Source organism: Pipistrellus hanaki (genome assembly GCF_964339955.1).
Source record: "Pipistrellus hanaki genome assembly, chromosome: 4".
NCBI lineage: Eukaryota > Metazoa > Chordata > Mammalia > Chiroptera > Vespertilionidae > Pipistrellus > Pipistrellus hanaki.
Window position 1 is genome coordinate 33,798,964 of NC_140506.1, and position 121,896 is coordinate 33,920,859.

Below are 121,896 nucleotides of genomic sequence, written 5' to 3' on the forward strand. Positions count from 1 at the left end.
CCCCTTTACCCTGTTAATTAAACTGTGACACACACCCCCGCCCCCATCCATTTCCCTTTGGTAATTGCCATACCGTTGTCTGTGACTATGAGAAGGCACTCATACTATACTCCCATTTCTTCAAGGTGGCCAGATATTTCTAGATAAAGGTCATTATAGCCTAGAATAAGTACACATTTAAGTCAACACAAACACACTCATCTCTACTTTTTATCCAAAAATGCACCTTTGGATAGATTTTGCTCCAAACACTCATGCATCGTCACTTCTGGGAGATTCTCAGTCACCTATAATACTAATAATTATGTCGTTAGAACATCATGGAAGCAATTATGCTTATTCCCATGGGTCCCCTAACTCTATAAGGTTTTCAAGGCCTCTGTAACCCTGTGCCTAGTCCCCTTCATGTTAGACTTACCAGAGTAAACAAGTCTCAACTACCAAGGCCCCTCACATTGGAGGCTGTAAACAAGTCTGACATAATTTTATAAGGAAGATAAACAACCCTAGCTACTCTTCTCCAGGATTTTCTCTTTTTTTTTTTTTAAGGCCTTCGGCATACTGAAGTATTATATCTACCTGGCCACAGCTGCTGGGCAAGGACCTAGGTCTACATTGGCAGCAGTGATAACACCAGTGCAAAAGCAGCAGCCACTGCAGCAGTGGCCACCACCATGAGAGGAAGGAGGGCTTCTGCAGTGGCACCACTGGGACCCACAGTGGGTGCCCATCAGAACCTGGATCCTGACGGTGGCATCTGCATAAATACTAACTCTGGCCAGGCCGGCACAGAAACTGCCAACCCACTGGAAGTAAATGCTGTCTGTGAGTTATTACAAAATAAAAGCGTACACATGGACATGGCAAAAAAGCATGTCAGGGAGTGATCATAATCCCTTAAAGAGTTTAAAAACTCAGGTTCTGAGAACTGCTTCAACATTGCAAAGCACATATCCACAGACTTAGGAATAAAAAATAAATGTAAAGATCTTGACCTTTGACAAAAAAATTACACTACTTTCATATGATGCTTTCAATAAAACAATTATTAATGAGATAATTTTAAAATTATTATTTTTCCTTGTAGTTGAAGATGCATTAACAGAATGCATAAACCAGCTTTTTAAATTTTATACAAATCATGAAGCCACATTTGGTCTCTTGTACAACCTCCATGAGTTACAGGAAATGTCAAAGGAAGCATTAAAATGCCATTGTATAAATTTACATTTAAAATTAAATTTAGGCTTACACAAAACTGATTTGTATGAAGAATGTTCCATGAAAACCATCAGCTCTATGTGTACTAAAATTTTTAATTCAGAAAAACTTATCAGAAATTTATCCCAAATGTTGTCACAGCCTATAAAATACTTTTAACTGCTTCAATAATAATTGCATCAACAGAATGATTCTGGTCACAATTTAAAATTATAAAAAAAATATATAATCTTTCATTTTCCAAGAGCAACTATTGTCTCTTTCAATTATATCAATTGAAAATATAATTGCTAAAATTATATATTTATTTTAATGGTCTATTAAATTTTCAAAAAAGCAAACCATAAAATTATGATTAATCAAGATATCACATTAATAAGTACTATATTATATAAAATGATGACACCAAAATATTTTGCACTTTGTAAGTTATATTATTACTCACATTGTTGTTACCTCAGTTGTATTTTATAAGTAACAAAATATTTTTAAAGGAAAAATTTTGTTTGTAATACTTTTAATGGCACTTTTCTTCTGCTTTTTCAACAAGGGCCCTGCATTTGCATTTTGCACTGAGCCCCTCAAATTATGTAGTTTGCTCTGATTATAGAAAAGGGTTTTTTCATGTTTTATTGGGTTAAGAGAACAGCTATGTACAAGGCCTTTATGTAATGTAATCAAGAACTTTAATAACACTGTTACATGGGAGAAGGGAAAAGTTATCCTATATAATAAAGATGTAATATGCAAATTGACCCTCACACCCTCGCATCACAAGATGGCCGCCCCCACATTGTCACAAGATGGATGCCACAAGATGGCCACTCCTATGTCATCACAAGATGGCCACCCCCACATTGTCACAAGATGGCCTGCAGGGGAGGGCAGTTGGGGGGATCAGGCCTGCAGGGAAGGGCAGTTGGGAGTGATTGGGTTGGCAGGGGAGTGCAGTTGGGGGTGACCAGACCTGCAGGGGAGAGCAGTTGGGGAAGACATGGTCTGTAGGGGAGGGCAGTTGGGGGTGATTGGGTTGGCAGGGGAGCAGTTATGTCAATCAGGCTGGCAGAGGAGCAGTTAGGGTGCTATCAGGCTGTCAGGCAGAGTGATTAGGGGCAATCAGGCAGCCAGGCAAGTGAGTGGTTAGGAGCCAGCAGTCCCAGATTGTGAGAGGGATGTCCGACTGTGGTTTAGACATCTTCCAGCAGTTAGACATCTTCCAAGGGATCTCAGGTTAGAGAGGGTTCAGGCTGGGCTAAGGGACACCCCCCACCCTAGTGCATGAATTTCATGCACCAAGCCTCTAGTACCTCTTATAAATGTTCAACCAAATCTTCCAGGCCCAGTGTTATATAGAAGGTAATAGAAGGGGGAGATGGAAAACCTTACAGATCTTACAATCCCATTAAATAGACAGCAAAACTGAGGCTCCAAACTGTGATTGTTTCCAATTCACAAGTGATTTAGAAGCAGGCTTGGGACTACATCTCAAATCTCTCAAGTCTGTCTGGTACAATTTCTACCACTGTTTCTTCATGATTGTATCAATAAGGTTCCAGGAAATCAGAAAGGTATTTCAAACAGAATAATATAAGTGATGACCATCAAGAAGGAAGGCGTGTTCAAAGGGGCTGGAATAAGGGAAGGAAACGTTAACTATTGCCAGAGCCTTCCCCAGAAGCAGAAAGGGGAAACATACCCTGCCTTCTCCCTCCCTCCCTGCCTTTCATCTTTCACTATTAATTTCCACTAGCAGAAATGAGCTGGTGACAGAAGAGCCAGCTGACAGACAAGCTTAGACACAGTCTGTAGGAGTCAGCCCCCCTATGATACTATATAAGTGGATCAGGAAAAGGGTGAGAAGTGGATTTGAAAGCAAACAAGCAAATAACTGGCACACTGTAAAGCCAGGTCTAATAAGTTCTTCTGGTCCAAGTGCTACCTGAGAAATCTAAAAAGTCCTGGTGGCCAGATATTACTGACAGTCCTTAATTATTGAGATAATGCATTTAAAGCTCTTAACACAGTGCACAGTATGGTAAATAGAGATTAAAATTATCGTTATCATAATTACAATCACTATTAACACTATTAAACAAGAAGAGGTGAAAAATAATAAAATAATCAGTGGGGTTTGTCAAAGGATGATTAAACTACCACTCAGGGACATAGCTGGATTTGCTCCTTTCTATGGTGGGGGAGTCTGGGGGTGGGATGGAAAGACTATGCTGGTCAGGCACAGCTCTCCAAGCAGAACAAACTATTGACCTAATATGGGGTCTTTGGGGGAAGCATGCAATACTAGGAGTTGACAGATTTTCAGGGTTGTAAGTAGGTTGGCATCATCTATAGTCCATGGTTACTCAGGTGAAACTGTTGTTAGTTAGCTGTACTCAGAGGTGTGTAAACTGGAGTGAGTCTGCCCCAATTGGATGACTTTCATGAGGAGCTTCCTGGGGCAAGTTATTCTTTATCAATTGGATGGGTTTAAAACTGGTTCTTGTGGCTACTTGTTAACTTTGCTAAGCGAAAATCAGTCTTTTCCTACGATTCCATGGACCTTGGCAGGTTGATTAGAACAGAGCTCTTGAAAGTCTTCCTGAATTATATAAACTTTTCTTTTTTGGGTGTGCAAACATGAGAAAGCTAAGCCGTGTTGGTACATAGTTAAGACCTACAGCTTATTAAACTGATCCTTTTATTCAGTAGCCAAAGCTTAGCTTTGTTGCCTCAGAACAATTATGTGTCTTAACTAAATAAGTTACAACATCTTCAGATCTTGTACTATAATCACCTTTAATCTGATCTTATATATAGTTACTACTTATTGTTAATGAAAAATACTCAGCACATTTTTACTAGTCATTTAATTATAAAGTACTAATATTTTCTGCTCATATTATAATTCATTGGTGAAACACTCTTATTCCAGCAACTCTATTACCCTTACCCAATAGAGGACACTGTCTTGAATTAGAATTTTTTTGAGGCCTTAGCATATCAATTACATTATCTGACTAATAGCTGAAATATCAATTAAAGAAGCTGCCAGGCTGGTGTTGCTCAGTAATTGAGCATCAACCTATGAAACAGGAGGTCAAGGTTCCATTCTCAGTCAGGGCACATGCCCTGCGTTGTGGGCTCAATCTCCAGTGCGGTTGGACAGGGGAGTTGGTGCAGGAGGCAGCCGATCAATGATTCTCTCTCATCATTGATGTTTCTCTCTTTCTCTCCCTCTCCCTTCCTCTCTGAAATCAATTTAAAAATCTATATTTGTAAAATCATAATATGCAAATCAACCGGACAGCAGAACAACCAGTCGCTATGATGCACACTGACCACCAGGGGGCAGATGCTCAACACAGGGAACAGGGAACTGGGGATGGGTGGTGGCAGACTTGGGTGGTACCAGGCCAAGGCCGCCACCCCTCTGGGTACCCCACATACAGAAGGCAACCAGTGGCAGGAGGAGGGCTGGCAAGCAGGCAGGAATAGCCAACCCCTCTCCCCCAGCCAGCAGGCTCCAATCACCTAATGGGGAACAGGGAACTGGAGGTGGGTGGTGGCAGGGGGTGGGGCCAGCTGCCAGCAGCCAGGGAAGATGGCCCTGTACCCGTGCATAAATTTCAAGTGTTGGGCCTCTACTATAAATATAACAAAAGAAGCTGACTGTTCATGATTTGGTATTTTGTCTCTTGATATTTTTAGAGTTCCTCCAATGGTAGTATTAACTTAAAGATTTGGACATTTCAAACATGACATTGTGAAAAAAATTATTTTGCCATTTATCACAAAAAGTGCAAAGTTATTGTGACGGTGCTTCTTAAAGGAAATGGAAGCTGTTCTAGGAGGAAGAGGAGACTTTGGCATAGACAACCCCATAACACACAAGCTTGAGAGGCCACTACAGTCAGTCTGAATATGGGACTATGAAGGGATCTCTGTATTCCCCATCCAAGCAGAGACAAGAAAGGGGCCATACAATCAACAACCTGGCAGTCTTTGACACTTGAATATAGACAAAGAATAAAATGAGGGTGTTTTGTTTCTTTTTTCCACAAATTTAACAAGAAAGAGGTTATCCCCATGAAGGTTTTATAGAGGACTTTATAAAAGATGAAGTTTGACAAACCTTCCCCCCCGCCCCCCCATAAACTAATTGCTGGTCTAACAGACCTCCAGACATTAGTCCTAAAGGCTGTCTTGCATTGAGTTGAAAATTTGTCAGGCTATGCTTTCATTTGTTCCCCACATAACACTCTCATATATTCAAACGAAACAGAACAACCCAGGACAAAACAAAACTCATGAAATAGACTTTCAACATATAGACAAATAGCAGCAAACCCAAGGCAAGCAGCAGGAGAATAAACAAGTTAATTGTAAAAAACATTTCTAAATGACATAACCCCAAAACAAAAGGTCTAATGATCTTACACAAATACCTAGGTCTAATTATTGACCAACTGCTGCACCTCTAAACAAAAAGGAAATGGTTGCTCTATACAAAGATCTAGGCCAAAACAAAGTCCTATTGGTTACAAATCCCAGAATAACAAAATAAATTCAGCAATATGAAATCAGTGAAACTAGTCAGAGATCAGATTATTGTTGTGATCATCTCAATGGCATATCCAAGGAGTAAATAGAATTTTGGCACGAGGTGCCCAGGGAACGTACCTGTTGGTCTGAGATTCCCCAGGAATGCTGCCAAATGAGGATCTTCAAGACAATCTCAGTGGAACCTCCGAAATAGTTCAATGAGACCATCATTCAATATCTGAAATAAAAAGACAAAACCAACTTGTTGTTTGTTATAGTAAGAGATGCTGGTCAGACACAATCTTTTCTAGCAGAACAAATTGCCAATCTACACTAATAAAAAGAAACATGCAAATTGACTGTCCCTCTGCTACGCCCACCAACCAATGCAAATTAACCCAACAGAGATGGCGGTGCCACAGAGCTGGAGCGAGCAGGAGGCTTGGGTTGCCCCCAGTGATGGAGGAGGCCAAGCTTCCCACCTGCCCTGGCCGAGGCTCAAGGAGTAGCAGGAGAAAAAAAAAAAAAAAGGAGGGGCCGGGAGCCTGGGTCTCTGGGGGGCGTGGCCAGTCTGAAAACAGTCCTCAGTCCCTTACCCAGGCTGGCCAGTCACCCAGTGGGGACCCCCCCACCCTGAAGGGGGCGTGGCCAGCCTGAAAACAGCCATCAGCCCTTCACCCAGGCTGGCCAGGCACCCCAGTGGGGACCCTTACCCCATGGGGGCATGGTCCGCCTGCAAACTACCACAGGCCTCTCATCCAAGGGAACCCCCACCCTGATTCAGGACACCCTTCAAACCAGCCGACCAGCCGACCCCACCCATGCACCACGCCTCTATCTATACTAGTAAAAGGGTAATATGCTAATTAGACTGGGAGACCTTCCAGGAGAACTTCCGGACATTCTTCTAAACAAAGCCATGGTGGCGGGGCCAAGGTTGAGGCCCTTAGAGTCCAAGAGGGGAGGCAGTTGTGAGTGATCAGGCCAGGATGGGACGGCAGTTGAGGGTGATCAGGCTGGCGGCGGGGCGGGATGTGGGGGGGAGGGTCTGACCAGCAGGGGGCCAGTTGGGGGTGAGCAGGCTGTCAGTAGGGGTCAGTTGGGAGTGATCAGGGCAGTGGAGGGGTGGGGGAGCAGTTTGGAGTAAGCAGGCCAGCAGGGGGACTGTTGGGGGTAAGCAGGCTGGTGGGGTGAGCAGGTCAGCAGTGGCAGGGGCAGTTGGGGAGCGAGTAGGCTGGTAGGCAGAGTGGTTAGGGGCAATCAGACAGACAGACAGGTGAGAGGTTAGGAGCCAGCAGTCCCTAATTGCGAGATTGATGTCTGACTGCCGGTTTAGGCTCCTTCCCTGAAAACCAATAGTAGGACATCCTTGGAGGGGTCCCAGATTGGAGAGGGTGCAGGCCAGGCTGAGGGACACCCATCCCCCCACCCCTGTACACGAATTTTGTGCATTAGTCTTATACAAGGTTTTGAGGAAGCAAGAGTTTAGAAACTGGTGAACTATCAGAGGCATAGTGGGCCGACATCTTCTAGGGAAGCATGATCACTCAGGTGAGACTATTGTTGGTTGGATACCATTCAGAGGCATAATATTGGAGCAAGTCTGGCACTGATTGGTGACTTTCGGAAGTGAGAAATTGAAAGAGTAATTGGCTTGTAAAAGTGTTTAACAAGGCAAGTTACTACTTGACAGAACAGGTTTAAAACGAGTTATGTAGGCTACTTGTTACATGGCTTCAGAATAATCATTTTCCTAGATGTGCAAGAAACTTTTTTATTCTTAAGTTAAAAAATAATATTAGAAATGACAAAAAAAAAAAAGTAAGAGAAATACTGGAAGCTACTCATGGTATCAAAAAATATTACATTTTCCATTCCAGAACAGGTGCCAGCCTTTGAGGTAGATGGCAGTCTTTGGTGTCAGTGAGATTTCTGTGTATACAGCTATACTTTATATGTTGATCAATAGAAGAAGAAAAAAGGATGCTTCTGGGAGAAGAGTTGCAGTTGAAATTAGGATATATTTAGATTGTTTCAAATTTTCTTCCCTACTGGCATTTATACTTATTGTACACAACATTCCATTTTAGGAAATATATTTATGAAACATACATAAATTTGTGACGAGGGCTTTCCAAATTCCATTTTTACATTTCCTTACTTGGTTTTTCTTCCTTATTGCATCAACAAAACAAGACTTTTTTTCAAAGAACTTCATAACTTGACCTTTTTTCTTAGCCAATAGTGTAAGCCCTTCCAGGTTTAAGATACTCCATTTCCAAGACAATTAATCATACTGTTATTTGTAACCGCAGAGTTGGTACGTCATCATAGAACTAAACATTAGAGAAAGTAGCTCTAAATGTGTTTTTGGAAAAGATAGTATCAGTATGTTTAGTAGCTTGATTTCTGGGTTCAGACAGATCTGAGTTTTAAGTCCTGACTCCTCCATTTATGAATTGTGTGACCTGAGGCAATTTACTCAACTTCTCCAAGCTTCTGTACTCTCATCTGTGAAATGGTAATGATAAATAATACCTACTTTACATGGCTACTAAGATGATTAAAAGCAATAAATTATGCAGAGAGCTTAGCATATGTTCCTGGCATCTAATAAACTGGAATATATTTTTGTAATTAATAAAAGAATATATAAAAAGAAAATAATAATGTCACTCGTTGCAATCCAATATACTTTCTTGTGTGGGAGAAAAGGAGGGAGTTATTGGTAGTTCATTGGAAATTGTTCATAATCCTGACTTAACCATGAAACTTTGACTTATAAGTGTATCCCATCAGTCATGGATAATACATGGGGCAGGGGGAGGGATCTCTTTTTTAGACATTAAATCCAATACATTTTCATAGACTGAGGAAAAATAAATAAATAAATAATCTTCTTGTAAAAAAAAAAATAAAAGTATAGAAGAATATATGAAGAAACATGCCAAAATATATAATTTGTTTTTCTTATTTCAACTTGTTTATGCATAAATAAATACTGCTTTTTTAAAAGTACATATTTTTATTGATTAAAGAAAGGGAGAGGGAGAGATAGAAACATCAATGATGAGAGAGAATCACTGATCAGCTGCCTCTTGCATGCCCCACACCGGCACGGAACCCACAACCTGGGCATGTGTCCTGACCGTGAATCAAACCTTGACCTCCTGGTTCATAGGTTGACGCTCAACCACTGAGCCACGCCGGCTGGGCCATGCTGCTTTGTAATATTTTGAAATTCTTTTCCTGACGTTTACAACACAAAACTCTACTTAGATCTTAACAACTATTTAAAGTAAGAAATATGTTGAAAACTATATCAACTATGATAAGAAACAGCTTTCCTTGGGTAAGGTAATAACAGTGAGAATATGAGGCCAGAGAAATGTATGAGTTCATTAAAGGTGGCTAACGTATCCAGGAAAGGTGGCAATTTATACTAAAGAATGCTCACTCCAGCTCTACTCAGTTCCACTTAATGACAAAATGTATGTATCTAGACTACTGCAGAGGAAAATAATAACATGCCCAATTGGAACAGGGTACTCTGACCCTTACAAGTGGCTCAAAAGGAGAGAAGGCTTGCAAAAGGATAAGTAATGCTTGTGAAGTTAGTGGCATTGCACCCTGGGAAAGACAAAAGTTCTGCACAACTCTGGTTGAATACTTATTTATTGAATAAATGTATTATATCTAATCATTCCCTTTGTGGGACATGTAATTCCCACCCCTAGCCCCAATCATTTATGTTACGAGTGATGATACTACAAGCATAGTTGTATAATTTTTTTTTCTTCCGTTGAAGCAGCATGGTGCAGTGATTATGAATCCACACCCAGGAGCTTCAAATCTCAGCTCTGCCATTAGCCAACTATGTAATCTTAAGCAACTTATTTAACCTTGGTGTCCCTCAGTTTCCTACTCTGTAAAATGGGGATAATAACATATATTTCACATAGCTGTTTAAATGAGTCAATTGTATGTAAAACACTTAGAAGAATGCCTGGCATAAGGTAGGTATTCCAGGTGGTAATTACTATTAATAGTGAAATATTGTCTTAGGATGAATCTTCAATTGTAATATATATATGTTACATGCTCAGTCACTATATACATATATATGTTTATATACATATTATTGCTTAAAGTATTACATATGTCTCCTTTTTCCCCAATTGAACCCCCCTCCCACCACTCCCACTCTCCAGAACAAGCCCCCACCACCCCGTGTCTGTATCCATTGGTTATGCTAATATGCATGCATATAAGTCCTTTGGTTGATCTCTTATCCCCCTCCCCTCCTCTGACTTCTCTCTGAGGTTGGACAGTCTGATCAGTTTTTTAGGGAGAGGGAGAGAGAGATACCCTGTTTCCCCGAAAATAAGACAGTGTCTTATATTAATTTTTGCTCCCAAAGATGCGCTAGGTCTTATTTTCAGGGGATGTCTTATTTTTGGGGAAACATGGTAGAAACATCAATGATGAGAGAGGATCATTGATTGGCTGCCTCCTGCACACCCCACACTGGGGATCAAGCCCACAACCCGTGCATGTGCCCTGACCAGAACTGAACCGGAACCCCTCAGTCCTGAGGCCTACGCTCTATCCACTGAGCCAAACCGGCCAGGGCTACCTCATCGTTTTAATGCAAATTTATTTGCTATTGAAAGGATATCTTTAAGTTTCCTTTTGTTTGAATGCTGTTAGTGTCCTTTTGTTCTTTGTGGGTTTGGTGTTAGGCTTTAGCTTTGACCAAAGACTGACGTTTCATAATCTCATTAGCTCATCTGTCATATATAGTACAGGTAAGTCCTTCAATCTGCTTTCTTTTTTCACTTTGTTTATTGATTTTCATTTTATAGATATATATCATTTTATACAGTCATATATATCCATCTTCTATTTTTTTTCATTTGTTTCCTCTTCTATTTTTCTTTTCTTACAATTTGATTTGTTGATATTTAACTTACCAGAGTTCTCTCCTAAAAGGCAGAGACTCTGTTAGTCACCATTATATCTATATGGCTAGCCCAGTCCCAGTACATAGTGGACAACCAATAAATAGTTGTGGAATAGATGAATAAATGAAGAAACAAGTGAATTGGTTTCAGTAATATACAGACCACGCAAACCTAGAATTACATAATAAGGTCCCATTTCTTTAGTAGCCAAATTAATAAAACCATGAACACGCTTCTTAAATCATATACCACCACTATCGGAGTCCAGCTGGTCACTCCCACTATCTGATAAACAGCTTCTCCAGATTACTACTCTACCCAACCAATTTCTTCCCAGCATAGACAACGATTTCTCCCTTAATTCTCCAAGGCACAGAGAAGACAAGAATAAAAGAGTTAACAAAAACGGCTGAAACCGGTTTGGCTCAATGGATAGAGCGTTGTCCTGCTGTGAAAGGTCCCGGGTTCGATTCCGATCAAGGGCATGTACCTTGGCCCATCCCCAGTGGGGGGTGTGCAGGAGGCAGCTGATGGATGTTTCTCTCTCATTGATGTTTCTAACTATCTCTCTCTTCTTCTCTGTAAAAAAAAAAATCAATAAAATATATGTTTTTTAAAAGTTAACAAAAACGTACTGCAGTTTTGAAGATGAAATAATAATACAGTGTAGATTACAATTACCGCTAGAAGGATACTCAATGTGGCAGTGGCCAGATTACCCCGCCCCCCTCCTCCCCCCCAAAAAAACAAAAGAAAACAGAAAAATCTGCAGGCATCTCCACACTCAGGAATACTGGCCCTAAGAGCCCCTGTGGTAAAAGTGGGAGTGGAAATGTGTGTGTGTGTGTGTGTGTGTGTGTGTGTGTGTGTGTGTGTGAGTAGAGGCACACATAGGAGAAAGAGATGGAGAGAGGCAGAGACATTCAGAGAGATCTTTCCTCTCAAGTCCATGCCCTGTCTCATATGGCTGTTGCGAAGATCGAGTTAAACAAATTAAACAAACAACTGACAGTGGGACTATCTACCCACACAGAATGTAACTACCTCTCATGGCCCAATCAAGTCAATGATAAAGGTACCTTTCCCAGGTATGAGTTATTCTGTGTTACATAGTACTGTGTGAAAGGCACCAATGGCTCCACCCAGAGAATGAGATTAGCGCCTTATAAAAGAGGCTCTAAAGATATTGCCAGCCCCTTCCACTCTGAAGATACAGTGAGAAGTCTGGCACCCAGAACAGGGTCTTCACTGGGTCATGTTGGCACCCTGATCTTGGACTCCCAGCTTCCAGAACTGTGAGAAGTTTTTTGTTTATAAGCTATGCAGTCTGGTTGTTGTTTGTTATAAGAACCTGAACAAACCAAGGCACAGGGTATATTTTTCCTCTCTTATTCCAAAAGGACATATGCTAGACAATGAACCCAGTTTACTAGCATACTTCTATACCAACCTTGTCAGCCTACTGGAGACTTGCACTTCCTCCAAAAGCAACAACTGCAATTAAAAAGATCTATTCTGGTGATTTTCCCAAAACAAAAGGAAGTCTTCTCCAAAGATGAATTGATGACTTCACCTCTATAAAAAACAAACAGCTGGCAACGTTTAACTGATTTGATGCCAGCTTTCAAAAATAGCAAGTCTTGATGGGTAGCCTCTTGCAGAGGGATAACAATGTAATGTGAGGTGAAATTCAAAGCTGATTTTTCTTCATATTAATATCTGGTTTTCTTATTACTTCTTATATCATGAATCTTTTCTCTGTCATTTGGGTGAACTGAGTTCATATATTAAAATTACATGTCAACTAGGTTTTCTATTCCATTTGATTATCTTCATTTTTGAACTAAGGCCAGGTCATTTCTATTCATTTTCTTCTTTTTTATTATTCTTTATGATTAAGGTATTACATATGTCTCTCCCCACCTCCATTGCCCCCAGCACAAGCCCTCACCCGCCCCCTATGTCTGTGTTCCTTGGTTATGCTTATATACATGCATACAAGTCCTTTGGTTGATCTCTACCCTCTCCCACTACCCTCCCTGCCTTCCCTCTAAGATTTGACAGTCTGTTTGATGCTTCTCTGTCTCTGGATCTATTTTTGTTCATCAGTTTATGTTGTTCATTATATCCCACAAATGACTGAGATCATGTGATATTTATCTTTCCCCAGTTGGCTTATTTCACTTAGCATAATGCTCTCCAGGTCCATCCACACTGTTGTAAATGGTAAAAGTTTTTTGTTTTGTTTTGTTTTTTACAGCAGCATAGTATTCCATTGTGTAGATGTACCATAGTTTTCTAATCCACTCATCTGTTGTTTGGCCTTTAGGCCATTTCCAAATATTTGCTATTATAAATTGTGCTGCTATGAACATAGGGGTGCATATGTTCTTTCTGATTGGTATTTTTGGTTTCTTGGGATATACTAGTATTCCCAGAAGTGGGATTACTAGGGTGAATGGGAGTTCCATTTTTAATTTTTTGAGGAATCTCCATACTGTTCACAGTGGCTGTGCCAGTCTGCATTCCCACCAGCAGTGCATGCAGGAGGGTTTCTTTTTCTCCACATCCTCGCCAGCACTTGTCTTTTGTTGATTTGTTGATGATAGCCATTCTGACAGGTGTGAGATGGTACCTCATGGTTGTTTTGATTTGTATCTCTCAGATGTTTAGTGATTTTGAGCATGTTTTCATATATATCTTAAAGACCCCAAATAGCCACAGCAATCCTGAGGGGAAAAAAAACAAAGTTGGAGGTATCTCAATATCAGATATCAAGCTATATTACAAAGCCACTGTTCTCAAAACTGCCTAGTACTGACACTAGAACAGACATATTGACCAATGGAACAGAACAGCAAACCTAGAAATCTGGCTTTTCCTACAGATCTATTTGCAAGTCATCTCAGTTTATAGAAGTGGCCTTTCACTAAGGAGAGTGCACTGTGTGGAACTGACATTTCTCAATTTCTAAGCTAAAGTTCTGGCCTGCTGTTAAGTCTTGCCACTGGACACAGTGAGATCAGGGATTAATATATACTTGTATTAAGATACTGTACAGCTGAGACCAGTTTGGCTCAGTGGATAGAGCGTTGGCCTGTGGACTGAAAGGTCCCGGGTTCGATTCTGGTCAAGGGCATGTACCTACGTTGCAGGCACATCCCCAGTAGGAGGTGTGCAAGAGGCAGCTGATCGATGATCCTCTCTCATCGATGTTTCTAACTCTCTATCCCTCTCTCTTCCTCTCTGTAAAAAATCAATAAAATATATTTTTTTAAAAAGATACTGTACAAATAAAAACCCATAGTCCTTAAACTGTTTTAGCAAAATATAAACTATTTCTAAGAAAATAATAAAATCAAGATATTAGCACTAGCTAAAAAGTAACACTTGGCCGCCAGCCCAGATGCTTTTCACTTATTTATACTATGTGACCTTGGTCAAGTTTTTACCCTCTTATGTTCCTCTTCAGTAAAATGAGGAAGCTGCATTAGATTTATCAATGCTTTCTAGCTGCAATTCAAAATGAATAATTTATTAGGAAAAAATTATAAAATTTATATTAATAAAGGACTCTTTTTTATATCTAAGTAGTTAGAATAAACCTAGGTAAGCATTCAGGTATGGCTATCATATGAGAATATAAGGGTATGGGATTTTGCACTTGAGCATCAAATCATCTCTTCTAATTAAATCCCAAGAATAAAATGAGTTAGAGATGAAAAATGGGAATCTCTAAGGTAGTCTCTCTAGCCTTCTGCTTATTCTAGAAATCGCTCCTCCTTCTCTCTTTCCCCCTCCCAATACCATGCAGACACAGCGGGGGCAGTCCTATCTAAATGTGACCCTTCCTTCCTGCCACAGTTAACCACTGTGTTCCAAGCTGAGTACCTCACTCAAGCAGGGCCAGTAACATCCATTCCCAGGAATTTGGATAGATAGAAAAGGTGGAGAGTTGGCCCTTAATGCTTGAAGGCATAAAATGTAAACCTTGGGTAAACAAGATAGCTGTGTTTTCTATGGGAAAGATGCTCTATGGATACAAGAGGTAAGTAGAGAATCTGACATTGCTGGTTCATAAATAGGCTGTTCTTTGAGAAATATGTCAGTCTGCCCTCAATAAGTTATTATTATTATTTTTGCCTTAGCTGGTCAGGGTTTGGTTTTCTTCCCTTCTTCTCCACCCTCCACCCCTACCCCCACCCGGACTCTGTAACCCCCTGCTCCTGCATAGTCATGGTTCAATTCCCCGTCAGGACATGTGCCTGGATTGCAGGCTTGATCCCCAGTGTGAGGTGTGCAGGAGGTGGCCGATAATGATTCTCTCTCATCATTGATGTTTTTGTCTCTCTATCCTTCTCGCTTCATCTCTGAAATCATTAAATATATATATATATATATATATATATATATATATATATATATATATATATATATATATATTAAATAATAAATAAATAAAGTAACACAAGTTTTATTCAAATAAATTCAAACCTTTCATCTCTCTAGCCCTGTCCATCTCCATGGTTTCAATAATACAACTTTGAGTTATCTGCTCACTTACTCCTTTCTTTTAAATTGAAAATTTTCCATTAACTTAACTAGTAAAATATGTAGTTTCTTTAGCTAAAATTGACGTGTAAGGCTTAGAGATAGTTTCACTTTGTTTCTTTCACCCCTATGCCCTTCTATTTTAAAGTCTGTTGCAAACAGTATTATATTTTCCTATAAAATAAAATTCTATGGACACAGGTCAGTAAACTATATACCTATATCTATAACTATATCTATATAGTTGCACTTATAATATGGGCCTTTATTTCACCTCCTCAAATCTTGAGGTGAGAGAAAAAAATAAAAGATGCGTGATATTTTCTAAGAACTAATCCTTCGAACCCAAACAACTTAAGATATACCAGAATCATGGTAAATTATCAATTTAGCAATGAAACAGCATCCTGCCCCTCAGCAATCCAAATTCCAGTATTATACCCATCTGTAATAATGTAATTATGCACTCCATATACTGCAACGTATTTCTGAGGAAGAAACACAAATTATCTGAGCAAAAATATTAACAACCAGCATAGGACAAATGGTTAGTGATGAAATAATAAAGGTGTTAAGGGATAAAAATTAAGTTCGTAAGTTCATCTACAGCTATTGCTGAAATTTTCCTTTGTATTGATTTTTTAGCTGTCTTATCAACTGACATGTTCTTTATAATAAATTTCCCTAATGTGATTTTTTTTCTCTAATTTATATGAATATGCATCCTCTCAGAAAAATCCGATGCCAAGACTAGAAAGCTTCCCTTCTGTTTAGTCCTCAGGGACCATGAGCTGTTTTTCCCCACAAGCAACACAAGTCCTGTGAAATGGACGCAGAGCTTTCATGCCTTAAAATTCATTTCTCTGACTGTACAATCATTACCAGTCTAGGCAAAACAAATCCAATTTTCCACTTCCACTTCAGACCAACTAGAGGAGAATTCTTTACATCTTCCCTAACAGGAGTGCTAGGAAAAGCATAGCATACCAAATCACAAATGGGTCTTTTGACAAACTGCCAACCTAGTGGCTCTCAAAGGAAGAACAACAATGAACACAAAGGACAAAATAAAGTAACAGCTGAGAAACACAGTTGAAAATGGAACTAAGCCGAAGCCGGTTTGGCTCAGTGGTAGAGCGTCGGTCTGTGGACTGAAAGGTCCCAGGTTCGATTCCGGTCAAGGGCATGTACCTTGGTTGCGGGCACATCCCCAGTAGGGGGTGTGCAAGAGGCAGCTGGTCAATGTTTCTCTCTCATCGACATTTCTAGCTCTCTATCTCTCTCCCTTCCTCTCTGTAATAAATCAATAAAATATATTTTTTTTTAAAAAGGAAAAAAAAAGAAAATGGAACTAAAAATGCAAAGGAAGGGAGGGGGAAAGGGAGGTAGTCCAGCATACACATAACTTCAGAGCCCCAAGGGAAAACTACATAAGGAAATCTGTGCTTTAAAATTTATGGATAAATATCTTTATAGCAGAAAGCCCTGTTGATTAAGTGGGATGCACTGGATACTTGGATATTATAATCCGAGAATTTTTGGTGCCGAAATTAAAAGTTAGAAAAACCGCCGAAACTGGTTTGGCTCAGTGGATAGAGCATCGGCCTGAGTACTGAAGGGTTCAGGGTTCAATTCCAGTCAAGGGCATGTACCTTGGTTGCGGGCACATCCCCAGTGGGGGGTGTGCAAGAGGCAGCTGATCGATGATTCTCTCTCATCGATGTTTCTAACTCTCTATCCCTCTTTCCTCCTCTCTGTAAAAAAATCAATAATATATATATATATTTTTTAAAAAGTTAGAAAAGCCTTTCATACTTTCTGTCTCCAGGGATGATTTATTTTTAAAGATACATGTATATATTTAATCTCTAAGTTTTGCTGTTACGGAATATGTTTAAAAATATAAATCTTTCCTAACACAGTGTCTTTGTTCCATAAAAGCTGTGGATTAATTTGTAAATTAATTTTCTAAGGAATTTTCATGACATACAAAACATGAAAAATTATGTGAAAGTTTACTTGAAACTATTTCATGTAATTCCCCATGGGTTACAATAAAATCAGATCACTGACTCCTAATAGGTAAGTGGAATGAAACCTAAATTTAATTTTTATTATTTTTCATTTTTATCAAAGGTATTGTGGTGACATTGGTTAGTAAAATTATATAGTTTTGAGGTATACAATGATATAATAAATCATCTGTATATTTTATTATGTGTTCACCACTCCAAGTCAAATCTTCCATCACCATTTATCACCTCTATACCTACTTTCACCTCCCCCAGCCCCCTTCTCTCTTGTTAATCACTAAACTGTTGTCTCTGACTCTGAACTGTTGTTTGCTTGTGTGTGTTTTTCTGCTTAATCCCTTCACCATTTTTACTCAGTCCGACAACCCCTCCCCTCTGACAGGTGTCTGCCTGCTCTCTTCTCTTTGACTCTATTTTGTTAGTTTATTTTATTCAGTAAATTGCACATATGAATGAAATCATATGGTACTTGTCTTTCTCTCACTGGCTTATTTCGCATAGCACAATGCTTTTTAGGTCCATACATGCTAAAGGGTAAGATTTCCTTCCTTTTCATGGCTGAGTAGTATTCCATTGTGTAAATATACAACTGCTTTTTTATCTACTCACCTACTGACAGACATACGGGCTACTGCCAAATCTTGACTATTGTTAAGTAACACTGCAATGAACACAGAGGTGCATATGTTCTTTCAAATTAGTGTTTTGGTTTCTTCAGACATATTCCCAGAAATGTAATCATTGGGTCATAAGGCAGTTCCATTTTTTAGCTAACTCCATACTGCTTTCCACAGTGGCTGCAACAGTCTGCATTCCCACCAGCAGTGCCAGAGGGCTCCCTTTTCTCCACATCTTCATCAGTACTTATTTTTTGTTGATTTATTGATGGTAGCCATTCTGATAGGCGTGAAGTGACATCTCATTGTGGTTTTAATTTGCATTTCTCTGATGATTAGTGATATTGAACATCCTTTCATATATCTACTGGCCATCTGTATGTCCTCTTTGAAGAAGTGTTTACTAAGGTCCTTTGCTCATTTCTAATCTGATTGGGTTGTTGTTGTTTTTGTGGTTTTTATGTGTGTGTGTATTGAGTTTTATAAGTTTTTTATAAATTTTGGGTTTTGCCCTAACTAGTTTGGCTCAGTGGATAGAGCATTGGCCTGCCAACTGAAAGATGCCAGGTTCGATTCCGATCAAGGACATGTACCTTGGTTGCAGGCACATCCCCAGTAGGGGGCGTGCAGGAGGCAGCTGATGGATATTTCTCTCTCATTGATGTTTCTAATTTTCTATCCCTCTCCTTTCCTCTCTGTAAAAAAAAAAAAAAAAAAAAAATCAATAAAATATATTTAAAATGAATAAATAAATTTTGGGTATTAACAACTTATCAGATGTGCCATTTGAGAATGTAAAATATTCTCCCATTCAGTGGGTTGTCTTTTCACTTTGTTGATGGTTTGTTTCCTTTGATGTGCAAATACTTTTTAGTTTGATATAGACTCTTTATTAATGTTCTAGGAGAAATGTGCAAGATTTTATTGCCTATGTTTTCTTCTAGGACTTTTATGGTTTTAAGTCTAACATTTAAGTCTTTAATCCATTTTGAGTATATTCTTGTGTATGGTGTAAGAAGATGGTCTAGTTTCATTATTTTCCATGTTATCAATCCAATTTTCCCCAAAACCATTTATTAAATACACTATCTTTACCCCATTGTATATTTTTGCCTCCTTTGTCAAATACTCATTTGCGGTGGGGTGCTTCTCCTTCCGCGTCCCTCACGGAAGAGGAGGACAGGTTCCTGAGTGGAGGAGCTGGGGATTGAGAAAAAAGAAAGAGACAAGAGACAGAAATAGGTTCAAGCTGGGTGCCAGGTGGAGGCTGTCACTCTGGTGAAGGGACAGCCACCCCCACCACAGACAACACAGCACATTTATTGATTTCCAAAGGGGGTTTAAGGTTAAAAGGAGTTTCGGGTGTGCCCATATCCTATTCATGGAGACATGGGTAAGTTCCTCATTTTTTGGTACAAGGACGGGATTTAGCAAGTCAGGACCTGGGTAAGTCAAGGTACTATTTGTTCCTCATTCCAAGCACATGGATAAAGATAAGAAATCTGTACTGATAACTATTTCTGACATTTTGGACTCAGCTGACATTAACTTAAAGGTCATCCATGTGCATTTCCTAGGGGCCCTCTACACTAATTGACCAAAATGTTTTTTTCCTTGATGCTAATCTAAAGATGTTCGATGGAAGATGATTCCTTAAACTGTCTAATGTTAAAGAATATAACAAGAATTCTCACATTTTTCCAGAAGTATAAATGGATACCCTTATCCGGAATATTCTATTTGAGAAGTTTGCCTGTATCTAAAAGATTGTTTCACTTCTCTTTCTGAATTTCTATATACTCATCAATTGCCTTTAAAGATATTTATTTAACAATTTTTGGATTTTCAGACCTATTATTTTTTTTCAAATATCATTCCTCCCCAAACATCTGTTCTTTTATTTATTAATATATAATAATACTTTCATTGCCTTCTAACTATCTCCCAGGTGCTCTTCTACTGAGCTTTTAATATACTTTATTGTACTTAATCCTGTTTAAAATAAGAAAGGTGTTCATAAATGGAAAAGACAGTATCTGTGAATAAGTCCTCTGTCCTCTAACTCCATACTTGTTTGACAATGTTACTTCTGACAGAGCAAACATATTTTCCTTCCAAGGTGAAAACTTATAGGTATATTTTCTCCCTTAATGCTATTTCATAATTTCTAGCATTCTTTAATTTGTATCTTGGTCAATTTTTTCACCTAAGAAAAAAATATTTAATACAGAAATTCAAAATATAGGATATCTGTAATAAGTTTTGATATGAAAATCAAAGTTTATTTACTATTTTTAATTTCGGTGCATATCATTTAAAAATATCAGCAATTCTTCAAAGTTTTACCATATGAGCATTACTATATTATATGGGGGTACAAAGGTGTTAAGGAGCGAGTCCCCAAGAGATGGACCACCGAAGCCAATTTGATTAAGCCAGCAAGAATTTATTACAGATTCGAATCCGGGCTCAAACCGTGGCTGACACAGCAGCGGGAAAACACCCAGGTAAGAGCCCCGATGGAGGGGCAGTCCCTCCAGAGCGCTCACACAAAAACACAGACAAACACACACCTACCGAGGCCAGTCAGACTCTCCGGATCGGGGTCCCTCATGGTCCTGGCTGGGGATCCCAGACGAATTTGTGATCCCCAAGGACCACCAAGGAGCCGAGTCCGATGCAATAAAGAGCCTTTTCCATGCTAGCATGGGCTGTCCCACTCACGCAGGCAGCATGGCGGAAGAGAGAGAATTTTGCCCAGTCCAGGGGTTTTACTCAGGTCGGTGGTGATGTCACTGCCTCGGCTAACCCTGATTGGCCCCTCAGGACAAAGGACTGGCCGTCCTTATCTGTTCCTAAATCCTAAAGACTAAATTCTAAAGACCGAGGACAGCCCGCATGGTTCGCTCCTAGTCACACCCTGCTGGACACTGGAATGTGGCCCTATCTTGCCCATAATACAAAAACAGAACTCAGAGGTTAATCTCTAAAGGTTATCTATATTTTCTATCCCTGAAGCTACTGAGTCAGTGGGAGTCAATCTCCTGTAACTATCCTATTGTTTAAGCAAGTAATCGAAGGTCGAAGTCAAATAGCAAGGTTAAAATTCAAACAGCAGTTTTTACCCTAGTATGATTGCTACCATATTTCAAAAGGGAAAATTTTCCTGGGTGGCTGCTATTTTATGTGCAAACAATGCAAAGAGAAAACAAGTAACAGGAAAAGTAAAATTGAAAAGCTCCTGTGTTAATAAATCCTTATTATTGGTAAGAAGATTTACTGTTTAAAATATGTATTTTTAATTTAACTGAGAATATGGAGACAAACAGGCTACATGTCTAAGCATCTCTTTATTTACTGCATAATTATTTTACATTAAAATTTCAATTTATTTATTTAAATTGTATAAAAGAATGGATATTTGATTTGACTAGTCTCAATTTCACATCTGATAATTAATAGTTTTTTCTTTCAAAAGATTTTGGCCAATAAATCTTCTTACATATTCAAAATAATACTTTACTTGCTTTCAATTCATTTCAATTATCTCCAAACTATTAATCAGGCGAATTCCTTATTAATATGCTTAGTCAATAATTCCTTACATTTGTCATTATTTGCTAATCCTTTACATTTGGAAATTATTCGTATTATTTTTCTTTAGCAGAGTAGAATGCAGACACCATACATCCCTGATTTATACAGATCAAGGCTCCCTATTCCAAGATGAACTTTTCAAATGTAGAAATAAGTCCAGTTGTTATCCAAATAGATATAAATTTCCTGCAGTTATACTAACCTACAGTTTAGGAAGGTTTACATTGTTATTTTTCTTAGTAATCTATTCCTACTGGGCGGTAGGGAGGTCTCTTTTTGCCATACACTACTGTATCTACCTGCTATCAAGTTAACATTAGAAAATGTTGAATTAATGAGTATTTTAATTATTTGAAATACTTTTTCTTGCTATATTCAGTTTCCTTATGATAAAAATGACCCTTTTATACCTAAATTTTACATTAAATTACTTAGTTGTGTTTTTTTTTTAATCTTTATCTTCAAGATGCTGTGACTCAGATGTGACCCCTAAATTAGTTGTATTTTATTTTATTTTTTTTTTTTTAAATATATATTTTACTGATTTTTTACAGAGAGGAGGAGAGGGATAGAGAGAGAAACATCGACCAGCTGCCTCTTGCACACCCCCTACCGGGGATGTGCCCGCAACCAATGTACATGCCTTTGACCGGAATCGAACCTGGGACCTTTCAGTCCGCAGACCGAAGCTCTACCACTGAGCGAAACCGGTTTCGGCAAATTAGTTGTATTTTAAAATAACTGCCGTTGCAAGTGAAAATTAACAACTTTATTAGAAATAGGCTATCTCAATATACATTTTTTTTTAAGTTTCTAGTATTGGTACTATAATTTTATCTAAAATATGCCTGGAAGGCAACAACAACTACACAGTTTCCTAACATGTATAAAGCACCTGCAAGTAGGACAGTCAAAACTGCTGGGAAGAAAACTGTCACCGGCATCATCACCTTAGGATATAATCATTAACCATGCAAATTTAAAATATTAATCTATAGTAAATGTATACATGAGTAACGTGGGGGGAAGGAAACTGATATTTATCTATTCGTTTCCATTATTATGATTATAAAAAAAAAAAAGTCTACCTCTCCCTTTTTGAATTATTTTTCTGGAGATATTTTCATTTCTCATGGTGATTGGTTACGCCGGGGAAAGGAGCTTGTTCTTCCTAAGAGCAAGAAACCACAGTTTTATATGAAAACACGCCTGGAGATTTTCATTAAAAAACTTTATTTTATAAATCCTTTGGTGTCCCTTACACAGCAGTGGATATGCCAGCTACAGCAGAGGCCAAAAGCCTGCCATGCCATAGCAGCTGGCAGCAGACCGCCTGCCTGCTGAGCCGCCTGTGCCTTTGACCAGCGCTGCTGGGCTGGATGGCCGCGGCCTGTGCCGCGGGAAACAGGCTCCGGGCAGGCCGTCCCGGGGGGGGGGGGGGGGGGGGGGGGGGGAGGGCTGTGCTGGGGCCCAAGTGAGGGAGGACGAGGGCCAGGGTGCGGGGAGGGCCCCGGGCAGCCCTCGTCCTCCACGCCCACAGGGCCTTTCAGTCGCGGCCTCACGGAGCACAGCAGGTCCGCCGGGGCCCCAGCCGGAGACGGCGTCCCGGGTTCAGAAACCGCGGTCGCGCGCCTCGGGTGCAAGTCGCAGGCCAGCCGTCCTGCCGGGGCCGTCGCTCCCCGGGCCCGCCGCCGCCGTTGCCAAGGCGACCGCCGCCGAAAGTTCCCGCGGCGGCCCCGCCCCCCGGCCAATCGGACGGCGCCCGCCGGAGCCCGGCTCCCTTTGTTCCGCAGCCATTTCTGGCCCCGGGCGGGAGCCGCGCCGCTGCGCCGAGGGCCCGAGCGCCGCAGGCCTCTGGGATGGTGTGGGACCGGGTAGGTGACGCGGAGCGCGGCGGGCCGAGGGCGGGCGGGGGCGGGGGCCGCAGTGCCGAGGCCGGCGGACGGCCGCGGGGAGAGGGCCGGCTCGCCGCCCCCGGCCCCCGCCCGCCCGGCCGTTTGGAGCCGGCGGCGGCGGCGGCTGCGCGGTTCCAAGCCCAACAGCTTCGGCCGGGCGCCCAGCGGGGCCGGGCAGGGCGGGCGGGCGGGCGGCTGCGGCTCCTCAGGTGTCCAAGGTCGCGGCCTGGGGCCTGTTGGGGCCGTGGGCTGGGGAGGGTCTGCTCCGCGGAGTGTTCGCCGCCGCCAGGGAGCGGGCGGCGTTGGAGGAGCCCGATGCCGCAGGCGCTGCCCCGTGCGGCCGCTTCCCGCCGGTCCCGGACGCTGCGCTGCCCGCGGCCGCTCTTTGTCCCCCTCCGCCCGGAGCCCGCGGACCCCGGCGCCTCCACGCTCAGCCCGCCGATGGCTCTCTGCAGGCGGGCCTCTCCCCGGGCCTCCGGGCCTCACGACGTGTGCACTTCGTGTTACTGTTTCCATCTGTGGGGTTTGCGTGGGGTGGGTGGTAGCCCTCCTGCCCTTCTCCTGCTCCCACGACAACATGCAACAGGGGAGCCCGGACAGCTGCCGGGAGCAGACCGGCCGCCACAGCCAACCCGTGTGCGGGGCATGGCTTTCTGGCTTTAAACTTGAGCGCCTGTGATGTGTGTACGGATTTTAAAAATCGACTGGAGGTGGCAAGGATTGCTTACATTTTGTCCGTTATATCTTAATTTTACTAATCATTTGGCCCCTCAGCAGATAAAAATGTAAAAATTTAAAGCGGGAGGCTATCCACAAATTGATTTTGACAGTTGTATTAAGAAGCTTAATACCCATCCTGCTTTGAAACAGGGATGACTTCAAAGGTGAATACATAAATGGTGCTTTTTTTTTTTTTTCCTCACTCTAAAGAAAAGATGTTTTTAAGATAGGTATTCTGAAGAGTAAGGTTGCAAAATGGCTGGCCCGATGTGCTCAGTTTTAGGATAAGTTCCTTTTGGATTTTAAGTTTTCCTGTTATTATATCAAGGCTTTCATATCAGAATGGTCAATAAGGTTTTCTTAATGAAGCAAGGGAGATACTTTGGGAATCGATTCTCTTTTCCACTTTTACTCTGCCCTGCACCTCATTCTTAGAGAATGACTCCACCAAGTTGAAAACTTGCAAGTGCAAAAGGGAAATAATAGTTTGAAGGTGCGGATTTTCTTTTTAACTCCTGGCATATGTAATGTATAAGTGCATAGCAGTTTGGCAGTATGCATTTTTACTTCATCTTATTTCAGGTGAGCCTTGTGAACTATTAGTGCTCTATCTGCTTTTTCCTAAAAGCCTGTGTTAGGCCGATCAGGCTTGATGTGTTTTCTTCACATCTTCGTCTTATGTATTCAGGGAATTACTAAATTCTGCCCACTGATATTTTAACCTATAAAAATCCTTTAAAAGTAATCAAACTTTTTACCATTATATATTGTGAACAGAAGAAGATTTTGATAAAAATACATGACATTACAGTTGTAAATATCCTCATTGTAAGACTTGTTGTATTCATTGTTTTATGACTAGTGTGTGTATATATATATATATATATATATATATATATATATTTGTTTGTGTGTGTGTGTGTGTGTGTGTATAATGTAAAAGCCAATACATGAACTTAATTTTTCTAAGTACTGTAAATGAACTGCATTGAAATGTAAACGTACTATATGTAGAAGAATTGCTTGCATTTATTTATTTATTTATTTTTAATTTATTTTTTTAAGTTTTTTTTTTTAATATTTTTATTGATTTTGTACAGAGAGGGAGAGAGATAGAGAGTTAGAAACATCGATGAGAGAGAGTCATCGATCAGCTGCCTCTTGCACACCCCCCCACTGGGGATATGCCCGCAACCAAGGTACATGCCCTTGACCGGAATCGAACCCGGGACCCTTCAGTCCCCAAGCCAACGCTCTATCCATTGAGCCAAACCGGTCTCGGCAGAATTGCTTGCATTTAACCGTGTTGGATTCTGCAAAAATTATTTTTAAGAAAAGAAATGTGGTTGTAAAAGCAGCTGAACCAAATGACATATGTAATGGGGGGGAAAATCAAATGTAAACTGCAGAGGAGCACAGCAGTGAGTTATTTTTATTTCTCAGGACATAAATTATGAATATTTCTTCCTGGAATTGATTTTTAAAAATTTTTTTAATATATTTTATTGATTTTTTGCAGAGAGGAAGGGAGAGAGATAGAGATTTAGAAATGTCGATGAGAGAGAATCATCGACCAGCTGCCTCTTGCACACCCCCTATTGGGAATGTGCCCCCGCAAACAAGGTACATGCCCTTGACTGGAATCGAACCCGGGACCTTTCAGTCCGCAGGCCGACGCTCTATCCACTGAGCCAAACTGGTCCTGGCATTGAGTTGCATTTTTATAATTGGCTTTGAAGTACTCAGAATCCTTTAGTAAAATAATTACCACCAGAACCCCTTAAACATCAGGTGCAGAAGTTACTGCCATAGATGAAAAGATTGATCCCCAGAAGGACCAAGCTTCCATTGCTTTTTGTTTACTAAAGAAGGAATTAGGGAGGAAAATTTTTCAGCAAATCATTAACATACTAAATAGATGCATATAAATTATTAGGATTATGTTGCCATTATTAATGATGTTTTTGAAACATACTTTATGAAGTGAAAATAGAGTTTATTTTGGTAGAATAACACGAAAATAATGAGAAAGCAAATTATGAAGGACTTCGTATGTCACTTATTCATTCACTAACCATTTCTTAGTGCTGGGATTGTCCCTTGTGCTCAAGAGAGTTAAATACTAATGGAGAGAATGAAATGTAAACAAAAAAGTATAGTTACAGCTTTTATTATATAAATCTATTGGGACACCAGGAGGGCAAATGATAGATTTCATGCAGAGTAGGAGAAATGGTGCAGGCATTTCAGGGGCTAGGGTAGACTTGAGAGAATGTCAGTAAAGCTAAGGACCTTTGTGTTCTTGAAACTCAAAGCAGTTGAGAGGCCCTAAAAGAGACAGAGAAGTCTGCAAACTTCTTCTGTAAAAGACCAAAGTGTTTTCTGTTTTGTGGGCCCTACTGGCTCTGCCATTTTAATGCAAAAGCAGTCCAGTCATCGACCTTACTAAAACTAATGGAATGACCAGATTTGACTTGTGTTGCCCTAGTACAAGCCATTGAAAGATTTGAAAGGAATTCACCACATTGATTTGTGTGAATCAGTAAAAGCAGAATAAAAATAGAAAATAGATTATTTTTAAGCTCTGTAAAGCAATAAGAACAGAAAGCACAATTCAATTTTATTAATGGGCAAATTCACAGAAGAGGAAATAGCCAATAAATGTGAAATATTGTTCTATACCATTAATAGGGAAATACACGGTTTTAGGGTATTTCATACATTGACTACAGCCACTTCAATTTTAAAGTAAAAATATTTTGACCCTGCAATTTCCATTTCTTAGAAAACAGGGATATAGCGAAAACCGGTTTGGCTCAGTGGATAGAGCGTTGGCCTGAGGACTGAAGGGTCCCGGGTTCGATTCCGGACAAGGGCTTGTACCTTGGTTGCGGGCACGTCCCCAGTGGGGGGTGTGCAGGAGGCAGCTGATCGATGATTCTCTCTCATCGATGTTTCTAACTATCTCTCTCTCTCTTCCTCTCTGTAAAAAAAAAAAATCAATAAAATATATATTAGAAAAAGAAAAAAGAAAACAGGGATATATCCATAGCCAGTTGTGTTCAATATGTCTTTGTCAGTAGCAACAGAAGCTCCAGACTTAGTCACCTTTCATCTCCTGCACTCCAGTTCATGAATGGGTCTATATTTGTCTGCCTTTTTTGTTTTGTTTTGTTGTTTGTTTTTGTTAACCCCTTCCCAACTCTTTATAATTCTTTTCTCAACCTATGCTTAAACATCCCCTTCACTTTCTTGCTCTTATAGAAACCTGATGTTTTGCACTGTGCAGTTTGGTTGTTTTATTTATTTTTTCCATACTTCTTGTCACTGTTCCTACAGGTGGGAAAGGTGTCTGTCATTCTCCTCCCTAAAAATCTTTCCCCTAACAATCCTCAGTTTTGTGTTATGTCAGCAGGTTACCCCTCAAGATTGCCATTAACTATTAACTTCATTTCTCAAAATCTGTTTTTAGCTCCAGGCTCATTGCATCCCTTTCCAATACCACCTCAATCTTCATATTACAGTTGAAAAGAGTATTCATAACTGGTATTTCCAGTATCCTGGTCTCTCACTTCCTAGACCTTTTCTTCAGTGTTCTTCCCATCTACCTATCTCTTCCCATCACTCCCACAGTGTTACCCTCTTGCATTGCTAATAACTGCAGTCCCTCCATAGTTACCATTTCATGAGTTCTACTTTGTGACCCTACTTCCTGTTTTTGTGGTTCACTCCTAGTCAGTATCTCAGTCCCAACCATCTTTTGACCCCAATGGAATCTCCAGTCTATTCATCCTATTACTAGTTTCCTGGCACTCATTTCTTGATGTTTTTACTCCCTTTCTTACTTCTCTTATATTCCATGATTACTCATTTTTAGCTCTTCTTTGGATCCACTCCCACGCTCTTTGTTTCTTTAATAAAATCCACAGCCCTGGTTAAACCAATCCTGCCTTCTTTGCACCTGCCCCTATGCAACTCAATGTGGCAGGAAGCAAGCACACCACCACACATGACCACTTACCTCAAGTGGGTCCTTAATGCTGCTCTTGATTGTACTTTATTTTCCTAGTCTGTTCACTCTCCGAATTGACTATTTTATATCTTCTTCAAATAGTATCCAGTATCTCTTTTCCCATTCTCACTTTAAGCTCATGACATTGGTTCTTACTTTGCTAAGAAAATTGAAGCAATCAGAAAATTTCTCCCATTACCCTGTGTACTACCAGAATCTGGTCAATGCATGTTATCTTCCTGCTTGTTACCTTAGATTAACTGCTTTTGTACTAGATCCCATTCTTTCTCATTTGCTTAAGAACATTTTTTCAACTTCTGTCCTTCCACATAATTTTTTTAATTTATTGGGATTTCTGGCAGCAACAAACATGCTATTTTTTCCCCACCCTTTAAAAAAACAAAAAAAAATTACCTGATTCACTCTTTACTGTCAGTTTCCCAATATTTTGTTTGTTTCCTTTTCCAGCATTATTCCTCAAAGGAGATGTCTATACTTCTTATTGCCAGATTTTCTCTTTCCATGTTTTATTAGATCCACTTCCAATCAGGCCTTTGTCTGCACCATTCCCACTGAAACAGGTCCTCAGGTTCTCCAGGAACTGCTATGTTGCCAAATACCATACACCATTGATTCTATTCATCTTACTTGATCTATCCACAACATTTGACACCTATTCCCTTATCTTTGCAGCACTTTCTTCTTTGCTTTCCAGGTTAACACACAACCTTGGTTATCTCCTACTTCACTGCTTGTTCCTTATAGTTCTCTTTTGCCTTCCTTCTCACAAACCTCTTAATATTGGAAGGCCCAGGGTCAGTCCTTTTTTGTTTAATCTTCACCTGAGGTCATGATTTTTATAGAGAGGAAGGGAGAGGAGAGGGAGGGAGAGAGAGAAAGAGACTGAGAGAGAGAGAGAAACAAATGTGAGAGTGAAACATTGATCAGTTGCCTCTGGCTTAGGCTTCAACCAGGGATCAAACTGGCAACCTAGATATGTACCCTGACAGGAATCAAACGTGCTACCTTTAGGTGAACTGGACCACGCTTCAACTAACTGAGCCACATGGGCCAGGGCTGTTGTATTTTATTTTCATATCTATACTCCATTGGTAATCTCATTCAGCCACATGGCTTTAAATACCAGTTGGTTGGAGCATTGTCCAATCCCTTACACTGAAAAGTGGTGGGTTTGCTCCATTCCTGGTCAGGGAATATACCCTGGTTGTGGATTCAGTTCCCTATTGAGGTTTATATAAGAGACAGCCAATTGATGTTTCTCTCTCACATCGATATTTCTCTTTCTCTTCTTCTCTGTAAAATCAGTAATAATTTTTAAAAATTTAAATACCATTTAAACACCAGCAATGCCCAATTTAGATTTTTAGCCCCTCTCCCAAACTTCAGTCTCACATGTTAACTGCCTTTTCAACATCTCTACCTAATCTATATATATATATATAAAAGCCTAACATGCAGTGTCCCCTTGAGAGTTTGACAGATTGGGAGCTCAGTTGCTCGCTATGACATGTGCTGACCACCAGAGGGCAGTGCATAACGAAGGAAGGCCCCAGGCGGCAGCAGCTAGGGACACTACCTGTGTATGAATTTTGTGCCCTGGGCCTCTAGTGTGTAATAATTGACATAAAACTCAGCATGTCCAAAACTCAACTCCTAAACTTCCTCCCATAGATTTCCCCATTTCTGTAAGTTAGTGACAACTCTATCGCAACAGCTCAGGCTAAAATCTTAGAGTTATTCTTGATTTTGCTTTTTCTTTGACTCTTCAAATCCATTCTTTCAGGACAACATGTGTGTTTTTTTTATATATCATCATAATCCAGAATTTTACTGTGTCTCACTCCACTACTGCCATACTGGTTCAAACCACTACTGTCATCTCCTTGGATTACTTAAATAGGTTACTACTTGGTATCTCCATGCTACCCTAACCCCTCCCAATAGTCATTTCTCAATATAGTAGCCAGACCAAGTCTTTTACAAGTAAGACCGTCTCTGTTGCTTCTCTATTCAAAGTCCTGCAATCACTCCCCGTTTCACAGAAAATCTAGTCCTTACAGTGGCCTACAAGGCTCTCCATTATGTCCCCAACATACTCCCCTTTCACCTTACCTCCCTGACCTGTTTTCTGCTACTACTTTCCCTCCTTGCCCACAGACCTCCTTGTTAGATCTTAAACATACCAGTCATGCTCCTACTTTAGAGCCTTTGCTTTAGGTGGTTCAGCTATTAAGAATATATTTCTCCCAAATATCTACTTGGCTGAGATTTCACCTTCTCTAAATACCCAATCTAATACTGCATCTTACCCTCTCCCATCCACCTTATTCTGGATTCTTTATTTTTACATAGCACATACTGCCTTCTAACATACTTATACTCAAGCCATCAGTCTACTGCTCCATTGCCCTGTGACCTGTTTTGAGCTAAGAATGATTTTTACATTTTCAAAAGGTTATAAAACAAAAAGAATATATGCCACATCTACAAAGCCTAGAATATTTACTGTCTGTCACTTTGCAGAGCAGTCTGCCCTATATATTCTGTTTATTGTCTTTCTTCACAAATGTGTGCTTCCAAGAGGGCAAAGATCTTTGTTTCATTTATTGCTGTATCTGTAGCAACTAGAACATAGTGCCTGTAAATATTTGTCATATGAATGAGTTATTTGTAATGGTGCAAAATTGTAAAAAGGGTAAGTGTTCATCAATAATCTGCACTGCAGTTAGTAATGAAATGAGTAGCAAAGCTAAGACATATTTTGATTGAGTTTTTATTTCTACAGAAACATATGTATTTAAATACATACACAAAAACAGCTCTATATGGCTATTCATTGAATGGATATTAGAATATCTCCAGGGAAGAGTCTAGGATTAGGAGATGTACTTGAAGGGAGCTTATATTCACATGATAATCTTTTTCTTTATTAAAGAGAAGGGGGAAAAAGAAATAGGTTCTAAATAAAGCAATGAGAAGAAATAGAGAGTAATTGGGGGCGGGGGGGGGGGGGGGGGAAGAGAAGAGAGAACCATTGCCTTTCTGAAATACCATTATTTGGCCAGCAATCTGAATGTAGAGAAGGAGTGAGCAATATGAGTATCTGAAAAAAGAATATGCAAAAGTAAAGTCTCTTAGGTGGGAGCAAGCATAACATTACCAGAGAATTACAAGGGATGGAGGAGGGGGGAAGGAAGAGAGGGAGGGGGGAGTGAGGGAGGGGAGGAAATATAGTGAAAAGGGGGCCAGAGACTGCTAGGAGATTTGTTTAGAAATAGGCAGGACCACAGACTATGGGCAACTTTGTAGTCTGATTTAAGTGTGATGAGAAACCATTGGAAGTTTTTGATAGAAGATGTAATTTAATTGAAGCTTTAACAGATTTATCTTAGAAATTGTGCTGAAGGAATAAAAGAGAAGGCTGGGAAGCCTATTGTAATAAACTGTGCTCATGTAGAACATGGTATCTGGACTAGGGTAGACAGTGGAGGGAGAGAAAAGTGGTCAGAAGGTGTATTTTGGCAATAATGACTAATGGTTTTGATGTGGGATATGAGGAAAATCAAGGATGATCCCTTGGTATTTGGGCTTGGACAACTGAATGAACACTAGTAGCAATTAGTGATATTAGGCAACTAGAAGAGGAACAGGTTTGAATGGGGTTAGGGAAGAGAATCAAGAGTTCTCTTTTAGCCAGCAAAGATTGAGATGCCCATTTAACCAACAAGTGAATGTGTCTTATAAGATGTTGGATACTTGAGTTGGGATTCAGAGCTCTATCTAATGGCACAGACTGGATGAGATGAGTAGATAAAGAAAAGAAGGGGCCTAGGATATTTAGAGGTGGGGAGCCAGCAAAGGAGACTGGCCAAGAGCAGCCAGTGAAATAAAAGGAAAAACAGGGAGATGTGATGCCACGGGCAAAGAGGTGGGGGAGAGGTTGCCTGTGCTCAGCACTCTGGAGAAATAAGATGAGACCAAGAAGTCATTGCCTTTCTCAGCAAGAAAATCTCGTCTCAGTGGAGTGGGGTAAAGAAAGGGAGATGGTGACTATCCACAATTTCAACATGTTTCTGTAAATGGAACTAAGTGGAGAAATTAAGTAGTAGTGGATGCTGAATAGAGTCAAAACTAGTTTTTTAAAGATATCTTAAGTAATTTCATTGTTAGTTTTTAATTCTTACCAAAGAATATGTTTATTGTTGGTGTGTGTGTGTGTGTGTGTGTGTGTTTGGGGGGGGACATCTATGTGAGAGAGAAATACCAATCGCTGTCTCCCGAACTAGCCCCCACTGGGAATCAAACCCACAATCTTTCACTGTTCAGGATGATGCTCACCAACCAGGGCAATATATCCTAAATAATTTTAAAATTAGAAAAACATTCTGAGAGTAATTCAGAGAACTGCAATTTACATGGATTCACCAACTTTTAACATTTTGCCACATTCTCTTTCCCACCCACACACAAAAATTTTTTTTTGATCATTTGATAGTAAGTTGCATATATTTTGTCCCTTTACCCTAAACTTAGTATTTTAATGCGTGTATCTTAAGAGCCAGGATATTCTTTTCTGAAATCACATATAGTTGTCAAATTCAGGAAATACAGTTTTTCACCATTTATATTACAGTTTTGTCACTTGTCCCAGTTACATTATTTATGACATTTTTTCCTCCAATGCATGATTTTATATTAAATTTAGTTGTCTTTTTTTGACAGAGAAAGTAGTTTTTTATTAGTGAAATCTTTGCCATTTTATCCTCAGAACAACCCCATGAGATAGAGATACCATTTATCTCGTTTTATACAACATAGATTAATTATTCTTTCCATTACTAATAAATGGCATAGTAAGAACTCAAAGTCAAGCACAGTAACTCCACAGTTTATACTCTTAAGCTCTATACTAGAGTGCCACCCATGTAGTGCATGGGAAAATCTGAAATCCCTTGTTTGAAGAGGACAAATTATAGATCAGAGACCATGATACTTACATCAAAAAGATGGCTTTAAATGTCTAGTGCTGGATTATAGCTCTTTGTAATGATGAATCAGGGTTTAATATGTCAATTCAGGAAATACAGTTTTTCACCATTTATATTACAGTTTTGTCACTTGTCCCAGTTACATTATTTATGACATTTTTTCCTCCAATGCATGATTTTATATGGGCATCAGGACAGAAGGAAGAGCAAAAAAAGTGAAAATATTTAAACTTTATATGTAGAATTTACTAGATTTTGGCTTTAATGATATGTGTTCAGAGTTATTGGTGCTAATTGTTTAGGAAGGTAAAATAAAATACTTGGATTAATTCTCTTGTGGTAAAATTTAGTTTGCAGTATATGGATGGTAATCTAAAGAGTCCTGATCTGTTTCAAAAAGAGTTTGTTTCATAAGATGCTGCTTGTCAAATCTTTATCATAAAATATTGTGAAATATCAGAAATAAGCTTAATTTAGGAAAAGAGCATTAAACAGTGAATCATTGAAACCACAACTGCTCTAGAGCAAGAATTAGAATTTTTAGTTCAATGATATTTTAGTTTTCTGTTAAACACAGTTTTAAGGGGATAATGGTAAAGACTTCTTTTGGATAGAAACCCAAGTTGTGAAGAAAATGTTCCTAACATTTTCAATTAAAGATTGTTCTTAATATTGAATGTGACTTCTGTAAGAAGTGACCTCAGCCTGGCACAGTGCTGTGCCTTTTAAGTATTTGCTAAAAGAATTAAGTGACAGGTAGCTTTCACTTAGGTAACTTAGTAGTCCCAGAACTACAGGTGAACAATGGAATTGGATACAAGTTTTCCTGAAGGCTTGGAGAATTTCAGTAGCAAGTATAAAGGGGGGGAAGTAAGGCTGGCTTGTATGGAATATGACCAGATTCGTTATTTACAGTTAAGTAAATGTTGTATTTCTAGACGCTGAAAGGACCATGGTCTTTAGTTGCTTTATGGATGAGGAAATGAACCAAATGAGTATAGGTTGCCCAGCTAGCTATTCTTCGTGCAGAGAACTAAGAAAAAGAGTCCCAGATCTCTGACACTTGTTTTATACTGATTTTATTTTGACTCTTCATGGTACAGGAGACTTAAAGACTTGTGGTCAGAGGCATTTTATCCTAAAGCCCTATGAAGTTACAATGCCATGACTTCAAATGTCTGCATTGCCTCCCCAGATAATATCCTTCCCCTGGCCACCGGCGCGCACACACATAAACACACACACACACACACACACACACACACCCAATTAATCAAAAATGAAACATTAGAGCAACTGAAAAGGTAAGAGATTTTTCTGGAGTCTTGTAAGTTCAGAATCGAGAGTGTATAGTTGTTTAACATTTAATGTAGGAATTTGATGGGGAAGCTTAGTAAACAGTTGAGACATATAAAGGAAAAGACTAAAAAACTCTAGCTTTATTAAAGGCTTTTGATGTTGGTACTTACTGATCAGGTGCATAGAAAGCAATTTTTATTTATAAAATAGAATCTACACATTCACACATCAGTTAGATTCCAGTAGAGCTTAAAAATTGCTCAGCAGCCCTAGCCGGTTTGGCTCAGTGGATAGATCATTGGCCTGCGGACTAAAGGTCCCAGGTTTGATTCCAGTCAAGGGCATGTACCTTAATTGTGGGCACATCCTTAGTAGGGAGTGTGCAGGAGGCAGCTGAATTGATGTTTCTCTCTAACCGATGTTTCTAACACTCTATCCCTCTCCCTTCCTCTCTGTAAAAAATCAATAAAATATATATATTTTTTAAAAATTGTTCAGCAGGCCGAAACCGGTTTGGCTCAATGGATAGAGCGTCGGCTTGGGGACTGAAAGGTCCCGGATTCAATTCCAGTCAAGGGCATGTACCTTGGTTGCAGGCATATCCCCAGTAGGGGGTGTGCAAGAGGCAGCTGATCGATGACTCTCTCTCATCGATGTTTCTCTCTCTCTTCCTTCCTCTCTGTATAAAATCAATAAAATATATATATTTTTTAATTGTTCAGCAGTCCTGGCTAGTGTGACTCAGTGGTTAGAGTGTGGGCCCAGACAGCGAGTTTGGGAGACAACCAATCAATGTGTCTCTCTTACATCGATGTTGCTCTCTCTCCTCTTCTGTCTCTCTCTTTCCTCCCCTTTCCCTTCCACTCTCTCTGAAAATCAATGAAAAAAAATATCCTCAGGTGAGGATTAACCAAAAAAGGAAAAAAAAAATTGCTCAATAGCTAGGGCAAAACCGATTTCAGGTAAATTATCACTATACATCTCAAATGCTTTTGAGTCACATTTATCAAATGCCTAACCACATATTGAATTATTGAATTTAATAGCATAAAGAGATCTTAGAAATTTCCTAGTTTATCCCTCTCATTCCAGACTTTTATTGTATTTGTAGTTTTCCAGCTATAAAATTCTGCATATACAAATGCCTAAAAAATGTTTGCTTATTGATTTAATTTCTGGAGTTTCTTCCTTCTAGAATATGCATGCTACTCCTTTTAGAATGTATGATGACAAGTTGACTAGAAACTGTATTAACTGTCTATAATATGAATTAGTTACTGTATGAAAATTTTTAATTGAAATAACATTTCATGTGACTTTAGACAAAGATTTGCTTTCTGGTTCTCCAACTCTACTCCAGAAAAATGTTTAGAAAAATTTACTTTATAATAAATGAATTTATTTATTTTTCTAAGAATTCAGTGTCATGGAAATAGTGTGTGCTTTGAAGCAGTTCATTAGACTACTACGACTACCATTATCTATACTAATAAAAGGGTAATATGCTAATTAGACCGAATTGATCGACCATCTTCCGGGACGTTTGACTTCCTTCTGACTTCCTTCTGGACAAGCCATGGTGGTAGGGGTGGAGGCAGAGAGGGCAGTTGGGGGTGAGATCATGCCTGCAGGGAGGACATTTGGGGGCAAGATCAGGCCGGCAGGGGAGGGCAGTTAGGGGCAATCAGGCAGGCAGAGGCAGTTAGGGGCGATCAGGCCAGCAGGGGAGAGCAGTTAGAGGCGTAGTGTGAGATCAGGCTGGCAGGGGAGAGCCATTGGGGGTGAGATCAGGCCAACAGGGGAAGGCTGTTGGGGGGAGATCAGGTTGGCAGACAGAGGCAGTTAGGGCCAATCAGGCAGGCAGGCAGGTGATTGGTTAGGAGCTAGTGGTTCCAGATTGCGAGAGGTATGTCCAATTGGAGAGGGTGCAGGCTGGGCTGAGGGAATATCCCCCCCGCACCCCTCCCCCATATGAATTTCATGCACCAGGCCACTGGTAATTGTATAATCATAGATGGTATCTACCTCATAGACAGAATAGGCACACAAAGTATACCACTTGTTTCAAGTTAAGTTAATTTGTAAGGATATATTTTCTTTCCACTATTCTTAGTTATTAAATTAGCTTCCTTAGTGAGAAAAATATATTTAGAAGAACCCAATGATAATTCTAACATAATTTTTTATCTTACAAAGTTTTCATTTACTGTTTTATAAAAGTCTTAATGTTAAATGATTTATGAAATATTTTCTTAAAATAAAAGGTAAAACAGTATATGATACAGATGATTAACAAAACGAAAAGTACTAGAACTCTAACCTTTTTATTTTAGAATATGATAAATAAATTATTTGTAGTATTATATATGCATTTATTTTTAGTCAGAATTTCCTTATACATTAGTAATTTTTGCTTTAAATATTTATAGTTATGATTATTAAATCTATATAATTTCTTACTACAGAAGAACCTTTGTAAAATAATTAGAGACCCTCTTTTCTAAGCTAAAATTTATTTTAATATGCTGTTGGCTGTTACATTTTTGTGAGATTATTTTTTCTAGTTCGACATATAATTTAACTGAGCTATTTAATGATTTTTTTTCTTAAATTATATTTCTGGACTAATGCATCAATGTTTTGAAAAATTAGAAAGTTAATAGGAGATGCTTGAAAAAAATTTTAAGGTTATATGTTTAGTTATATAATTGATGTTTCCAAACAATTTTTCAAAATAGTTGTACTAATTTAAAAATATTTTTTATATTAGAGAAAATTGTGGTATTATTTTAAATTTTGTAATAGTCTTACTGTGTCTGTATGTCTGTACTTGGTATTTTGTTTAAACATTTAAATGTCTTAACAGTAATTTGTTATGATAACATTATTAAAAATTATTTCCAATGTGTGTCTGTGTGTCTGTCTGTTTCTCTCTCCCCTGCATGACCTCACCTTTCCCTACCCCTTCCTACAGGCATGGTTTCCTTGCTTCTCTCTCTCCTAAGCTCCAAGGGCCCTTCTTTTGCTTCTGTAACTTGTTTCCTGAGCCCATTTCTTCTGTGGCTCACTTCTTTTACCTCTATGACTTTCCAAATAAACTTGCTTGTTTTTGAAAAAAAAAAATTTCATACTTAACACAGTATTAAAATCATAATGAAGAAAATTAACTATAAGTGTATAACATAATAATTCCCATTATCTGAGCAAAAGTGAAACTTCTATTCTTTAACTTTTAGGACCGCCTTTCTCATGACACTAGGTCCTTGGGATTATAAAATAACTTGTCTGGTATAATTCTTCTGCTTTGAGTCATTTTTTTTTTGTTTTGTTTTCATTACTATAAAGTTTTTTCTTTATTTTCAAAATTATCTTCATGTCATTGTCCACTCACTTTAATGGTATATTCTGGGCAGAAGTTGCTACATCAGTTTTCTATAATTAAAGCTTAGACCTTTAAGTACAATATATAACCTGTAAGCACTTTGACAAAAAAAAACAAAAAAACACACACACAAAACCCCAAAGTTAATTATATTTCATATCTTTTTACTGTCTATAAAAGTACAGTAAAAAGTACAGTAATTTAAACTTTTTGATGATTGTGTCATTATGAATAGCAAGCATTATACCATAATATAATAAATATGTTACCTTTGTAAGAAAAAGAAATGATAAACATCTTCAGTAGTATAATTGTTTGAAGTCATAAGTAGTGTAGAGAATTTATTATAAACTGACAATTATACTATTGAAGATGTTTATCATTTCTTTTTCTTACAAAGGTAACATATTTACAATATTAAAGACAAAAGGACCCATAATCCTAATACTCTAATACACTGCCAGCTTTTTATTAATTCCTTCCAGTCTTTTTCATTTAATAATTCTGTCTTTATCTTATACATAATTTTTACTTATTTGTAGTTGTTATTTCACATATAACTTTTTAAATAATTTTTTCACTTTCTAATCATAAACATTTTCCATGTCATTATAAATTATTTGTTTTTTAATGGTTGTATTATAATAGCCCAATAGTTGAATGTTGTGTTATTTACACTTATGTTTGTTGTATTAGAAATAAATGTTTGTTTACTGTTGTATTTCCTCTTGTGAATGTTTTTCATGTCTTATCTACTGGTTCTAAAATAGTTTTCCAGATAAAGTTATTAATGTATTATATCTTGTTTTATTATCTAACTTTGTATTGCCATAATATTCTGGGAGCTCCCTTTATATTTATTCAAATAAAGAATATGTTTGTCCATCATATAATAAATAGTGGTGCCACCTACATATGAGTAATATGAGATGTTGTAGGTCTTTTGAGATGTGGACTATCTGAGTCTTAGGGAAATAATATTACCTGAAAGCTGGCACCATTCCTACATTTCCCGCTGTTATAAAGGATTAATAAAATGAATATTGTTTTTTCTCCCTTGGTGGCAGTAGGGGCAGAGACTGCAAATGCTTAGAGCCAAAATAGTAAAATTTGGAAAGGGGATGGAAAAGGAGCAGTAGAAATAGATGAGTAAAGAATTCTGTTTCTGTAAAGAGGGTGCCACCTGAACAGGCAACTGCCTTCTTTTTTTTTAATTTCTTTATTGATTAAGGTATTATATATGTGTCCTCATCCCTCCATTAATCCCACAACCCACCCACCCCCACTCATATCCTCACCCCCCCTGGTGTTTATGTCCATTAGTTAGGCTTATATTCATGCATACAAGTCCTTTGGTTGATATCCTTTTGCCCACCCTCCCCTAACTTCCCTCTGAGGTCTGGCAGTCTGATCAATGCTTCTCTGCCTCAGTTCTGACTTCTATGTCAGCTCTCAAATTTACTCTGCTGTTCAATTTAAGGAAATTAATTTCCACGATATTTATCAGCCTCCGTTGTACCAACCCCACCGTTTCTAGAGAGCTCCCTAAAACGTTTTGTTCCTTTCACTTAAAGCAAATACATTTTGGGAATCGACACTAATAAAAGAGTAACATGCTAATTGACTGTACCTTCATGATGCCCACTAGCCAATCAGAAGTGAGTATGCAAATTAACCTGCGATCTTTGTTGGGTTAATTTGCATACACAGGAGCCAAGCCCCTGGGGATGGGGTGGGACACTTGTATTGTCACCATGGTGATGACACAGGCATTCCATACCATCCCAGCTGCTCAAGACCTCTGGGCAGCCTGGGAAGGAGGCTCTGGGCTGGAGCAAAAAGGCAGCTCTGGCCAGAGCAAAGGTGGTGCTGGCAGCCAGGGGAAAGAAGGCCCATTCTTGCACGAATCTTTGTGCATCAGGCCTCTAGTTCTATATAAGATGTAATATGCAAATGGTCATTATGCCGTTAAGCATAAGGACTGGATCACAGATCAGCAGGAGGGTGGGGCAGCAGAAAGGTACAGGAGGGGGCAGAGCAGCAAGCTATGAGAGGGGGCATGGGAAAGGGGGTGGGGGAGCAGGAGGAGAGCTACTGGAGGGCGGCAGCAAGCTACTGGCTCACAGATTCATGTGCAGGGCTACTAGTTTTGTTGATTATATATATATGTATGTATATGTATATATATGTGTATATATATATATAATTAAATGATTATATATTTAAGTAGTTTTAATATTTCTATTCCAATTTAGCTTTTTTTGGTACCAGTGATTAGCAATTCATTCAGTTTGTCTTAAAATAAATAGGTAGAAACTCAAGAAATTTTAAGTCATTTGTGGAAATAGCTATCAGGAAGCAAGGCAGCACCCAGGAGCCATTACTCTAATTCTGGTGAACCATGTAATCTTAGAGCTTCCTTACTTTTCTCTGTGCTGAACCATTCTCCTGTTTCCTTAGAATTTCTGCCCTTTTAAATTTTGTCTTGTCTATGGAATCTAATGATGGCCACCTGCCTACTACTTCATGACTTTTTAGCTTCTGCTTTGATGACTGGTAAGTGGCAAATGATCCTAATACATCCTGTTCATATTTACTAGAAAGGAAATCTGATTGATTTAGCTAATCTTTTTGTGCCAGAATTCATCATTTGAAGGGTCCGGTGTATAATCCTGGTTTAATCGGTTCTGTTTAGGAAGTGTGGTCTTAAAGCATCTACCTTGCCTTTAGACCCATTACTTAGACATGAGCTGTAGGCTACCCAGATCCTTTTAGAAAAGGCATTTGTGTTTACTGCTAGATAGTATCAGAAAATCAGTGCACTATACAAAAAAGGCCGGGGGGGGGGTGGGGGGGGGGACTTCATAATATAGAACTGGACGTTCTGTGTTTTTAAACATGGAAATCAGATTCTTCTCCTTAGTTATTTTGTAATGTTGATATCTAGGTCTTGATTTCCCCATTTATTTTATTTTTTAATTTATATTTTACTAAATTTATGGCATGGTACTGGCATAAAAACAGATATATAGATAAATGGAACAGAATAGAGAGCCCAGAAATAAACTCACACCTTTATAGTCAATTAATATTTGATAAAGGAAGCAAAAACATACAATAGGATAAAGATGGTCTATTTTATTATTGGGTAGATACACACACAAAATAAAACTAGACCACCCTCTTACACAACACACAAAAATAGACTCAAAATGGACTAAAGATTTAAAATGTTAGAATCAAAACCATAAAAATCCTAGAAGAAAACATAGGGAGTAAAATCTTACACATTTCTTGTAGTAATCTTTTTCTGATATATATTCTTGGGCAAGGAAAACAGGAAAAAAATAAACAAATGGGATTACATCAAGCTAAAAGTTTTTGCACAGAAAAGGAAACTATCAACAAAATGAAAAGATAATCCACTGAATGGGAGCACGTATTCACCAATACATCTGATAAGGGCTCAATATCCAAAATTTATAAGGAGCTTATAAAACTCAGCATCAAAACAAAAACAACACCATCCAACTAAAAAATGGGCAAAGGACCTGAGTAGACACTTTTGCAAAGAGGAAGAAATGCAGATTAACACCACAATGAGTTGTCACCTCATACCTGTTAGAATGGCTATCATCAATAAATCAACAAATGTTGGTGAGGTTGTGGAGAAAAGGGAAACTTCATGCACTGTGTGGGCGTACAGATTGGTACAGCCACTGTAGAAATCAGTGTAGAGTTACCTTAAAAAATTAAACATGGAGCTGCCTTATGATCCAGCAGCTCCACTTACGGGAATATATCCAAAGAAACCCAAAACTAATTGGAAAGTATATATGCATTTGCAGTGTTATTTACAATAGTCATGATCTAGAAACAGTCCAAGTGCCCATCAGATGAGTGGATAAAAAAGCTGTGGTACAGCTGGCCAGTGTTGCTCAATGGTTGAGCATCACCTATGAACCGGGAGATTACCACTCGGTTTGATTCTTGATCAGGGAATCCTAGCTTGCAGGCTCAATCCTAGTGTGAGTTGTGCAGGAGGCAGCCAATCCATGATTCTCTCATCACTGATGTTTCTCTCCTCCCTTCCCCTTCCTCTCTAAAATAAATAAAAATATACATTAAAAAAAATAGCTGTGGTACATTTAAATAGTGGAATACTACTTAGCTATAAAAAGGATGGAAATCCCCATTTACTTTAAGAGGATTGGATTGATGTCTATTTCTATTTTCATTCTGAAGGTGAGCTATTATGATTGCTATTTTCTAAATGCAGTTATAGTTTAAATTGATAAACTCTAATTTTATAGGACGGGGGATGGATGGTGATAAGGACATAGTCAATTGGCTGATAACTTAGGACTTTGTGTTTTTGAAGGATTTTTTATTGATTTTTAGAGAGAGAGGCAGGGAAAGGGGGGGGGCGAGAGAGAGAGAGAGAGAGAGAGAGAGAGAGAGAGAGAGAGAGAGAGAGAGAAAGAAACAAACATTGGTGTGAGAGCAGAACATTCATCAGCTGCCTTCTGCATTCCCCCACCTGGAATCAAGCTCACAACCTGGGCATGTGTCCTGACCAGGAATCAAACCCTGACCTTCTGGTTCATACATCGATACTCAACCACTGAGACACACTTGTTGGTAAAGAGACATATTCTTATAAACTGAACACTTTCTTTGTGTGTGTAGTAGATTAGTATTATCCATCTCACATTTCATTTTAGGTTTTTGTTATTTTTTTATATCTTGATCTTGGTTGAGTCTCATTGTTTCTTTGTCATAGTAATAGAAAAACAGGCTTGAACATGGATGGAATATATGCTGTTTTTAAACTAAATTGTTAGTTGTATGGTATCATCTGTCAAAGAACATTATTTCCTATTTTTTCTCATTTGTGGACTATAGAGAAATTACTTTATGGTATTCTTTTCTTATCTCTTTCTACATTATAAGGCCTACCCTCAGTCAACTACTTAGTTTTCACACTTACAAAATGTTTACGTATTGTTACTTTCATACCTGACTTAATATTTACCATTGATTTCTCATTATTTTCTTTGTTCCTCTGATTTGTTCCTCTTTTAATCTATACCTTTAGAACAGTGGTTGGCAAACCGCGGTTCACGAGCCACATGCAGCTCTTTGACCCCTTGAGTGTCCTAACGCCACTTCTTCAAAATAGACTGACTTCTGCGCATGGACCATGAAGTTTCAATTGCACTGTATGTGCGCACCCGCACGTGGTATTTTGTGGAAGAGCCACATTCAAGAGGCCAAAGAGCCACATGTGGCTTACGAGCGGTAGTTTGCCGACCAGTCAGAGAAAGAAAAATGTCACATGATCTCAGTCATTTGTGGAATGTATTGGTCAACCATAAACTGATGAACAAAAATAGATCCAGAGACAATGGGCAGGGGAGAGGAGTTTAAGAGATCAACCAAAGGACTTGTATTTATGCATATTAGCATAACCAGTGGACACACACTGGGGGGGGGGGGGGGGCGGGGAGCATGCCCTCAGGAGTAGGAGAGGCTTGGGGTGGAGGGGTGGTCACTGGGGGAGGAGGGGAAGGAGACATATGTAATATTTTAAACAAAAATAAAAAGGGGTCTAGTTTCATTCTTTTGCATGTGAAGATCCAATTTTTCCAGCACCATTTATTGAAGAGACTGTCTTTTTTCCATTGAGTATTCTTGTCACCTTTGTAAAATATTAGTTGACTCTATATGCAGGGGTTTGTTTCTAGGCTTTCAATTCTGTTCCATTGTCTATGTGTCTTTTTTTATTATTATTATTCCAGTACCATGCCGTTTTTATTGCTATAGTTTTATAATAAGTTTGAAAACAGGAAGTGTGAGTCCTCTGCCTTTGTTCCTTTTCAGGATGGCTTATGTATTCAGGGTCTTTTGTGTCCCATGCGAATTTTAGAAAAATTTTTTCCTATGTTTGTAAAAAATGGGATTGGACTCATGATAGGGCTTACATTATCAAGATGGCTTTGGGTAATAAATATATTTTAATAATATCAATTCTTCTAATCCATCTTTCTATTTGTGTCTTTAATTTCTTTCAATGTTTTATAGTTTTCAGATCTTTCATCTCCATAGTTAAATTTATTCCTATGTATTGTATTCTTTTTGATGCTATTGTAAATGTAATTGTGTGTGTGTGTTTTTGTTTGTTTGTTTGTTTGTTTTGTGTGTGTGTGTGTGTGTGTTTTTCAGGTAGGTTGTTGTTAGTGTATAGAAACATAACTGGTTTTTGCATCCTGCAACTTTACTGAATTCATTTATTAGTATTAGGGAAGAGTATTTAGGATTATCTAAGTATCAGATCATGTCATTTGCAAATAGAGACAATTTTAATTACTTGTTTCTGAGGTGGATGCCTTTTATTTATTTTTTTATTTTTATTTTTTTTTTTGCTTTAATGCTTTAGTTAGGAGTTGTAGTGCTTGAGAAGGAGTGGTGAGAATGGGGCACCCTTATCTTGTTCTGATTTAGAGGAAAAGGTTTCAGTCTTTCACTAATGAGTATGATATTACTTAGGGGTTTGTCATGTAGCCTTTATTGTATTGGGATGTGTTCCTTCTATTCCAGTTTGAGAGGTTTTATCATGCATGAATAGAGTTTTGTCAAATACTTTTTCTGCATCTATTGAGATGACCATATGATTTGTATTATATCTTTCATTCTATTAATGTGATATGTCACACTGATTTATAGATGTTGAATCATTCTTGCATTCCAGAGAATAATCCCACTTGGTTATGGTGTGTGATCTTTATAATGTGCTGTTGAATTTGGTTTTCTAGTAATTGGTTGAGAAATTTTGCATCTATATCAAGAATACTAGTCTGTGGTGTCCTTCTAGTGTCCACTGTATCAGGGAAATGCTGGCCTCACAAATGAATTTGGATGTGTTCCTACCTCTCAATTTTTTGTAAGAGTTTGAAAAAAATGACTTTGCCCTGGCTGGTGTGGCTCAGTGGCTTGAGCATCAGCCCGAGTACAGAAGGGTTGCCTGTGTGATTCCTGACCAGAGACATGTCCAGGTTCTCCCATATTTTGACTTTTTCTAAGTTTCCATTTGTAAGAACTTAGGTGAAATTCCTTACTCAGCCTTTGTAAATTACAAAGTAAATGAACATTGCACTTAATAGCTCCTAATACATGCAGTCCTTACCAAAGTAGTACAAATTATGATGTGACTTTAAACAGTATGTCCTAATGTTTTGGTTTTCATCAAAGACATTTTTCTAGTGTTTTCATATTAGTCAGCACAATCTGCATTGAATTCCCCTTTCTCCTATTTTCTGTCATTTCTAGTGCAGCCAGAACACTGCTCTCATTAGAGTAAGGAACTAGTGAAAATTTGTAGGACCAGATTTGTTAGGTCAATACAATAGATCTCAGGCTGGCTTTACATTATAACTACGTGGGAGTTGTTTAGGTGCGTAAGCCCCACTCCTATATTGAATCAGTGGGGGACATAGGGAACAGGCAGCCTTTTTCTTCCCAGTGAATAGTGTGCAGTCAGGGTTGAGAACCAGTGGTTTAAGTAGCTTGACATACATGGAGAGTAAAATCAATTCTGATAGTTAAAAATGTCATAAAAATCAACAGAATTGATGTTTTGATGATTAAAATGATGTGATCAAAAGTTAAATATAGGAAGAATTTCTCTATGAGTCTTGTACTTTAATTGAAAATGAAAAGCTTAGCTTGGCTGGCCCGGCTTAATGGTTGAGCATTGACCTGTGAACCAGGAGGTCCCAGGTTTGTTTCCTGGTCAGGGAACATGCCTGGGTTACGGGCTTTATTCCCAATGGGGCTGTGTGCAGGAGGCAGCCAATCAATGATTCTCTCTCACCAGTGATGTTTCTCTCTCTCTCCCTTTCCCTTCCTCTCTGAAATCAGTAAAAATATATATTTTTTAAATGAAAAGCTTAAACTCTGAAAGATAAAGTGCGATTTTTATTTTTATTTTTTTTAATATATATTTTATTGATTTTTCACAGAGAGGAAGAGAGAGGGAATAGAGAGTTAGAAACATCGATGAGAGAGAATCATTGATCAGCTGCCTCTTGCACACCCCCCACTGGGGATGTGTCCGCAGCCAAAGTACATGCCCTTGCCCTGAATCGAACCCGGGACCTTTCAGTCCGCAGGCCGACGCTCTATCCACTGAGCCAAACCGGTGCCAGCTAAAGTGCAGTTTTTAAACCTGAACTTAAGAAAACAGACAGGAAAAGTATAGGAAAAATAGAAAAGTCTGCCCAAGAAGTCTACCCCAGAGTTCTGTTAAAGCTTTCTCACGTGGAGATAGCATAATGGGAATAATGGCAGCACAGGTGCTTCTGGAGTGAGGTGCATCATAACTTGAGTCCTGCCTTTGTCCCTTACTATCTCTGTGACCTTGGACACATTACTTAACTTTTTTAAAGCTTGTTTCTTTCTGTAAAATTGAGATGATAATAGTTCCTACTCATGGAATTAAATGAGTTTGTGCATTTAGATCAATTAATAAAATAACGCACATAGAAGCACTTCATAAATGATTACAGGATTGCTGTTACTACCAGGCTGATTCCAAACTTTGGAATCACACAGATTTGGTTTTGAATGCCCAATCTGCCATAAATTGGCTAAGCGAGCTACTTCATCTCTCTGAACCTCAGTTAATATAAAATAGAGTTAATATCTACCTCCTAGTGCCGTGGTAAATATTAAATGAGCTGAAGTGTTTAGGAAGTACCTGCTTGTAGATTGGGTTGACCTTTGAGTTGAACTTTTCCTTATCACCTGCTGACTTTGATACAAATCTCTTTTTTTAATGTTTGTTTGTAAATTTTAGCATTTGAGTCACATGTCTAGTCATCATCTTCAACAGTCTTCCTGAAAGGGCATTCTTATAATACATTTATTTAAATTTTTCACAGTACTATATTCCTTTTTTTCTTTCTGTTAATCGTTCAGCTCTTAGTTGACAATAAATTGTAATGCTAGAGGTTTATGATTTTAGCTCTTAGTGGTGACCTAGATAATTCACCTAATAAATCAATCAAGGACAACTTAAAAACTCCTTTGTTCTCAGCATCGTATAACATCAGGGGATCTGTATACTGTACTCCCTGCCCCTTAATCTAGTAGAGCTCATTTTCTCAAGTAGCCTGGGCTCAACAGTTGGTTTTGTTTTTTTCACTTTTCTTTTTTATCCCTTTCCTCTGATTACTACATAGAACCTCTTTAAGGACTTTCTAGTTCCACTGCAAGCTATAATTTAACAAGTTTGTCAACGTTTTGATTCTTTGACATTAAAAACCCTCATATTTTAAAAGTAAGTAATCATTTGCCTTTAGACTTTTCCTTCTTTCCTACACTTTAGTTTAAATTCTCATAAATCTTTTCTAAATAACTCTAAAAAATATATATGTTTTTATTGATTTCAGAGAGAAGATGGGAGAGGGAGAGATAGAAACATCAATGATGAAGTTCATTGATCAGCTACCTCCTGCATGCCCCCTACTGGGGATTGAGCCCAAAACTTGGGCATGTGCACTGACCTGGTTCATGGTTGATGCTCAACTATTGAGCCACACCAGCTGGGATACTAAATAATTTTAAATATATATCATATTCTTTTTAGCCCTTTGGATGTCTCTGATTTTTTTTCTTTCGTGTTTACTATAGCATCTTTTTGTACTTTGGAAATCTACAGATATGATTTTTTAAAATTTATTTTTATTTTTATTTTTTTACAGTTATGATTTATAGTCAACAAATGATTCAGCAAATCACTTAGGCTTTTGGTTGTATTTTGGCTCTGAAACATGATAGCCTTTTCCCTTCCTAACAAACTAAAACTCTGTTTTAAATGCATATTGGACAGTTAGATCTCTGTGGCTCCTCCTGCCCTTCCAGTGATTTCCTACATTGCGGCCAGATGGTTTTTTTAAAAACCATTTTTATTATAAAAAACTTTTGCTCATTATGAAAATTAACATAATGCAGAACGAAATTAGATGAACCTCTTCTTCCCCATGTCTACTTCCAAGGAGGAATAATTATTTTCCTAATTTTTTTTAACCCTCACCTTATTGATTTGAGAGAGAGAGAGAGAGAGAGAGAGAGAGAGAGAGAGAAGCATTAATGTGAGAGATAAACATTGATTGGTTGCCTCCCATATGTACCCCAACTAGGATTAGAACTCGAAACCTTTTTCATGTACATATGTTGCTCCAACTAACTGAGCAGCTGGTTGGGCTTATTTTCCTTTTTTTTATTTGATTATACATTTTATCAGTTTATCACCCCTTTCACAACTTTTCTTTTAGCTTTAGGATAAAGTCTCATCCTCCTAGCATGGCCTATGAGGTCTTCTGGCCCCTGCCTTCCTCTCACTTTCACATTTTGGTAATTCCTGTTAGATCACAGGTAAAAAGTCATTTTCTCAAGAAATTCTTTCCTGACCTCCTAACTGGGTTAGCATAATGTCCCCACAGCCTCTTGTGCTTTCCCTACCATACTCCTTCTGCACTGAGGCAGTGTTTCTCTCTGGGTGTTGTCGTACAAACTGGAGGTGCTATTTTCACTTAGTGTGTGGGGCTGAAGGGTGTTAGATGTTCACCAATAATAAGTCTTAAGCACTGCATGACTTTTTAGTGTCCCACTAGATGGTCACATGGGTGAAAAAGAACACCTATTTATAGCTATAGTCACAACCTAGAACCTATCACTATTTTACATACGCACATGGAATTTTTTTTTTTTTAAGGATTTTTAATTAAATGCTGAGTTTTCTGGGCACAAAATTATTAAAGGAAGTCTGTACCTTATTTTGTCTGGAACCTATCAAGAGTTGTTCACCATTATGGGAAATCACGTCACTGATGGCAACATTTATCACATTGGTAGTGATTCACAATATAGGTGAAAACATCTGACTTCTCAGTAAATAGTTGTTTGAATTTAGTTGAAATTAGAAAAGAAAAGAAAAAAAGCTCTAAACCAGATGAGGGAAAAGCACTTTTCTCTTTCCTGGCCGAATATATTTGCTTTCTTCTCTCTTCCTATTGCACTTCATTCACATACTTCATTCATAGATGGCGCATCTGTCCCTCTCACTAAAATGAGAACTTAGTGAGAACAAGAATATTTTACAGATCTTAGAATCTTCAGTGCTCAGCAAATGGTAGTTGCTCAAGTTAATATTTACTTAGTTCAGTTCATGGCAGTAACAATAGTATTTATTCAACAACTATCTATTGAGTCAGACTTTGCCAGGCAAAGAAGGCAAAAGGACACTGTCATTGCTTTCAAGGAACACATGATCTATTGCTAAAACAAAACTAGAAATAATTATAAACCAATATGACAGTTTCTAAGATGGAAAAAGCTTTAAAGTATAGGTCTGTAATGAAAAAAAAACACTTTAGTCTTCTGGGGAGGTCCTAGAATAATGTCAAAGAAGATAAATAGTATCTAGTATCAATCATAGTGCCAAAGAAGACTCCTAATAAGTAGTTGGAAATTGAATAGATGAGCATAACTCTGCACAGTAAGAAGGAGTTTGCCAGCTGGTCAAATTTAAAGAGGACCTTCCAGATGAGCAGTCCCTATTCAGATGCTCAGAGGTATAAAAGTTGCAGTTGATGCTGCTGGAGCATAAAGTTGGGGGTTGAGTGGTAAGAGACTAAAGTTGTCCCTGAAGGGGACAACTCTTTATGCACCAGATCATAAAGAGCCTCTTTCATGAGTAGAAATTAGATTTTATCTTGTAGGCATTAAAACCCACTGATGTAACATTTAAAACTGTTGTATTTTAAATCATACTGTATGTCAAGCAGATACCTATAATCCTATTACAGAGTTGGTATATTATCATTTTATAGTTGGGGGACTGAGGCTCAGGGAGATTAACTGTCTAGGTTTTCACAGCTACTACCCTGTTTCCCCGAAAATAAGACAGTGTCTTATATTAATTTTTTCTCCCAAAGTTGCGCTAGGTGTTATTTTCAGGGGATGTCTTATCTTTCCATGAGCTAGGTCTTATTTTCGGAGGATGTCTTATTTTCGGGGAAACACGGTAGGTGGAAGAATAGGATTTAAACTTAGTGGTTGAAACTCAAAATGGATACAGGACTTAAACATGACAGGAAACCATAAAAATACTACAGGCATCCACAGGCAGCAAAATCTCAGACATATGCTGAAAGGACTTCTTCACTGATACTGCCCCTAGGGCAATGGAAGCTAAAGAGAAAATAAATAAATGGGACTACATCAAAATAAAAAGCTTTTTTTACAGCAAAAGAAACCATCAACAAAACAACAAGAAACCCCACTGTATGGGAGAACTTATTTGCAAACGTTATCACTGATAAAGGTTTAATCTCCAACATCTACAGACAGCTTATACAACTTAATAAAAGAAAGAAATATGGGCAATGGACCTAAATAGAATCTCAAAAGAAGACAGAAGGAAGGCCAAGATGCACATGAAAACATGCTCAAAGTCACTAATTATCCGAGAGATGCACATCAAAACAGCAGTGCGATACCATCTCACATCTGTCAGAATGGCTATCATCAACAAATCAGCAAATGACAAGTGCTGGCGAGGATGCGGAGGAAAAGGAACCCGCATGCACTGCTGGTGGGAATGCAGACTGATACAGCCATTGTGGAGAACAGTATGGAGTTTCCTCAAAAAACTAAAAATGGAACTCCCATTTGACCCAGTAATTCCACTCCTAGGAATATATCCCAAGAAACTAGAAACACCAATCAGAAAGAATATATGCACCCCTATGTTCATAGCAGCACAATCTACAATAGCTAGGATTTGGAAATAGCCTAGGTGCCTGTCAGCAGATGATTGGATCAGAAAGCTATGGTACATCTACACAATGGAATACTATGCTGCCATAAAAAAGGGAATTCTTGCTGAGACCAGTTTGGCTCAATGGATAGAGGGTTGGCTTTGGGACTGAAGGGTCCCGGGTTCAATTCCGGTCAAGGGCATGTACCTTGGTTGCAGGCATATGCCCAGTAGGGGGTGTGCAAGAGGCAGCTGATCGATGACTCTCTCTCATCGATGTTTCTAACTCTCTCTCTCTCTCCCTTCCTCTCTGTACAAAATCAATAAAATATATTTTTTTTTAAAAAAGATATTACCAATCAAGTATTTTTGAGAGCCTTTTATTCCAGATAACTTTTAGTAAGGTGTGAGGGAATAGTTTATGTCAGTCCCCCATCCCATCATCATAGGCTGATCATATTCAATGTTCTTCATACTAAGTTGTTTAAAAAGAAAAAGACTTCTATTTATTTGAGTGCAAGGGTAAAGAAGGAAGGGCAGTAATGATATAATGGGGCAGTTATCCTCAGGATGTATATGGTGACGATAACTTTCGGGCTTGGCTGGTATTGAGCCCGGCTTTAGTTTCTTGTTCAAAAGGGAAACTAAGGAGTTAAATAAGCTATCCAAATGTCACCTCCACAGGTTGCAGCTCCAACTCAACTGTGGCTCAGACTTTTAGATTCCCCATCCACCCCCATTCCAGGAGAAATTAAATTTTTAGCCATTAGATTCACACACAAAATTAGAAGAATGTGCTGGTGAATATATGGGAAACATGTATTACTGGTAAGTGTGAATTGCATAACTGTTTTTAGAAAGTAATCTGGTAATATCTTCAAAATTTTTAAGTACACCTACTTTTGGCCTAATACGTCCACTGGGTTGCCACTACTTTGTAGGGACATTAGTACAAGAATGTTTTTTGCTGTGTTCCTCATAGTGGCAAAAAAGTAGAAGCAACCCGGAAGCCAGTCAACAAACGATTGAACACTTTATTTTCTATTGATTCCAAAGACCAATGTGATCTATTAAAATGTGAGTTAAATCTGTATGCAATGACTTGTAATGATGGCCTTGCTATATTATGTGTTAAAAAATTATAGAGTTAGGCAGAAACCGGTTTGGCTCAGTGGATAGTGTCGGCCTGCGTGACTGAAAGGTCCCAGTTTTGATTCAGGTCAAGGGCATGTACATTGGTTGCGGGCACATCTCCTGTGGGGGTGTGTGCAGGAGGCAGCTGGTCAATGTATCTCTCTCATCGATATTTCTAGCTCTCTATCTCCCTTCCTCTCTGTGAAAAATCAATAAAATATATTTTTTAAAAATTATAGAGTTAATATGTTCTGTAAAATAACCAAAACTACAACTATATATGTGTGTGAAATTAGAGAATGGTGTGAAAATATTTCAAAAGTTTCTGAAGTATAAAAGAAAAAAGGGAAGGGGAAAGTTCTATAATGATAGAATTTAATAGAGATTACTTTGGGGTGGGTTGATGACAGAATGGGTACAAAGAGAAACTTTATACAGATAATCATCTATATATCTTGATGTGGGCATTGGTTACACAGATGTGTTCATTTCATAAAAATCCATCTAGTATGCTTAAGATACAGCTTTATATACATATTATACCAATCAAAAGTTTATTAAAATAATGGCACAGCAATACAATGGAATGCTATTATTTTTATAACACTTTAAATACTTAATATTATAAAGTTGGGCAAGAAACAGGACAATCTCATTCTAAAATATAACGTACATGTAAACATACAAAATGAAGCCTGGAATAAAAACACTACAATATTATTAATAGATATGTTTCGATGATCCTTTTTTTGTTTTAAATATGGCAGTTTGAGGGGGGAGGGGTTGGGTTGTTTAGGAAGTCTGTAGAAGGTGGTGAGCAAAGCAGGATTACAGGATATTAAGCAGGGGGAAAAAATTTAAGAAGGAGAGAGGAAAAGGTTAAAAGAAAAGAAAATAATGCTAATGAGAGATGCAGTAAAGTCTGTTTTTTTAACCCCTACTAGGAAGGTACTCCTAGGAAGGGAACAATTTCAGCTGTCAAACCATCACGTACTGGTCTGGCCAAATGAAAAATCCACTCCTTCAGCAGACTCAATTTTTTTTTTTTTTTTTTTACAAATAATTCATACTTTATACTTAAGTTTTGTTTTTAAGCATTTACTTTTAATGAAACTTTTATTGATAAATAGTTTCAATTGATGATAACAGATGCAAGTTGTATAAGAAACCTATATTCTCCTCCTAATCTTTTGGTTAATTTGCTCAGATCTTTTTTTGTCCCATGGTTGCTACATGAGGCAAATAATACCTCCCCAATGAGAGAATCAAATAAGAAAATATAAGAAAACAGCCAAGACCGGTTTGGCTCAGTGGGTAGAGCGTCGGCTTGGGGACTGAAGGGACCCGGGTTCGATTCCGGTCAAGGGCATGTACCTTGGTTGCGGGCATATCCCCACTAGGGGGTGTGCAAGAGGCAGCTGATCCATGACTCTCTCTCATCGATGTTTCTAACTCTATCTCTCTCCCTTCCTCTCTGTACAAAATCAATAAAATATATTTTTAAAAAAGAAAATATAAGAAAACACTTTAATAAAAGTATAATAAACACTATCAATTGTAAATTTCAGTATTTTTCTTGTTTTTCCTTCAGCCCAAAACCCTTAGTTGTGAACAGTGGTTATTTCAGATGGAATTTATTTCATGTAATATAAGACTTTAAAACTTGAACTTTATTTTAGTAAATAATGCATTTAAAAGTCAAGTTCTGCAAATGTAAATGCAACATTTAGTGTTTATTTAGGTGTGAGTTTTGATTGTAATGCATTTTTAATATTTGAGACTATTAGGATTTGGTTTTGTATGTCAAATTGAAATGTAAACATTTTTATTTCAGCTGTCAGGGAAATTAGCCGTTGTTTTTGTTGTTGTTTTTTACTGTTTCAGTCATCTATTTTGCACCATGTTAACTTAAAATGACTAATAACCAAATTTAGATCTCTTAGTGTTTCGCCGGGGTGGGGGTGATAAGGACTTGACTTCTAATTATCCCTTAAATCATTAATAATCTGACGGAACTCGACTAGGATAGGCTTGAAGAAAACTGCGCGGCATTAGGACCCAGGGGCTCCCGTGAGCGGATCTGGGGCCAGATTGCAAATTCGCGGTGACTCAGTCTGGTCGGCTCCTTGCGCTCGGCGGCCGCGGCGGCTGGAGCAGCAGATATCGGCGGCCAAACTGCCAGGCTCAGTTCCCCGGGTTTCGCGGTCCGAGACTTCCTTCGGGGGCCCAGACAGGTCCGCGGCGTCTGGGGAGCGCGGGGGTCGTTCGGGCGGGGAGGAAGCGGTTGCTGGGCGCGGGAAGCCCTCGGGCCTGTGCATGGGGAGTAGTAACATTTGCTCCGTCTCTTCCTGTCTCTGGCTTTATTTGCAGCAAACCAAAATGGAGTATGAGTGGAAACCTGACGAGCAAGGACTTCAGCAAATCCTGCAGCTGCTGAAGGAGTCCCAGTCCCCAGACACCACCATCCAGAGAACCGTGCAACAAGTATCCTTCCCGAGGCCTCGCCGCCGCCCGCGCAGCCGGCCCGCCGGGCCGCTCCCGGCGCGGGGTGGCTCCCGCCGCCCCTCCCCCGCCCGCTCCCAGCTCCCTCCGCCCGCCGCCGCCGCCGCCCGGCCCGGGGCCCCGCGCACGCGGCCCTTGTGCTCGGATCCATCCGGACCGCCGACTTCCGGGCCGCGCGAGGCAGGGGCTCCGGGCCGCCGCCCGCGATTGCGGCCCGGCGCCTATCGGGCCGCCACGTCCCGGCCCGCCCCCCGCCGGCCCGGAGGGGGTGGGGAGCGGCGCGGCGGCGTGGCCGGCGCGGACCCCGGCGGCGGCGCACACCGCGCGCCTGGCCCGGCTGGGCCTGCGGGCCGAGCGGGAGGCCAGGTGGTGGGCGCTGCCTGGCGGCGGGGCTCCCGCCGAGCGTCCGGCCAGAAATGGGGTGGAGCTGGCGCGGGGTTTGAACTGCCGCCGTTTGGGGCCTGGGGTTACTTCCAGGCTCTTGCCCTGAAAGGGTTGGAGACTTAGAGGTGGGGGCTTTCAGACCTTATCCCTGGCCTGTTCGTACAAACACCTGTTGCCGGCTCCCAAATGAGATTTTCTTTTTAAATCTTTGGCTCAGGATGTCCGTTCAATTATCCAAGCCTTTATGGAGTTAGCTGGTGTAGCGGTCCTATTGCTACGGTTTTAGAGACAGACAGGATTAGAGAAGCAGCAAAACCTGCTATGTGTGCTTTCAATAGTGCTCTAAACTGTGGACAACGGGTGAATTCTAATTGGAGCCAATACAGAAAACAAATTCACTCACCTGATCATAAATAACCTTTTTATGTTATTTTAAGACCAAAGAAGTTAATTCAAAAAAAACTTGTCTGCTATATTTGCAAAAAACGTCTCTTGATATTTATTGTTAATAAGCAGCAAAATTTACTAAATACGGAATTTGGTAAGTAAGCTACTTTAGTGTAGTTTGGGCTTAATTTAAAACAGTCAAGGAAATCTGTGTGTGTGTGTGTGTGTGTGTGTGTGTGTACATAAAAAAGAAAGCACCATAAGTTTTAAAGAAGTACTGCATTGCTGTAACTTCAAATCTTAGCTTCTTGGTTAATGTGCTGTGCTGCTCATTTAGAAATGGAAGTCTGCCTGAATTTTTTTAAAGCCATTTTGTTTGAATACTATTAATACCAAGGGAAGAATAGTAGTTTTGGAGTTTGTTGGAGCTTGTATCCTAAACCCCATTATGGCTCAGCCAATTATAACTGAGGATGATAGAAGATATTTAGTGAATTGAACATTAAATGACAATTTTTTAAAGTTAGCCAAGCCCAGGACCACATTGTAATTTTTAATAAAGCACTGAATATCATACATTCTAATATGTGTTTATTAAATACATTTTATATGCCTGGTGCTGTACTTGGGCTAACAATCAAATTTAAAGTTTATTCTATGTCTAGAGCATTGTTTGCCATCTATCCATCTTCGTAAGGAACAAATTAAATTTCAGTAGATAGAGGCGACCAGTTTTAAAAATTCACACTACTATGTATTTTCAAAGTGCCTAATGATGAATTTGTTCTTTTGTGTCTCTTTAAGAAAGAATGTATCAATGTTTTTGTTTTTATTTTTTTGTATAGGCTTGAGAGCTTTTTGAAAGATCATTGTAATAATAATATGTACAGATAGTGGCAGTTGTAAGAAAGTAAACCTTGTCAGGAAATACTTATGAAAAATTACTAGCCTATCAATATGCTCTTAGTCTTGGCCATTCACTAAAAAACCAAGTCTTTGGATTTTCTTGGACAAATAAAGTAGTCAATCACACGTTAGAATTTTTCTAGATAGTGATTTTGTTATTTAGATTACATTTTGACCACTAAATATTGAGGATTTTCCAGTATGTAATAGATAACAGTGTACCTTGAGTTTGTATTATGTATTTAATTTTTTAATAAAGTTAGGTCCATTGAGTAAAAACATGAATATTTCTTTCTATGAAAACAAGGGTGTTAGTAAAAAGCATAATAGAGATTAAGAGGGCTTGAAGACAAAACAGTATTATGTCATTGTTGACTGCCAACAGGATAAAATACCTGCATATTTGTACCACTGAAAATGTTAGATCCTGGGGGTGGTAAACAATTATAGCACTATTGCAGTGTAGTTAATTTCATAATACTGATTTTATGTAATAAAATTGGATATATATGCTTGTGTATAAATAATATTTAAATGTTTGAATTCTGAAGAACAAATGAGTAATAAAAGCCCTTTTTAAGTTAAAAAATATTTTTGGTTGAGGTTTTTAAAGTTCAAAGAAATTCTATTTTGAAAAATAATTTTGCGATTTTGAGCATGCCAAAGATGGAACTTGACTTATGTTGTATTGGGTATAATTGACATAAAATATTAAGTTTAATATTTCAGCCAAAAAACACCTAAGAGATTTGTTTAACACCCCCACTAGTGTGTCCTTAGAGTAGCATATTGGTGGTTTTAATAAGATAACTTGATTCTTAAAAAAAAAAAAAAAAACACGCAAGGTTAAAAATATCACGAAAAGGAATTCTTGATTTTACATTAAAAATATTCATTTTTTTTCTTAGATTACATTGAGAAGTTTCCTTAACTACTGTTTGTTCTAGAAACTGGAACAACTCAATCAATATCCAGATTTTAACAACTACCTGATTTTTGTCCTGACAAAATTAAAATCTGAAGGTAAGTAGGGTCTATGTTAATAACTACAAAAAATGTCTGTAGGGCCTGTTAAAATACACTGGGAATAATTCATTTCAAAGGATTTCCTTTTGTAGTAACCACCTGCTTTAGAGAAGTGAAATAAGCAGAGATTTGAGTACTATACTACTCTCAGCATTTAGAAGCTTATTAGTAAGCATTCATTTGTTAATTGAGTGGTTTTTGATAAATTCCCTCATTCTTTGCAAATGAAGAGTGTTGCAAAGTCTGCTTTGGTATTTTGCTTCAATCCTTGTACAAGAATGACATAAAGATTTATTCTTTATTCCTTTTACTATACAGGATGAATACAAGATTTACTAATATATGTGTGTTTGTAAAAAACAGTGGGAAGTACATAAAACCAAAATGAAAAATCATTTATAATTCCATCACCAGGGATAAGTAATTAATTGCCTGATTAATTCTGCCCTCTCTTCCCTCTTTTAGATAGCTATACACTATTTTAAAGTTTAAATACCCTCTTTTAGATGGATATACACTATTTTAAAGTTTAAAGAAAAAAAATGAGAACATCTTACTAATAGATATTTGTAACTTTTTAAAAACATAACATTATACATTAGTTTATTAACTATTCTTCTATAAATCTTAAATTTAAATTACTTCTGTGACAATTTAAAGCCTGGGAATTTGTGTGATTTTTAAATGACAGTCGTTTGTTGTTGTTTTTTAATATACTTCTTTGCCAGGCATTTTGTAGGCTCAGAGGCAATAAAAGTGAGCAAAATAAACAAGAATCTTTGCCCTTATGGAGCTTACCTTGTAGTGAGAGGTGTTCATAGAGTTCTTTGAATTGAATATTCCCTTCTTGGAACATTGTCAGATACAGAAAGCTCTCAGATATTTATTGACCTGTAAATGAAAGTACTGTAATATCCTGTTCAGTGATTAGTGTTTCAGAAGCCAAAGTACAATTAGTAAAAACACTGCATTTAGAGTTAGAAAATAAGACTCAGACTCGGACACATTTACCTCTTTTTTCAGCTATAAAATGCCTGTGTTAGACCACCAGACCACGTTTTAGCTCCAAGCTCTAGTCGGTTAATGGCCTTAGTGCGTAGTAAAATCTCACTAATAAATTGTATTCAGATTTTAATAATCCACATACAGCAAAGTGAATTATTTGGAATTATTTTTGAATAATTTAAATTGTAGGGGTTTTAATTTGTGATTGAGGAATGTAACAGAAGCTTCAAACTTTCTAAAACTACTTTTTACGAGACTAGAAATTCCATCAACATATATTCCTAGTTTGATAAGTGTACTTAAGATTTTTTTGTTTTTCTTTTTGTTTTTGTTTTTTGGTTTTGTTTTGTTAATCCTTACCTGAGGATATTTTTACCATTGATTTTTTTTTTAGAGAGAGAGTAGAAGAGGGTGGGGGGTGGAGAGACATAGATGTGAGACACACCAGGCCTGCAACCCAAGTACATGCCCTTGGCTGGAAATCAAGCCCTGTTTGGTCTGCAAGCTAATGCTCTAACCATTGAGCACAGCTGGCCAGGGTGATACATTGTTTTTGTTTTTTTTAAATTTCTTTTTTGTTTAAAGTATTAGATATGTCTCCTTCCCCCCCCCCCCCATTGGATACATTGTTTCTTAATAAAGTATATTTTCCCTGTATACTACAATAGTTGGTAATTAAATCACTGCTATTTGTTTTTGTTGTTTTGTTTCCCTAAGCTTTTTTTTTTTTTTTCTTTTTTAATTTTTATTGATTTTAGAGAGAAGGAGAGAGAGAAACAACAATGAGGAGAGAGAATCATTGATCAGCTGCCTCCTGCATGCCCCCTAATGGGAATCGAGCCATAACTTAGTCATATTTATTCCCTTTACTGGAATCGAACCCAAGACCCTTCAGTCCTCAGGCCGTTACTCTTACCCATTGAGCCAAACCAGGTAGGGCAATGCTCTTTGTTTTTAAAAGAACTTATTTAGCAAATGAATATTCCTAATGTGATTCACTTGAAAATCTTAAGCTTATTTCACCAAGTTTTCTACTGTCATGTCCTCATCCTAAATTCCAAATATTAAGATGGTTAAAATAATATACTCTTTCTCAAAGCTTTCTTGGTGTCTAAAGGTACATCAGAAGTATTTGAAAAAGCAGACAAAAGTAAGAGAAGTTGGTATAACTGCCTTCAAAACGACCTATTAGTTACAAAACCACAAAATGTTGGAAAGGATTTTATCCAGGTTTTCCAAACACTAACTAAAATGTATTTCTTGCCCTGGCAGTGTAGCTCAGTTGGTTAGAGGATCATCTCAATACGTCAAATGCAGGTTTAATTCCCAGTCAGGCACATACAGAGTCAAACAATGAATGCACGGCTAAGTGGAAGGAAATATCGATGTAGTTGATGTTTCTGTGTGTGTGTGTGTGTGTGTGTGTGTGTATTTACACTGAATGGTGGAGTAAAAGTTTAAATCTGGAAGAGACCTCAGAAATTAGCTCATCTACTAGTAATTCCCTCACTTTACAAATGAGCAAAATGAGGCCCAGTGAAGTAAAGTCTTACTTTTTTAAAAATAAAAGACAATAGTTACTTGGTGGATTTATTGAATGGATTTTGGACAGAGGATATTTTTCATTTTAATTAAAAATATTTTAATATAAAATATTTAAAATAAAAATTTTAAGTCATTTCCCTTTATGTTATATATTGAAACCTTTCATCTTGTAATCTTTCTTGTAAAAACAATGTAGTGGTCCTAGTCAGTTTGGCTCAGTTTCCAAAGCCTCAGACTGTGGGTTGAAGGGTCCCAGGTTCCATTGCGGTCAAAAGCACATACCTCAGCTGCAGGCTTGAATCCCCTGCCTTGGATGGGGCATGTGCAGGAGGCAACCAAAGTCTCTCACACTGAAGTTTCTCTCCCTCCCTCCCTTTCACTCTTTCTAAAAATCAATAGAAAAATATCTGAGGATTAACAACAAAACAAAACAACATAGTGTATTTCTTATAAATAAATACACATGCCATTTAAAATAAAATTATGTGACTGAACTAAGGCTAATCCAGTGGTCGGCAAACCACGGCTCGCCAGCCACATGGAGCTCTTTGGCCCCTTGAGTATTCTGTCGCCACTTCTTCAAAATAGACCCGCCCGGGCCAAAAACTGACTTCTGCACACGGACCACGAAGTTTCGATCGCACTATATGCGCTTGCCCGCACGTGGTGTTTTGTGGAAGAGCCACACTCAAGGGACCAAAGAGCGTGCGTGGCTCGCAAGCCGCAGTTTGCTGACCACTGGGCTAACCTAAGACAAAAGTTTGTTGCTTAAGGAAGTTAAATATTTGGCTATTACTTCATGACAGTTTTAAATTTTGCATAGAAGTTAAAAGTGTTTCTTTTAAAAAACAATACGTTTTTTTAATTTTTATTTATGTTTGTTTTAAGAGAGAAAGGAAGGGAGAGAGATAAATACGTTGGTGAGAGACAAACATCATCAGTTGGCGGCTTCTGCATGCCCCCTATTAGGGATAGAGCCCACAACCCAGACATGTGTTCTGACCAAACCAGTGACCTCTTGGTTCATGGGTCCATGCTCAACCAGTGAGCCACACTGGGCAGGCTTTTCTTTCATTTTAGTCTACTGCTTGGAATGAGTTATAATTGAAACTGTAAGGATTTTATTTATTTTTCTTTTCTTGAATTTCTTTTTATTTTTCACAAAGTAATGTATAGGTTTAAAAATCAAATAGCACAGACTTTAACAGAAAAAGGGAAGTTTCCTTTCCAACTTCTCCTGATTTTTACTTCTCATAGTCAACACTTTCAGTTCATTTTCAAATCTTATAACTGTTTCTATCAGTATTGACCACCACATTGACTTTATAAAAAAAAGTTTATTCTACTCTCAAGACTTTTATTTTAAACATTATACATTGACCACCTTACTATGGATGATGAGACTACAGCTCTTTTCTCTTCCTACCTTCCACTCTCTACTCCCAATATAACTGCACCACCACTTTGGGTTAAATATTGGAAAGAAGATTTTAAATGGTGATATAAAATCTCTGGTTGTATTGCTGTGGTGGCCTGAATGGGGTTTACATGCAAAGAAACTGTGCTGTCTTTTTGCCTCTCTCTCTGTTTTACCCCTGACCATTTCAGTGCCAGTCAGATTTTAGGAGGGTACTACTAATTAGAACAAGCTTGGGTATTTTGTTTTTTAATAAGGTATGTGAAATAATAGTGCTATAAAGCATATTCTGTTCAACATACCAGCTCTTTGTGTCTTCTGGCCCTTTGAGGAGGCTGAAACTATGCAATGCATCAAGTGTAGGCTCTGGAGCCAGACCTCTGAGGTTGATATTTTGGCTTCCCCACTTAGTTCTGTGTGACTTTGGCAAAGGCCTCAGTTTCTTCAGTTGTGCAGTAGGAATAATTTCCATCTCATGAGGTTGTGAGGATTAAATGCAAATTACTTGCAAAGCGCTTACACATTCAGAAGATGTTAACTATTGCTAATATTTTTGATGGTGATGCTAATTGGTAACATCAGTTATAGTCTACAGGTATTAAATTGCTTCATCATTTGAACCTATGGATTAAATGTTTTTTAGAAAGTAAATTCTGTTTTTAAGATACTTTTGGAAACTTTAAACTTGTTTTACTACCCTCCCCCCCCCCTTTTTTTTTTTTAGCTCAGAGACAAGTGAAAAACTTGGTATAAATGAACTGCAGTTATTTGTATGTGAAGGTGACCCACCCCATATATTCTTTGTCCACTTGATTTTTAATGGGTTATTTTTAGTAACTAATACTTTCAGATCTGTAATTTGATGTTTATATCAGGTTTTAATAAAGCTTTAGTACAGTGGTCATATATAAAGTAAATTAACTCTTACACTAAATTAATGGTTCTCAACCCAGTGCAATTCCTCTCCCTCAATTTCCCCCAGAATTTGACATTAACTGGAAACATTTTCAGCTGTCACAACTTGGAGAAATGATACTGGCATCTATGGCCAGTGGTAACGCTGACCATCTTACAGTGCACAGAACATTACCCCCAACAAAGAATTATTTGGCCCAAAATGTCAATAGTGCCAAGGTTGAGAAACCCTGAACTATAAAATCATGGAGTTAATCTTTTGAAATCATTTATGATATTTTTTTCCTGGTTATACAAAATTACTGAAATATTGTAATCAGTTGTTGAATGCAAATGTTTTTAAAGTTACTGTTCTTTATAACATTTTAAAATGAAAATGACTTCAAAACTCAGTACTGTTGTTCCTTTACTACAGATGAACCCACACGATCATTGAGTGGTCTCATTTTGAAGAATAATGTGAAAGCTCATTTTCAGAACTTCCCAAATGGCGTCACAGACTTTATTAAAAGCGAATGTTTAAACAATATTGGTGACTCCTCTCCTCTGATTAGAGCCACCGTAGGTAAGTTATGTTGTTAAAATTTTGCTTATCTTGTTTGTAACTGGGTTGTTTTTTTTTTGTTTTGTTTTTTTATGATACACCATTTTCATAAGAATTTCATCTGTTTCAAGTTAAATTATAATGGGGAAATTTTTCATTGCTAGTCTTGAATGCTTTGGATATGTTTATGATTACAGGAAAAGTTCCCTTGTCCAGTGAGACCCAAGGGTCCCTGGTAGTTGCTTAGTCATATTGGTGAAAATGAAGCATTATTAAGTGATAATAATTTAGGACCACTGTTTTTTCTATGAGTTGGTTTGTGATTTTATTATTTCAGTCAACATCCTTTAATGTGTTTATACACTTATGGGAAATTTTCAATAGAATTAGTGCATAGAAGTGGCATTTACTGGGTCAAAGTGTGTTTTTTTAAACATTTAAAATTTAATAGGTATTGTTAATCACACCAATTTTTACTCCCATCTTTTTGTACACAGAAAATTAAAATTTCTCACTTTTTGTAACTATATTTGGCATTGGAAAACTTTTAGTAGGGGATAAAATTATATGGAGCCAGATAAATTTGAATGTGTTAGTCGACTGTCAACATTCTTCAATCTCTCATAGCAGAAATAATGGATGTTAGCGGTCTATTCGTGCCAGGGTGTTACTTAAGTTTACTTTCTATCATTGCTTGTTTTAAGACACCTTGGTTTCATTTAGGCAGATCTAGAGCTTTCTCTTTTTCTCAGTTCTTTTATATTTTAACTTTGGGAAAGAATAATTGGCAGAAGGCACAGCCCTACTATTAAGTCTTACTGCTTTTTTGTCTTACTACACATCTGTTATAGTAAGGCTGATATCTTTAAAATGCTATCCATATATTAACCCTGAACACATAACCTAAAAATGTTTAGCTAAGAATAAATATTGACCAACAACTTTACATTTTGTAGCTCTTTACCTTTGGGAACAGCCTTCGCAAGACTAATGGTAGAAAATTCAAAGAGAATTCATACACCCCAAATACACAGTGGAATTTGTTATTTAGTAGTAATCATTAAGCATTTATGTATAACAAGCATTTTGTGTGCATATCTCACTGAATTCTCAAAATAACTATTAAAAAGAGCACTATTAAAAAAATTTTTTACAAATTAGTATTTTGAAGCTTAGAGTACCTATAATTTGCCTATCAGAGTTTATACTCTTATTACATAAAAGGATCTAAAATTGGCAAGTATATAACTTTGTTACTAATATAAAATTTACTAAGGCAGAGTAAATGATTAACACAAACTTTCTGTTTGTGTTAACACAAAACTTTGTTACATATGTGTGTAACTGTCACAACTAAGCTGCACTACGCAGTTGAAATAATCCAATCACAATGGCATTGTTGGTGTGTGCCACTCAGTTCTCCCAGATCACCTTGCCAGTGATTCATCCTTGATCCAGTAAGTGGGAAACTTTCTATTTTCTCTCTCCATACCTATGTCCCTCCATGGCTGTGATCCTAGGATAAGCTGGGGAGTTGTTATTAGCTTGTTGATGTATTTTTATTTGAATGTAACAGACGCATACTCCTCACCCAGTAATACATGATACTAACATTTTTGTGCATGTTTTATTTTGTAATTTCTATAAAATAGAGTGATTTTAATTAGTGAAACTGTTCTTGGAGAGGAGCAAGTTGCAGTTTTCTGTTCAGATACTTGTTAAAAATAAAAAGAGGGTACAGTGGGGAGGGGAGGAAGATCTGGGGGAGATAATAGATCAACCGAAGGACTTGTGTACATGCATATAAGTATTATACAACCAATGGACATAAAACTCTGGGGAGGGAGGGTATGTATGGGAGGAAGGGAGGGGGGCAAAAAAAAATCAATAAAATTAAATAAATAAATAAATAAAACAGGGTAAAGTGTTAAAAAAAACAACAACAAACAAACAGGTTAGAAACATCTGATTTATGCTGTGGTGGTACAGGGATCCTTGAATGTTATTTAGATGGTTTGCAAGTCTTAGGCTGATTTGGGGCATTTAGTAAGTGGCAGGTGGGGAGGGTGTTGCACATGTTTGTGTGCAGTTATTCACATGACAATACCTAACATAATGCAGTCAGATTTCCTAAAAGTGTCTGTTTTCTTTCAAGGTATTTTGATTACCACCATAGCCTCCAAGGGAGAATTGCAAAATTGGCCTGACCTCTTACCAAAACTCTGTAGCTTATTGGATTCTGAAGATTACAACACTTGCGAGGTAAAAATATTTGCTTCATCGTACAATTTTTCTTGCACTATTGTATACTGAGAAACTTTGAAGTTTTTCCTCTGGAAATATTTCAAAACTTAAAAACCTAAAGTTACCTTTGTGTTTTACATTAGTGATCATTTCTTACTGTTTTCTATAAAGACTAAGTTTTAAAACATCTTTACTATATTTCCTACAAAGAAATATCTCCCATTTTTGTATTTGAAAACTTTCCTTAGTTATCTGTATATATCTATAATAAATACCTGTTGTCTAGCTTAATCAGGTGAGGTGGTATTTTTTGAAGATAGACTTAAAATTGACTAAATTCCCAGACCATGAGTATTTTTTCAACTTCTCTAAATTGTTTTTGTGCCTCTTATTGTATGACATGTCTAGTTTTAATCATGTATTGATTGTAATGTCTCATTGTTTGCCACTAATCAGATCAGTAGCAACCTTTTCATTTGGGAAGGTGAGTCTGAAATTCCTCTATAGTTTCTCACTGTTAATGAGCACTTTAAGACTCTCTCATTAACTGAGCTCCGGTTTAGGTAGCAATCTGTTTTAAATGGAAACTATTATAGGTGTTTTGCATAAGACAGTGACCCTTCTTCCTCTCAAACAAGAGCATGGCTTGGAGGCAGGGCAGGGAAGGCACAGGAATAACCTAACATTAAAAATCAGGAGGTCTTGTGATGGGGCATTTGTTGCCAGATCTGACTTGGGTAACGGGGAGGATAAGCCAACAGTTTTTATAGAAGATGCTAAGAAGAAAAAAAGAACTTGCATTCATATGTATATGTATGTATGTGTGTATGTATGTAGGGATATATGTGTGTGTGTGTGTGTGTGTGTGTATAGGTATGTATGTATGTATTTCCAAGTAATGCCTTAGAAATACCTGCTAACATTACAGGAAAACTGAATAATATTTAGCCATCAGGTAACAGTTTATTAAAAGTTAAATAGTACACCCACCTGGTAGCTCAGTTGGTTGAGTGTTGTCCCATACGCCAAAAGGTTGTGGGTTAGATTCCCAGTCAGAGCATGTATGGGAGACAACTTCTATAAAAACTGTTGGCTTATCTCTCTCTCTCTCTCTCTCTCTCTCTCTCTCTCTCTCTCTCTCTCTCTCTCTCTCTTTCTCTCTCTCTCTCTCTCTCTCTCTCTCTCTCTCACTCTCACTCTCACTCTCTCTCTCTCTCTCATTGTCTCATTCTCTCCCCCCCCCCTTTCTTCTCTCAAGTCATTAAAAAATATATCCTCAGGTGAAGGCAACTGTATTTCTAAACTGGTTAAATATAGCTTTGGTATAATAGTAATATTAAAAAGAGATAAAAATTTTAAGCAAGCACTTCCCAAGAATAAAAAAAAAGTTTTTAGCTGCAATAGTCTAGAAATTGTGGCGTGGCTACTTACATAAGTCATACTTTAAAGAGACGGTATTCATAAATTAATTGTACTGTGGAGAAGAAGTTCCTGGGAGCTGCTAATGGGATTAAAAGCAGTAAAGCATGTCAGTGGATGAACTAATAGGTTACATACTGTGTGCAAGAGCTCTCAGCCCATTTGGTGTAAAAACGACTAGAGAGAAATAGTTGCCAATTTGAATTGCCTGCCCTTCTAACAGATTTTGTCACCATTACCCAATAAATGTCTTACATGTAAGTAACTTTTTAACGATATTAAGACCTCTTTTATACTTTAAAAAAAAAAAAAGAAGAAGTGGTACAATGTTAGATATATTTATATGTAAGTATAGAGTTGTACAACTGATAGTACTTAGAAAAAATAACGTTGACTTAATAAGAATATTTCAAAAATTAGGGTTTTGAATTGGATATTACAATCTCTCCCAACCAAAATATCTTCTCATTCTAAGTTATTTAATGGTAAAATAAAAATGTGTCAGTATATATAAACTGAGATTTTTAAATAATTTGTCATAAAATTGATTAAATTTACAGATTTTTTTGAGGAAGCATTTTATGTGAACTGAAAACAATTCATACAAATTAATATTCCTCAATTTACTTTTGAAATGACTTCAAATTTTAATTAATTCTAATAATTTAAATGTCTTTTACAGGGAGCATTTGGTGCCCTTCAGAAGATATGTGAAGATTCTGCTGAGATTTTAGATAGTGATGTTTTAGATCGTCCTCTTAACATCATGATTCCAAAATTTTTACAGTTCTTCAAGCACAGTAGTCCAAAAATAAGGTATATGGCTAATATTAAATTAATTTATAAACTCTGGTATAATTCTTACCACTTTCTTATTTTTGCATTATTTATTATTGTTGTAACTAGCAAAATATATTAGATATTCCACAAAGGTGAATTTTGATAACTGAAATTTATTCCTTTAAAAACAAAGCTCATAAAATACTTTTTCTGATGAAATTGTCATTGAATATGACAGTTCTACATGTTTAATTACATTTGTAACGATTAACAGTTATGCTTTTAAGGTTCCTTGTGAAAGGTTAAAACTCAGTGAGTTTGGACAGTATTTGTTTGTTGTTGGGTTGTGTTTTTGTTTTTTGTATTTTTTAATTTATGAGCCTTGCCAAGTACAAGTACCTTTATTTGCAGCTGTGTAATAAAAGTTTCTCAAGTATGACATCTAAATTATTAAGTAACTAGAGGCCCAGTGCACGTATATGCACAAGTAGGGTCCCTAGCAGCTGCCAGCCAGGGCCTTCTTTCATTCCACACCACCCCCTGGTGGTCAGCAAGCGATTGAACTCCCAAGGGGGCACTTTGCATATTAGGCTTTTATACATATAGGTTTCATATATGTGTGTGTGTGTGTGTGTGTGTGTGTGTGTGTACATACATACACACACACACACACGTTTTAGTTTAAGGGACTTACAACCTACTTTAAAAAAAAAAAAACACCATAAAAAAAAAACCATTTTAATCCTGGTGTTGGAAAGATTTTTTAGTGCACTCTGAAATCACATAGTTGACTGTTTCTGAAATTGTTTGATCACATGGTAGACTGTTTCTGAAATTAACCTGGTCTGTTTTGTTTTGTTTTTTCTCTATAACTGTAATTCCTTGAAACTGCCTAGCATCTAGTTTTGAAATACCATTATATTTAGGATATTAAATAAGTCTTTGATTTTGTTATCAGTTGTCCTATCATGCTGTGATTATCATGGTTCCTTTATTACATTGACTTGTGTAAGACTTTGTAAATTCACCTAAAGTTCTCCAGCCTGCTGTACTTTTTCCCCCTTCAGTTATATATGCTTTTTCTAACTTGAACTTTGCTTATTGTTTCTATGGAAAAATCATTGCTCTTCTGATTGTTATTTGATTTTTTTTTGTTTTGTTTTTTACAGTTGTCAGTACATGATGCTTTTATGTAGAATAATCAAATATATTACTATGTAAAGTAGAAATTGCATAGTTTCTAGAGGATTCAGGGATATACAACTGAATGAACTTTAGTGTATAGGCTTTTAACTATTGGTTCAGATACCCATTGGGGCTTACTTCAAAATTGCAAGCTGTGTTTCAAAGGATTGTGGTTTCAACAGTGTGACCAGAGGGAAAATTGGGAATCTTTTTCTTGCTTAAGTTCTTTATTTAGTTCTTACGTTTTTACCTTGATTTAATTTCACTTGTCCTCTTACGCAGTACTTAGTGTTAAACTCATAGAGGAAATGTAATAGATGCTTATTTGTGGATAATGTCATGCAAATAAATATTTTCAAAATAAAATTTTACTCTTCCTGGTATAGGAAATTAGATAGAGGAATTCATATTCCCTAGGAAGTATCCCCCATTTAACATTTCCACTGAGGTGTGAAAGTGTGGTGATTTGCATATTTCTAAGAAATTTACTTTTTTGTGACCAGTTCTCAGCAATTAAAAAACAAAAAAACATTCCTGATAATAGCTATATCATTACTGGATATAAAAATTTATTTTGTTATTATAATACATGTGTTTAAAACTTAACAAAGTACAGTCTAGCAACACAGAAATGTTTCCATTCAGTCAATGTTCATTACTGCTCATTTGAGATTCTGTTGAATATATTTTAATAAAATATTTTATATTATTTTAATATGTTCTTAAAATATTTTAATGTATACTTGCGTAAATGATGATATCTGTTGTGTGTTTTATCTGTACACTGAACATATCTTTCATCTTTATGTAGTCTTAATCCACAAAATTATTTAATACTTTATTAATATAGTTTAACTGGTATTTACTGTGCATGTATTTCCCTCTCACAGTAACTGTTAGACTTTGAGAATATGGAATGAGGCAAACAAATACAGTTTACCCATCACATGACTAAGCAATTTAAAAATCAGAGCCATTTTATTTTTTTAATCATACTTGGGGTACACAAATTGGGTTATGTTTCATAGCTTATGGCACATTCTCATTTCCCACTTACATTCAATCTTTGGTTATTTTTAATAATCACTCAAACCTAACTATAATAAAAGCAAAGACCTTGAAAACAACCTATATCTTATCCCAACTTGATCCTATTCTTAGAATTTTTAGAAAATAATTTTATTGATCTTGGTTTTCAATTTTATAAAAGATATTATATGAATTTAATCTTTGGCACCTTAAATTTAATATGTTGCTAAGATTCTTCCATATTGTGTCACTATAGTCACATTTGTTTTGACTAGTGTATGTTATTCCTTTGCATGACAAACAGTTTATTCATGTATATGCACACCCAGTGGCCTTTGGCTGCTTCCAGGTTCAGGGAAGACATAAAATCTTGGGAAGGAATTTCTGAGACACAGGGGTTTCCTGGGTATACATATTCAGTTTTGGTATTATCACACATTTTAATTTTTGCCAATCAAATAGATATAAAATGGCATTTCAAAATGGCACTAATCATGTTGAACCTCTTATGTTTGTGCTGTATGTGGTGATTTTCTCTTCTGTCTACTGTTGGGTTATTAGAAGAGTCCTACAGGACGGTAATAATTGATAAATAATACAATTTCATGAGAAATACTATGGAAAGTGAGAAAAAAGGGTTAGACAGTGTTTCGGAAGTATTTTGTATAGAAGGTTTTCTGAAAAGGTAACATTTGTACAGACCTTGTACCAAGTAAAGTAGTAAATTTTTGCAAAATCAAGGGAAATTAGGGGAACAGCAAGTACAAAGTTGGGAAGAGGCCTTTTAGAGTGACAAGGGAAGAAAAAATTGTAGCATAATGGGAAATGAAGTTAGGGGGTAGGGTGTAGCCACATTATCGAGTAATATCTAGGCCCGTTCACAAACTGACTTGGGGGCCAAATCCAACCACGACCATGACCTGTGAGCTAAGAATAATTTTAGATAGTGCCATTAAGAATTGCTGCGGCATTGAATTGGTTATGTCAAAACAAATAGACTGTAGACTGTTCCAATTTTTTTTTTTCTAAGGAATGCTTATTTTTAAGTCTGTAGGTAAATAAAATTCCCATTATACACCATCCAGCCTTCCATTTTTTAGTTTACTATTAAAAATGTGCACATGTTCTTTCAGACATTTTTTCACCTTTATAGGAGCAATAATATATTTCTCTGTAACCTGCATTATTTTTTCCTTAATATGTATATTATTCATATTATTTCTGTGTAAATAACAAATTTTACTCATTTTTTTAGGGTGGAATATATGTATTGCTGTACATACATTGTAATATTTTTATAGAGGAATGTTTAAGATTTTTGCAAATAGAAAAATGATGCAATGAGCATATGCTAAATCTTAAATTTTGTTTCTAGATCTCATGCTGTTGCTTGTGTCAATCAGTTTATCATCAGTAGAACTCAAGCTCTGATGCTGCACATTGATTCTTTTATTGAGGTAAGATTTATCCTCCCCTTTGTTTTTGAGGTTAGATAATGTTTATTGCATATGGTTTTTATAACTATAAATTTTTCCTCTATTGATTTTTCCACTTGTATCATGATGTAAATGCTGATTATGGTATGCTTAATATCTTCAGCATAAAAATTTCTGCTTCAACATACTGTTCAGTTGCATATGGAAATTAAATTTCCCAAGTCATTTGCAGTATGGTGAGGCTGAATAAACTTAACTTGATAAAGAATCTGAAGGCACAAGCTAAAAGAACAGTACACGAAGTCTTCACTTTACGTCATCAATATGTTCTGTGGCTTTTAAGCCAAGCAAGTATTATGAAACCAATTTCACCATAGGACTGATTGATATAAATAAGAGTTAAATTCCTATCATGTTTCATCAATGTTATAATGAAAAGTTACCTGAGGAATTCAGTCTTTTTTTTAAAACCTTGTAGAGAAACTTGTTAAGAACAGTATGAGATTGATTGCTTTTAATTATTTTTTCAGCAGTTGACCTGGTGAACAATGGCAGTTTAGGATTAATTTTTAGAAACTTGGGGGGGGGGGGGGGTGTAAAATTTTTCAATTACTGTTTCTTTTATAGAATCTGTAACTGTTAACCACCTTGATAGCTGTAGAAAAGTCAGCTGGTTTTTCATCCTGCGTGAGCAGGAACCCTCCAGAGGAGATGCCTGGCACATAGTAGTCCCTCAGTAACCATTTAGTAAATGAAGAAATTCTTCCATTATCAGTGTTTTCATCAGGGGCTGATGTCATGTCTGCTAAGTTTGACATTATTGATGGAAAGTAATATGCATCTATAACCTACCTTGGCAAAGCTGTGAATTCATATTAAGTAAGACAACATCAAATTTAATGAAAGATGTAATCTAACATATCAGTAGCCCTGCGCACAAATCTGTGCACCAGTAGGTCATTGCCGCCCTGTATTTCTTCACCTGCTGCCCAGCCCTCCTGTAGGTCTCCCCAAACTGGCCCCCTGAAGTTCCCCCAGATCCCCCTCCACACCCCATAGCTGCTGCCCTGCCACCTCTTGTAGCTCTCTGCCTCCTGCTTGTAGTTTGCTGCCCACCCTCCTGCAGATCCATGATCCAGTCGTTACATGGTCAGTCATTACTCCTCACGGTGTAATGGATAATTAGCATATTCCTCTCTTATTATATAAGATAGGATAAAGGAGCACCTGATGGAAAGAAAGTATTCTTTTCTGACCTTATAAAATATATAAAATTTAAAAAGGCGCTACAGAGTTTTGGAAGCATCAGGGTCTTGGGGAAAATAAAGTGGGTTTTTTTTGTTGTTGTTTTTTTAATATATTGATTTTTTACAGAGAGGAAGGGAGAGAGATAGAGGGCTAGAAACGTCGATGAGAGAACATCGACCAGCTGCCTCTTGCACACCCCCTACTGGGGATGTGCCCACAACCTACGTACATGCCCTTGACCGGAATCGAACCTGTGACCTTTCAGTCCACAGACCGACGCTCTACCGCTGAGCTAAACCTGTTTCGGCAAAATAAAGTTTTTAAATGCTAGAAACAGTACTTCACATATGCCATATTTGATATTTGAACTTCTCCATTGTCTTACCCCTTTTCTTGAAATGAGGTTTTAGGTTCATCTATTTGGAGATGTTTTTGTGATTTCCAGGGAAAAGACAGTGGGGCACATTGGATTTTACTTATTTATTTTAATGATCTTTTTAGTGCTTTTAAAGTATATGTGTGTGTGTACATAAAGTAGAATCTCAGAAGTGAGATAGGAAAAGTTTATTATTTTTTCTTTTCACATCTCTGCTTGCATCCTCTTAAGAGACAACTTGTTCTAGCCAAAACCGGTTTGGCTCAGTGGTAGAGTGTCGGTCTGCGGACTGAAAGGTCCCAAGTTCGATTCCGGTCAAGGGCATGTACAGTGGTTGCGGGCACATCCCCGGTAGGGGGTGTGCAAGAGGCAGCTGGTCGATGTTTCTCTCTCATCGACGTTTTTAACTCTCTATCTCTTTCCCTTCCTCCTCTCTGTAAAATATCAATAAAATATATTTAAAAAAAAAAAAAAAGAAGAAAAAAAAAAGAGAGAGAGAGACAACTTGTTCTAGTGGAGGCTGTTGGTATAGTATAATGAGTGTGAACTTAATCATGATTTCATGAAAAACAAACTCATATCCCCTCCCCCACTGGCTAGCAAGTGACTTAACATCTAAACTTCTGTATCTTTATCTGTAAAGTTACATAAACATCCTAGAATTCAGTCTTTTTTTTAAAACCTTGTAGAGAAACTTGTTAAGAACAGTATGAGATTGATTGCTTTTAATTATTTTTTCAGCAGTTGACCTGGTGAACAATGGCAGTTTAGGATTAATTTTTAGAAACTTGGGGGGGGGGGGGGGGGTGTAAAATTTTTCAATTACTGTTTCTTTTATAGAATCTGTACCTGTTAACCACCTTAAGAATCAGAGTTGGTAGGACTAAATCTCTTGACAGACAGTAATTTTCAAGAATAAATCAAATTCTATTTCAATGCTTATTTCTGGATCAACTAGATGAGTGCCCCCATGACCTAATGTCATTGTTTTATTCTCACAAATTAAAACTTACCCTAAAACACAACCAATCATACTCTCAGAAAGAATGGTTTTTAGATCATTTAACAAAATTAGGATTTTTGGCAATTATCATTCTATATTTGTCTTATTTTATAATCTAACTAGAGGCCCAGCACACAAAATTCGTGCACAGGTAGGGGCCCTAGGCCTGGCCTGCGATCCAGGCCGATCTTCCCCGGCTGCCAGGGAAGATTGGCTCTGTGTGTGGGGCGACCAGGGGGGCATTCAGGGCCCTGCTCACACCTGCTTTGGCCTGGTGCCACCCATGTTTGCCACTACCCACCACCTGTTCCCCACCAGGCGATGGGAGCCTGCTGGCTGAGGGGAGGGACTGAGAGGTTGGCCAGCAGGCCCTGATCAGGCAATTGGGCCTGAGGGCTGGGGGCAGCTCCTGCGTTGAGTGTCTACCCCCTGGTGGTCAGTGCACATCATAGCGACTGGTCATTCCAATATCAGGTCAATTTGCATATTAAGCTTTTATTTAGGATATTGTAGGCCAATTCAAGTGGGGGTTTTTTTTCCCCAATTCAGTTTTTATTAGTACTATATTTTCTTAGGGTTTTTAAATGTTACAACTTGCAGATTACTGGTTATTATTTATAAACCTTTCTAATGTATTGGAATATTTAATTAGAGAAATATTTCTTGTGTAATAGAACCTCTTTGCATTGGCTGGGGATGAAGAACCAGAGGTACGGAAAAATGTGTGCCGGGCACTTGTGATGCTGCTTGAAGTTCGAATGGATCGCCTGCTTCCTCACATGCATAATATAGTTGAGGTAACATAGGCAATTTAAAGGTTCTTTCATCATCTTTCCCTCAAGAAAAATCTTGGGCACAAAATATATAATGTGAAACCACTGTTTTCTAATATTATTTAATAACATTTTGAAGGGAGGCTTCAAAATTAGTAAATGATTTTCTTAAAATTATAAATTATCTTTATGGTGATTTTTCTTTTATGAGATTTAAGATGTTTTAAGATTGATTGCTATTATTTTACTGATTTATTTTATTAAGATGTTTCAAAGAGAGAAAAAAATATTTATAGTAGTAGATAGCTTTTAACCAGGATAACTAGGAAATGTTTAGATTATTTGTGTTTACTAGGTATGAGTTAGGCTAAATGCTCAATAAAATGTGGTAGATTAAGTGATGTATTCTTATGTCATTAAGAATTTTCTACCCATTACTGGTAAAGTTGATCTCTTCAACTTGTGGTTTATGTTAACAAAGAGATTTCTGAGTAGAATATACATCACCATTATAGTTCCGTGAAACTATTTAGATTTTAAAATGTGATTTAAATAATTTTACTGGAAAATTTATTGATCACAGTTGAGCCATATTTAAAGGAAGGAATAAATAAGATGCAATTATTTCTAAAACAAAACAATTTGCAAATAGATTAAATATTGTGCATCTAATTCCTCCATTTTCACTTTCAGAGGTCCCTATGGTACAGAGAGAGATCTCTTTTTCAAGGATGGGGTCTAAGACTTGTTAGAAGGCTGGCATCCATGATTTACAGTGACTCCTTTTCTAAAACATTGGGAAAGATGATTGTAGAGATAAGCGGATGTAGCAGTATAATATGGAAATAAATGACAGTTTCTCTGAGGAGCCTGTTCCTCCATAAAGTGTTTAGAAGAATCGGGTGGAGTTAGTTGAAAGTTTAATGAGAGAGTTTGGAGTTAACCAGAAAGTTAAGAAAGACATTTTATCATTTGCTAGGACCATATCAGGGCTGGGAGTCTAATTTATAATGCTACAGTTGTTTCTTCAGCAATACTCTGAATAGTAGTAGGATATGATATGATACGGAATGTAATAGGGGTTGGCCTGCCACAACTGTTGTATTGCCATATTTTGTCATGTGAGATGCTTTAATCAGGCAGAGGATGTATATGAAGAATTCATCACTTAACCCCAATTCCAAGTCCCAGGTACATTGGGAAATAATGTGTGACTCTTACATTTGTTTTTGCATATAAGGATTTTTTAAAGAGATTTAGACAGTATGCCTTTGGATAGATTTGGGAACAGTGTTCTTCCAAGTAAGAGTGAATTTGGCTTGGTATATTCAAAGCACATGATAAACCTTTTTTGTTGGAAACTACAAATTATATTTGCACTAAGAAATGTCACTTTCCAAATTTAAAATTACTTTTGTAATTGTTTTACATATACATACACATATATATATCTTTAAATACATGAAGTATATACTTACAAGAGACGAATAGATATGTTATGAAAAGTTTCTTCATTTTAAGAAAGGTTTAATGGAGGTTTTTATTTTGCTGTTTCTACTAAGACTTAATGTTTGATTATTAATACTCACATTTTTAAAAATCTCAGCGGTTTCATAAAATACATCCATACAAGAAATAATACATGCATCGAACACTTTTCATTAGGCAATGTGCAAAAGCAGCATTTCTTAAGTTTGGTTGCATTTTAAAATTAACTAGGAAGCTTTTTTTAAAAATGTAAACCCTACATTGAAATGGGCCATAGCAAAGGACTATTAACTTGCTGTAATAGAGGTTTATTCGAATTGTATGGTTTTAACTGATTAATATTAAGGCTCCTTTGTTTACAGTACATGCTACAGAGGACCCAAGATCAAGATGAAAACGTGGCTTTAGAAGCCTGTGAATTTTGGCTAACTTTGGCTGAGCAACCAATATGCAAAGATGTACTTGTAAGACACCTTCCTAAGTAAGTGTTCCTTCTTAGGAATTTTACCTTGTTCTTAAATTTAACAGTGATTCCTCACTTCTGTATTTTTAGTTGAATTCTTCTATCATCGGGGAGTTCTAAAGAAGTCGAACTTAATTTTATTGTTGCTATTAGTAAAGAGATTTTTCATAAAGCCACTACATTTCTTTAAAATCACGTGAGCATGGTTTATTCTAAGTCATACTTAATTTTGGGTAATTCATGGCACAGTTTGTTTGTTTTTTTATAATCCTTGCAATTTGATCATAGACTAGTGGGGTTTTTACCAAAGAAAATGATTTCCCACTAGTTGTGTTGTCATGAAATTTTTGATTAACCTATTGTTAAGGATGTTTTAACCCAAATGAATGCTGTTCAATCAGCGTTGAATTTGTATGATTTTTTCCAGTTTTATTGAGATATAGTTAACAAAACATGTATTGATTATAGATGTACAATACAATGACTTAATCTGCATTAAAATCAGATATTTAAAAGTATTGCTTGCTATCTTTTGAAAAGTAAGTAATACAGTCTCATAGAAGAAAATTAAAATGCAGAAAACTTAAAATGTTTTGGATTTTCACCACCCTGAGTAATCACTGTTAGTATTTTTTATGTGTTTTTACCATATACCAAATATATATTCAGGCTAGTTCAAGACAAATTACATTTGATAATGTGTAAAACACTGTAGCATCTCGCTGTAGTTAGTTAGTGCTTAAAATTCTGATTTTACTGTTTTGTGGTTTTCTCATTTCGGTTCTTGAATATTGTTTACTTTTCATCCAGGTCATGATTAGTCTTTAAACTTTGAGAACTATTCTATCATAGTGTGCATACCACATATATAAGATTGACTTTTCTTTAGTTGTTGACTATTTGCTCCTTTTTTTTAACCAAATAATCCTGTAGTACCGTAAGCATCTTTCTTTGTTCATAAGTGGTCATTTCTTTCACATAGAATTCCTAGAAATGATTTTTGCCAAGAGCAAAGGACTGAACATTTCAGGATTCTTCATAAATACTCCAAATTGTTCTCTAGTGAACTTATACGGATTTACACTCCACTAGAGTGTCCCATCGTGTCACAACTTTTATCAGCCATTAATTATAATTTCTCTAATCTTAGCCATCTGGATGAGCAAAGAACAAAATCATTTGTTTTAATTTGTGGTAGTATTATCTGAGTTACGTATTTTTAAGTATTTACAGTATTTGAATGTTCTAATTTTCATATAGTCAGTAAACTTCTCTTTCTTTTCCAATAAATTCTTTCCCCACAAAGAAAGCAATAATTTCACCTATATTTTATTCTAATGTTGTACTTTTAAGTACAACATCATATGCTAAACGGATTTTTTTTTTTTTTAAGAAATCCGTTTATGCCGAAACCGGTTTGGCTCAATGGGGACTGAAGGGTCCCAGGTTCGATTTCGGTCAAAGGCATGTACCTTGGTTGCGGGCATATCCCCAGTAGGGGGTGTGCAAGAGGCAGCTGATCGATGACTCTCTCTCATCGATGTTTCTAACTCTCTATCTCTCTCCCTTCCTCTGTACAAAATCAATAAAATATATTTTAAAAGAAAAGAAAAGAAATCCGTTGATTACATTTCTCTATAATGTGTGGTACCACTTTTATGATTTGCTGTTTCTTAACATAGAATCATCTAGTTCTAAGAGTTATATAAATCAATATTGCTTTTTATAAAAACTGGAGAGCTATTAGTGAAAGCCCAAGCTCTATAACATTAGGAGATTCTGATAAAAACATAATTATAGTGAGGTGCTCTAACTCTAATTACACTATTAAAACCTAGACATTCTTAAAGCAACCAGGACTTGAGTAGTAGCAGGGTAAAAAATCATCTCTTCAAACATTAAACAACTCAAGCCAGTCATAAATATGTTTGACTTCTATGGCTGTATTTATTTTTAGTTGAAATAATGCATTGTGAGCCCCACCGGGTGGCTCAGTTGGTTGGAACATTGTGTATACCAAACGGTTTCAGGTTCAACCAATCCCCATTCAGGGGTATAGATAGGTGTATAGGAGGCAACGGATCAGAGTGTCCCCCCCATCTCTAAAAAAATTAATGGAAACATCCTCAGGTGAAGATTTTTTATTTTTTTTTAAAGGAATGTTTGTTGGTATATTTGGGATAAATTCTTAGGGAAGAAATTGCTATTATTTTTATATTTATTTCTAAGCACTATTAATCTTATCTCCTCTAAGATTCTATTTAGCGGGTCCTGTACATGAATTGTAAAAGAACTATAACATATATTAGGAATACTCATTTGAGAAGGGCAGACAGCACAAAATATGCTCTAAGACAAAAGCATGGATTTATTGTTCCACTTGTGCATTCTTTGGTTGCTTCTTGTATGTGCCCTGACCAGGGATTGAACTTGCAACCTTGGCATATCAGGACGACGATCTAATCAACTGAGCTACCTGGCCAGGGCTTATCTTTGGTATTATTGGCATACAAAAGTTTATTAAGACTTCTTCATAATTTTCATTCATTTTTTGTTCTTTGTTTCATGAATTTGTTTTCTTATAGGTTGATTCCTGTGTTAGTGAATGGCATGAAGTACTCAGATATAGATATTATCCTACTTAAGGTAAGAAAACTATTTCCTGGTGAATGGGGAATATTATTTTTATTGACTTAGTAAATCTTTGAATTCAACTAACGGAACATTTATTTAAAATAAACTATGTAAATAGGCTTCTGTTATATTTATATATATTATGCTACAGAGTTCAAAGATAGAAGCATAAAAATGCCTTAAATATTATCTGTATGGGATTCAGGTACTCTAGAGTATACCAGCCTGATGGGAGGCAATATAATGTGGTTGAAAGTACCTGATAACGCCGAAACCGGTTTGGCTCAGTGGTAGAGTGTCGGTCTGCGGACTGAAAGGTCCCTGGTTCGATTCCGGTCAAGGGCATGTACGTTGGCTACGGGCACATCCCGATAGGGGATGTGTAGGAGGCAGCTGGTCGATGTTTCTCTCTCATCGACGTTTCTGGCTCTTTGTCTCTCACCCTTCCTCTCTGTAAAAAATCAATGAAAAATATATTTTAAAAAAAAAATGAAAGTACCTGATACCTAACAAGTGTTATGTAGTAGTCTATTTCTCCCTTCACAAGGAAGAGGTGCACTTCAGAATCCTATGCATGACCCATCTCTGGGTATTCTGGTTCTTTCACTCATGTGCATATTATTAATCTACTAGATGCCCAGTGCACGAAATTCGTGCACAGAGAGAAAGAAGGGGTCCCTTCAGCCCAGCCTGCATCCTCTCCAATCTGAGACCTCATGGGATATCTGACTGCCAGTTTAGGCCCGAGCCCCAGCAGTCGGACATCCCTCTCACAATCCTGGACCGCTGGCTCCTATTTGCTCACCTGCCTGGTACCCCTTACCTGCGCCTCCCCCCTGTGCCTCCTCCTCCTTTCCCCACCCCCCACTGGCCTGATTGCCCCTCACTGTCATCATCCCCCTGCTGGCCTGGTCGCTCCACACAGCCTGCATGTTTGGTCATTTGGTTGTCCCTCACTAACCCTCCACTGCCACACTGGTTGTAGGCAGCCATCTTGTGAGGGTATGTAGGTCAATTTGCATATTACCTCTTTTTTATATAGGATGATGATTATCACCAAAATTTTCCCTTTAAAAAAAAAAAAAAAAAAAAACAGCCAAAACCGGTTTGGCTCAATGGATAGAGCGTCAGCTTGGGGACTGAAAGGTCCCGGGTTCGATTCCGGTCAAGGGTATGTACCTTAGTTGCGGGCATATCCCCAGTAGGTGGTGTGCAAGAGGCAGCTGATCAATGACTCTCTCTCATCGATGTTTCTAACTCTCTCTCTCCCTTCCTCTCTGTACAAAATCAATAAAATATATACACAGGGTGATGTTGAGGAAGATGAAACGATTCCTGACAGTGAACAGGATATAAGGCCACGTTTTCATCGATCAAGGACAGTGGCCCAGCAGCATGATGAAGATGGCATTGAAGAGGAAGATGATGATGATGATGAAATTGATGATGATGATACAATTTCTGACTGGAATCTAAGTAAGTCGGAGAGGGAAAAGCACAGTTGCCTGCTTGGGTAACAACTTTATTGAGGAATAATTTACATACCATGCAATTCACCCATTAAACAGTGCAATTCAGTTTTTAATGTATTCGGACTTGTGCAACCATCACCACAATAAATTTTAGGACATTTTCATCACTCCAGAAAAAAACCCCATTCTCATTAGCAGTCATTTCCATTTTCTCCAAGTCACTCAGCCCTAAGCAACTACTAGTCTATATTCTGTATATAGGAATTGCCTCTTCTTGACATTTTCTATAAATGGAACCACACAATATGTGTGGTTTATGATTCATCCATGTTGTGGCATGCAGAAAAATAACTCATTATATGGATATATTACATCTTATTTATCCATTTCTCAGTTGATAGACATTTAGTTGTTTCCCCCTTTTGGCTGTTGTAGTGATGCTGTGAACGCTTCTGTAAAGTATATGTGTAGACATATGTTTTCAGTTCTCTTAGATATATACGCAGAAGTGGGATTATTGGTCATTTGTTAGTTGCTTAACCTTTTGAGAAGCTACGAGGCTGTTTTCCAAAGTGGCTTCACCACTAACTTCCCCACCATCAGTGTCTTAAAATTGTAGTTTCTTGCTTGCCAACAATTAACTTTTTTTCATAGCTGTCCTAGTATCTGTGAAGTAGATATGGTTTTGGTTTGCATTTTTCTGATGGACTTGTTATATTTATTTATTCGTTAAATATAATTCAAACTATCATTTCTCAACTTGTTTGATATTATAAAATAAGGCTCAGTGGTTGAGCATCAATCTGTGAATCAGGAGTTCATGGTCATTATAAAATAAGGCTCAGTGGTTGAGCATCAATCTATGAATCAGGAGTTCATGGTTCAATACCCAGTCAGGGCCATGCCTGAGTTGTGGGTTCGATCCCCAGTGTGGGTTGTGCAGGAGGCATCCAATCAATGGTTGCCTATCTAATATATATATTTTTTTTAAATAGGAACCATAAACTTTGGCCATAAACTTTGTTTATTGTTTATACTAATTTGCATGAGAATTGGCTGATTATTGTGGATAATTCTAAAATATAAATTGCTTTGTCACGGTCAAATGTACAAAATATCTTTTTAAATCTCTGTTCCTTTACATCCTTTGCTGCAAATCCACATTATTTGTGGGCATTCTAGACCATACTCTAATTAAAAACTGTTGGGAGGAACCTAGATACCTTGTGTTTTGCTTGCTTGCTTGCTTACTTACTGGTTTTTAAAACTACACTGCTTTAGTTCAGGATTACTCAACCTCAGCACTAATGGCATTTTGGGTCATGTGACTTCGTTGTGGGGGCTTTCTGCACATTGTATGATGTTTACCAGCATCCCTGACCTCTACTCAGTAGATGCCAGCAGCACGCGCACACACACACACACACAATGTAATAATCAACAAATGTTTCCAGGCATTGCCATATTTCCTCTGGGAAATAAAACTGCCCCAGGTGAGAACCGCTACTATAATTCAGAGTGTTTAGATTTCTAGTATCTATGAAGTGGTTAAGGACATGAATCATTGGCCTGGACTGTGTAATTTATTTGGTTAAATAATGCTAATTCTTCTGTTGCCCATTTAGTTTCCTAGAATGCCTAACGTACCTAGCACTAGGCCAAGGACTTGGCGTTCATATCACATTTAATCTTTCTGGCAGCCTTCCGTTGGTAAGGAAACTGCAAAGAGAGAAACTTGTACCGGTAGCCAGTTCCAGCATGTCATAATTGCTAGTTTCATCAAAAGATTGGTGGAACTTGGGGACTCAACAAGGGCTGAGTCACGTATGCAGTCAGCTGTTGGAATGGCTAACGGCATTTCCCCAAACCTGAATAGGATGATTGTTTGCTGCCAGACAGTTCAGGGCATCTTAATCTACGTGTTACTGCCTCCTGTTGGCCAAATACCTGAACAGCTGTAGACTATTCCCCATTCTGACAGTGGACTCTGTAGACTAGGGGTGTCGAACTCAATCAGAGAAGGGGCCAAAATCTAAAATCCAGCCTAAATCGCGGGCCGAATGGTTTACTGAACAGTCATAAACTGACAATGTCATAAACTGACAGCGGAGTGCAGTGATGACAGCGCGGTGCGGGCCACATTGCAAGGCCTGGCAGGCTGGATTTGGCCCGCGGGCCTTGTGTTTGACACATGTGCAGTGTAGACAGATACCCTACTCTTTGAAGTGTATCTCCACCTTGCCTTAGGACAATTTGTATTAATAAAAAGCAAAGGGTCCTGAGACAAGAACTTACCTCCTTCAGCTAGGCTCCTCTGACCCTCAATGCCTTTCAAAATTATCTTTCATCTCTGGACTCCTACTTAATCTACACACAGCCTTTCTCCAGATTGCTGAACCCTTCTTAATGCTGGAACAAAAGCCCCTGGCATTAATGGCATCCCCAACTGGGGCTTCCTGAACCCTTGCAGTATCAACAAACTTGTTCATGGGCAACATAGTACTGATGACATATCTAGTATTAGAATCTAAAACTCATACTTTCACAAGTTAACTCCCACTGTATCCTTGCTTTTATGTTGAGGGCATGGTGGATTAACATTATAATATAGTTAACTCTTCAAAAGTAATAATGTATATTTAATGGGGGGAAACTTCCTGTTTACATCTCACCATCTCTATGTTCTTCCAGAAGTTTTTCTATGCACAGAAAAACATATATCTCTTTTTGGAGAAAAGGCTGACTTTACAAAAGTGAAATTAGATTATGTGTACTCTGCTGGTTCTTTTCCATATCTATATATATTATATAAAGCCTAATATGCTAAGTGTCCCTCCTACTGTCCGACTGGTCGCTATGACACACACTGATCCCCAGGGTGCAAATGCTCAACGCAAGCTGCATTGACTTAGCGGCAGTTTTCGGTTGACGCACCGTGAAACCAGAGAGGAAGGAGCCCAATTCCTCACAGGGCTGCGCAATTCCACCTTCAGCCTTGGGTTATGTTGTTATTGGAGCACTATTGGCCCCGGATCTGGTTTACTGCACACTTGCATTTACATTCCACACCCTGTATGACAGCAGCTTTGCAGAGTGCCCTCTCACACTCCGGGACCCTTTGTGAGATGTCAGTGAGCCAGTTTCAGTCAGATCCCCTCAGGTGAGGCTGAGGGACCTCACTCACTCTGCAGACACCTTTTGGTTTTTTAATATATAATATTTTATTGATTTTTTACAGAGAGGGAGGGAGAGGGATAAAGAGTTAGAAACATCGATGAGAGAGAAACATCAATCAGCTGCCTCCTGCACACCCCCTACCGGGGATGTGCCTGCAACCAAGGTACATGCCCTTGACCAGAATCAAACCTGGGACCTTTCAGTCTGCAGGCCAACACTTTATCCACAGAGCGGGCTGCAGACGCCTTTTGAGCTACAGTGCCAACCCAGTTGCAGCCTTGCAGCCGGCCCAAGAGGGACCACAGAAAGTTGGCTTCAGGGCATGTCCGGCTCATTTTGCCCAGTACCACCCTGCTGGCCACCTTCTAATTTCCTTTTGATGTGCATGAATCCATGCACCAGGCCACTAGTATCATCCTATATAATAACAGGCTAATATGCAAATCTACCCAATGGCAGAACAACCAGTTGCTATAGTGCACATTGACCACCAGGGGACAGGTGGTCAACGCAGGAGCCACCCCCTGGTAGTCATTGTGCTCCCACTGGGGAGCATTGCTCAGCCAGAAGCCAGGCTCCCACGGCTGGTGAGCACAGGAGCGGTGGTGGGAGCCTCTCCCACCTCCGCGGCAGCACAAGGGTACCCTACTGTCGACCATCCCCGAGGACTCCCGGACTGCAAAGGGGCACGGGCCAGGCTGAGGGACCTTCCGACTGCACTAATGTCATGTACCAGGCCTCTAGCGTCATATAACATTCTATACTTTTAGATTTCACCTGTTTTATGGCAGCACAATCATTTGTATGGTTCTATCATACAGTATAACTTAAGACCCTTATTGATGAGTAAGTTATTGCTTCTTGTCAATGTAACAGCTTTTTAAAAAAGTGGTTATTACTATTGTCTAATACTTTGTAACTAACCACTTATTTTGCCTAGTTCACATTGGGGAAAATTTGGATGCTCAATTATATTTTTCTTTTCTAAATTATTGTGTTAAATTAAATCTGTGTTATTATATACTCTGATAGTCAATGTTTTTTTCTTAATTGTAAAGAATGTTTTCTAGCATACTTGATGTATCATGTGGGCAACTTATAGTTATAGTTAGTTTGTTCCAATTTATAGTTAGTTTGCTGATTCTTGGTCATAAAAAAACATATTCTTGTTAAAGAATTTTTTCATGTGACAGTCTGCCTCCAATTTAACTAAATTCTTTGAAACTTTGTAAAGTGTATAGCAACAAATACTCATTTTACATATGTATGACTAAACAATAATAGAGATTAATGTAACATTTTTTAATTAAATATTTCCTCAGGGAAATGTTCTGCTGCTGCCCTAGATGTTCTTGCAAATGTGTATCGTGATGAGCTTTTGCCACATATTTTGCCCCTTTTGAAAGAATTACTTTTTCATCATGAATGGGTTGTTAAAGAATCAGGCATCTTGGTTTTAGGAGCAATTGCTGAAGGTAAGTCTTAAGTCACATTTGAAATATCAAGCACCAGTGCACTTGGCTACTTTAAGGAATTGTTACTCTTTAAGCAAAGACTATTTATTGACTCAAATTTATATGCGTTGCTCTTGTTTTCCTGATGTGGGGTAGAGAATACTATGATCCACATTTACCTTGAATATAATATTTGAATCCAAAAGCCATCTTAGAAAGTGTTTACTTTGGACTGGTTAACAATTATTAACTAAATAGCCATCGGCTTCCTTCTAACCCCAGCCAAATATTTTGCAAATGCTTTTGTTATTATAAAGGAAATAGAATGAGAGGACAAGGACTCTGATGTCAGAAGCCTTCCCATTGCTAGAAAAACAACTTTGTTCCATAAATAAGTGTAAAAAAGATTGTAAGTCAAGAGTGTCATCATTCTCTAAAGGGTTATTATTTTGTCCTTAGTTGTAAAAATCTATTTAGAAGAAATTGAAGTATTTTAAAGGCAGTTCTAAAAGTCGTAATTTGTGCATCAGGAGTAAAATAAGCTTTCTTTACCCTGTTGGAAGATACTTAAGAGCAGATAGGTCTCATTTCAGTATTTAATAATTTTCGTATAGATATTACAGAATATTTATTACAATGGAGGTGATCGGAATATTTCTCATGGATGCGTGTGTCAGTTTAATATTTATCGAAATGGCTTTTTAACCACATTTTAGCATTTTCTGAAAGTTTTGGTGGTTTTTTTTTCTAGGTTGTATGCAAGGCATGATTCCATACTTGCCTGAGCTCATTCCTCACCTCATTCAGTGCCTCTCTGATAAAAAGGCTCTTGTACGTTCCATAACGTGCTGGACTCTGAGCCGCTATGCACATTGGGTAGTCAGCCAGCCCCCAGACACGTACCTGAAGCCATTAATGACAGAATTGTTAAAGCGTATCCTGGATAGCAACAAGAGAGTACAAGAAGCTGCCTGCAGGTAGGACAGATTCATAACAAAATGTCCATTGTGTGGGAAAGGAGTGGGTATGTCAATGAGAAACTAATTTTCAACCTTGTATGAAATGTTGGTATTAAACTATTGATGCGGTTTTTATTATCTGTAGCTTACATCTTACGATTTTGTAAATACAAATGTGACTGCCTAGACATTAGCCTTTCCTGTTTCTTAAATTTTTTCCCCCTCACTGGCTATGACAACAGAATTGTCTTACAGCCTAATTCCCATGGGTATCTGGAATGGTGCTGGCAAGGATTGTATTTTTTTTTTAACTTTTTTTTTTTTTAATTGATATTTTACAGAGAGGAGGAAGGGAGAGAGACAGAGAGCTAGAAACGTCGATGAGAGAGAGACATCGACCAGCTGCCTCCTGCACACCCCCTACAGGGGATGTGCCCGCAACCAATGTACATGCCCTTGACCGGAATCAAACCTGTGACCTTTCAGTCCACAGACCGATGCTCTACCACTGAGCCAAACCGGTTTCGGCAAGGATTGTATTCTTGAAGCAATAGCAAAATTAGAGCAGATTCACATTAGTCTTTAGGTCAACTACCATAACTCCACAGACAGTCCCACAGCAACCTGTCATCTGTTACTTAGTGTACCTACTTGAGTAGCTGTTAAATTATTCCTTTTCCCAACACTAATATTCTCTTTCTCTCTAATTACAGTGCCTTTGCTACCCTAGAAGAGGAGGCTTGCACAGAACTTGTTCCTTACCTTGCTTATATACTTGATACCTTGGTCTTCGCATTTAGCAAATACCAGCATAAGAACTTGCTCATTCTTTATGATGCCATAGGAACATTAGCAGATTCAGTAGGACATCATCTAAACAAACCAGTAAGTGTCTGTGGTTAACTATTATGAAAATAAATATGTGCTTGGTTTGGAAATTATAGCAGCATTTCATATGAATGCAAAATACTTTGTAGACTGACTAAAGGAAAAGAGATAAAGGTTTTATATCCTGTAAAATTTAAGGTATTATTGTATCTACCACTTCATAAACACTATAGCTTTGAGCAGTGGTTCTCAACCTTTCTAATGCCGTGACCCTTTCATACAGTTCCTCATGTTATGGTGACCCCAAACCATAAAATTATTTTTGTTGCTACTTCACAACTCTAATTTTGCTACTGTTATGAATTGTAATGTAAATATCTGTGTTTTCCGATGGTCTTAGGCTCTACAGCAGCGGTTCTCAACCTGTGGGTCGTGACTGCCAGCAGGGTAACCTAAGACCATCGGAAAACACAGATATTTACATTACTATTCATAACAGCGAAATTAGAGTTGTGAAGTAGCAACAAAAATAATTTTATGGTTGGGGTCACCATAACATGAGGAACTGTATAATAGGGTCTCGGCATTAGAAAGGTTGAGAACCACTCACTGCTTTAGAGTATCATGTCTAGACATTTTTGTTTTCTCATCAGAACTTACAAGTATGGGGAATACACTAGATGAAGCAATTAGAGATTGGGGTGATAGGTTAAAAATGCTAAATAGTGATTGATATAGAAGAAATATGGCTAAGGAGCCAAACTGTCTCTAGTAGTGTTCAGAGTAGAAGAAGAGTGTGGAATTGGATTTGTAGTATTAGGATTTTAATACAGCTCAAAAGTCCCTGCTGAGGAATAGATTTTGTTTATGATTGCTGTGTGCCAATTCTTAAGAAATTGTGTTTATAATTATACTTAAAACCTGATGCAAGACACTTGGTTTGTGGGTTTACTTTGATATTGGTTGGTTTTATTCTGTTTGAAGGGGTGTTTTTCTGAATGTCTTTAGATCAGAACCTTTAGAATCTGGGCCCCTTGTTTATATTATTGCTACATTATTTACTTGGTTTTATGGATTCTTCAGTTTAAGTAAAGTTACTTAAATGCTTATGAATCTTTTTCTGCAAATGCCCCAATAAGGTAAACTTCATTTCTAACATACTGTACAACTAGAGCCATATTACATGTCACAAGTGCCAGAATTAAAAAATTCAGTCACTAAAGAGTAAAACTTACATGAATCCTTTCCGATTGTAACCAAGTAATTTTTATGTATGGTATATTTGTATATATTTTGTTTTAAAAAGGATAAAAGGTGACTTAAAACTAGAACAAAGTCATAAATTAAAAAGATAGGCAAGAAATAAAAATTTTAAAGGTGCAGAGTCTTAAAATACATTCTGTAATTATTTTACACAATTACTCTAAATGGATTTTAATTTTCATAGACTCAAAATGGACTTGTTAACTTATGACACTGGAGCTTTTTGTGTTTTTCATTATTGTAAATAGGAATATATTCAGATGCTAATGCCTCCACTGATCCAGAAATGGAACATGTTAAAGGATGAAGATAAAGATCTCTTCCCTTTACTTGAGGTACGCTAAACTGGTAACATTTAGTTAATCTGTGTTTTATTTTTATTTTTTTTAAATGTCCAAATCTAAATAGGTATATATGGTAATGGTGTTTAAAAAATTTACATTCTGAACTATTTCTGTTAAAATGCTGAATAAATATGTAACTTTTCATTACTTTAATTATGGTGCTACTATATTAAGAAATATTGTTAAATTATATGTTTTCTAACCTACTCTTTTGTTGATAATTCTTACCTGATATTTTTTTCCATTCATTTTCAGAGAGTAGAAGGGAAGGAAAGGGAGAGAGAAATATCAATGTGACATTGATTGGTTGCCTCCTGTAAGTGCCCCAATTAGGGCTAGGAATCAAACCTGCAACCCAGGTATGTGCCCTTAACTGGGAATCAAGCCCACAACCTTTTGGTTTCCAGGTGATGCTCTAACCATTGAGCCATGCCGGCTAGGGCTGTAACCTGCTCTTCTTAATTAATAATAAATTTTCATGGAGATCTCCCATATCATATACATCTATCTAATCATTTCTTGATATAGATATATAGCTATACCATAATTAATACACAGATGATACTTGAGTAATGCCTGTTTGAACTGCACAGGTCTGGTTATATGCATATTTTTCCCCATAAAAGCTTGTACTGTTTTTTATCCCCTTTTGGTAGTCTGTGGATGTGGAGGGCTGACTAGATGCATTGATCTAACTTGTTTTATATGGGATTTTGGTGTCCAAGGGGGTATCCTGGAACCAATATCCTGAGGATACCAAAGGACAACTTAAGGAGGGAGTCAAAAGTTGAGGTTGGTGCCCCTAAACCCTGCAGAGTTCAAAAAAGTTTATTTTTTTATACATATCCATTATATTAGATGCATATATATGTATATATGACATGTATATATGACATAGCATTGGGACTTGATGCTAATAGAGACTTTACTTTCTACCCTTTCTGTCTAGTTTGAAGTTTTATTCTATGTATACTAAATACTTTTTAATTAAAAAGAAATTTTATATATTTAAATAACTCTACACACTATCAAATGTGGTAACTTTAAACCTAAATGACTTGATATTGGTAGAGCCAATATCATTGTCATTCTTGTTCCCTCTATCATTTCATGGGTCACACTTCTTCCATGGAATGTCCCTAGCCAAGAAGTATAAACTTCTGGGACCAAGAGCAAGAACTAATTCTGGGTCCAGCAACACAAGAAGAGTTATTATGGCTAAATAAATATATATTTTTATTTTCAAGCAGGGGCTCAGAATGTGCCCAGTAAAGTCCACCTACATCATTGACAAGAATGGGAGGATAAGTAAATATATCTCTAATATTTGAGAGAGAGAAAACAGGAATACATAAACTTAATCTGTTCTTGACAGATGACATTCATTATAGAAACTTTATTTTATAATTGATTTTGAGAGAGAGCAAGGGGGAGAGAGAAACATTTATGTGAGAGTGTAACATTGATCTGCTGCCTCCTGCATGCCCACATGTGCCCTGACCAGAATCAAAGCTGCACAGGACAACACCCAACCAACTGAGCCACAAAGGCCAGGGCTAGGAACTTTTTTTACTTTCTTTTTTTTCTTTTTTTTTTCTGAGGAAATCTCCAGCTGGCAAACTTAACAAAAATGAATGGCATCCAGGTAAAAGGTTTGAAAAGACTAGTAGAGCAAGCTCATAAATAACCTGGATCTGAATTGATAGATTTTCAAGTATTTATCATAATGTTAACTGTACCCATAAATTTTACACTCACACTTTATTCTTTCTAGTGCCTATCTTCAGTTGCCACAGCCCTGCAGTCTGGCTTCCTTCCATACTGTGAACCTGTGTATCAGCGTTGTGTAAACCTAGTACAGAAGACTCTTGCACAAGCCATGGTATTAAAAAAAAAAATATATGTATCTTTTGGGGGGGGGGGGCATCATAAATATTTTTCTAAGGATAGGCATAATGTATACAAATGAAATTTTTTAATAATTGATTCAAACTAAGTTTTCAAAAATTGTGTCTAATTTCAGTTGAACAATGCTCAACCAGATCAATATGAGGCTCCAGATAAAGATTTTATGATAGTGGCTCTTGATTTACTCAGTGGCCTGGCTGAAGGACTTGGAGGCAACATTGAGCAGCTAGTGGCCCGAAGTAACATTCTAACACTAATGTATCAGTGCATGCAGGTGAGACCTGTTAAATTGAAATGAATTGAAACCTGGTTCTCTGTATCACATTTGGGTTAATTTCTGCTTATTTCTTACAGGATAAAATGCCAGAAGTTCGACAGAGTTCCTTCGCCCTGTTAGGTGATCTGACAAAAGCTTGCTTTCAGCATGTTAAGCCTTGTATAGGTAGGAATATTTTCTTCTGCTCTGATGTGATTTTAACATCAGCTATGTTTTTTATTAAAATGTAATTTCATGGAGTCCCAATATTTATAAATATACATTTGACTGGTTAAAGCTTCTCTGATTGAAGCAGGAAAGACAGGAATTCCCTGTTATTAGGTTTTCTCATGATAAAGCAACATACTTCTTCAGATACCATAGGATACTTTTCAAGCAATTTACTTAAGAAATAAGTAATGATTTGCTTCTGTTTTAATACCATAGCATTTGTCTTAGTCTTCTGTGAAGATAACAAGGGATTTATTGAATAATGTAACCTGAATTGCTGTCAAATCCATGAGTTAAATGGGATTTTGGTTACTTTTTTTTTTTTTTTTTTTTTTTTCCCCTTCATTTCTATATCCCATCCTTTTGGATGGTAGTTGCTTATGCATGATTTTAATAAACCTTGGTTTCAAACTTTGACCTAAAAGGCTTTCTCATGTCATATAGTTGTGCTTTGGGATTTTTCTTTTCCAGTTTTTTTTTTTTTTTTTTTTTTAGGTAAGTTGATACATAACATTCTATAAGTTTAGGGTATACAGTATGATTTGATATGTTGTACAACTTATGTGTATATTACAAAATGATTACTACAACAAGTTTAGTTAAAATTCATCACCTTGCATAGTTAAAAAAGATTGTTTTTCCTTGTGATAAGAACTTTTAAAATCTGCTCTCTTAGCAACTTTAAAATATACACTACAGAATTGTTCACTGTAGTTACCATGTCATACATTACATTTCCAGGACTTAATTCTTATAGACTGGAAATTTCTTCACCCAATTCCTAGTTGTACCTTTATGAAAAATAACTGTATTTTGGACTTTGAGTAATAGCATTAATTAAGATACACTTTTTAAAATCATAAAGTTTAAGCCTAACTAAATGAAAGTGTATTGAATTCTTGTTTTGTGTGAAGCTTATTCTTACAAATATTAACCATCTAACTTAATTTTTATGAGTTTAACTTGTATGAAAGGATTTCGTTTCTTTGTAAGACTTTTACAGATCATATGTTCCTTCTTTAGGGGGTACACAGTGTATAGTTCTCTCTTTATGTTACCAATAATGATTATTATTTTCTAGATTACTGATTCTCCGCCAGGGCAATTCTGTATGCTGCCCCCCTCCTACAGAACTTTTTTTTTTTTTTTGTAAAAATATTTTTTTATTGATTTCAGAGAAGGTGGGAAAGGGAGAGAAACATCAATGATGAGAGAGAATCATTGATTTGCTGCCTCCTGCATGCCCCCTACTAGGGATTGAACCTGCAACTCGGGCATGTGCCCTTGTCCAGAATCTAATCTAGAACCCTTCATTCCACAGGCTAAGGCTCCTACAGAACATTTTGTTTAACCATGGTGGTGTGTCGCTGGTATATAGGGCAAAGAGGGCAAAGGATGTTGCCCAAAGTCCTACAAGGCATGCGACAGACCCACACACAACAGAATATCTGGCCCAAATGATCAGTGTTGTTAAAATTGAGAAACCCTGGTTTTAAACCCACTGATTTTTAAAAATTATATTGTAATTCTTCATTTAATAGTGAGAATACATATGCAGAGACATTTTCTATATCCATGAATTATTTCCCTGAAGTACATATTCTATATGAGAGGCAGAATCATTGCTTGATTCTCTATTTGCTAGTTTTCAAAATGATGCATTGATTCCCAGCATCCTCCACAGGCATCTATGACGTTTCAGAGTTTTGTTTGTGTTTGTTTTTTGAGTGTACCCAAATTGTCCTACCTGCAAGCATTGGTAGCTTAAGTTGGCTCCTACGTTCTTTGTGGTATAATAAACTATAGTACAGGTTTGTTTGGTATATTTCTTGCCCTTAACCTGCAGTGAAACATTTCTCCGAGACCTTCATTCCTTTTAAGTGCAAAATGATATTGAGAGACCACAATCTGAGCACAGGGTAAAAGTTATTTTAAAAACCAAAATCACCGCCAAAGCCGGATTGGCTCAGTGGTAGAGCGTCGGTCTGCGGACTGAAAGGTCCCGGGTTCGATTCCGGCCAAGAGCATGTACATTGGTTGCGCGCACATCCCCGGTGGGGGGTGTGCAAGAGGCAGCTGGTCGATGTTTCTCTCTCATCGACGTTTCTAGCTCTCTATCTCTCTCCCTTCCTCTCTGTAAAAAATCAATAAAATATATTAAAAACCAAAATCACCAATTGTGCATAAACTAGCTTTGAAAAAAGTTCTAATGTATCATGCTTCCCTTCCCTTCCGAGTTTTCTTAGTCTTGTGACAAGGGTACTATGCCAACTCTTTTTAGTGAAACCTGATATATTCCAAATCTTATGTTTCCTGATCTACTTCATATGAAAGTTCTGATATTGCTTTTTTCAGTTTCTTAAGATAAATATTTACCAACACCTTTAAAATATTGCTATTTCTTGTCTTTATTTCAGTTTCTACCTAGTAGGTTTTCTTTAAAGCATAATACACTACTGTTAAGTATACATTAAAAAAAATTTTTTTTCCAGCTGATTTCATGCCAATATTGGGAACCAACCTAAATCCAGAGTTCATTTCAGTCTGCAATAATGCCACATGGGCAATTGGAGAAATCTCCATTCAAATGGGTAAGATTTTTTTCTTTTTCTTTAAAAGTAAAAATTTTTAGATGCCTTAAATTTTTGTAATTGCTTTTTTCATGTTTTGTTTTTTAATTTAAATTAGTCTTACATATTAATAATAGTTTATGTCACAGTTGAAAAAGGGAACAAAGTTGGTATTTTAACATTGAAATTTTTCTTTTGTTTTTCTCTTTTGGGGATGATCTAGGTATAGAGATGCAGCCTTATATTCCTATGGTGTTGCACCAGCTTGTAGAAATCATTAACAGACCCAACACACCAAAGACGTTGTTAGAGAATACAGGTACCATATGACTGAACTGTTTTTGGTGAAGAGAAAATTACTTGCCTTTTAACTTTAAATTAAGATGCATAGAGAAACCAAAGTTGGCTTTAGAAACCCAGCTTTTTATTAACAGCTATTTTGGATTCTCAGTAATGGAATGTACTGTTTTTAGCTGCATTCCATAACTTAAAGGAAAATCACCTTTCCCCCTATTGTAGTGTCTTAATACTTCCCAAAATGGACCCCAGCCAAAAAAAATGATGGAACAATTTTATATTAATTCAGAGAGCAACTGAGAGCTGGAAGTAATGATTTTTTTTTTTAATCTGTAAAAATATGGCCAAAGCTAGATTGCATTGTAGTGGCTAATTGGTTTATAATGGTATATACGTATGTATTTTCTATTTTGTATATACTTTTCCTTCAAATTGAAAACTGAGGCAGTACTTTGTGATATTTTTATTCAGGAGGCTTGTTTCTCTTTTGCATTTAGAGAGCATGTTTATATTAAAGAGTACCTTCCATACCATACTATAGAACACATTTCAGGGTGATTTCCTTCCACTGACTTATATTTTTGCTAATGATACAAGATATAAATTTTGCTTTCAATCAGGCACATCTTTCTTTATAAACTAAGTTAATTCCAGTTATATATTCATAGTCGATGAAGGTCTTACCAAAATACTGGACAAAGATTAAAATAAGGCTTACTAAATAATAATTGTTTTCAAGGCCATTTTAATTTTATGTTTCTTGATTATAGAAAGTTTATTTTGGCCTAATGTAATTAAAATTGGGTATGTTTATTGGTATGGAAGGAAATCTTTTAATTATGGAACAGTTATATGGCTGTTTGGCTGTATGGGTACTGTTTATATCATAAAGCAAATCAGATTTTCTTGCTAAAAAGTGAAAGTCTTTGTGTAGGATGGTTATAAAATCCTGTCTGGTTTTTGTCTCTTTAGAATGCAGTACCTATACATGACATTCAGATTTAGAACACTTGCCATTATAAAATTATTATTAAACCTAAAGAAACTTCATTTACTTTTAAATGTGAATGCGTAACTGCAGATAAATGTTGAGTGTAATATATGTTAAAGTTTCTTGTGGGATATCAGCTGGTGAATTCCTTTAACAAATTGGCTTTATAAGATTATATTCTAAGTATGATTCTACCCTAAGTAAATCAAAAGGTAGTAGGTAACACTTTGCAAATTGGTGTAATTAAGAAACACACTTGGCATTCACTGGATTACTCTTAATATAAGTGGCTACAGAAAATGTTTTATTTTCTTGTCCAAAAAAGGAAGTAATTATTAAGTAAAATCATTGTCAATGTCTAATGTCTATAGATTTTAGCAACTTAATTACCATTATCTTAATACTTTGTAAAGCCAATTCCTTAGTGTATGCAGTTATTTGCTTTTTTTCCAAATTAGTATATCCTACACTGAACTTTCTCAATGGACCATCATCTGCTTTATCGCATGTTTCATTGGATTGTTCATACTTGCCTGTTTAATGAGAATGTTGCATAGTTTGTGTCTTTTGAACATAGGTTTTCTTTCTCTTGCTTCATATGAATCTGCTAGATTTTAGTATTATCTGTGTAGTTTGCTTTAAGTAATCCTTAAACATTTTTCTTTACCCCTCACCCTTTTTTTATGAAAAGTTAACCTGTAAGTTTTTGAGAGAACACCATTAAAGCACTTCATGGTTTGTTTTCTGTTTGTGTGTGTTTTTTTTTTCACGTTGTGTATAAATGTATTTATATGTATGTATCTTTGAATTGCAGAATACAGTTCTGAGTTGCATTTGTTTTAGCCCTTTTAAGTATAAGAACTTCCTGAATTTTGATGGTTAATATATGTTTGATTAATTCCCATTTTGTATAGAATATTAGCATGTAATCAGTACAGTGTTAATCTACTTTGTGCTATGCCTTTTATAGCAAAGACACAATATTTGTTCTGTTGGTCCACACATCACATGTTATTACAGTGGACTGTCTGAATTTCCATTATGTCAATATGGTATGAAATTAGTGGACTATTACGTGAGTTGTTAATCACCATTAGGGAGTTTTCAGAATGGAATTTGATATAACACAGCAATTTTTCAATCCATTCGGTGTGTGCCATAATATCTAAAATTTGACAGTTGATTTTGATAACAGGCAACAAATGGTCCACTGGTTTGTTTTAGAAATGTTAACAAAAATTTTTACCAAAATTTGGATTAAATTCCTAGATAATTTTCAAAAATGGAAATCACTTATAATAAAAAGAGATGTGGAGAAGTGAAAAGGAAGTTTTAACTTTTAAATGAGAAGTGTGTTTGAGTAGACAATTCAGAAATGTAATCATTTGCATTTACTAATTATTGGGGGGGAAATATAGATTTCATTATTAAATCCTGAAATTTCAACTGGCTTTAACTGAAGAATTTCTAAATCAAATAATCGCTCATCTTTTTATTAACAGAAAGTATGATATATTGATGCTTCATTGAGCGAGAAAAGCAATTCATCATGGTTTTTGGTGTTCTCTCAATCTTTAAAGTTTTTTCCTTTTGTTTTTCCTTTTTCAAGAGTATGCCATATATGTTGCTGCCCCTTATTTTTGGGGGTGGTAGTAAACAGCACTGGTGAAATCTTATGTTTATTATCATACACAAATTCTGTTGGTTTCTGTTTCTGAGTTATTTGTTGTTTTTTCTTTATTTTTTCTCCTTCCCCCTCATTTGCTCATGTCTTGGTTGGCGTTTGGTGGTGTATAACCGTGATTGCGTTACCTTAGCAATAACAATTGGTCGTCTTGGTTACGTTTGTCCTCAAGAGGTGGCCCCCATGCTACAGCAGTTTATAAGACCCTGGTGTGTATTATTCAATCTTTTTTTTTTAATTCATTTTTCTTCACTCTTTCTTTCTCTTTCTATCTCACTTTTAGATATATTTTCAGTTGGTTACAAAAATCACAATCCTTAATCATTGCCAACCATGTGACTAATCTTGTCCTATCAGGTTTGTGAGGTTTTCAGCAGCATCGTCATGTATATTTATTTTATGTTGTGGCTAACGACTAATTGATGCATGGGATAAGATTGTCACATGCTTGCTGTGTTAAGCTTGATTACACATAAAAAGCATTTAAATATCCACCAGTAAAATAAAGATGCATGCAAATTCTATAAATTTAGGTTTTTGCATTATGTTTTTTTTATAATTAATTTGAAAACTTGGATTGCATTAAGAAATACATGTTTAAATTTATGTATAAAATCTTATTTGCTTATTACTGTAAAAGTTAAACATCTATACCATAAGTTCTAAAATATTAGTTTATATTGTGGCAGTATATCCTATGTTCTGCTTCTTTCAATTGATAATCTTTCGATTCAGTCATTTTAGTGTTTAATGGAATACAAGTCATAACGCAGTCTTTTTTAAATTGATAATTTACTCTTGGCTCAAGCTCATTAATAATTTAAATGAGAGATTAAAATCAGTTGTCCATTTTATAGATGTAATCTATTAATAAGAAATGTGAATTTTATGGCTTTTATTATTTGAAATTAGATGGCCCACATACAGGAAGTATGAGAAACTTAAGCTTTATGAAAATTCTTTTAATATAAACATTATATGGTGTTGTTTATTCCATTAAATACTGTTCATTAGTATTGTAATTGAACCTGCTTCTTTCTTAAATGCTAAACTCAATTCTATAATTTAATAGGTGCACCTCTTTGAGAAACATAAGGGACAATGAGGAAAAGGATTCAGCATTTCGTGGAATTTGTACTATGATCAGTGTGAATCCCAGTGGAGTAATTCAAGTAAGACATTCCTAAGAATTTGTTCTTAACTTTTAATGTTCTGAATATTTTGCCATGAAATACAGTAGTAGCAGATTGAGCGAATGCAATTTCGTTCTTGTACTGAGTAAAGCCAAAGCTTTGTTCATTCACATTTTGACCTCTTTTATTTACTTTGTATAAGTCTCCCATCCCTGTTGAGTTTGAGTGTATTTATACTAAAGAGAGTGACCTAATAGTGGAATACTCTTTCTGTTACTTAGAATCAAACTGATAAACTCAATAGTGAATAAAATAGAATAGTGAATCAGCCTTTGAAACTATTTTAATCCTTAATTCTTATTATGTTTAGACAGTTTTAGTATTTTAAAAAAATTATTTGGCAGTAGTATCAAGCATGAATCTGGCTAGATCTCTGAATCCAACTGCAAATTTGCAAGGCACACAAAATAGAAATATGTTAATTGTCACCATGTATAGGAAATCAATAAAATGCAAGCTATGGCACTCCCAGTTAAAAGTTCCAGGTTCCTCAACAGATAAATTGTAAAGGGTAAAAGTATAAGCAGGGTTTTCAAGAAAATAACCATTCCCTTCCAAGAGACATCGATAGGTATTTTAATCATTTGTTAATATTTTCTATCTTGTATTAAGTACTCTGTTGTTTAATTCAGGTTTATAAACATGCATTACATCACCACCTCATAAAAACCAGATTAATGTGGGTGACAGGCATTGAAAACTTATAAACTAGAACTGGGAAAAATCATGACTAATTTTACATTTGTAAAACAATAACTTACTAACTTTAGAGATGGTCCCTACTTGCAAAATAACCTCCTGGCAGTAAGTTGGGGAGTTTTTGTTCATTATTTAAGAACTTTGTGTCACCTTAAATGTGCGTTAGAAGTATCATGTCTACTATGCTTAAAAGGAACATTTTCCCATTGGAATTTTAGCTACTTTTTTTTTTTTTTTTAATTAACACATGAAGTAACATGTATATGGTCATGAATAACTACCAACTTAAGAATTAGTAGACATTTCTACTTTTTACATATGTATTTGGATATAGTTGAAAGAAAAAAATCTTACATTTTTTTATGTTTAAATGTTTACTCACAAATTCTAGAGTGTGTATATATATTTAAGTTTCTAACATCACACTTTGATCATTTAAAGTAGTAAATATATCAGAACACCAGCTACATCTTGAATGTTGTATTTTGAGTGTTTTTAGTTTGATAACTATATTTTTAAAAACTTTAGTTAAATATTTAAAGGCTTTGCTTGTTGTCACTTTGTTCTTATAGTCAGAATAATCTGATTATCTTTTAAATTGTCTAAGCATTTGTTTGTGTGGGTTTTGTCTTTTTTGTTTTTTATTGGGATGGGTTGGGCTGGGTTAGGTGTTATTTATAGCTATACAATTCGTTTCTTCTAACTTGGTCATTTCAGATTCTATATGAAGATTAGTCTTAAAATTTAGATCTGTTCATTTCTATGCTTCAAGTTAAGCTTATTTGTTGTATGCTTTTAACTAACTTTAAGTTATTTTTAGGCTTCTTAGAATTATATTACTACTTCATTTATGTAATTCTTTAATGAAGCTTTTTTAATTGATGTTCATTTGGTACTTTCAGTTCATTGCTGATATTAAACATTTATTAGATGTGTTTTTAGATGTAAAAATAAAACATAAAAGGGATTTAAATTGCAATATAAACTGGATGAGGAGAGGTTCGTTCATGGTAGAGTAATAAGGACAACCAGTTAGCAATTCACTTACAATTTTTATGATTGTAGTTGATTTTTTTTTAATTTTGGCTAGGATTATATCATAATATAACTTTTTTATATATCTCTAGATATCTTTTTTTCATGTGTTTGACAAATATAATATCAATCTAAAGTGTATTTCTTGCTTGTTACAGGATTTTATATTTTTTTGTGATGCCGTTGCATCATGGATTAATCCAAAAGATGATCTGAGAGACATGTTCTGTAAGGTAACTAAAAAGACTTTTACGATACGCATCTTGGAATTGTTACAGTCCTAGTTGGAAAGTTTGAATTATTTTTATATTTCATATGAAACGACTCCTCAAATCAATATTGCTAGACTATACAACCTAAACCTTTGTTCTCAATAAAAAAGTTGTTTTCAAGCAGTTCCACTGATACCTATGGTCTGATTATCCCACCTATGCAAATTAACATACATGTTCAAGGATGGATGGCTAAGATTTAGAGTATAACACAGCTTGAATGAAGTAAATCCAAGTGGTCTCCATGGGGATTACACTCATATAGTTCTTTGTTTTAGTAGTGCTCCCATTTGATTAACTCTAGTCAGCACTCAACGATAACAAAACAAAAAAAGTAAGATGTTGTTTCATGTTTGAATCACCTAATAAAAATAAAATTAGTAAACTATATATACTTAAAGCCAGGAACCCAAAGTTTTGTATATTTCCAACTTGACAAAATTTAGTATAGCAGAAATTTTATTCCTTTGAGTGAATTCTATGCTTTTTGTTTTTCATAAGTAGTATATCAGAGATTGCTTAGCATCTATTACACTTGTTAAATTCTAAACTTCCAATAAAAGTTTAGCATGTTCATTGAGGTGCTTTTAGGTAAGACATAGAATATTGTAGAATCCAACAAAGTTTGAGAATTATTACTTTAAAATGGATAAAATTTTAAAATAATAAAATCACTAGTTTTCTATTTCTGAAGCTATGCAGGTCTGAGTTTTATCTTTTGTTATTGATAAATTTATGATTTTTTTTTCACTCTTTGCAGATCCTTCATGGATTTAAAAATCAAGTTGGAGATGAAAATTGGAGGCGTTTCTCTGACCAGTTTCCGCCTCCCTTAAAAGAGCGTCTTGCAGCTTTTTATGGTGTTTAACCTCATGCACTTGAGCTGCAGTCCCATAATTAGGGGTAAGTTGTAAGTAGCTTAGAATTTTTCAGGATGAAGAAACTTAGGACTATTATCTAAAACTACTGAATAGAACAGAGGTTGGATAAAACAGTCTCATGCTATTTTAAATTACTTAAGTAGAATATTTTAGAGAACCATCAAGCAAGATAAAATGCATGGTTCCACTTTGAATCTTAGATAGAAAGAAATCCAAGCTGGCATGCTAGTTAAAATATGTAATATTGCTTTAACTGTTGCCTTTTTTGCCCTGTAAGATCACCAGAATACAAATGGTTTACTTTTAAAGCATAAATTTCTGATATATCAAGTAGTGAACTTTAGGGGAAAACCCAAGTAGACTAGAAGTGGGTTTTGTCTCAGTATCTAAGAATATTTAGTATTCAATCTTCAATATACATTTTTTAAAATACATTTTTATTGATTTTTTTTTTTTTTTTTTTGAGAGAAAGGGAGAGGGATAGAGAGAAACACTGATGAGAGAGAAATACCATTGATCAGCTGTCTCCTGCACACCCTCCTACTAGAGATCAAGCCCACAACCCAAGCATGTGCCCTTACCAGGATCAAACTGGTGACCTCTTGGTTCCTGGGTCAACACTTAACTGTTGAGCCACACCAGCCGGGCTCAATGTACATTTTTATTGAACACCTACCGATGGGCCTAGCACTGTTGTTTTTAAATGGGCAGTGGAAGATTGTTTTGATTTGGGGTGATAGAGAGTAAGTCCACTTGGTCTCTTGTTCCTTGAGATTTTCTATACTTACTAAGTTGAACTAACAATTCTGGTTTCTTGGCCTCAGTTCTTTAATTGAGTTCTTTTGTGGATTAAATGCTGTTACAATATCTGATGCCAAAATTGGGTATGTTGCCTAACACAATAAGTTGGTTCAACAAATGTGGGTTAGGAACAGGTACAGTGAACCAGTGTTTATACTTTAGGTTTTAGATAAAAACCGAGACATATTTTACTGAAGGCCAGAGAATGTACTCTGTGTGTCCAGCAGTTGTGTAGCAAATTGAATTACCTTTTGTGTTGGAGTTTTATTTTCTTGTTTGTTGTTTACTCTGAGCTAGGTTTTAAACCTGGAAAGATTCCAACATCCAGTTTGTCTAATTAACCTAAAAGACAGTAGAAATAGACTTGCAGCCTCTGGAATGTCTCAGAGTCCTTTGTGTGAGTTGTCCCTGGGGGTCTTGTGTCCTAATAGCTGTTTTATGGCCTTAACATTTTGGAAAAGTGCTTGATTCACTTAATTTTAAATCATGAGAATGCAATAGATGAGAATGACTTTCAGTATCAAGGGCCAAAAAGATTCAACTGTGAGCTAAGTCTCAAGCACTTCCAAATTTATTACCTTCTGTTGTCTCTATCATATCACCAATTACGCATTAACTGGGGTGACCATGTTCTAAGACAAGGTAATGTAGTAATTCTTAGTTTTCTAATTAAAGGTAAAAGTCAATCAGTATATTTTCCTGCCTTTTTTTTTTTTTGTATTCTACTGTGTTTTCAGAGGCAGAGTAAAGGGGTTTCTTGTACTTCACAGATGGGTTAGTCACTTTTGTGAATTCAATGAACTTTCATAAATGTCCAAGGTTTGGCATGAGTGGTTCATAGAGTTTTGTTGTGAAAGTTCCAATGTCAGACACCAGTTACATTTTCCCAGTAATCTATATATATTTCTTGGTGTCACTTTCATCATTAAAAATGATACCACTGAAAAAGTCCTTATTAGGAAAGTCAAGGGTTCTGAGAGTATAGAAAATGACAGAGTGAAATAGGGTCAGAAGAATTACTAATTAGTAGCATCAAGAAGTCAAGATTGCCTTACCAGTGTGGCTTAGTGGTTGGGTGTGGACCTATGAACAGGAGGCCGAGGTTCAATTCCCAGTTAGGGCACATGCCCAAGTGGCAGGCTTGATCCCTAGTGAAAGTGTGAGGGAGGCATCAAATCAATGATTCTCTCTCATCGTTGATGTTTCTGTCTCTCCCTCTCTCAAATCTATGGAAATATATTTAAAAAGAGGGGGGAAAGTGTTAAAAATTACTTTTTTACATTTGCTGAGGGTAGTGGACAGCTTTAACACCTCTTATGCGAAAACATCAGACAACAAAATAAGGAATGCTCTTGGAGCTTTTGGGTTTGGTTTTGTTTAATATATTGTAGATTGGATTTTTGTTTGCTTTATATTGGGAATACTGGCAAAAAAGGATGTTTTGTCTTTATAAAATGCTACGCACCTCTCTGTGGTTGTCCCCAGCTTGGGGTCCCTTTTTTGTATCTGATGCAGGTGACAGTTGAGACTATAGGAGAAGGAAGCAACATGGTTATCATTAGGCAACTTGTCCAATTTCTCATTTTCTTTAGGTAGAGATAGCATCATTACTTGATTAATTTTGTGGCTCACTGACTTTAAAAGAGAAACAATTGTTAAACTATAAAACTGTTTTCTTACAGGTCCTTCAGTCTCGAGACTATGAGGGAGCCTCTGCACCCAGGGAAAATGTTACCCTTTACAGGGGGGAAGGGTAAACCAGTAGGGAATACAGTACAATCCCAACCCTACTGGGAGGGGCGGGAGGGAGGTGTTGCCGTCACTGTATTGTCGATGTTGGGAAACGTTTTAACATCTGGAGCCTTTGTGGGTGGAAATCTGTCTTCAATTACAACTCCGCACTGGATGTGAAGAAGCAAAAAAACAAAACCTATTCAGTCTACTCACAAAACAGTACATTCTGGAATATTATGGGGAATTGTACCAAAACAAGAACCATATAAATGATGCATAGGGATAAAAGAGGAAAATTTATATAGCGCACAATAAAGGAAACCTAAGAAGGGGGGGTTACAAACAGTAAAGAAGCTTTTTTTTATTATTATTTAAAGGTTTTTATAAATTTTCCCATGCGATGGGGCCTTGTTTTTGCATGCTGATAAAGAACTACACAAATGAAGCTAATAGAATTAAAATCAGCTTGCCGAACCATACTAGAAGCAGGTTCTTGGGAGTTACAATATAAGGTACCCAAAAAAAAAAAGTCGGAAATAAAAAATCTAATTTAAACAATGAAGCACCCTGTGAAATGCCAAATGAGTCACTCCTTTTACCTTTGTGGGGTGGGCAGGGAGGGAGGAATAAATGGGGTTGGACATAAACAGAAGATAGAACTCTTGATTTTGCATTAAAACATGGATGTAGTGGATATAATTTGATGGTTGTACTTCATTAGATTTAATTTCTAGGCCAAGACGTTAATTTTAAAGTGCAGTTTAAGGTTCAGGCATGCATTCTGGCTCATAGTGATTGAAAGTAAATTAGTGGGAAAGTAAGTAGCATGCTTGCATCACGTAGAGTGAGATTGGTATTCATTTACCTCTGTTGCGCCAGTTTGTGTTGCAGTTTACCAATTCAATATAGCCCTGCATTTAAAATTCCTTTTTAAGATTTGTGGATTTTATTTTTATTAAGAATATAGATATATAAAGTACTGTAGTTTACAGCTAGGCCTTGAAAATACCTTTTTAGGATCTGTTAGGAATAAGATTGATATTGTATTGTGTGTAACCTGCACAATGTGGAAAGCTGATATACCTGTGCAAAATCTTTGCCTCTGTGCTGTCAGTGTGATGTGCTTTCTGCATGGTTATATACTACTAGTGATTTCATCAAATTTCAAAACTTCAATTACATGGTAAAAGATCTGTAAGAGGCTACATAAATGTTAGTTGGCACATAAAGACAATTGTAGAAGTTGAAGACATGATTGCTATATTTCAATGTTTATTCCCACTCAGCATAATGCCTTCTAAGCTTTTTTGTTGTTGTTCAAAGCATGATCTTAAGGATATGTTTAAGTTAATGGATGTAATGCAGGGTTCCTACACTGTATTGGCGCATGTTGGTGGCCCTCTGTGCCCTAGATATATGCACACAGGGTGCAAGTAAAAAGCTACAGAGTGAAAGTTGATTTGGATCCTCTTCATTTCATTTGTTTAGATTTTCTGTTATTTTTCTCTACTTACATGTATTCCTGTGAATAAATCCTTGTTAAGTTAACCCTTTACTTTTCTTTCCATGTGTATTTTCTTATATACTGTGAATGTGAAATCCTAACTGGTACACTTGATCTTGTCTCCATATAAAGTTTCAAGTCTTTATTAATTTGGATTGCCTGAACAGTGTATCCCATGATGATGAAGGAAAATGGAGAGATTTTTCTTTTTAACTCTGCTGGTCAGAGATGAAGCCACACCTTTCCATTTTTCAATGCTGCATATTTAATCTGCAACAAAAATGTTAAGCCATAACAACTTTTTTATATTTTAGTTTGTCACCTTTGCATTGCAGAATAAATACTGAATAACCATTTTTATAAGCAGTTGCTCCTCTTTGCATGGTTCTTTTCTTCTAAAGGTGTTGAATGATACAGCCATTGCACTGAAGTTTGAGCTGTATGTGTGTGAATTTATAAATACCGTTTTAAAAAATTTCAAATGCATGGTAGCATGCAGAAAGGTTTTTGTTGTGTGTGTGTGTGTGTGTGTATTTTTTTTTAACATGTTCTTTCATCTTCTTTCCTGTACTTTGGCTTTGCAAATTTCAGTCTGTAGAGCCTAAAATTAAATGCTATTTTCTTATCCAAAAAAAAGAAATTTTTTTTTTTTAAATTATAAGTTGGATTCAAAGTGGATGTAGCATTTTTTTTCTTTCTACTACCATTACTTTACTGGAAGCTCAAAATTTGTTTCCTACCTAGTTAAAACCTGATGGTTTTAAAAACCTAATTGGAATAGCTGTTTTATCCTTATTCTAGTGGTATTCTCTAGTTTGTTTTTTAAATACTTTTCACAATTTAATATGGGAGATATTTTAATATTCTAGAATAGGTAATATTTTAGATTGAAAGAAAATGGCAAAATTCTTCTTTAAACGCTTTTAAACAAACACAAAAACAACCTTCAATAAAATTATTTGGACCTGTAATTATATGTTGACTGAAAAAGCAATATTGTCACTTGGTTGATTAAAAATTAATTTCACCTAGGCAGATATTTCACATAAGAATACGCTCATTTGATAACCACTTAACCTGTTTTTTACTTAAAAGAAAATTTAATTTAAAAATAGAGAATGAATAAACTAAATATAACTGACAGCCTGAGATTGGGTTGGGTTTTTTTTTTCCCCCCTCTTCCCCATGAGGTATTGTGTTCCTAATTTATATTTCAGATATTTAGTATAGCATAAGAATTTGTAGAAGCCATTTAAGTTCTTTTGAGGTAAGCTCTGATTTAGCATTCTAATACATCATGGGATATATATATATGTGTGTGTGTATAAGCAACTTAATTCTTGTAGTATAGTCTTAGTAGTTTTGAATGTTGACTGAGTGTCTCTGAAATTGTGAGTTTGTCTTTGTTACATTCCAGTGTTTTTGCCTCTTGGCATGCTTAAAGCACGGCTTACTTCATCTGCTCCTTACACACTAACGCGCTGTTGGTGTGCTCAACTACAGACATAGCCGCTGCTAAGTGATGTAGATTTTCTACTTGAATATTTTTATGTTGTAGGAACCTCAGGAGGTCAGTGTTTACTGTTTTATATATGCCTTCTTTTTCCTGTTTGAGCTTCTCTCTTTGAAGGATTCTAACAGAACAAAAGCTGCTGATCAACCTAAGTTGGAAACAGAAAGTGTATTTAATATAATTTAAATGCATATTTGGCAGTTCATTTTTTAGTCCATTAGTAAACTTAGTGCCACAGATACTCATTTATTTAGGAAAGAATTTTGCTTTTTGTATTGTCTAATCTCTTCAATAACTTCATACTATGTAAAAAAAAAAAAAAAAATCACTTTTTTATATTTTTTGGTTATTTCCCAAATAATCAATATGTAAATAATCTTTAAGAGCCAGTTCTGATGCTTTACATTATTGCTACTTGATTTTGTGATGCAAGTTAGATTTCAGAAAAATAGATTTTAAAACACTTAACCAAGCCATTACATCTTTAAAAACAAAATAAGTAGCATACATTTTGTAATTAACATATTGATAAACACTGTGATTTTTTTGTTAAGACTTTTTCATTGATCTGAATTGCTTAAATTGCATATATTGTAAAATAGTATCAGATGTATATTTTAAAATAATTTCCGCTGACTTTCCTCTATTGAAATGCTTTGTCTACTCAGTTACAAAATATTCAGATACAAGTTTTATCTCAGGTGAACACTCTTGTATCCTGTTTGCTTTGGTGACATATGCTTATAAAGGATCATTATACTTATAGTCTTTGTTTTTCAGTGTTATTTCATGAAGTCTCTTCCCATGTAGTCTGGTTTTCCCGTCCTTATTCTAGCTGACTAGGGTGGTGTAAATCCCTCCTGTAGATTTATCTTGAAAATGAATTTAATTTGGTCCTCCTTTTCTTCAAACCCTCAAGATAGCAATGTGGACATTTTTCTATTCTGTATTAAATTACTCTGCATAACTGAAATGCCAGAATTTGTCTCAAACACTTTAGTTTAAATTTAACAAATATTTTGCCATAAAGGAAAAAAAAAAAAAGTGGAGGTGTGTTTTTTTTTTATTTGTATAATTTATATTATTCATATTGAATGTATTAACAGATAACGGTGCAAAAACATTCTTCCCAAGCGAAGACTGTATCATGCATAACTGCAATTTAAATCCTTCCTTTAATAGTACCTTAAAATACAGCTTTGCTTGAATTACTTTTTGCAAATAGTACAAGGAGGAAGCACTAACTTGCTAGTAGTATTGTTATTGAAGTGTAGGCATTAAAATCTTTAAGATAACTGGTCTTCAGATTGTTAAAGGCCTGGGATAGTCTAGATGAAAAATCAGATCAATAAAGAACTGTGTGACATTATCTAGTAGTAATACCATGCAAGACCATTGTATATCTACTTAGTACCTTTCATACTGTATTAAATATGATATTTCTAATGCCTCTTAAAAATTACATTTTACATAAAAGTTTCGTTCACTTGTACACTCTTCGGGTGACTTGTGACTAATTTTTTCAGTCTTATGTAGATCTTTCCTCCATTGGTATTACATGTATAAAGTTCTTTATTCTTAGTTACTATACATATTAATTTTAAGATATGCATTTAAATTATAGCAACTGTTTATTCTCATTTGTATCCCAGGATGTATTTTTCAATGTATGCACGAATTTAAGGGAAGTTAAATGATTTTTTTCACCTTATGCATGATTTTGAGGGAAGTTAAATGATTTTTTCACCTCTTGTACATTTTTAAATCAAACTTAATCAATTTGCCAAGCATTATATCACTAATTAGGAAAATGTTGTTTTCCCTTTTATTAGAATTTTTGTTTATCATAGGATCCCCTTGTACTATGGCTTGATATTAAGCCAAATTTACTATTTTACAAGTCTTAATTCTGTAACATGGTTAGCCTCCAAGGCAATGTTGGTCCCCTCCTACTACCGGCCTCATAAAGGGGTTCCACTGTACTTTCACCATTCACTTCATTACTCTTTTCCTCTGTGGATATTTAACAAAATTAAGATTGGACAATTTTTATGGAGATGATAATTAGACAATACTGTATAATTTTATTTAATAGATTATCTGTGAGAAGAGGTGTTTAAACGTGGTTAATCACTTCATGTTATAAAAAAGTTTTACACTTAATATTCATGTTAATAATATTGGGTGCAATAATGTAGTAGTTTTAGCTTTAATTATAAATAACTGGATCTTTCTGCTGACAACTTAGGTTGTATGAGTTATGCTTAAAAGCTTTAAATCTGATGTTTCCTGTACCTGCCACACTATGTTAGAATGTGTCCTTCAAACATACCCTCCTGCAACTTCTCAAACTGTACTAAATTGATATTTCTTGAAGTCTAATAACTCTGTGCTAACAGATCTTCATTTTAAATAGAATACGGTTTTAATTTTTGATAAGCTGCTGAATTTTAAAGAGAGTTTTTTGGGGCCACCAAATATTTTGGATCATGCAGAGAATATATATTGTACTGTAGTAATTTTGTATTTACATTTGTATGATGTGACATAATAGATGTGAATGTTAATCACTGCTTGACTATGTTAATAAAGTTGTTTAACTATAGATGTTTCACTCTGATTTTTAATGAAGGAAATGAGCTTTCTCTCCCTCCCCCCATTTTGGATCCAAATAGGTCGTTTTTATTGTTACGGGGAGGGTTATTTTGTTGTTTGTTTTTAGGTGGTTTTTTTTCCCCTCTTAGTTTACACATTGGTGCACTCATGTTTATTGAATATTTTTTTTATCTGGGTAATAACAGTTAAGAACTATTTTCCCCACATTTTAGCTTAACTCCTATTGATGTATGTCTCAACAGTTGATTCCACCACCAAATGATAGTGCTCTGCAAAAAAATAATCAAAAGGTGAAGTTTTGAATAAAGCATTATAAGGATAGATTGCATGAATGTGTATGAATGTATCCTATTAAGGCTTGTTTTATTCTTTAAAAAATACATAATTTTGGAAGTGCCCATTTATAAAAGTAGTAGTTTATTCTAAATGTGTTATTTCAAGGGAAATATGTGCATAACTGAAGAGTAATTTTGTTTTTTTGAGATTTACATTTTCCAACAGGGAAGCCTGAGATTAGATCAGTTTAACCCGAGGAAATTTTAAGGGAAATGGGGTTTGGGGTTTTTCCCCTTTATTACTTGCACATGAAAAATATTTGAGATTGAAAGAGCTCAATTGTGCACAGACAGGTTTGGCTCAGTGGATAGAGCGTCGGCCTGTGGACTGAAGGGTCCCGGGTTTGATTCCAGTCAAGGGCACGTACCTCGGTTGTGAGCACATCCTCAGTAGGGATTGTGCAGAGGGCAGCTGATCCATGTTTCTCTCTCATCGATGTTTCTCTCTATCCCTCTCCCTTCCTCTGTGTAAAAACAAAAAACAAAAAAAAACAATAAAATATATTTTAAAAGCAAGAAAGAGAGCTCAGTTGTGTTGGGTATGGGCTGGGGTTGGAACTTGGGTATCATGTTCTAAAATACATCTTTAAGAAAAAGTTTAAGCCAAAACCGGTTTGGCTCAATGGATAGAGCGTTGGTCTGCGGACTGAAAGGTCCCGGGTTTGATTCCGGTCAAGGGCATGTACCTTGGTTGCAGGCACATCCCCAGTAGGGGGTGTGCAAGAGGCAGCTGATCGATGATTCTCTCTCATCGATGTTTCTAACTCTCTATCCCTCTCTCTTCCTCTGTAAAAAAATCAATAAAATATATTAAAAAAAAAAAAAAAAAGAAAAAGTTTAATCCAGGGTGTTTGGGAGGCAACTAATCAATGTTTCACTCTCTCTTCCCTCCCTCCCTTCCACTCTAAAAACCAATGGTATCCTTGGATAAGGATTAAAAAAGAGTTTTAAGATTTCAGAATTTAGGTTGCGGGAGAAAATAATAAGCCTATCCGAAACCGGTTTGGCTCAGTGGATAGAGCGTCGGCCTGCGGACTGAAAGGTCCCAGGTTCGATTCTGGTCAAGGGCATGTACCTTTGTTGAGGGCACATCCTCAATGAGGAGTGTGCAGGAGACAGCTGATCGATGTATCTCATCGATGTTTCTAGCTATCTTTCCCTTTCTGTAAAAAATCAACAAAATGTATATTTTTAAAAAGCCTAATAAAGTACAAACTCTAGTTGTTTTTACTTGATATTATACCTGTTTTTGACACCATTTTAATTTTGTAATGAGTTAACCAACCAACTCTCATTAGTTTACATGTATTGCTTTAGGAATGCTTGAAAAGTGACATTTGAACTACACAGTTCTGAGTTTGGACTTTCTCATAACTGTACAGTTGGAATATAGAAACTGCTGAAGCTGTGACAATCATATTGTAATATTTAATCTCAGTCTTGTGTTAACTTGGTATAAAACAATCTGAGACATCCACATAGATCATTCTTCAGTTCAACATAAATTAAAATTTAAAAACGAATCACAATTTCTAAACCATTGGTAAAGGTGATACGGTAAATACTATAAGCTTTATATTTTTGTGCCAGCCAATGAATGAAATTCATTTCTATGCATAGAATTCTTGATCTGACAATTTAGATTTTATTCTAAAGTATCCCGTTTCAAGCTTATGTTGCTTTTTTAAGAACTTCATTAAACAATTTAAATGAACTATTGTTAGTGAATTTGTACTGTTTTATTTCTAAACTTGCCTGTTAATAAATATACATTGACTTGGTAGCTACACTATATTCTGTGACCAATTTAGACAACCATCTTACTGTTGTTGGACATTCACAAGTTATTTCTCCAGAACATCCAGTAAGGGATTAATATCCAAAATTTATAAAGAATTTATAAAACTCGACACACAAAAAGTGGGCAAAAATAGACACTTCTCCAAAGAGGACAATATAGATGGCCAAAAGAAATATGAAAAGATACTCAACATCACTAATCATCAGAAAAATGCAAATTAAAACTACAATGAGATGTCACTTCACACCTGTCAGAATGGCTATCATCAGTAAATCAAGTGTTGGTGAGCATGTGGAGAAAAGGGAACCGTTGTGTGCTGTTGATGGGAGTTCTGATTGATGCAGCCACCATGGAAAGCAGTATGGAGTTACTTTGCTAAGTGAAAAATGGAACTGCCTTATGACCCAGTGAGTCCATTTCTGAATATATCCAAAAAAACCTGAAAGAATTCAGGAGTGGGTAAAAGTACATTTACTGTTGTAATACAGTAAGTGATCCTATCTAATAAAAGTAATATGCAGATTGACTATCATTCCAACACGTATGATGGCTGCCCCCGTGTGGATACAAGATGGCCATCAGGGAAGGGACCAGGCCTGCAAGGGAGGGCAGTTGGAGGCGATCAACCTTGTAGGGAAGGGCAGTTAGGGGTGACCAGGCCTGCAGAGGAAGCTGGAGGCAAACAGGCTGGCAGGGGAGCAGTTAGACCTCAATCAGGCTGGCATGGCAGTGGTTAGGGGGTGATCAGGCTGGCAGGCAGAAGTGGTTAGGGGCAATCAGGAAGGCAGGCAGGGGAGCAGTTGGGAGTCATCAGTCCTGGATTGTGAGGGATCCCAGACTGGAGAGGGTGCAGGCTGGGCTGAGGGACATGCCACACACACACACACACACCCCACCCCCATGTATGAATTTCATGCACTGGGCCTCTAGTACAAGAATAAACTTGTGTAGTCACAATTATAAACCTTTCTTAAAATCATTTTTTTGTTTTTCATTTACACTTGACATACATTATATGAGTTTCAGGTGTATACCCCAGTGATTAGACTATTGCATTATTTACTAAGAGATCATCCCAATAAACCCCACACCCATCTGACACTACACATAGCTACCAGACCGTCATTTCCCACATTCCCTGTACTTTACATCCCCATGACTATTCTGTAACAACCAATTTGTACATCTTAATCCCTTCACCTTTTCACCAATTCCCTCAACTCCCCACAGCCCACCATGCAACTGTCAAAATATTCCCTGAATCTGTTTTTGTTCTGTTTGTTGGTTTATTTTGCTTTTTAGATTCAATTGTTGATTGATATGTATTGCCATTTTATTCTTGTTTTGTATATTTTTTTAATTATATTTTTATTTCAGAGAGGAAGGAAGAGGGAGAGGGAAACATCAGTGATGAGAGAGAATCATTGATTGGCCGCCTCCTGCACGCCCCCCACTGGGGACCGAGCCCGAAACCCAGGCGTGTGCCCCTGGTCAGAATCAAACCTGGACCCCTTCAGTCCGCAGGCCAATCCACTTGAGTATATTTTTGTACCTTTGGCTCTATCCACTGAGCCAAGCCAGCTAGGGCTCTTCTTCTTAAAGAAGACCCTTCAACATGTCATGTTTGGTGGTATTGAATTTTTTAGCTTTTTTCATATTTGTGGAAACTCTTAAGATTGGGCAGGCCAAAGTGGCCTAAGATAAATATTTCCCTAAATGGTTATCAGCTTCTGGTGTCTACATTTAAAATTAAAAATGTATCCCAAAAAATATTAGTATAATTTTTTAATTACAGCTATAGGAATTAAAACTACCGATTCATGCCGGGACCGGTTTGGCTCAATGGATAGAGCGTCGGCTTGGGGACTGAAGGGTCCCGGGTTCGATTCCGGTCAAGGGCATGTACCTTGGTTGCGGGCATATCCCCAATAGGGGGTGTGCAAGAGGCAGCTGATCGAGAACTCTCTCATCGATGTTTCTAACTCTCTGTCTCTCTCCCTTCCTCTCTGTATAAAATCAATAAAATATATTTAAAAAACTACCGATTCATGAATAGGCAGCTCAAAATAACTACCTGGAGACATCTAAATACATGTGAAATCAGTCTAGCAGTTCCTCAATGTTTTAACATTTCATTATAACGTTCTTGAGATTCCTAAAAGAAGTTAACTCTTTGTTTATATAAATTAGCCTGTGGTTAAATTGGTTTTGTTATTACTTATTCATTCCCTTAGTACTTAACCTAAAGGATCACCATTAAATAAATGAAAAGATGCTACGTATGTTCACATTCACTAACTTCACAAAAATTGGAAATACCAGTTGTTTCTAAAGCTGCACCACAGAGGAACAGAACTCTTACAATGCTGACTTAGTATAACTACTTCATTTAAAAAAAATAAAATAAAATCTTCATTGTTGAAACTATTACATATACCCCTTTCCCCGCCCCACCCCCCATTGATCCCTTCTAGCCCACCTTGTTCCCCACCCCAGGCCTTCACCACCCTGTTGTCAATGTTCATAGGTTATGCATATGTGCATACAAGTTCTTTAGTTGATCTCTTTCCACCCATTAACTGTGCCTTCCCTCTGAGAGACTGTGGAATCTTATGTCTCTGGATCTATTTTGTTCATCAGTTTATTTTGTTCATTAGATTCCATAAATAAGTGAGATCATATGATACTTGCCTTTCTCTGACCGGCTTATTTCACTTAGCATAAAGTACAACTACTTTGGAAACCAGTTTGCCATTACCAAGTCAAATTTGAACATCTGTCGATGCTAAGACTCAGCAGTTCTCATCATATATCTTAGAGTAACTCCTTTATGTGCCAGAAGATACAAGGATCTTCATATCAGCATTGTAATAGCAAAAAATTAAAAGGAACAACCCAAATGTCCCACAGGATAGATGACTTTAATAGCACTAAAAAATAGCCAGTTTCAGAATACCTGCAGAGAAGCCAGTTATATAAGATACAAAAATTTTAAATAGGGAATCATAAATGTGTAATACAAAATGAAGGTGGTTGCATCTTCAAGGTGGAGAGCAAAGGATACAATCATAAAAAGTCTGGGTGGAGGATAAATTTTATTGTTAAACGGTACACAAATATACTCGTATATTTTGCACATAATTTCCTGGCACCAGAGGCCTATCAGGTAACCATCTATAGGCATACCAACCTCCCTTTATTTTTTTTAGCAAGTCCATTTCTTTTACTTTTTTTTTTCCTTTGAGGCATTTTATTTCCACATATCTATTACATCCCTAGAAAGAGAATCCCAGGATTTTCCCTCCTGTGTGTTTTCGTCTTGCATCTTCGTGGTGGTCCATGATGCCCGCTGAGGTTGTCAGTACAATGAAGCCAAACTGATGGGACAGAAGCAAGTTGTTCTGCCATTTTTCTAAATCTTTGAGTTGCACATCAAATCTGGAGCTGATTACTCCACACTTGTTCAACCTGCCTGTGAGGTTCACAACAATTTTCCCAGCTCTGTGGTCATCAATAATTTCAAACTCGCCAATCATCATCACAGTCAGAAACCGGACAATGACTTTGGAGCACAGCCTAATGAGAACCTGGCGTTTGCCTCTCTTTTTGGCATTATCGATACTCTTCAGAGCATCAGCCAGGACATTCATGCACCATTATGGCGGCACAGACCGATGGCGGAAAGAGAAACGCAAGTCCATCTTTCAAATAAAATCAGGCCTGAGCCTAGCTGGTGTGGCTCTGTGGTTGAACATCGACCTATGAAACAAAAGGTCATGGATTATTCTTGGTCAGGGCACATGCCTGGGCTTCTGGCTTGATCCCCAGTGGGGGCTGTGCGTGAGACAGCCAGTCAATGATTCTTATCTTTGATGTTTCATCCCTCTCCCTTCTACTCTGAAATCAATAAAAAAAAAAAATTAGAAAAATTGATAAAATCAGGCCTGAATTAAAAAAAAAAAGACAAGTTGATGATTATAATTCAGAAGTGTTAATTAAAGGTCATTTAAATTCAGCATACTTACAGTGTATTTGGGAACTAAAGATCCATGAGAACTTTTGTCATTAAACTTCTGAGGTATTAAAATACTATAGTCACCATTCTGGCATTCTGACTGGTAAACTTCTCTAGGTATTTTTTACATTTTCACTTTGAAAGCATTATATATATGCTTTCAGAGAGGAAGGGAGTGGGAAAGAGAGATAGAAACATCAATGATGAGAGAGCCCCCTACTGGGGATTGAGCCCCCAACCCAGGCATGTGCCCTTGATGGGAATCAAACATAGGACCCTTCGATCTGAGCCAAACCAGCTAGGGCCCAAAAAATATATATTTAATATGTTTTCTTATTTTCTTATCACAAGTGAGACATTCAGAAATTTAACTTGTGTTCAAAGGCCCTCTATATGTAAAAAGGAAGGAATTGATAGTTACTAAGCCTTTCTTCCATGTATACTAGGATTTTTGTTAATTGTAGACATACCCATTTTCTTTAAGATTCTTAGAATTTTCATTTTCTTGAGATCCTCTTAAGATTAATTTAAATTATACTCAATGTACAAATCAAAATATTTCCACTAGATGGAGCCATTTACCTAGATTAACCCTAGAAGTATTTTTTTATTTTTATTTTATTTTTTAGTATTTTAGGAACATAAGGCGCATATAATGAGCAGATTTCCACCGCTTAAGTTCAATTAACATTTTACATGAAAATAACCTTGAAAATGTTTTTCTTTAGAGCAATTTTTAAATTTCAATGTCATTCTTCCTTAGAACACAGGTGTTCAAGATGTATCCTTAAGTATAGGTACAGAGTTTATGATTTAAGCTGGACACCACAAACTTTAACGTGTACATGTCAGCTGACCATCTTGTTAAAATGCAGATGCTGATTCAGTCAGTCTGGTGGGGCCTAAATATGCATTTCTAACAGGTTCCCTGGTGATGTCATGCTGCCAGTTTATAGACTTGGAGTTAGCAAGGACCTGGAGAACCTGAAGTGATATCAGAAATTAAATCATCTACATGTGTCTTTTGTATTTTGATTGCTTGAGTGTCTGCAGTGCCCTGAGCGATTCCTGAAACAAAAGTGGGTCTTAATAAATACTTGCTGAGCCAAAACCGGTTTGGCTCAATGGATAGAGCGTCGGCTTGGGGACTGAAAGGTCCCGGGTTCAATTCCGGTCAAGGGCATGTACCTTGGTTGCGGGCATATCCCCAGTAGGGGGTGTGCAAGAGGCAGCTGATCGATGACTCTCTCTCATCGATGTTTCTAACTCTCTATCTCTCTCCCTTCCTCTCTGTACAAAATCAATAAAATATATTTTTTTAAAAAAATGGGCATGCTATTTAAAAAAAAAAAATACTTGCTGAATGAATGAATGAATGAATGAGAACAATGTTTAAGTGCTTTATGTATATTAACTCATTGAACCTACCTGAGGACCTACCAAGGTCAGTTCTATTATTATGCTTGTTCATACAGGAAGAAACTAAAGTCACATGTATTAGAATCAGGATTTGAACTCAAATAGTTGAACTTATCAGTCTGGCTCCAGAGGTCATGCTTTTTTTAAAAAGTCATTTTTAATTGTTCAATTACAATTGACATACAATATTCTATTCATCTTAGATGTACAACCAAGTGAGCAGACACCATACAACTCTCCAAGTGATCATCCTGATAAATCCCACACTCCTCGGACACCACCCGTAGCTAACAGAACATCACTGGCCACATTCTCAATGCTGTGCTTTACTACCCATGACTATTCAGTAACTACCAACGTGTCCTTGTAAACCCCTTCACCTTTTTCACCCATGCCCCCAAGCCCTCTCCCATCTAAAAACCGTCAAAGGGTTGAGTCTGTTTCTTTCTATTTGTTCCTTTATTTTGTTTCTTAGATTCAGTTGTTGATTGATATGTATTTATTGCCATTTTATTGTTTATATTTTATCTTTTTTCCTTCTTTTAGAAGTCCCTTAACATGTAATACTGGTTTGGTGGTGAGAACTCCTTTAGCCTTGGTTGTAGGCACATCCCCAGTAGGGGGTGTGCAAGAGGCAGCTGATCGATGTCTCTCTCTCATCGATGTTTCTAACTCTCTATTTCTCTTCCTCTCCAAAAAATCAATAAAATATATTAAAACAAACAAACAAAAAAATGGCAGTTGGTGAGTGCAGATTGACATCTCCAACTCTGCTAGTCTTTGCCTCTGCCCCTGCCTTACTTATTCATAACTTCTTTCTCTGAAAGGAATAAACCTGGCTCCAGTGATCTTCAATGTATTTGTTTGTTCAACCCTTATAAACATGTAGTTTCAGAATTACTAACTCATACCCTATGAGAAACAACTGACAGTGTTTATTAATGGTTCTCTTTGTCTCCTGCCTTACAATATCCTGTTAAAACATCATTTTACAAAATTCACCTAGGTCAACTCTTTTTTTTTTTTTTTTTTTACCACTCCCTACAGTGAGGTTACGTCACACACTTGTATTATAATTAGTCACTTGTCTCCATTTTGCATTTCACACTTTGATCCCCACTCTCCTCTCTAACCCCCACCCTGACTTCCTGGTTCGTTTTTTTTAAAGCTGCATACTGTAAAAGTTCTATGGATTTTGACAAATGTAACAAATTATTTCTCCACCATTCCAGAACCATACAAAATAGTTTCATCACCCTAAAAAATTTTCATCATGGAAACCTTTGTAGTCCCTTCCTCCAACCTTTGACAACCATTAATCTATTTTCCATCCTTAAGTTTTGCCTTTTCAATAATGTCATATAAATGGAATCATATAACCTTTTGAGTCTGGCTTTTTTTTTAACTGAGCAAAATGCTTTTAAGATTTATTCATATTATTTGCCAAAACCGGTTTGGCTCAGTACTGAAAGGTCCCAGGTTCAATTTCGGTCAGGGGCATGTACGTTAGTTGCGGGCACATCCCCGGTAGGGGGTGTGCAAGAGGCAGCTGGTCGATGTTTCTCTCTCATCAACGTTTCTAGCTCTCTATCTCTCTCCCTTCCTCTCTGTAAAAAAATTAATAAAATATATTTTAAAAAAATATTTATTCATATTACATGAATCAATGGCTCATTTCTTTTTATTGCTATACTAGTGACCCAATGCATGAAATCCATGCACATTAAAAGGGGATCAATTAGAGGAAATATTTTAATGTTGCTATTTGCCCTTTCTCTATAATAGAAGTGTCAGAGATGAAAGAAAATTAGTAAAATGTGTATGAAAACCTTCCTCCTGTGAGAATCTGGGACACACTATGGGACCCAGAGTCAAGTCCCCACCCATCCACATGCACCTCAAAATCACGAGAGACCCAGACTAGCCGCCCTCCTCCCTCATTGGGCTAGATCCAGACCCGGCCAGTCCCACCCTTGTCAAGCCCGGCCTCTGCTGTAGGTACAGCCATCTTTTGTTATGGAAATATGCCTCTGCTGTAGGCGCCGCCATCTTTTGTGATGGAGTACTGGTCAATTTTCATATTCCCTCTTTATTATATAGGATTGTATGGATATATTATGGTTTATTCCTTGACTTGTTGAAGAACTTCTTGGTTGTTTCCAGTATTTGGAAATGATGAGTGAAGCTGTGGTGAATCTTGTGTGAACACCAGGTATTCATTTGGATAGGATTAATGGGTAAGTGGTATTGTTGTTTAAGTCTCTGTAATTTATTACAGAGAAATAGGTTAAAAACTTTCCCCCCCCCAAACCATTCGAGAGCAAGTTGCAGATGCCCTTTATCCATAAATACTTAAATATGTATGTCCTAAAATATTCTCTCATGTGACCATGGAAAATATCAATATTAAGATCTAACTTGTATCTTCATTCAAATTTTTCTCATTATTCCAATACTGTTGCTTATAGCTAAAGAAAATTCTGATAATACTCACTATGCTCAGTTGACATGTCTCTCTTAAAATCTGGTAAGATTCCGCCTGGCTGGCTTGTTTCAGTAGTTGAGCATCAACCTGTGAGCCAGGAGATTGCAGTTTGATTCCCTATCAGGACACAAGCCCGTGTTGTGGGCTTAATCTCCAATGAGGGGCATGCAGGAGACAGCCAATCAATGATTCCCTCTCATCATTGATGTTTCTCCTCTCTGAAATCAAAAATACATAGATTTTAAAAATGTGATTAAGATTCCTCAGTCATTGTCTTTTATGACAACATTTTTTAATAAACCAACTATTTTATAGAATGTCCCACATTTTGGGTTCATCTACTGTTTTCTTACTATTGGATTTAGAAATATGCATTTTTGGCAGAAATACTAAATTAGGAGACACAATATAGCAACTTGTACCGTAATTAGCTATGTCAACTTAATTAAGATGCTATCTACCATGTCTCTTGAATGTGTAGTTATTATTTCCCCCTTTGTAATTATGTAATAAGTATCTTATGGGCCAATACTTTGAAATTATGCAAATTTCCTATTTCTTATTAAACTTTCATTCTCTAGTTTTAGCATTTATTGATTATAAATTATAACTATGTGGATTGCCAAGTTGGTTTTTCTACATTTTTTTTTTTTTTTTTTTTTTTTTGGCATTGTAAGGAAGAGCTTTCTTTACCTACTATTTATTTTTGTCAATATCAGTCTGTGTATCCTTAAAGAATTCTGGCTTTACATACGTCAAATTAAAATTTGGTAATTTTAAGCATAGGTTTTTCTTTTATTCCCTTTTCTGCCTTTTTCCTTCCCATGTCTTCTCTCCCAACCACAGGCTTCAGAGGGCATTTATTTGCTTCAGAGGTGGGCTCAAAGAACTAAAGCAAATTAAAAAATCCAGTTGGAGTTCTGGATAATTTTTTTAACCTCTGATATCAACTGTAACTTGATACCTTGTATCCTAGGGACTAAAATTTTTAAAGTATTTACCACTGATTTATTTTGTATTGATTAGCAACAGAAAGAGGTGAGAAAGAAATTGGTTAGTATATGTATTTTTTAAACATTTTTTTTATTGATTTTAGAGAGGAAGGGAGAGGGAGATAGATAGAAACATCATTGATTAGAATCACTGATCAGTTGTCTCCTGCACGCCCCACACTGGGAATCAAGCCCGCAACCCACAGGCATGTACCTTCACCCAGAATCGAACCATGACCTCCTGGTTCATAGGTCGATGTTCAACTACTGAGCCATGCTGGATGGGCCTATATATATTAATAACAATGCAAGGAAGAGACCATGGGGGGCTCTTAACAATAATTTTTCTTTTTTACAACTTGTTAGAACACAAGTTGATATGTGTAACGTCCTTCCTCTCCTACTCATCCATGTTCTCTTTCAGCTTGTACCTCGGCATGATAAGGTTAACCATACTTCTTTTCCAAAGCTATATTCGGTAGTTGGTCAGTATAGCAGGTACAGTTGGTGCCCACCCAGATCCTCTGTAAAACCAGTTAGCCATCCCCCAGCTGATGAAGTGTAGGCTGATAACAGCCCACAGTTGCATCCTTCTCCTGAGCCTTGCCCTTGACTGATAAGCACTGCCTCACCCAGCACATGTCCCAAAAGAGCGGAATCCATGCCCGCGGTCCCCCACCCCATCACTCACAGCCACCCACTTGGGGAAGGTGTGCTTCCTGTTCCAATTGTAGGCTCTGTGGATGTAGAGGTCTGCTTTCCCAGAGAGGAGTTACTTCCACAGGAAACCCAGGAAATGTCATTAACCTTAACAGCGACCACTGCTATTGAGTCCCTTTAGGCTTTTCATGCCAGTAGAGCAGCAGAGAAGGGCACATGCTTTGTTTGCAGGCTCCATCCCCCATTTCTGTCCCTGGCGGGGGTGGAGAGAGGGAACATGAGGGAGGCAACCAATCCATGTGTCTCTCTCCCATCAATGTCTCTGTCTCTCCCGCTCCCTCCACTCTCTATAAATCAATGGAAAAATACCCTCCGGTGAGGATCATCAACAACAACAAAAAGTGTTATTTACTTGACTGGCCCATTGGTTCTGGCTGTTTGTTGCTGGCAGCTCAGCTGGGAACGTGTTCCTTGGGACTCCGTTCCTGACTATATGAACCTCTCCATGAACCTCTTCTTCCCAGCATGGTGGTTGGGTTTCAAGATCAAATGTCCTGCTGTTACTGCTTTTTATGAGCTAGCTTCTAAAGTCACAAAACATTACTTTTACTGTGGTCACAACCCTGCCCAGATCTGACCTCCCCTTGGGGAAAAATACATTCCGTCACACGGAAATAGGCTTGCTGTACACTTGCCTCTTTCATGCTGAGTTCACAGGTGGCCCTGCACACCTGGGAAGGACCTGGGGGCCGTGGCCACCCGCTTGTTTCACGGTGCTTTGGGGATTTTCCATTAGAGAAGTCGTCATTGCACACCTGCCCACACACCTGCCTGGAAGTCACCACCACCCCTGACCGATGACAACTGTCACCGATGAGTGGTTGGGTTTCAATCCTATCTCATGAATTTAGGCACTGTGTGACCTCTCTATGTCTCAGTTTCCTCAACTGTAAACTGAAGATAATAAAACCAACATTAGAAGACTGCATGAAGATTAAATGAGTTCATTCATGGAAAGGCTAGAGCCTGTCACATTGTTAACCTAAAGGGGATCCTACCCCAGGCACAGACTGCTCTCCTTCGTGCCCATCTGCCCGTGTGTCTAGGATGAAGTAAAGTTGCTCCTGGCCAGAAAGGACCTTCCAAGTGTTAGGGTCCAAATAGCATCAGCCAAAGAGTCACCTGGAGGAGCTCTGGGGCTGACCATCCTCAACGAGGCAGCCCTCTCACTTGGCCTGTGAGACGGGAAAAGGCTCGCCTAGGTCCTTCTGCTTCTGGCCACCTGCGGAAGACACGTGCTACCTGTCCCCTGCCACTCACTGTGCTCCATCCCGGAGGCAGGGAACATCCTAGGCCAGTGGTCAACAAACTGCTGCTTGGGAGCCACATGTGGCTCTTTGGCCCCTTGAGTGTGGTTCTTCCACAAAATACCACAGCCTGGGCGAGTCTATTTTGAAGAAGTGGAGTTAGAAGAAGTTTAAGTTTAAAAATTTTGGCTCTCAAAAGCAATTTCAATCATTGTACTGTTGATATTTGGCTCTGTTGACTAATGAGTTTGCCGACCACTGTAGACTGCTCCTCTCTGGCCAGTGTGTATGGCCTCCATGAACAGAATAGCGTGATCCCCAAAAGGAGCGTGAGCCTCAATCAGTTATCCTCAGACACCTCTCAGCAGCCAGGAACCCTGGTTAATCAAACCATCATTCAGTTCAAGGAGCATACAGGAAAACCACTGGCCAGAGGAGGAGCATCAACCCTGCAGATATAAGAGAAAGTGAATTCTAATGAAAACAAGGTATGGCCCTGACCCGTTTGGCTCAGTGGATAGAACATCAGCCTGCGGACTGAAGGGTCCCAGGTTTGATTCCTGTCAAGGGCATGTACCTTGGTTGCAGGTACATCCCCAGTAGGGGGTGTGCAGGAGGCAGCTGATCAATATTTCTAAATCTCTGTAAAAAAAAAAAATCAATAAAATATATTATAAAAAAAGAAAACAAGTTAT

At 37.1% G+C, this 121,896-nt stretch overlaps 1 protein-coding gene and 1 pseudogene across 3 annotated transcripts; one reads left to right on the forward strand and one right to left on the reverse strand.

Annotated features, from left to right (window-relative positions):
- Positions 1-23,268: 23,268 nt before the first annotated feature.
- Positions 23,269-108,176, forward strand: TNPO1 (transportin 1). Of its 2 annotated transcripts, none has more exons than XM_084880892.1 (25): positions 23,269-23,396; positions 54,167-54,280; positions 56,923-56,998; positions 62,299-62,448; positions 64,583-64,689; positions 66,773-66,906; positions 70,460-70,541; positions 73,822-73,944; positions 75,771-75,889; positions 78,457-78,517; positions 79,813-79,981; positions 84,477-84,629; positions 85,360-85,585; positions 86,281-86,452; positions 87,907-87,993; positions 89,777-89,884; positions 90,026-90,184; positions 90,265-90,352; positions 92,890-92,988; positions 93,191-93,286; positions 96,073-96,148; positions 97,012-97,111; positions 99,025-99,099; positions 99,899-100,041; positions 102,503-108,176. In XM_084880892.1, exons 1-24 carry the CDS (start codon positions 23,382-23,384, stop codon positions 100,004-100,006), a joined length of 2,697 nt encoding a protein of 898 aa, XP_084737018.1. In that variant the 5' UTR covers positions 23,269-23,381; the 3' UTR covers positions 100,007-100,041; positions 102,503-108,176. The 2 variants fall into 2 exon arrangements, with proteins under 2 accessions (XP_084737018.1, XP_084737019.1); XM_084880893.1 differs by lacking the exon at positions 23,269-23,396 and adding an exon at positions 53,884-54,030.
- A 5,365-nt stretch (positions 108,177-113,541) lies between these two features.
- Positions 113,542-114,004, reverse strand: LOC311621581 (small ribosomal subunit protein uS8-like; annotated as a pseudogene). Its single transcript has one exon. The product of its transcript is annotated as a small ribosomal subunit protein uS8-like (transcript).
- Positions 114,005-121,896: the final 7,892 nt, after the last annotated feature.

What these genes read in the sequence shown, in the direction of transcription:
- TNPO1 (XM_084880892.1), top strand. An exon ending in TCTGATTAGAGCCACCGTAG is followed by an intron (nt 62,449 to 64,582) that starts GTAAGTTATGTT and finishes TTTTCTTTCAAG; the next exon opens with GTATTTTGATTACCACCATA. An exon ending in GTACAAGAAGCTGCCTGCAG is followed by an intron (nt 85,586 to 86,280) that starts GTAGGACAGATT and finishes CTCTAATTACAG; the next exon opens with TGCCTTTGCTACCCTAGAAG.